Genomic DNA, 125,274 nt, shown 5'->3' with positions numbered 1-125,274 from the left:
CCCGGTAATGCAGAAGATCCGGGTACTTTCATACTGTGGAAAAAGAGCTTTTTTTTTTTGCTTCATGGGCTACTGAGCAGCAGCAGGAATAATACTGCCTAGTCCTATACTGCAGCCAGACACCAGGGGGCGATCCATATGTTTTGGATTCTCTTTTGGGGAGCTGTCATGTTGACAATCTTTGTGTTCAGTCTCTGGGGAAAAATCTATATTTTTGATTTGGGGTGAAGCGTTCCTTTAAATCCAATCGCTGAGAGTCTAATCAGTCACTGCCACTCTCTACCTCAGCCTCCTCTGCTGCATCACACTCCTTTTCTTCTGTAATGTTGATGACCCAAAACTACTGTGTACATTTCAGCCAGCGAAAAGTCCCAGTGCAGCAGCACACACCTACCCTCACTAACATGTACAGTAACACCTCCCTCACTACAGCAGTACAAATACACGTTTTTAAGTTCAATATTTCCTTTGTGTGAGATTGTAAATCAGAACCTGCTCGTTAGAGCATTTTAAGGTACTTTAACCCAGACTGAGTGTCAGTTTACTCTGTTTTTGTTTCTTGCTTTTATACGTGTTCATGTGGATGTGTCTGTAGCGTTGAAGTCACTGGAAAGATGTTAGAGGAAAATCCTTCCATAAAGGAACTCCATGCAGCAGAGTCTTAGTGTGCACCACCATGTTTTCTTGTGTAAGTCAGCCCTCTTTCTATTTTGTACATTTTTAACATTCCTTTTAGGTTTTGGAACAATGTATCAAATCATCATTAAATCACTCTCGTTGTGCCGGGGGCCGAGGTGACGGTACGCGTCAGACGGGCTTTGGTTGGTGTGCAGTTCTTGTATTGAACACAAGGTGGCACTGCTTCATGTGATGAAGGTCTGTATGGCAGATTATTTCTGTCAAGCTGATGCAGGTTATGTCGATTATACTGCTGCTGCTTCAGTAGGCAGAATTGATCTTATCTCACTGTTGTGCTTTCAGTTAGAGCACCGAGACCGTATGCACGAGCTTATGTTTGCTGATGTTTCTTTAGGGCCGGGTACGGCTGGATGTTTGTTGATGGTTGTCTTGTGTCAAACTCTGTTTCCCCTTTAAAACAGTGTTTCCCATAGCAATGCCCTTTGTGGTTTCAGTTGACCCTTAAAACCTGAGCAAACTGGCGTGATTTCTTTCAAAAACGTGGAAAGAAGGTAATGAGCAATTAAAAAAGAAATGACCCAAAATGGGTAAGAAATTTAAATGATTGAAAGTATAAGAAAATTACCTGAAAATTAGTTTAAAAAAAACCCACACACATACACAAGAGACCCACGGACAGAACAAGACAAATAATAATTCTGTATCCTAATTTCAAATATGTAACTATGAAAATTCAATAGCTTTTTTCTCCCTTAACATTTTCCTCCAGCTTTAAAAAAAATATTTTTCTAAATCTACTAATTTCTTGCAATTTGTAAAACATTTTTTACCAGCTGCTCATTGCCTTTTTCTCCCATATTTTGGGGAAAAAAACAGGAGAAGGACATGAGCAGTTAAAGGAGAAATGTCCAAAAAAAAGGGCAAAGAATTAGTAAAAAAACATACAAGAAAAGTATCTGATCTGGTGGCAAAAAACAAAAAACAACAACAAAGAATTATCTGGATAAGATTGCTTAAAAATTCTAATAATTCTGTAACATTTGAAATATGTAATTATAATAATTATACATATAGGTTTTCCCAAGTTTTTCCTAAAATTATAAATCTACTAAGTTCTTACAATTTGTGGAGCTTTTCTTACCAAGTTGCTCATTGTCTTTTTTCTAAAGTTTTTTTTTAAGAAGTCACACCAATTTGCTCAGAGTTCAAAGATTAAAATACTTGTGAAAGGCGTCTGAAAGCAGCAAGAGGAAAGTGTTGCTACAGGTTTCTAAGGGTGAATCTAAGTCTGAGCTGTAGACACAGAGTCTGCAGACCGAGTCAACAGAAAAGATGAGAGTGAAAAGGATTTCAAAAGTGGCCGACCTTGAAGAGTGTCCATGTGTGTCAGCTGAGCCTGATGTGTGTCACTCTCAGCTCCAGGCCCAACATGTCACAATGTAGGTTTATCATGACATCACCTAACACAAACAAAGCATCTAATGCGTCACATGAGCGGATGATTTGTCCTGTCGGGTCAGACAGGGCAGAGAGGTCAGTGATGGTGAAGATGAGCCGTCGGAGGGAAACTGTAACTGTTATTAGGCTGTATAAATTTGGCAATGTAGAGCAGGCTCTGCAAGGAGCAGTTTTAGGGATGTTTCTTATTTTGTGTGTTAATATCACTGTACATACTGATTGAAAGCGTAACTGTAGTGATTTAACCTGTTTAATAAGAGAAGGTGCAAATCCTCCCAGATGCTGATGTAATAAAGTATTCTTAAAATGATGCGTTGTGTTTTTCTTTCAAAGAGATGACTTTCAAACTGAATCCCTGAAGATGGTTTAGGGACTGTTTATTATTTTTGGCTTAGGGAAGGGCATACAACTTTAAATGGCTGTACTATTTTGTATTTATTTTGTTGTCAATTTTTAACTCTTTATGAAAAACACCTTCATTGCATGATCCTGTCTAAATAGATCTTAAATAAGAACTGTGATTGCTAGATCATTCACTGTTTTTGCCGCAGAAAGTTAAGGCTTCTGTCCTCTCTGTCATCACATCATGACCTCATGTTACCTTAAGTGACGTTTGGGCAAATACAGTATTTCCCAGTAATTATGCGGGTATTTCCCCGTAATTGCCCCTGCAGATCGCTTTTCCCATAATCCTGTATTACCTTATGTAATCTAACCTTGTGTGCAGTGAAAACTTATTTTTCCGTAATTACTTCTTATTTGCATAATCTTGTGTATATGATTTAAAATAAAAAACCATGATAGCTTGAACATTCCTTCCTGTACCTGCGGTGTAAAAACACAAGGTGGCGCCAGAGAAATAAATGATGAGGCCATCACAATACCTTGGCACTCAAAACTTGAAAATGTATATAGTTCAAAGAACCTTAAACCATGTTAAGAAATATTTTGTTTTGTTTATATTTTTAAAAATCTTTTGGATTTATCTGATGAAAAAAAAAGTCTGATTTATGTTTTTATTAATGACACAGTTTAGATACTACTACTACTAAGATCAGTTATTATGTAACCTTTATATTATATGTTATTGCCTATATATCTTTCAGTTAAGGTTGTACAGATGTCAGGTATATAAAGCATCTAAAGATAGTCCAAAATATGACATTACAATAAGGAAAAATATCAATCCAGGGAACTGCTGGACCATTTCTATTGCAGAGTTCAAAGGGTTAAAGAGAACATGCCAGGTGTGTTGTCTTTAAAAGCCAACAAAATTACCTTTTATTTTATAAAACAAAAATTATCATTGGATTATAAAATTTTCTGTGGTCTTTGGCACGTTATGTGCGATGAGCGTGTCCATCAGAAATGTAGGAGCCAATTAAATAGAAACATTGTAACATTAATATTGATTTGGTATGGTTTATATAGTAGTGTTGTTACATGTTTTTTGTTAGTGTTTTGGGATAGCTTTTACTTGCTTCATGACTGTGTTTATTGGGAGTGTTGGGTCACATGGAAATGGGCAGTGACTTTATAATCTATATGAGTATCTGCCTTGCACCTGTGTCGGGTGGATAGGAGAGACGGTGAGTGACTTGCTGTATTTTTTGATGACCTCACTTTCTGTGATCGCTGTGATTATTTTGCCTCTAAGTTTGTGCATGTGATAATAAGTTTATTCCTTTTAACTATTATAATCACATGCACAAACTTAGAGGCAAAATAATCACAGCGATCACAGAAAGTGAGGTCATCAAAAATTATTATTATGAATTAATTTATGTATTTTTTTTTACGTATTTTTGGATCTTAGCAAATTTTTTGCTGACATGCCAGACAATAGACCAGGCCCAGTCTCAGCCTGTGTCAGCTAGTTTTAGTAGTTGCTAGGAGAAAAAAATACAATAAATAAATAAATAACCCTATGTAAACTTAAAATAGCAATATTTCATCAAAATCGCTATTTCACATGTCCCATTTAAAATTTTTGACCAAAAAAAAGTTTCCGTTATTTAATATTTTTAATTAATTTTAAAAAAAGTATTTACAGTGGAGAGAGGAACCTGTATTTTATACCTCCTCCTCAGATAAGTAAAAAACAGTCCCTTAAAACATTAGCCACGGCCCCAGCTGCAATAATAGATCGGATGCCTCTGGTGGTGTGGACTGTCCGGGGCCAGATTATCTGGTGCAGTGCGTGTTCATGAGACAGTGATTACCATGGAGATCAGGACGCTGACACATGCGGCTAGCCCACTGCATACAGGATCAAACCATAGACTGTATGTAAAGATAAAACAGACAAACCTGCTATACTGTCTGTTCACAGATTAAAAATGTGTCAATGGATTGTCATTAAAGTAAAACACAATGTCAGAATTGTTATAAAGACATTTCAAAGACACGGTAGTAGACAGTACATCTGCATATCATCACCACATAATTAATATTACCAGGAAATCTGTAGCACCTCCACACTCGACAAGACGCAGCATCCTGAGCCAATACACACGGGGGTCCAAAATGGAGTAACGCTGAAGACAGTACAGTCAGGAAGCCCACTGAATGTAATTTCACATTCAGACAGAAATTGTCTGGTCGCAGGTGAATATTGACAGTTGTAGAAATCGCGGGGAAATCGCCGTCGTTATTGCTGCTGTCGAGCTAGCTGCGCAGAACAGGTAACTACAGGCAACTAGCTAGACTCAAGCTAGCACAGTTTAGCGCTAGCGACTAATGCTAATGCTAGCTAGCTTTGCTACATCAGCTGTTGAGCAATGTTGAATTACTTAACTGTCGAGAAAAACGTAATGTTGGGCGTGTCAGTGCAATTTGTTATTGCTGCTGTCGCTGTAATATCTTAATAATGTTAGTCCAAACGACAGCTAACGTTGTTAACGTTACGTTAGCTGCTTTGTTTGCGATGCTAACGCTAATTTGAATGGCGTGTAGCTAACGTACATAGTGAGCTAACGGCTGTCACCTGGCCAGGACTAACGTTAACGTTAGCTGGCTCTGTCGACAGCTGATTTATGGCTTGTTTTGTCTCACTTTGTGGCTGTCTGTTTGGGTAGCATTATGTGTATTAGTTCTCTTCATATTCTCTCATAGCTAATGCAAAGAACGTCATATCATACCTCATTAAATTATGAATAGGGCCTAGCATGGAGAGGGAAAGTGACATCTTGCCAAATGATAGAACTCAATTAGGTGGAAACACATCGTGTCGAGTGACGTTTGGGATAATTTACGTAAAAATCCAGCGATTTAAAACTCCAGGCCTCAGTTCATTCTGTCTCTATCATTCTATCGTTCATATTTATCCACATTAGTGCAAATCATGTCAGAGGCATAGAGGATATTGGAAGCGGTTTTAAATCGCCTTAGAACAAATCTGAGTATGTTTTAAAGTGCTCTCTAAATTGCACATAGTTTTTTTTTTTAGACCCGAGGTGTATTTGTCATTTTCAGTCTGATGTGGTCAGTTTAGTTGACAGTGGTGCCATATTTCATGTGTTGTCAGTGGTGAGCAGGATGTTCACTGTTGCTGTTTTCCTTCTTCCAGTCAAGAATGGAGCCATCAGAGCAGTCAGGCCCGGACTCCGGCTCTCAGGATGTCAACCCTGTGTTTCTGCAGCAGCTCAGAGAGCTGGACATCCCAGAGGAGGCAGCCAAACAGGTGGGACAGTCCACTGAGGGCGGGCATGTAGGCAGCATGTAGGCCACGTTTATGTCAACATTCAATTGATAATTGTGATGTGGAGTGTTATTTTTTTTTTTAAAGCTGTGACTTTATGGTAAATAATACTGAAGTGTCCGAAAGCATATAAATATGGATTACTCATGTTAGCCTGATTTCATCATTTAAACCTAATCAGTTACATCGTGATCTAATGGTAAATTGATCAAGCACACACACCACATCCCAATCAATAGTTGAATATTTAAGATAATTAAGTATTAACTCTTGGAAACTTAAGCAAATTGGCTTGATTTCTCAGAAAAAAAACATGTAAAGATGACAGTGAGCAATGTAGAAAGAACTGACCAAAAAAGTATCAAGAAATCAGTAAAAAGTACAAGAAAATTAAATAAAGATTTGCTAAATAAACCCTAAAACAAAACAAAAAAAACAAACAACAGGAAATTAAAAACAAACAAAAATAAATAAATAAAAGAAACTCTTAAAAAAGTGCTTACATTTTTCATTCTGTAAAAGTATTTTAAATATAGAATTTTTTAAGTGCTTAAAAATGATAAATATTCTGTAAAATAATTTTAAAAAATACAATCATTGTCATCAGAAATATCGTTTTCTGCCTTTTAAAAAATATTTTTTAAAATTTACAAATTTTATTCAGTGTCATGCCAAGTTGCTCATTGCCTTTTTCCCACATGTTTTTACAAGAAATCAAACCAATCTGCTGAGTATTAGAAGGTTTAAATATTTGTAAAAGACATCTGGATATAGGGCCCACTGTTATTTACTGCTTTGTTGTAACCTCATTCATTGTCTCTCGTCTCTCAGGCGCTTCTTCACACTCGGAACGTGTCTGCCGAGGAGGCGGCAATGTACTACTTCAACAAGCTGGAGAATGAGGTGCCCATAAGCTAGCCTTAGTCCCCACAGGTACACCTTGGTACATTAGACCTTGTGAAGTTTGTCCAAAGCCAAATCTCAGTGTCTCCTCTTGTGTGCTCTGACCCTCAGGAGGAAGGAGATGATGACCTCATGTTCAAGATGGTGTTTGTGGTGAACATGGACCTCGCCATGGGGGTTGGAAAGGTAAGTCACTCTGGTATGTGTGGGATGTTTGTTGTGTTCAAATGCACAGTCCATCCTAAACAAAGTGTCCTAATGTTTCACAGTAGCTCAGACTTGGTTTGCTGCTCCTCTGAAAATAAAATGTTTTAGCCAAGCTAACTTTGAAACTCTTAACCCTATACTTGTGGTTTTGCAGTAACATGAAGCTGCTGTATGCTCTTATTTTTCCAAAAAGCCTGTCTTGTTCTGAAACCTGAGCAAATTTCTGTGATGCAACTTGCAACTTAACAAGACATGGCCCAAAATTTTGCAAAAAATTAACCTGAAAAGTTAATTTTAATTTAATTTTAGGAAAAAAGTTAAACACAAATAACAAAAATACCTAACAAAAAGCTGAATATATATATTTTTTCTGTCACATAATTTTAAATTTAATTATGGATTTTTGGATGGATAATTTCCTTATAAACCCCCCCCCCAGCTTTTTTAAATCACATTTTAAATAATTTTCCTTTCTCCTTTTACTTATTTCTTGCAATTTGTGGGACATATCTTGCCAAGTTTGACATTGCCCTTTTTTCCCATGTTTTCAAAAAAAATCAAACCAATCTGCTTAGTTTGTTTCAAAGGGTCACATAGCTTGTGACAGGGCGGCTGAATGCAGCACAAGAAAACTGATCGATTCAGGATTCAAAGGGTTACTGTCCACCAGGTTCTTTGGGCTCTTGATTGGAGTAGTTGACGCTCATATCACTTACACCAGAACAGTGGTCGTGGGGATTTCATATAAATGTTTTTTTTTTTGTTTTGTTGACATTCTAATAGAATGTGTGTGAGTGCGAGAAAGTTTAGTGTGTAACTTTGTTTGAATGTGGGTCTGAGAGCTGTGACAGATTCCTGTGTAGCTGTGACCTCAGCGCTCTGTGTGTGTGTGTGTGTGTGTGTGTGTGTGTGTGTGTGTGTGCGCGTGCGCGTGCAGGTGGCAGCTCAGGTCGGTCATGCTGCTGTAGGTTTGTACCAGGCTCTGCAGGAGAAGAACAGCTGGAGAGAGATGGCCTGGAAGTGGGACCATAGCGGGTAAGGCTCCCACAGAATGCTGGTGGAGAAAAGATGCAATAAAAAGTTGTGTATTTGTCATGTATCTGTCATTTTAAAAAATGACTCACTTTGTGATGATATAATAGCCTTAAAATGAATTTACTGGTTTACACTGAACATGTGCATATCATAAGATGGTTGAATCTAATTCCAAAGCAAACAAGATGCAAGGAATGAACTTTGAAAATTAACAACCTGAAAATGATTAACAGAATAATCTCAACGCGCCTTAACAGTGTCAGTGTACATTTTCGTGCAGTACAGTTGGCTTTTACATTTGAGATTTTCTTCAAAGACCATGGTAAAAATATGGCATGGACAGTTTGTGTCCATATCTGAAGTTCTTCTGTATCACAGTTCCTGTGAGGAGTAAGCATGCTCTGCTGCTGTTTGCAGAAACTCAGAGTATTACTTCATTAATGCTCCGGCTCCTGCAGTGTTTATATACTTTTCTGTGCTCTCACTTTTGTTTTTTTGTACAAAAATGCAGTCCTTCAGCAGCGTCAGAGCAGCTGTGTTAAGTTTGCTTTTTACTTGTCAGTCATTGTTCCATCGTGTGTGTGTGTGTGTGTGTGTGTGTGTGTGTGTGTGTGTGTATATTGCGGCTTAGGTCTGGGATCCACACACACACCTTTATCTGTTTACTTTGCAAAACTGCGCTCAGTTTAGTCAGTTGTTTCATTGCTGACATTGTTGACTGCAGACTGTATTAATATTATTATTTGATATTATTTTGACAGCATTTATGGTAATATTTCTTATACTGATGAATAAGTTGGTCAATGCTCGTTACCATTAATGCTAAATAAAGTAATAAATGTGCATGTTGTTGATACAGAGCCAAGAAGGTGGTGGTCCAGGGCACCAATGTGGCTCATCTACTGGAGCTGCAGGCCCTGGCCATGAGCCTCAGCCTGCCCACCTACCTGGTCCAGGATGCAGGGCTCACCCAGGTTAGCTTGTAAATGTCTTGTGAGGGAGGGACCAGTAGTCGTTCCCAAAATATTGATATTGAAACAATGATTTATACTAATATATTTGGTTAAAAAATATTATGGTGGCCTTTCCTAGGCCACTTAGTCTGCAAGGTGTCTCGGTGCTGACGCGTGTTCCAGCTCCGTTTTGTAAAATCCAAGCACTTACGTGAGACAGGAAAAAGCTTTAACAAGGTTTATTTTAGAATACAAAAGAAATACAGCAGGCAAAGTCCTTCCACAGTCACGTCTCATCAGTTCCACTGCCAACTACTGTATATGTCATATTCCTATCTCACATAAAAGGGTAAAACATGTTGCTGCACGATAAAGCACAGTCAAAAACATATCCTCTTAAAAAAAATGATATTTGTGCAATGGCAAGCAAGAGAAATGTCAGCTGATCTGAGAACCATTTATCTCCTACTTTTCCTTGCTCAGTGCTGCCCCTCCTTCTTTGTTTAATTCTAATCTAGTAATGTTTATTATTGTAAGTAATATTATCTTAGATATATATTTCTTTTTTTATATGTTAGATATATGTCTACATTTTATAGTCTTTATTATTATTTTTAGACATTACAGTTTGTATCAGTTATTTTATCTGTTATTATTATCATCACAAAAAAGTTTTAATTTACACTCGTTACAGTTGCCAGAGACTATATTTTTGTTGTTTGTTGTCTGATTTGTGTCTTACAAATACAGTTGTAAAGTGTCTTGTATGATTTAAATTTAAAAAAAGAAAAATAAAGTTATACAAAGAAAAAACTTACATCAATCCACATCTATGCAGACTCTGCATTTTCTATCACTAAGCTGCCTCAGGCACTGTAGCTGTGGTACATAACTTTGCCTGCGTTTTAACAGAAATAATATAAGTAATGCAAATATGAAAATAACATAAGTCTACTACTGTACAACATTCAAAATATACAAAAACTGTTGTTAAAACTTGAATAACATCAGAAGCTATAGATGTTATAAACCAACATTAACATTTTTACCAAGTATAAGATATGTGACGACGTGGCTCTTACACATATATTAGATGTTGTCAGAGCTGCCCAGTGCTGTGACGTGAAGACTCAGCACAGCCCCTCTGTCTTGTGTTCTGCAGGTGGAGTCTGGGTCCCGCACTGTGCTGGCCATCATGGGTGAGGAGGAGATGGTGAACAATGTCACTGGGAGTCTGAAGCTGCTCTGAGGGGCTCAACCCCACCGTGGAGGGGGGGGCATTGCCCTGCAGTGCCCAAGTGCGTCCAGCAGAAGGCGGCATTTCCCAACGAGAGGAGGAGTGTTGGCATGCAAGCGTGTAACAACCTTTTAAAAAAAAGACCTGGAGAACGAAGGAAAACAAGATGTGTCCCAAAACCAGAAAACAAACACCCTCAGCCATTTGTTTCCCCTTCATTCTTTGTCTGAGCCGCTTAGTCGGCCGTTAAGGGGGTTAAGGGGGGGCAGTTGGAGTTTTTTTTTTTTTCTGGTGACCTTTGTCTTTTTCTAACAGGCCACCTACTTAGAGGAGTCTTATTAGAACCTTAATCACTCTCACATCTAGTCTGTTGTCCAGTTGCACATCATGGCAAGTTAAAATCAAGTGTTTGGCGGTTGACCAATAATGTAGTTCTGCTTATTCAAGGGCCGTGAACTTTAGACTAATACATTATGTAATTATAATTATACCCATAGCAGATATAGTACTTCCCTGTAGGATTCACTACCCCTGAGTTAAGGGTAACTTATACACTGATAATATGTGAACAGTCATTTTTGAATTGATTTTTTTGTGTCTGTATGCAACTAACCTCCAAAAGACCCCTATCCTGTAGACTCAATAACATTACTCATTATTGGTAAATGGCTATATTTTGTATACATATGCCTGTTGGGGGCCATATACTGTATAATTTGTGGTGTGCCATCCTAAACAGTATGCGCAGTTACTGGACTTTGTTGTATTGTTTTTGTTTTTTTCTTTCTTTGCTCTAAAGGAAAAGAATCCTAAATTACATTTTTTGGATTTATTGGTAGAATTTTGATGATGGGTGAGAAGGTCTGTGGAGCCAAAATGTTGTGTATTGAGGGTCTCTGCTGGGCCTAACTTTATGCACTCTGACTGCCTGTGGAGGATAGTTTACACTAACGAGGATGGTGAATTTACAGCTTGACAGAACGCAAATAATTGTGTGTGCGACAGTAATTGCTTGGTGAACAGTTCTGCCCATTATTAATCTTAATACACAAAGAATGATGTGTGAGCTGTTGTGTCTATGTTCTCACTAACATATTTGTGGGCATGAGCTGCCACTCCCAGAATTCTTAGCTAAATGTCAGATTTTATTTGTAACAGAAGTCTTAAAAAAATGGCAGTGGCATGCATGCAATATGAAATGTACATTTGAGGCGACCGTTGAATCCCAAAGTTATGTCAATTTGTGTCTACACTTTGATACCTCCTCTGTTATACAGTCATTTGTGTGAGTGCTTCAGACTTACGGAGACAATTAAAATGCCTCCAGATTAAGTAACAAAGCATGTTGAATGGTGTTTTTACTTCACGGACTGGGAACATACAGACTGTGCATATGAAAGAGATGTGCTGGAGCTGAGGCAGTGGGAGCAGTGAGAGCAGTGTGGGGGAGGGTTTAACACAGCCATATTGCAGAGCGTGGTTAGGACTGGCCATATGACATTGCTTTTTCACCGCAGTAACAATGGCAGGATTGTGAAATATGGCCACTGCCTACCATGGGAGTCCGAAACCTCTGCCCCTTTAAATTACCAGCCTTTGACGCACCGTCTTAGCTAGATAGATGTACTTTATTGATCCTAAGTTTGGAAATTCTTATGTTGCAGCAGCAAGTTTTAACACACTGAAAAGGAGCAGTAAAAACACTAATAGAAAAAAAAAATCTCAATAGAAAAAATAAACCAGAACAAATTCTGCAAGAATACGATATGTACAAAATACCATAGAAAGTATGCACAATTATACACCTAATATATAGGTATATGTGTGTGTGTGTAAAATGTATTACATTGCTTATTTGTTGCTTATTATGTACCTTATCGGTTGCTGGGCAAAATAATTTATTTGACTCATTATGCATCACCGTGCGTTATTAATTCTATAACAGTAGAATTACGATGGTCTGTCAGGACGTTGGGATTATTTTATGTCTACGGTTGTGTAACAAAAGGGAGCCTGGTATTATTCTACATCCGCACTGCTTTGTGCGGCCTATACCCTCACTAATTGTGTATCCATCCGCAGATGTATCAAATACAACCTTCATGTTTCCTGATTCAAATTTATAAAGCTCGGAGTCTTAATCAATTGTACTTTGGAAGTCCCTTAGCCGCAATGAAGCAGTTTTATTATTCTGCTGTCTAATTTCGTCTCTCGTCAGACCTCTGCAACAAATGACGTTGGCGTTTATCACCGCGGCCAATCAAAGTCGCCCTCCCAAGTCTCATGACAGGACAAGAAACCAAACGCGTCATTAGAACCATTTGTTTGTAAATATGGCAGTCCGAATACCAAAAGATTATTCACTTATATCTCTTGATATTTCCGCTTTGTTTGTGAATCCAGTGTGCGTGGTAGCTAAGCCAGTAATGTAAAATATCTGTCAAGAAGCAACTTCTGTTCTCTTTATGTAAACGCTATCACAGCAAAGGGCACGTTCGTTTCTTTCGCCCGTTCCTCTGGTATATCATCCACGGAATAGTTTCATTGAGCCGCTGCTGTTAGAGCTATTTTCGTTGCGTCGGTCATTTTTTTCAGTGTCTGAAGAGTGTGGGAATAGACTGAATTCAGCAGCGGGGACAGAAGTAGGAGGGACCAGTAATAAGTACATGCAACCCAGGAGCACTGGTCAATTTCCCTGTCCAACCCCTTACCAGATGCTGCCAGAGCGACACCTCATACTCCATTCATCTGACATACCGGTAGGTGGGGCTGACCCAGTGGGCTAACCCTGCCTCTGGTGTCCCTGGAACTGAGCCCCAGAGACCCCGTGTAGCTAACGTTTGCTATGTATTGGTATGAAAGCTCCTTCCACGTTAAATAGATGAATGTTACCCTGAAATCAAAAGCATTAATCCCACTAACGAATTCAAATTAATTCCATAGCATTTGAGTTTAATAACGAGCATTTCCCGGAACTTTGAAGGTACAGGTCCTCTGTTGGGTGTCAAATTCTCTCCCGGATCCGGCCACTCTCTCTCGCTCTCCTCCTTGTACGCCACCAGTACACACATATCTTATTGGGAGTGAAATTTCGCTCCCGTCCTCGAAACTGTGCCCGCCCCCCTTTGACGTAGTTGGAGGCAGAAAAAAACTCGACGCTGTAATTTACCGAAGACTTCATGAATGACACGTGGATGTCCAATCGTTGACGGGAGGCGGGACATCGCAGCAAGGGCCGCCCAAGGAGAGAGCCCCTGCACTGTCGCCAGGGAAACCCCGTGGCGTGGTTGTGTGTCAGTTTCGCTGGGACCCGCGGTCGATGCCGGTGAGGAGGGGGATGGGCGCCTCTGCGAATGTAAGGACCCGAGACAGAATCAGAGTCCTGTATCACATACAGCAGCATATACCCCATTATAAATAGCGACTGTATATATACAATACACTAAAATACATGGATTTATCCACCGGGGATCTATAATAGACACTCAATGGATGCAGTGCACCTGAACAGGACAGGGAATTTAACTTTCCGCCCATGCGTGGGAGACACTGAGAAGTTTGTTTCCTACCCCGGGAGAGGGAGCTACTTTTGAGGGCAAAGGATACAGGAGACTCCGAGGCCGACTTACAGGCCTTCTGGTCTGGTTGGATTCGATGTTGGGATACTCAAAGGACCTGCCATTGTACATGCATCTGCCTTGTTTGTTCAAGTTTGGAATGCCTCTTTAGGTGAGTACTTTGAATCTGTGTTAATAGTTATTTTTACCCTCTATAGACGTGGAGGCAGTAACATAAAAATAACAGTCAGTCATGTTTTCAGTCAACCAAACACAGCTATGAAGCTAACCAACTTGGCTAACTACTTAGCTTCCACTTAAGTTTAATGGAACAAGTTGGTTGCCCCCACAAGCTTTCCACTTCTAAGAGGTTTGTTTGGCTGGCTAAAAAACTCCCCATGTTGATGGTGTGCCTTACAGAGCTGCTCTTAGCTGTGTCTGGACTGATCTTTCATGACTTTTTGATCCTCGTGTTGTTTTTGATAGCTAGCTTGTTAGTGTGGAAATCCATCACATTACTTGTTCTATTATAGCCCATTTTACAACACTATGTCAAGCAACCATGTCCCCAAAGCTCCCAGTAACTATTCTGCAAGTTTTCAAGAGTTTTGACTCGTGAAACGTTTAGTCCATTAGGGTGCCTTCAGTTCAGTTTTTCTCAGTTTTCATACCAGGAATAAACCAGTCACTTAGCTATCGTCATAACGTTACCAATAAGATACATAATGTTTGGCCTTGAGTCCAGTTAGCTACAAACTGGTGTCGTAAAAAGCATTAAATAATAAATCTTGTTTTTTTAAGCAAGTTTCGACAGTGTGTTTCCGCAGAGGCTTAGCATAACCCCAACGTTGCTCGGTCAAAACAACACCAGCAGCACGTTAAAGCTACTTCATTCGCGTTTGTGGCATAGTTGTTAATTCGGTTAAAAAACTGAGGTGAATAACGTTAGACCTGCATCCCCTACACTGGGCAAGGAAGTTCAGAGCCAGACCGCGTAAGGTAATGTGCAAACTTGTTTTGTTGAAACCAAAAACGGCTTTTTTGCATGATTCTTTTGACAGCAGTATGTTAAATGTTGTTCTGGGACCACGAAACTGTCGAATTTTTTAAAAAGTTACCCACGACATTAGTAGCAATTTGATCATTATTGGCGACTCATGTTAGCTAAGCAACCAGCTGCTGTGTTGGTTAGCAGACGAGCCATAGGCAACAAATGCTATATTAGCCTTTTAGCTAACTTTTTGGATGTTTTCCAGTTGATTGTGTCCTTATTTTGAACCAGTTCGTTACAGCATACATTACACGAACCGTTTCGCCCGGTATGTCTACACCTGAAGACGTTTTTGTAAGATGAACACATGACTGCAGTGGCTTTCTAGACTGATACGTTTAGTTTTATGAAAAATATGGTGCCTGCATCACGGTGCTGTTTGGCTACATCATGTTAATGCATTTGTCTTTGGCAACATTCCTAACTTCGCTGAGGCGTGTGAATCAAGCCCAAAGCTCGGTTGTGTTTTTTCTATTTGTGCTTGTTATTTTTTCCCCGTGTGTGTGTGCGCGCGTGCGCGCGTGTATGTGTGTGTGAGGTATCCAGCACACAGAAAAGCAGATCTGTTGGGTAGTGACTTGCTCTTCTTCACCTCCCCCACCTACCAACCCCCAGCCTCGGTGGCGGTTAGGAGAAATGGGTGGTATTTTAGAGGGGAGCTCTTGTTTCCTTTTTTAGCCTCCATTTTTTTTTATGTCAACGTGTGAGTAAGTGCGAGTAGCATTGTTGAGTGGGAATATAGTAATCACAACTTTCGACCAAGTTAGCGACCTCATAGCTGGTATGATTTTAAGATCATTGCGTGGCTCGGTCATTTGGATCTCGTCTTAATTGTAACAGAATGCTACATTTACATCTTGAGCCCTCCCGGAAAGCTATGCCATGCCATTTTCACAGTGTAGTTGATAATTTTTAGGGTAAAATGAAGCCCATTGAGAACCATGAGCTAGCAACCGCCACACTTTGAAATCGCCGAGAGATGAAACAGCGCCGTTTCCCGCGAGTAGTATGTTTTTGTGAGGTTTTAATATTTATTAGGACCCCGCTTTTTCCGGGCATTAATGGCTGCCCTCACCGTCGCCTGAGTAGCTGTGCTCCACTCAGCTGCACCACGTCGCCCCTCATTGTGCTGCTGCTGGAGTCCGGAGCAGTGGACCCAGATAGCACTCAGAAATACCTTATTTTGCTCCATCAGACATGGTTATGTCGATTCATGTGCTGTCAGATGTGGGACTTCCTCCTAGCACTGTCTGATCTGTTATAACAAAATGTGGTTGGTGTATTACAAAGCTAAACACTAAAAGTACTGCTCACTCATCAAATATGTTCCAACCAAATGTGGTTGAAAATCTATTTAATACTGAACTGATTTGAGGTTCAAGTAACCCAGTGTTGTTTTTTTTTTTTTTTTGAGCTGTTGTTGACCTTGCTTCATGAGTACAAAGATTACACTCGTGCTTTGCTGGGGGGTGGTCAGCCAGCACCAAGTATTTGGATTGATCTGGATGCCTGTTGGAAGCCAGATTGCAGTGCGCCAAGCCTTGTTTTCATTGGTTGCGACTGACATTCTCTGAATATGTTTCACATCTTTTAATAGACTGTGTGGGCTGCAGCTCGCAAACCTGGTCTCTGGAAACCATAGGAAAGACAGGCCCCTCCAACACCCAACCCCCCCCTGACCCTCGCCTGCCTTCTTAACTCAACCTGCCACCCTGGGAAGAATGAACTGCTTGGCTGCTTGTTGTGTCTGCTCTGTGGGGAATTGACCCGCCATGTTGGCTTTCCAGGCCATTCTATCAGGCAGCTTCAGATTATGTGTTGGAGTGAGATGCATGCGTTGGGTGTTGAGTTACAACAATTCATAAAGGAGCACTGCCTTCACTGCTCTAGTGTGTGTGGATCTGTCTACAGGATGAACCCTCTGTTCACATATGGGCCTCTGAAACATTGGGGATCGGTGGAATGTGCAGACATGAAAGGTCCAGTTTTTTTGTTTACTAAGGAAATAAAGTGTCTCTCATTCACATTCACACAGTGGTTACAAACCTAGAAATTTAACTGTCAGGTGACATGCCCTTAAAAACATAATAAGAGTTTGTGAGCGCTGTGTTCTGATGAGTCTGGATCACACTCCTTGCAGAATTTAAACCCTGCTTTGTATGTGTGCTTGTATAAGAGGGAGTGAAGCAGGATATTGGCTCATTTCCAAAGGAAGAAGACAGGATTCTGTCTCGATGCAGACGGTTGGAGAGGAGGGAGTAGGGGGTGTTGCTGCGTGGAATAGGAATAGGGGGGGAAAAACCCTGTCCCTTTAGCTTTCCATTTGCATGCTGATGACACTGTGTATCATTACATGGAGGGCAGGTGTAGCTATTGATATGTTAATAAGGTTTTGTGTGTGTTGTGCCTATGTGATCAAGTCAACCAAGCCAGTGTTGTGCATGTGCACCTCTATGGAAGTAGAAAGATTATATTCATATAAGTGAGAAGCAGTCGTGTGCACGTTGTCTCTGAATTGTAGAGTGACCACACTTCGTATTTATTAATATGTCACAACTAAAGGGTCTATTTCTTGAAATCAATTAAATTATTGAGTTTTATATTGAAAATATTAAGCTGTTCAGTCACACCTATACATATGCATTCATATGTATGAAGAGTAACATACATACTGGAGAATGAAGAGTAACATTTTTGTATACCATGGGGATTGTTTTACTTATTACTTCTGTTGCTGGAGGGACTGACTTGAGATACTTTCTGGCTGATTTTTTGGGAGATAGATACAGCACCACTGCATCTACCTTCCCCTCTGCAGCTGCCTTGTGTTATGCCGCTCGCCGTCTTGCACAACGGGGTTAAAAACAAGTGGCTCTGACGCCTGCCTCCTCAGTGCATTTCTATTGGTGCAGCAGTGCTGGAGCTGCTCCAATGGGGCGCAGCATTTCCTCTGCGTTGGGGGAGCGGTGTTGCAGAGGGCTGTGCTGGTGAATTCTGTTTCGTGCTGAGAAGCAATGCTTCTTGGGAGAATAATGGAGGAGGAGGAGGCTGGGGGAAAAAAAAAAAACAAGGCCGAGAGGGGAGTGAGGCAGGCAATCTACGTAATCATCTCTCTCTGTCTCTCTTTCTCTCTCTCTCTCTCCTTCTCTCTCTCTCCTTCTCTCTCTCTCTCTCTCTCTCTCTCTCTCTCTCTCCTGTTCTTGTTTTATTGCACCCTTATGTTTTGTCCTTCATTTCCTTTTCTTTCTTTCACTGTCACGCTGCCTGTCTCGCTTTCTTGTGATACTTGGCCGAGCATATAGGAGGAAAAAACGCTCAGCAATATTCAGAGGTGTCTGTCCACCTTTTGAACCACAGGCAGCCATTTTAGGCTCCACTACATTAACCCTCCTCTCTCTTTCCTTATCCACCCTTTCCCCGTTCCTGTTATTCGCTTTCTTTCATGTAGCCGAGGACACCAAAGATTAAAATACCATGTGTTAGGTGAAACCAAGATTGCAAAACCTTCAAGCACATTTCCAAGTGTGTTTGCTCAGAGGGTGTTGTCAGGTGGAGAGAGAGAGAGAGAGAGCAAATAAGGAGCGGGGCAGAGGAAAAACAACCTAAGAGAGCGTTTGCACCAAAGTCGCCACTCGACACCAACCCGCTCCCAGCTGCCCTGTTTTGTAATGCACAGCAGCAGCACTAAAAACAAAAGGGGGAACGAATGGCTGGTGCCAGGTTTTTCCAGTTCACAGGGGCCTTGCTCCGTCACCTTGAGCAAATGGCTCCTGTTAGGAAGAGTGAGGTGGGAGTTCTTGTTTTCTTTTTTGGTGGCCATTCAGTCATGCTTTCAGAACAGGTTTGCTCTGAATAAAAGAAAAAAAAACAGTGAGAGTGGGACAATTAAAACCCTTTAGCAGGGCAAAATGGCTGCCAGTCCTCAGGGATTTTACTTGGTGTGACACCTTGCAGTCTCGCATCGGTCAGTCCTAACATATGTGCCATGCTGCAAATGTTGCGAGGTGGAGCCGGGGCAAGCCCTCGCGTCGCTCTGGATAAGACCGTCGGCCAAAAGAGGAAATGGAAATGTCATGTAAATGGGTTTGTCATGCAGTGAGGTCACGTGTGAGACACAGAGGGTGTCTCTGCTTTATGTTCTGCCAGAGCCCGAGCTTATCTAACAACAAGATGGCTGTTTTGGACTTCATGCCTCTGTGAGACTACTACTTGGAAAACATCCCTCCCCACATTTGGGAGTAGGCATGGCTTACAGGGAATACTGCCATTGTGGAGACTCGGTGTCCTTCCCTCTAAAGATATTTAACACCCTGAAACCCGATCTAATGGGTTTGATTTCTTTCAAAACCACGGGGGGGAAGGCAACTTTGTAAGACATGACCCAGAAAATAGCAAGAAATTAATAAAAAAAAAAAAGTTCCAAGAAAATCACCTGAAAAGAAACAAAAACAGAAAAATAAAACAAGAAAATAACTAATAAAACTAATAAATTAAAAAATATAAATATAAAGAATTCATTTTTCTGTTACATAGATGAAAATATATAACAATAGAAGAAGACAAGCGTTTTTGCTTAATTTATGTTAATTTATGTTGCTCATGGAAAATCTGTGATGTATGCCCACTTTTATTTTTGTTTGTGTTTTTTATCTTTATATTTGAAATAAAGTATATTCAGTTCTATTCTAATGCAGTTATTATCAATATAATTTTCTGGTCAAATTCCCCTAGTTTTTGGTAATTTTCTAATAATTCTCCCCCTTGTTCTGATAATTTTCTTCATAATGTCTTAAGTATTTCTTGCAATTTGTGGGGCATTTCTTGCCAGGTTTGTCATTTGATTTTCCCCCATGTATTTGTATTTGTGTTTGGAAGAAAACAAACCAATTTGCTCAAGTTTGAAGGGTAAAATAGTGTGATCTCACAACAGCAAAGATTTTGGATTATGTTCTGTCCTCAATACCTCTGTTTTTTATTTTCCTTTTTGTTTGTTGCTGTCATGTTTAGGTATTTATGATAGGGGTTGATGTTTTTCACAGAAGTGTCCGGCTTCCAGCTTGATTTTCAGAGTGAAAAGGAAACCAGCAGATCAGTTAAAGGTAGTCAAACAGGCAGCAGTATTTTTGCGTAGTCCGTTCTTTTTCCTCCTCTAGGTTAGTGAGCCTCAAACGGACAGTGGTCGGCTTGTTTGCCCTGCTGAAACAGATGACTGATTTTGTGTCATGCTGGCCCTGCTGCCGACTGCTCTCTCCCCCACCCCCTTTATAGCACCTACTTGGCTTTTGTTCTCCATTGTGTGTCTCTCATCCCCAGTCTGGTCCGGTCCATTCAGGCCGCAGCACAGCGCTGTGTTAATGGCAGGCCACACTGCGCTCCCAGGACACTCGACCGCTCAGCACGACAACAGCCACATCACTACCAGAGCATTATCCAGTGATGATATATCTCAGCCACAGGCCCTTTGAAATTTAGTTAGCTTGTCGTACTGCAGTGCCACATGTTTGCATCATTTCTTCATGTGTCATTCCTTTACCCCCAAGTCTCCAGCCTGTGGAAACTATGCCTTGTCATGATATTTCTTTGCGGTTGTATGAACAATTGGCTGGTGCCTCAGTCTAATCACAGCTTGTTCGAGGAGTGTTTTTAGCCCGCTCTGCAGCAGTTATATCTATTTGAGGTAGCTCTTGTGCTTTGGAATTGTGGCAGAGGCAGATGATCGCCCCGCTGTACTGAGAAATGGTTTGCTCCTATGCATCACATAATTGTTTTATTTCGCTTGGTTCAGAGAGTTTCGGAAAGGCAGCTTGGATAAGGGAGTGATTGAAGCGCTGTTGTAATAGCGCACTGTGTTTGGCCGTGTGGGTGTTTGCGCTTCTCGTTATTTTTGCCTGTCATTTTTTTTCTCTCCTTGGTTGTATTCAAACTGTTATGTCACCATGACAATGGAAGCCACTGTGAATCATATTACAATGTAGAAATAACAACATACATATATAAATGCCTAGGCTGAAGCCCACTTTACATTATCACACTGCAGTCTTGTTAGTCAGTTGTACATTTTCCATTTGTGACATATGAAGGAGGCCAGCAGTGAGTAGCTGAATGTTAAGTACAAAATTAATTGAGGAGTCTGTGACAACATTTCTTTGTGTATATAAATGTGTGTGTGGTTTTACTGCTTTGTGATATCGTAAATGTGTTTTGGTGAGTGTGAAATAAGATCCACAGTGAGCCTTGCTTTCTCCCCGGCCACATATCCCGTTTGTCTTAAAGGCAGGCCCTATTGATTCGCCTGTTTTTCATCTTCAATTTCCTCCCCCTGTAGCTCAGCGAGTGCAGCTCGACCTGCGCAGTGCTGGGGAATGGCAGATATATTCATATCCTTCCTACAGCAAGCATGTGTGCGGGGGCAGACTGAGGGGGCTGGTGTAATCTCACTGGACTGGATGTGTTGTGGAGGTTTTGTGAGGCACAGGTGGACGCTGTGCAAGCGTGGACATGCTGTTCAAAGCCAAACTGTGTATGTATGTTCATGTATGTGTGACCCTTCTAGCACCCTCCTTGAGAGTATATTTGGAAAGGACACTGTGAATAGACCACACCATCCCACCAACCAATCAGATACATACGTTGTCAGTGTATTCAAATGTGTTGCTTACAGTCGTAATGGCTAATTATGTGAAGATTGCTCACATGTTTAGGTGAGTATTCTGAATGCAGAGATGTGTGGGATGGAAAACTTCACCACATTCTTTTTTCTGTGTAAGCCAAACTGGATCCAATCCTGTGCTCTTGTGCCTTTTGGGCTCAGAGGCTGCATCTGATGTTTCTGCATCAAGCCAGCCATCACTCACATCTCCATGGTTAAACCACTCCCCTCGTATTCTGACTTTTATGGCAAATGCATTGACACGGCCCATGATACACGTGACTATGTCTGCTTTTCAAGATAAGGTGTTAACACAGGGTATTTCTAGAATACATATATGAAAATACGATTGTTTGGATTATAGAGAACTCTAGGAATGAGTCCTCAAAACTCAGAAATCATTCAGCATGTCAGCATCTCCAGTACCCTTGTCTCAAAGTTTTTTTTGAATAGGTTTTTGGCTAGAAGCCTGAAACAAGGTCTGTTGTTAACACAAGCTGAGGAGACTGTCATGCTATGTTCTATGACATAAAATAAGTCAGTATATACTCCACTCATGAAAGCTGAAGCTTATATGTGTCTTAATAAAGGTGGTTGCTATAAAGTGGTTAAATGAGACTGCAGAACATCATCACAACCAAGCTGTGCTGAACATGGCTTAACAGCCCCGTAGTGTTAGCAACGTGACCGTAGGGTTGTTCATTTATTGCCTGACATTAGCCTTTTGCTTCTGGGAATTGCATTTAGGCTTCAAAAATCTTCAAAAATCCTCAAAGTGGTGTTTATTTGTGAAAACTGTCTTGCTGAACAAAAAATGTAAGTTTCACGGAAGTTGAAAAATCAGTGGAAAAATCCCATAGGCTTTTTGACGAGGGAACCAGGGTGATGTCAGCTTCTGGGTTGGCCTACAGGAAAACCAAGGGGCACTCTATTCACAGGATGTATAAAGCACATGACCTGCATCCTTTATACATTAACAAATCCCTCCCTGTTGGGAGAAAAAAACTTTTTTTCTTTCATTTGGAGTTGCTGAAAAAATGGGGACAATGATCATACAACAGTTCCAACCGAATAATTAGATTGGACAAGAGGCCTTCCATTAGTATATACTAGCCTACATCCACACAAATACTTTTACTATTGCCACATTATCAAAAGCGGCCACACTATTGCAGCATTTTGTAACTCCTAAACAGGAGATCTTTCAAAACACAGCTGACCCAGTTTTAGTTAAATGGTGACACAAACATCCACATTTCCTTCCTGATTGGGTATCGGTCACAATGTTTCAACTCAAAACATAATAGCAAGGTCTACATACCTCTCGTGATTCTATTGTTTTTGTGTGGTCACTCCTTTTCACACCACCATGGCTTCCTCCAGGGGCGGCTGATGCTCCTGGTACCACTCTGATATGTTGCCATGATTGCTTTGCAATGACTCAATCTGTTTTCCACCACCGTGACCATCATAAATTCACATGAGGTGACGAGGTTGAACTGTTACTGAAACTAACAGTTCAACCTCGTCACCACTCCAAACAAAGAAATATCTGGTTTTTCTTTTTGCCATCTCTGATGTATTTTTTGTAACTAAGCAAGCAGATGTGGAGTAGACAATCTGCTTCCTGTTTACATCCACGTCAGGTAATGCCCAGTATGCCCAGTTTACGCGAATGGTCGTGTGATATGTGTTCTCAGGCGTGTTAGTAGAGGATGGAGATTATCACTGAAACAGTGTGAAAGTGCTTGTGTGTATTGAGAACATTTTTGTTTTAAAATGAGAACATATTAGTGTGGACCTGGCCTTAGAGTACAAGATCACTGGGACTTTTAACTATGCATGTGTTACTCCACTTTACAGGTGTTCTGAACTGTTAATAAGCTTGCATTAGCTGTCATGGTAACACATTTTGTACAGCATAGATGTACATATTTCCACAAACAACATTTGAGTTAAATTATGAATGGTTGTCAGGAGGGGATAAAGGCAAGGGAAGAAATGGATATTTAAATGATTAAAAAAAAATGTAAAAATTGTTTTTGCTTATTACTGTGAATTAATAAATGGCGCTAATAGGACTGTTGTACTGTTGCATTCACCCCGTGACCTTGTGTAAACAACCGAATCACAGTTATACTGATATTCAGTATAACTGAACAACCTCATGTTTGCTTGATTACATTTCAAGATTATTAATGTGTTGTGCTGCCTATTGATTTAAGTTCTCCTAAATTTTGTGCTGGTGCTCCTAAATTTCTCAGAAAGGAGCACCAGTGGTACTTGTGGAAAAAGTTAATAGCCCTGCAGTGGCATGAAAGGAAAATTAACACGGTAACAGTTTCTTACTCTACTACTACAACATTATAGAGGGAGAGACAAGTCTTCAATATTACCTAAAGTTGAAACAATTAATGTACAGACTTCATACTCAAAGTGATAAAACTAAATTCTTTTTGTTTGTTAAAATGTCTTTTTCGTCAATAGGTGCAGGTTTCATCTCGATTTTCTTTTGCAAGTCTGCATTTAAAGTAGGGATGTCATAGGTTAACTGTTAACCGATTAACTGCAGAAACTATTTTTGACACGTCAGTCTATAGGTTAATTGTGCTATTCCTCAATTAACTGTACTGCACCCAGCCTGGGTCTGGTAGGAGCTAGCGGTGGGGCTCATAACTGCTTATACTGCTGTGCAGACCTAAGAGGGTTGCTGTGAAAAAATGACGCCCCAGCGAGTAAGCACCTAAATTTCAAGCTCTAAAACCCTTTATCATTTATGACTATCACTGTTAGTTTTCTGTTAACCAAAACTAGCAGTGTAAGCATGATAAGTACTGCTAACATCTCAAATCAAAACATCTCCCGCAATGAGTATAGTTTTATTTTTGGAGTGGGACTGTTCATTAGGAGAAATGTTGGAATATTTACACTGTTCAGCTGTGCATTGCACAACACTCTTGGAGCACAGAGCGCACTCTGTTCAGACGGAGCAGCAGAACAGCAGGTGTAGTGAAAATAAACTTATCTGTACATTGTGCTGGGTCCAACAGTTAACTTTCACTCACTGCACCAGCCTCTCCTCTTGTCCATTGATCCGATCAGCTTAGAGTGGATCAACTGATAAATTTTCCATGCTATGTGGTGACTGAAACGCTTCAATCTAATGTGAAGGGATAAAAATAACTCTTGACAAGTTGTGCCTGTGCTGCATTCATGGACCCACATTAATGTCCCTGAATTGAGAGAAGGGGCACAAAATGTTAGCTATTGCTGCATATAAATTCTAATTCTGTGGGGGACGCTGATCTGCCAACCCAAACTTATTCTAGTTTTTGTGTCTTGTGTGTTTTGTTTCTCTTTCTTCTCAGGCTAAAATAGCTTCTGAAATAGTATTTTGTCTATGCAATAATAAGCCACAATGTCTGGTCAGTCAGTTTAATTGCATCCACTGTGGATGATTTGAATTGAGCAGTTGGGAGAGGGAATGTACCCAAAATGTAAAAGTTTGTGCCGTTTTGAACATTGTCCTGTGATTATTGTCTGTGCAGTCATCCTCAGTCTAATAGTTCCACAATAAAACTGGAGGCAGGGAATTTTAATAAAGCATTTCTTGATAACCCAAATTATGAATGTTCATTAAATCTTCCAGGGTCCTGAGCTGGCAAATTGCTGCGGCCCCTTAGATGGAATGTCAACTCTGTTCCCACTGGAAAAACTCAACACTAGCTAGAACTCTGTTAACCAATGGTATGTGGTGTTTGTATTTGTCAGCTCTTATTGAACATTTTTTTATGCATCAGTGGTTTTAAAAAAAGGCGCCTCAAAGGAATAGAGCTAAGCTAGCTCTTTTTCCCCTGTTTCTAGTCAGTATTCTAGGCTAGGCTAACTGGTTGATGGATGTAGCTTCATATTTAACAGACATATATGAGAATGGTATTGATCTACTCATCTTACTCTTGTCAAATGAGTGAATAAGGCTTTAGAATGTTGAACTTTCCCTTTAGGGTAAATGAAGAAAGTGCAGGGTGTAGACCAAGTGTGGAGTATCTGTCTCAATGTCAAGATGTCCAGTAAGGTCATTGAACCAGTTGTGGAATTACTGAGTGTTGAGCTGCCTTTGGCTTTTCCTCCTTTTGTCACTCTCTTTATCTTTGAAGTTTCCCACTACAGAACTGCCCTGCACGCTTATTGTGAATGAGTGTGCTCATGTACACGCTGCCATTTCATTTACTCTTGACTTCAGTGGAGTGTGTTTTTGTGTGTGTTAAGCTACAGCCGAATTGCTAGTGTGAGTGTAAGGTTTCAAGGACATTAAGGTGTTTGTTTTGAACAAATTTCTGTGTAGCTCTGGCTTTATGTTTGGGGCTACTCTTTCTGGAAAATAAATCTCTGGAGTTCAGTTTTTTTGCAGTGTGCTGGCACGTTTTCCTAATTTATACACAGAGTGTTTTTACATGGACGTCAGTAGTCCAGTTATGACTGGGCTTTTGAAGTATGTAAGTTTTGTGTTTGACCATGTCAGTATCATATCCCAATTTCAGGAACCTGGATAAGCCCTTATCCCATGAAGGAGAAACCTCAATATGCTAACCGAAGTACTCAGGAAATAACCAAAATACTGTTACATGTATTGGAGATGGGCAATATATCGATATTGGATCAATCTTGTAACATGAGACAAGATATTCCCTTAGATTTTGGATATGGTAATATTGCAGAGATTGTCTTTTTCTGGTTTTAAAGGCTGCATTACATTAAAGTAATGTTGTTTTCTGAACTTACAAAACTGTTCTAGCTTTTCTATTTAGGGATGCACAATAATATTGGCATTTGGAATCGGCCGATATTGGCTTTAAATTGAAATATTGAAATTGGCCAGTATGCCTATTTCTGCCAGTATGACAGTAAGATTTTTTTTTTTTTTTTTTTGACCAATGAATGAATATTACATACACTGATTGCCATTGTATCTTATGTTTCAGTCTGCTGGTGGGCCACCATAATAGTATGTCATGTCAGTATGTCATATGATGTTAATTCCACTACAGAAGAGACTTCTCACAAGTGAGTTATTATATACCAGCATGTTGCATATTGGCAAAAAATCCAATATCCAATATCCAATATATCCAATATATTTTGTGAAAGCACCATGAGTAGACCCTACAATATTAATAATAATATTAAGTTTGTTTTTTTGTTTTTGTTTTTGTTTTTTCCCATAATGTCATAATATTTGATTTTCCCCATATGGCCCTGCCCTAGCATGTGTACACCTTATCCCAGTACTTGAATGGCTTCAGTCAAGTCAAGTTCCATAAATACGAACAATGGCAGCAGCGAAAGCAGTGAAAACGTGCTGCAGCGATGAGTTTTTTCTTTCAATGATGCAAGAGGCTGCATGTCTCCATCCACTGCCTCCCTGTCATATGCAGTGGTAATGATAGTGACAGGCTGACACTGGCTGAACTGGAGGAAAGTTTTTTTAAGAGTAGTGTAGCTCCCTTCAGGAATAGCTCAGTGTGGGCGTAGTGAGCAGGAGAGAGATTGGCGGTGGATGTGCTCAGAGCAGACAGGTGTTGGCGGTCAAGGCCAGAGTTTACATTAGCCAGTATATGCGTGCTTTTGGCCAGTATTATGTGTAGCTGTCCGGCCAAAATGTATGGTTGGAAACATGCCAAATAGATTTAGAAAATTAATTAATTATTAGAGAATTGAAAAACCTAATATTGTGTAACCTATAGCATAGGCTGTGTTGCCAAGACAACCTAAATATAAACTAATATTATACAGACATTTTATTTGCATATTAATTACCAACAGATCTCTTTGTCAACTGAAGTGTGTCTCTGCCTCTCCAGAGCATACGACACATGCACAGTGGTCACGTTCTTTTAACGTGCTTGGTGTAGTTAGGTGAAGGCATCATGGATCATGTTCTTTAGGAAGACCTCCAACACATCGCAGCTCTTCTGGAAGAACAGACTGGAGGTAGCTTCCCTCCACCACAGCGCGCCAGAATGTGCATAGCGGGCTCTGTATTTAACCAAGATGGCCTCAAGCTGCGGCATTGTGAGCCCAGGCCACAAGCTCAAGATAAAGATCTGCAGCACCATTTTCCATTTTCACCATTTTCGGTGTCGGGACTATTTTTTCCACAAGCAAATCTGTCCGTAAAACACTAGTGTTGTGAACAATATGAATGTCATATTTGATATGATGTAAATGATTATGTGCTTTGTGCACTGAGTCCTTTTTCTCCTTTGCCCCTGCCACAAAACCTGTGATCAGTCACTCTGTTCAACAGACCACTTTTTCATTTAGCTTATTTTCAAGTTTTTTAATTTGAAGTGTTTTATTGCCATTTAAAAGACCATTAAAGGGCCATTCAAATCATATGGTCAGTAGTTGTTCTATATGGCCAGAAGTCTGGAATATTGCTGGCCATATTAGCTGTCAAAAAAGTCTAGCATAAACTCTGATCCAGCAGAAAAGAATTTAGCAGGAACTTTGTCAAGTGGCAGTAACTGTACAGTGAAGTGTTTAATATTTCCTGTCACACTCTCATATTGCCAGTTTGTTTTTGTTAAAATTACAGGTTCCTGCAGTAATCAGTAACGGGGATGCTAGTATTTTTCATGTGTGCTGGGGTATGAATTACCAGATTTCTCTGTGTTCCATGTAAAGATTATATCCTGATTATGATCAAAGCCAGGATAACCCCTAATAACTGGGATACTTATGTCCATGTAAACACACCCAATGTGATTCCAGTGTTACCCCTGTAATTCTACAGGCCTGGTGGGCAGCTAGGCCAACAGGAAATCCTGCCAGGCCAAAAACGTATATATATTTTGTAGGCCAAAAATAATGCCACATGTGCAGTCATTTGAAAATCAGTGATGAGGAATAGTCTCCACTGTTCAGCTGTCATTTTGAGTTGCGCTAGTTTCACTTGCATTTGTTTTTAAGTGTGGGGCTTCGGCCGTCGCAGAACATGGAGCTGCAACCCACAGTGTTGCAAAGGAAGGAAGAGGACAGGTGAGGTGAATGTTACTTGAGTTGCTGACAACTGGGAACGTGATGGACAATTAAAGCAAGTGCCATGGGCTTCAGCTTATAACGTTCTATGAATGTTTGTGCAAGTTGAATCGTTTCAATGAATAATAAAATCATGAAGAAACTTGTGATTCACACCCTCCCATCTCTAATCTGAAATACAGTTTGCAGGCGGCAGTTATTTTAACCAGCCATGACAATGTAGCCACCTCGTGTGTGTGTGTGTGTGTGTGTGTGTGTGTGTGTGTGGGTGGGTTGGCGAGCGATTCAGCGTCTAGGTGTGTGTGTGTGTGCGTGTGCGTGCGTGCGCGTGCGCGGGGGGGGTCATGGTGAAATGTGTTCCAGGTGACACCAACTGTAGCAGGGACTACCACAGAAGCATTTTTGAGTGTGTTTATATGTCTTCATAGGTGTTTGCATGTCTGTTTGTCTGTTGACAGACTTGTCAGTGATCACAACCGTGTGAAATGCAGTTACGAAACTGTATAGGTGTGTAGTTGAGATCAAAATAAAGGCAGACAATGGAGCTGGGTTTTGGCCATGTAAGGGGGCCGGAAGTAAAGGGATAGCAAGTACCCTCCAATTATTTATCAGTTGCTTGTCCAAATCAACACGAAGCACTCCTCTCGTCAAAAATTAGATCCATGGCATAGTATTAAAATGATGAGAAAATGTCACTTTTAAAGCTAGTTTTCCTCTTACTCCCATTATTTATCACTTCTCGTCTGTAGTTTGGGCCTGTGTGTGTAATTTGTAAAAATAATTCTTTCTTTCTCTCTTGCCAAATCAGTGGTGAAGATCACCAGAGCAAATACCAGGATTTCCATTGTCATTACCATGGAAAACAACAAGCTGGTTTCCATTAAACCTCAAATTGCGCATATTGAAATTGCAAATATTAAAATATGCATTATGCAAACACGTCAATTTTGAAACAAATCCCTTTTATCACTAAAAAGTGTTTACACCCGCATGAGGTGGTATTTCAAGCGATTCAAAAAAGCCATATTTCTTAAAACTGCAAAGGAAACACTTGGTTTTTGAAGGTCACATGATGCTATGACTATGTGCTTGTGAGCAGGAACTGGCTCCCTCACGATGCAGCAGGGGCTACAAGAGATGTTGTTGCATCACATAACTCTACAAAAGTTGAGCAGATCATCTAAAAGATCTGAATCCACAATTCCTCTGTGAAATTGCGGACTATCAGCTCCCAGATATCCCTCATACATGGCCGCTCCCACGTATAAGGAGCTTGCCTTTCCATATTTCACACCCCTACGTGGCCTTGGATTTGAAATAATGACGGCTAGTACAGTGGCTGCAATAGAAATAAAGCTGCTAATGTTTTGAACATCCATCACCATGCTTCTTGGAATGTTATCACCAGAGGAGAAGTCCCAGAACATCACTCAGTGGAAACAGTCATCTCGCAATTGTGTTTTATCAACATTCTGAAAATATTGCTTAAGTTTTTGTGAAAATCTGTAATGGAAACCTGCCATGTTGACCTAATTACACCTACTCTGAGTCATTGTTAACTGAATCATTATGATTCACTATTAACTCTGTGTGTGTGTGTGTGTGTGTGTGTGTGTGTGTGATGTGTCTATTTTTGGTTGTTTGGCATGTTATTTAATGCTTACAAAGCTTGCCGTGCTGGGGTCTGTTCATACAAGGTGTGGCATTTTCTATGTCTGTGCCTTTAAATTGCTGTACATGTGCTCCTGTGGTTGGATTTGTTTGTCCCTTTTTATGTGAATTGCACTCACTATATTAACCCACAGATACATTTTGTTATTAACGGATAATCAAATAGCTTATTTCAGATCGGTATGCACGTCTGCCAGTGCTCAACAATGTCGGAACGCCAGTGTGTTTCAAAAGATAAAGCAGGGAAGGGAGAGAGTTATGTGAAAGATGATAAGAGAGAAAGAGAGAGGGTCTCCTTTGCTGTTCATTTTGTGTGTATGTCCCTCCCCCTTGGACTTGTCTCCAAAATGGCCTCTGTTCTAGTGGAAGTGAAAAGACTTTGTTGAGCCTGCTGGTAATTTGAGCCCAGTATTCATAGCCAGAGGAACGAACAAGGAAGGGAGGGAGGGAGGTGGTGAGGGAGGAGGAGGGAGCGAGGTAAAGAAAGGCTTTCCTTCTTCGTATGGAATTTACCTCCCTAGTTCACCGTCTGGTTCTTTTGGAAGAGGCCCAAATAGTGACTCCCTTTGTGAGTTAGGTAGGAGTGAGGTGGCTATTTCTGTGAAGCAGCGATCAGAGGGATTCAAGAAAAAGGCTGTGGATGGGGCACCATGGGATCCACTTCATGTCATCATGTCTAAGTATATTACAAACTCGTGTTACCCTTCCATGCCCCATTTCATGCCATTCTCTTCTCAATGGATTTAACCCTTTGAAACCTCAGCAAATTAACTTGATTTCTTTCAAAAATGTGGAAAGAAGGGCAAGAAAATAAGAAATGACACAAAAAATAGCAAGACATTAGTAAAAAGTACAAGAAAATAACCCGAAAATTGGTGGGGGAAAAATGATATTAAAAAGAAAGAAAAGAAATGGAGGAAAAAAACAAGGAAATGACTCGGGGAACGTGCTTAAAAACATATAAACCTAATTTCATATATGTAACTGATGCTTTCAAATGTAGTTTTCCCTAGCTTTTTTTCTTCTTTCCTTAGACATTTTTCACTACCCTTTATAAAGTTGTTTCTAAATCTAATTATTTCTTGCAGTTTGTGGAAAATTTCAAACCAAGTTAGTGTTACAAAATTTTGGGAAAAAATCACACCAATTTGCTCAGGTTCAAAGATTTAAATACTTTTGGAAGGCACCTGAAAGCAGCAGTGGCGTCACTCCAGGTTTAAAAGGGGTTAATGAGTCATGCTGAGAGAGGAGCAGGCCTTGAGTAACCACAATGTTAATTCTATCCTGTAACCTAAATGTGCCGTCAAGTATCTGACTCTGAATGCCCTCACCTATGTGTCTCTGTTCTCACTGAGTTGTAGCAAAATGTTCTGCTTCTGTAACCAAACGCCAGCTGACATTTCTTGTTGCTACCTACCAGTGTGTGTATCCAGCTGGACGGGGGTGACATTCTCTGTTTGTCAGTGAGCACGGTTGAACTGACCTTGACATTACTGAAAGTCCCCTGCCTTGCTGTGGTTGCCCTGGTGCTGGAGAGCGAGGGCAGCAGTCGCTGTCGCCAGGGGACCGCGACAGAAATGTCATGCATCCTGTCGCTGTGGCTCTAGTAAACCAGCCTGTACTTGAATGTTAGGGTTGTTTTTGTTTTTTTGTTGTGTGAGACGCTTTGCCTTTTTGGAAACGTGTAGCGGTGAATCCGATCACTTTGGTGTACGTGAGGTAATGTATTTGCATGTGTTTGCCCAGAGAGTGACCTTGCTATAAGCCAAATCCTCTCCTCAGCGCGTGAACGGAGCACAGGAGGGCCTGCTCCTCTTCCTGCAGCCGTGGCTGCTGCTGTCTTTGGCTCTGCGTCTGGCTAGGCGAGCGAGCGAGGCGGGGAGGATTGGGAGGAAGAGAGAGCGATGAGAGCAGAGGAGTGTGGGTCAGTGTTTCAGCAGAGTGTGGTCACATGACAAGAGGGCTGGGCCTCATGTTGGATGACTCACCCCTCCAGGCGTCTGGGAGGAAGGCGCCTCCTGCTGGTTCCCTTCATTAGTGCATGCTAATGGGAGGCTGAGTGTAAGCAGAGCTGTAAAGCCCCTGGTTGTTTTTCTGCTCTTTGAATAACCTCCTCTTCCTGCTGGAAGCCTCTGTGTGGATGAGAGACATGCTGTCACACCATGTCCATATCCAGTTATCAGTTAAGAAGCCGGGGTATGAAAGCTCTCTGCTGCTCCTCACATAAAAGACTTCATTGTCACCATGAGTCAGCAAAATTTGGTTCTTCATTAGGAATGTAAGGATGGTTTCACTGTGTCACTGTTCAACTGAGACAGCTGTTGTGACCTCTAGTAAAAGAGCTCTGCTGACATGGAACAGAGTGCTTCCATCTCTGAACGGGCCCTCATTTTCTGTTAGTCATTTCCTCATCAGTCACCCAATTGTGTCTGACAAGTGACGATCTAACAGGTCATTTAGGGTTAGAGCTTTTTAAAATGCAGTTTGTGGAATTACTTGAATAATAGTCGGTGAAATGGATGATAAATATCAACCTTTTAGTAAGCTGTTCTTCATTTTTCATATGCACCTGTCCTCAAGGAGGCCTCCTGTTGAAATAGCTTGCTGCTACTCTGTTCCAAATTCATTTTCAGTTTTTTTTTGGGTTTCCAGTGTAACAGGCAGATATATATTTTTTAGATGTTAGAGGACAGGCGATTAGTAGGGCTATGCATGTTCACTGGTCTCACGATTCGTTTTGATTATGATTATCATGTCAAATGATTTGATTCAATTCCATGATGGATTGCATCCTCAATTTTCTGTATTAATGCACGTGGCTACTTTTTTTTGTCAGTAAGTACGAGCAGTCAGATAAATATTAACTCCACTTTTTAGTATTTAAAAATGTCTTTACAAATCAGATTGAAATTCCACAAACAAAACTAATGCCTGTGCAGTCTAGTTGCCGCTTCTAGCAACTGTCTTTTGTTCGTAGTAAGTAAATAAATGTCCTGAATGTGGCAAACATCACAAACATCACAACAGCCAACAACAGGAGTATTTACAACGGTAAATAGTTAATTGGCATCACATTTTTAAGAAGTTAAATTAGTTAGACTAGTAGTGCAGTGTACTTGATAAAAGAAGATACTTTTATGTTAGCATGAATGTTTAAACATTAGATTAACGGTTGCTACCAGTACTTTTGAACTGTAGACTTTAATTGTTCAGCTGCAGCCAGAAAATCATCAACCCAATGGTAATCTATTGAGTGGATGGTAGATTTTGGAATCCACTAGCCACAATATGGAACATGGAATATTGCCAAAAACATTTGTTGTTTACAATCAGGGTTGGAAACTGACAGAAGGACAGCTAGTTAAAGGTGGGCTCCGGTAATTATATCTGTCTCATGATGTGTTTAAGTGTAATTCATGAAAAAGTTAGTTTTGGTTAGAAAGTTGAATAAATACAGCTATTTGAAGGAGAAATTTGTTGATGTTTTCACAGCAAGAGAGGGAATCATATCTAGTAAAAGGGCCTTTGAAGCTGTTTTTTATTTACTTAAAAAGATTTTTATACATTTGTATAATTAAATTTTGTGCTCATTCAAAGATAGTCTAATGAAGGGCTGAATGACTTTAGAACAGTTTCTTTACAATTTCGAGTTCTCTTTTTCACAGGCATAAAAAGGTGAATAAATACATGACCAATATAAAATTTAACGCAGTGTCAGCCATCAGCCAAATTGTTATTTGAAACATCGGTGTCAGGACAGAATTTCACTATTGGTGCATCCTTATAGACAACAGCCTTTCAAGGCAAACACTTAGACATTTCAGAGCAGGAAGGGCACAGGAGAAATTAATGACATGACTAACAACAGCATTCCATGTAGTTTCAGTTCCAGCTCCCTGGTATTGTGCATGCTGGCTCATTTGAATGGTTCACTGGTACACTATTAGTAGCTAATCTGTGCTTTTCCTGCTATGACAAATTAAAATCTCTGCCAGATGTTATGATTTGGTTCCTCCCATACTGCAGATACAAAGCGGTCTTTAAAACATTGAATGAAATGCAGTTCTATTATTTGATGCATTTAATTAATATGTCATTTTTTTTCAATTTACACTTAAAGGCTAGTGCCTATTCTGGCTGTCTATTCACTGTATGTATATGATACCGCCTTCAGTTTACCTTGGAGGTCAAAGCTGGGAATGACGTCACACCCGTGTTGATTGCATTCCAGTACAGTCAGAAAACCAAGATGTTGTTAGCATTTCCAGTTTACGCCAGGTCAGTCATTTCTAGAGATACCAGTTGTTAATGCATTGAGGTGTATTTTGCGCAAACACTGTAGCAACATGTCCACAGACAGAAATTGAACAGGACTGTGTATACGACTGTTTAAGTGAGACACAAATAAGACAAAAGTGCTAATAAATAGCATATTACTGTTGCTTTCACTGCTGTGGATGCACAGAGCAGCTATCTTGGATTTTGAGGAAATTGTGTCTTTTCAACACAAATGGAAAACAATGTAATCTTTGTATTTCCTCATCTCTGTGACAGAGAGAGACTTGAAACTCATTACGCGTGCTGTGTGAAACGGTGCAACGTGTCGAAGCACTTTACATGAATCCACGTATTAACGTAACCAATTACGTCGACGCGTTGCCCCAGACTTAATGTCCACCTCTCTAGCCCAAAGCATGTCATCAACTGTTTTTTCCACGTTACTAGTGATGGTGGGTTTTTTTCCAACACACATTTTCTGGAAATTATTACATTTTTGCATGCTACAAGGTTGCTGATTCATCACAAAGCATTCCTCCATGAAACAAACTAACAGGGAGATAGAACAACTTTCAGAGCGCTCCTGACCCTAAAAACTGGTTCTCAGTTGCTCATGCTATGTCATGCTTTAATGGTTGCTTTTGTTTTGCTCTTATTTTATTTTAAAGGGTCACTTTTATGTCTTCAGAATTGGTTCAGCCAATTATTGAATTTATTATGTCAGATGTAGCCTAAATAAATGTGACATCAATCCAAAATGCATCAATCACACTGTTAAAGACACAGTGCCCGTAAAGTGCAGGTTTTTTACATCATATCACATGACCTGCTGAGTCATGTAACAGGCAGTCTGCAGGCTGTGTGTGAGTGGATAACTAACGCCTGTCTGTCTGTTGCTCTCTCTCTCTCTCTCTCTCTCTCTCTCTCTCTCTCTCTCTCTCTCCCTCCTCAGGTCCCCCATGACCGTGAGCCGTGGGCTACGGCTCAGCGGCGCCCCACCTCTAGAGTGGTCCGTTGCTGTAGTTGGGACCCTGTGATTCCTCTTCTCACCTCTCCTCCTCCTCCCCCCATCCTGTCCCTCCCCTCCCCTCCCTCCCCCTCACCTCCCCCTCTTCCCCCCCTCCCACGCGTCGCTGTGCTGGACGTCATGAGCATAGTAATCGCGCTGGGAGTCACTACACCTGAAACGTCTTACTCAGATATGGCTGCTGGATCAGAGTAAGTACTAAGTACCAGCTGGGTGGGACTGAAACCGCTGCACCCTCATCTTAGTTTATTTACAACCAGTCTTTTTTTCACCATCAGTTCTTCCTGATCCAGCATTTAACCCTCCTGCTTACTTGCTGATATCTGTGGATGTGGCAACACTGCTCAATCAAAACAAGTGTCACAGGTTGTAAACAAACTTCCTGTTTAACCTGACTATCTACTGCGGCTTAATAGCTGCTGTAATGCAGCCATTAATGTGGATGTAAATAAAAATGAATGAAACTGCACAACGACGCAAACAAAGGTGAATTTTAAAGAGGCACCTGGAACACACTGCATGCGTGAGCAGTGCGTGACGGCAATCTCGCTGAACTGCAGCTTGTTGCACACTCGAGTGTTCACGCTGGACGCGCTGTTATTGTGACGCTTCTGCAGGGCTGTCTGCTGATGTGAGTTTTGTATTTCCACATTTATAAGTATATATTCCACTAATTTATGAAGTTGTGCAAGCTCCTGCATTGTCAACAACACAGTCCTGCAAATGTTTCACAATAAAATGCCTTGTGTCAACAACTGATGGGTTTCTGTTGACAGAGACGCTGTCAGAAGACTTTTATTTTAAAATGGAAGCAGGAAAGTTTGAGTAAAACTGTTATATTTGTATTTTCTCATCTCTGTGAAAGATAGACATTGAAACTAATAAAAAGGGGTTTAGACTCAACATAGTTATCAAAAGACTTTTAGCTGTCTATTTCTGCTGACAAGTGTTTGCAGTATGCTAAAAAAGTTGGCGAGCCAAAGTTTCTTGAGATGTGCTGCGGCTGACAAGCAGCTGAGATGTGCCTGACCAGTGCTGCTCACGCAGGCAGTGTAGCTGCTCTCCGTTTGTTGGTATTGATGATATTCGGGGTTTAGACCGGGAAGTCCTCCACTGGCAATTTCTTTGATAAACAAGCTCTATTTTGATGCATTTTATGCACCCTGTCATCGTACTAATGTCAAGTACAAAACAAAAAATCCCTTTGTGAATCAGTTTATTTTCATTATGAGTAAGAAAATGGTTGTAGGGCCACTCAGCACCCTTTTGGGGGGCAGATTTGGCTAATGGCCTCAAGCTGAGTATCACTGCATTACAGGTTTGGTGTCAGTAACCTCACAGGATTTTTGAGGATGTGACAGGGATCCCTGGCCAATGAAAAATAGTTGAGTCCTTTAGAAAAGAAGAACAGTTGTGATAATAGGTTCCAACCCATCATTCCATCATTAAAACTACTCTTTCACCTAAAGCAACACAATATGTTCAAGGTTTAACCTCAATGCCTTTTTTACTTTGCTCAGTGGGCAAGTTGGTCAGAAAATCTACTTGCTTAAGATCAAATTTTACATGCCCGTATGCAAATCATTTTATTCATTAGCATTTATCAAATAACCACAAAGAGATGCCTTTGTAAAACACCCACATTTTATCCACCTTTCTCTCAAACGTTCGACTAGCTGTGTAATACATAGTTGGATCTATTCCCGTATCCTCTAACACCACCCCACTAAACTCCTGTTTCCAGAATAATTCAAATAATTGCTTGCACTTAAGCTTATAAACTTTGCCTAAACCCACCGACATTTTCTTGCAATGGCCGGATCAGTATTGTGCATGTATAACTACTAACAGAGAAGGAAGCTATGCAGCTCACTTCTTAGCTATCTCCATCGTCGCTTTGAAAATAAAAATGTGTTGGAGCTTTTTTTGCCATTTTCCCAATTAGGAGGCAAATGAATCGCTAGATTAATCACCCAACATGGCTTTTTACTTGCCCCAGGCAGTCCTTATTGTTGAGCCCTGCTGTCCATGCAGTGTTACTGGACTCTCCCCTTTGTACACATTTCTTTACAGCTGTAGCACCTTGGGTTGTGATAAATATGCTTCCTTCCACTATCCTGTCAGCAGTTTTCTGTCTTCTCCACAATATCTGCAGGAGAGACCCGAAGAGATGGGAAGTGCAGTCCGCCAAAGACTAAACTTTACCAGACAGAAATAAAGGAAAGGAAATACAGTATGTGATGCTTCAGTCAGGGTGGTTGCACATGAACTCAAATCTGTCTAAACAGAAGCAATGTAACACTCAGTACGTTTACATGATGTTAGAAAAAGTCAAATTATTGTGTTAGTCCGCCTAAAACTGGACTTTAAAAATACATGTAAACATGTTAGTCCACCTGAAATGGAACTTAATTCATTTTCTCAATCTGACTAAAACACCCAAATAATCTGACTGGAAGTCGAGCTATTCTGTCATGTAAACACCTCAGTTTGACTGTAACTGGTGTTCTGCCTGAACTCCTAGTTGCCATGCCTGCCTCCCTTGGTGGTTTGGGATAGGGACTGTCAGTCACTTATAAGGGGGAAGGAGTCCTGCAAAAAGGGTAAGGCATTAAAAAAATGTAAGCATTTAGGAGGGACTTGTGTTTATATTTTTAGCTTAGGTGAGGACATATAACTTGAACAAGTAGTGTTTTATATTCATTTTTGATAAAAAAAGTCACACCCCCCTCCTCTGATCAATAAAGTACAGTCCCACAACACCGGCACAGACACTAAACGATGCTCTGCTGTTTACGGGGCCTGCAGCAAAACATCCTTCAGCCCCCTAAAAATAATCCACATCAGTTTAAGTGTTGACTATACTTGAATATTTGCTCCTCTTTAGCTTCCACAGCAGCTGATGGAGGCAGTGGTAGAGCAGCAGCTCCACTGTTCAATGGAGTAAAATGACTGTTGTCTCTGTGCAGTCTGCTGTTTTTGATATAACAGCTTCAAATCCCCATCAGTGAGAGCTGTCTTACAGCAAGGTCAAGCTGTGAAAATATTCTAAATATAGTGTACACCTATACTGATGCTGATTTTTAGGTGGCTTAAAACTAATCAATGAAGACAGAGTTTACTCAGAGCTGTTTGGGTTTATGTTCATGACGTGGCAGTTTTCTATCACAAAGTTATTGTAAATAAACATTTGTCATTGTGATTGGGTTTGTATCAGAGACTGTATAAATAATACAGGTTTATTGCACCTACCTGAAATGGGGCATATCTCCACCTGTGTGGTGGAGTCGGACATATTTCCGTTAATAAATAGATTCTCCCCGGCTGCACGTACGCTCGGGAAAGGACAGTAGTCCAGTTAAACGGCCTAATAGAGTTATAACCGTGTCTCCAATAAACTACATGTAAACGTACTGACTGACTGTCTTGTATGGGGCTGGACAATGAACAAGTACCATTACTGGCATTATATCTGCCCCATCAAGCATTTCAGATTCAGAAGTTTTAGTTCTCACCGTTATTTTATTCTTATTTACCAGAAAATATACAAGGCTGTGGGAACTTAATTGGAAACTATCACAACCTCTTACTTGACATTGAACAGTCGCACTCGCGTGCAGTGTGTAACAGGCCTGTGCTGCTATTTCTTATGCTAAATATAAAGAAACAAATGGCTGTTTATAATGCTACAAAGGTTCCAGTTATCTTGCGCACACTCTGTGCTATGGAGGGACAGCCCACTCTCAGGGGCTTCATTTTTCATCTGTTATTGTGACCACTGTTGATTGGTCCAGCCTTCCCTCTGTATGGTGGCAGACTTGTATCATATCTTCACATCAGCCCTGGCTGTGCTGAGCAGTGTCTGAGGAAATGTCCAAAGACAGTCTGAGTAAGATTTGTCACACAGGAAAATACCCCGTCTCTGCTTAGATATACAAAATCCAGCGATGTAAATGTAACATTTTGTCAGTTTTGATTCTTTTGACATTTAAGTGCCCCAGAATTGGGAGACTGGGGGGTAGGGGGAGGGGCAAGGTTTTGCACTGTCTGGCCAGGCCTCAGCTAAAGGGCAAAAGGAGTTGCATAACATAATGGCGTCCCACATTCCATTTCCTACATTGCTGTACTTGGAAGCTGGGGAGCAACTTCAGGCTTGTGGTGCCATCTAGTGACTGATCGCTGTCCCATGGCAAAGCATAGTGCAAAATACCTCCTGTTTTATACATTTAGTTTTAGTTTTATATTTATTGTTGTCATTTCTTAGAATAATAATTTTTTTGTTCTTTTCCAGCCCTGAGTCAGTTGAAGCAAGCCCTGCCGTGAATGAAAAAAACTACAATAACCACAGCTGTGGGAGCGCACAGAGTCATGGGTATCGGGGACTACCATATGCTGTGAGTTCAAACTGCTCTTTTCTTATCATCAATTCTATCATAGCATGTCTTTTTAAATGAAATTACTATTACTCTCTATTACTCAGAGAAGGCTACATGCATAAACATTTTCAAAGCTAAAATAATAACTCCGTGTGAGCTGCACAATCTTTTCTTGTTTTCTATTCTAATCTTTTCAAGTTCTGTGTTCTGTTCTAATAGAACAGTAAGAGTTAAACTAAGGGTTGTCAGTGCTTTGAGTTTGATTTAAGACATGAATGTCTATCCTACTATTAGCCCTCTGTAACCACAAACTACTTCCGTTATTAACAGCTGTACTGTTTCACGTACCTGTTTTTTTGCCCTCATTTTCATTCGTCTCCATTTTCCGTTTCCCTTTTGCCTGAACACCCGTTGTTTGAAGATGCAACAGTCTTCCGTTGTGTGTTGTCAGGATCACAACTATGGCGCACCCCCTCCCCCCACCCCCCCCGCCTCCCCGCTCTCCCAAACCATCATTCCCCGCATGGATCTCAACGGCATGGTACGCGGCTCCCGCTATCACGAAACTACTGAGGACAACTCAGCCGACAGCGACAGCTCCTCAGAGGAGGACGGGGCTGTGGCCAGCTGGTGTCACTGCAGCCTGACGCCGGACGGCCTGCTCATCAAATGTGACAACTGCAGGTGAGAGATGGAAAAGCAAAGGCTCCAGCTGCTGGATCAGCAGTCACACGGTGTAAACTATACTGACTGGTTTTGACTTACATAAGACAAAGAAAACTTTGGACCAGCTAAAATATTTAAATATTAAATTGAAATAGAACTATACCACTATTTGGGCTGATGCATCATATCATGACTTGCATCCTATATAATTGTAACATAAAAAAATTGCAAATTCTAATGATGGAAAGAAAACTTGCATTGCAATTTTTTAGGAAAGCTGCCGCAAAATCAGGCATTTCAGACCACAAATATCACAAAAACAGCCCATGAAATCCTGGAGGCGCTATAGTTGCATCAAGATGTTTCATTTATTGTATTTGATGCAAAACCTGGTAGTGTGCCTTCACATAATACACCTCACAAGTGATATTCTTCAAAATGCTGCGGGATGTATTCATGTCAGGACCCTCTGTCCATTTGTTGGCTATATAATATAGTACTCTAGGGGCGCTTGGTGCCTCAGTGAATAGAGTGGCGCCCCATATACAGAGGTTGTATCCTCGCTTCAGTGGCCACGGGCTCGATTCTGGCCTCGACCCTTTGCTGCATGTCATCCCCTCTCTCTCCCCCTTTCACGCTTAAAACTGTCCTGTCCACTAAAGGCAATAAAAGCCCCAAAAAATAATCTTTAAAAAAAAAAAATATATATATATCTTACTCTGTGTTTCTAAACCTCAAGTTTTAAGTGTGATTGCTCCTCAACATTAAACAGCCCTCTCAAAAATGCTGGGCTAACAGTTTCTATAGCCTTCCTCAAAATCTGCTAAATAGATTTTGTCTGTGCAGGAGTTTTTTTGATTTCACATTGTCATGAACTTTGTAACAATGACTTGACTTGTTTTGTATCTGCATTGCGGCTCGTTGATGTCTCGTGTTGATGTGTTTTACCGCCTTTTTTGTTGCAGGAGACTTGACAGGAGGAAAGGAGCAAAAGGCCAACACAGAAAAACAGAAAATGTCTCAGGTACGTTGTTTTGTGTCTTTTTTGGTGAATTCATCTTCCCTCAGTTTTTAAGTGCTCCGTGACGACCATGCATGTGTTTTGTTTCTGATGGTGTTTTGTGGGGGTTGCAGCTGGAGAGAGCAGTGCCACCGAGAGCGGTGACGAAGAGGTGTCACCCTCCACCATTTCTTACACCGCCACCCAGCATACGCCCACCAGCATCAAACTCACTGTCAATCGGGTCAAAAGGAGCAAATCCAAAAAGAGAAAGAAGAGCACAGAGAAGGCCCGCGGGACGCCGAAGGGCAAGAAAGTCAAAGTATGCAACTGTTTGAGACAACAGATTATGACAGATAAACCTGACAAACCTTAAAATCCTGACAGATAAAGAAGAAAATGATCAACGTTAAGATCAACGCCAAATATTAAGCTGTTATTTTTTCTTACAAGCCACATTGAGTGTGTTTACACAGACATGAGTATCAGGTATCAGGCTTATCCTGTTTTTGATCATATTTGGGATATATTTACATGGAACAAAAAGAAATGTTCATTATATCCTCCTATAAATACCTGCATCTAGGTTACTGATTACTGCAATGTATTTGCACAGGCACCTGTGATGTTTTACAAAAATAATCAGCAATTGGAGATGTGAGTGACGGGAAATATTAATTTTGATACCACTTTCTGTTACGTTGCTTGACTATTTGCATGCTCTCAAACACAAAGATAGGATAACTCAAAAGCCCGTTCATAACCGGAATCCTCATGTGCATGTAAATACATTGAGAATACCTCAATTTCATTTTGGATTGATTGAACAGTTGCAGGTTGATCCATGCATTGATGTGAGTTAATTTTCCCTCTTTCAGGCTTTCAGAGAAGGTTCTAGAAAGTCTATGAGGATGAAGGTAATATTGGAGTTAACCTCACTTTTATGTTAAGTTATTCAGTTCTCACTCAGCCTAATGCTATTATTTCACTGCGAATTAAACCCTCCGGTTGCAACCCACTCCCTCTCGTCTTCTGCCTAGAACTCAACAACGGAGGCGAGCGTGTTGGACGAGAACACAGCAGAGGGATGGGAGAGCAGGATCCGCCAGTGGACGGACCAGTATGAGGAGGCTCTGGCCAATCAGTACAGCGCTGACGTCCAGACTCTCCTCCAACTCCACCGCGCCGCCAGCACCACCGTCTCAAAGGCCGAGAGCGGCACTGCAACGCCTCCTTCCACCACACAGATCCACACCTCAGTCGATGCCATGGACACCATCAACCGCACTGAGCTGGCCTGTAACAACACAGTGCTGGGCTCACAGATGCAGGTCAGTCCGACTCCTGAACCAAACAAACTCCAACTCAACCAGACCAGTATATTGATTTATCTTGTGTATCACAATGCATGCATGTGCAAAAAAAATAGCGTTACAAAAGATTCTGTGTAACTATCCAGTAATAATAAAGTGCATAAAAACACATTAACCCTCAGGGCCTGCTTTAATATTGCACACACTCATATCACTAATATCAAGCTTTAAAAAAAAATTATACATGTAATTTTTTACTTTCATTGAGTTAATTTTTTTAAACTAACATCAGTCCTAATCATAAATATATATAAATGATTAATTCTCAGAATTTTAACCTTTTAAAAAACAGGTTATTGTCATTATGCCATTTTATTTCTAGATGAAAAAAAAACCCACTGAAAAAGAATTATTTTTAAGAAACTACATGCAAGGTAGATTATTATTATTATTATGTGATTATTACAGCCTGAGATATGTCATTGATGAGCCGTAACATTGATTGTGACAGTGCACCTAGTAAAAAAAAGCATGTATTTTCTCCATATGCCAAATATGGCAAAAATGACATCATCAATTGAATGTAACAATTTAGTTTCCACAGTGTATTTTAGGCCTACTGTAGAAGCTGAGCTGGAAATTCCAAGATTAAATAAAAATTTACAATCTTGCCAAAATTTATGCCATATGCATGAACACAGCCAAAATGATCAAAAATGAAGCATGAAAAGTACGTAAAATGAGCCAAATGGTACTTAAGGGCTAAATAAACAGCTTAACTTTGTGGTGTGACCAAAGAGAGTGAGTAATTTTCTCCTTGACAAATGTTCTGCATTTGCAAATAACTGGTTTGTGATCTGCTGTTTGCAGCTCCAGTTGGGGCGGGTCACACGGGTGCAGAAACACAGGAAGATCCTTCGAGCAGCCAAGAACCTGGAAGCTGACACGCTCATCATTGAATACCGGGGAAAGGTCATGCTCAAACAACAGTTTGAAGTCAACGGGCACTTCTTCAAAAAGTAAGAGATCTTGGTTATTTGTGTTGTTTGGTTTAAGTTTAAGTTCAAGAAATCATTATTGTCCCCCAAAGGGCAAATTCTTGTGCAGCCAGCAGAAGTGTATAAGTGCATACAGTACATACAATAAAACAATACATTTAAAATCACATTGAATCATTTAAAAAAGCAATGGCGGCAGGAACAAATAAATTCTTCAGTCTGTTAGTCCTGCATTTTCGCTTACTAAATCTGCATCCAGATGGAAGCAAGCTTTATCCAGTCAGTGTTTTGGACCAAAGACATATACACAAATTCCAGCATTCTCACCTGTTGTATCACCTGTGTGCGGCTTTATGATGCCATTGTCATCCTGTTTTTTCTAGACCCTACCCATTTGTGCTGTTCTACTCAAAGTTTAATGATGTAGAGATGTGTGTTGATGCAAGGACCTTTGGAAATGACGCCCGCTTCATCAGGAGGTCCTGTACGCCCAACGCTGAGGTCAGCCCCCAAGCTTTGGAGAATCTCGCTGCCTGCTTATTATGTTGCTTTTCATGGTTGTATTTTTCGATTTAAACTAAAATAACTTGTGCCTGTGTTCTCTTCTCCAGGTCCGGCATATGATCGCTGATGGCATGATCCACTTGTGTATCTACGCCGTCAGTCAAATCACAAAGGACGCTGAGGTCACCATTGGATTTGACTACGAGTTCAATAGCTGGTAAGTATGGCTCCTCCACCCATATCCCTCTTGCACCTGCATTTGAACTGGGGCTGGGCAATATTACTGTAAAATGAAATTGCAATATTTTAGATTATATTGTGATACACGATACATATCTCAATATTTGAAAATTTCCCTCTAAACTACTAGAAACTACTAAAATACAAAATTATTAAATGAACTACAGTTACAGTATAGTTAAATAAAGTTGCTATTGCCATAAAATAAAGTTAAATAAACTAATGTTATGATGATGTTCAATAAAGTATTGTTATAATTAAGTAAATCAAAGCACTCCCCATGGTACTTTAATTTTGTAGGACCCAGCTCATAACGGGTTGAAAGTGTCTGTTTTTGCCCTGAACTTGAAGCTCCGGGTCAACAGTCAAATGTTAGCGTTAGCAGACAGATAAACTATCATTGCAGCGCCTTTTAAACATAAAGATTCATTCACTGCAAGCTGGAAACTAACAGCTCTCCAGTGTATATATTACAAAGATTTGCAAGTCGCACTGGTGCTCCATGGTTGCTAATGTGACTAAATAGCGATAGTCTGAGCTCAGCAGACGCAATAACACATGCCTCACCTGTTCATACTACAACCACTACCGCTCACTAAGTTAGATTGTTACCATGCCGCTGCTAAATGTGAAGATTTATTCACTGTAAGATGTAAACTAACAGCTCTCCAGTTCATACATTAATAGTAAGTAAATGAGTAGTAAATGAATGAATCAGTGACAACAGTGCGTAGAAGTCTCCGTCCACATGTTGCAGTGTATTTAATGGCTTTGTTTGCTGTTAGAGACTTTTGACTCTGCTCTCTAGTGCCATCTAGTGGATGTATGCGGATGCATGGAATGATGATCCTTACAACATTTGAAAAAAATGCATTGTTTTCATACATAAAGGGAGTATAAATGAGCTGTAAATGATAATTGTGCAAGTCCTCACATACCATAAATATGAGTGCATGTTCAGGTGGAGGCTTGTTGCTGTTACAGAATGTGTTGTGTTCCATCCTCTGGCAATTTCTCCAGTGTCGTCTGCCCCTCTCTCTCAATAAACCAACAGTAATTACAAGGTGGACTGTGCGTGCCATAAGGGCAACCAGAACTGCCCCGTGCAGAAGCACAACCTGAGCCCAAGGGAGAATTTGCTCAGTACCCCCTCCCTGCCGCCTCCCTCCCCCCTGGTCGGTGCAGAGACCCGACGGAGAAAAGCCCGAAGGAGAGAGCTGGAGAGCGGCCTCACCGGTGACAGCAACCAGACCCTTGACCAGCACCCAGAGGCCAAAGAACTGCAGGGGACCAGTGACACAGAGGTGTGTGTGTGTGTGCGCACAAGTGCTTCTGTGCATGTGTTTGACCATCTTAAGAGGAAGTGTTGCTCCCAATAAATATCTTTTAATGTAAGGTTAAACATAGAATGAAGCCTCCAGTAAATATTAATGTTACCACATAAGCAAAAAGTGTTATAAAAAGTCTGTTTGCAGTTTTTAGACACATTCTACCTAAATTAGCCAAACATTGCTTATGTTTTTAGTTGAGAACAATGTTTTCATCATGTGCTTCCCGTCTGTGCCATCAGGAGAGACTGCTGGATGAGCTGAAGGTGGAAGAGGGAGAGGAAGGAGAGGTGGATGAAAATGGGGTTGTCATTTCCAGTAAAAGAGTATGACATTTTAACTATTTTCCATACAGCTGTTACACTATCCAAGCATACTTTTCAAAAGTGTTTTTGTTCTCTGTGACAGTCCTGTTCCAACAATACATTTGTGTTTCAGAAGAAAACAATGTTTGAGGTAATTCTCTGTGTAACTCCCCTCTTGTGTCTTTGCCTGTCCATGTAGACATATAACAACCTGGAGAGGAGGCGCAGGAGAGTGGGAGGAGCCGAGGTGAAGGAGGAGGGTGTGGAAAGTGAGGACGGGGCAGGAAACCCCGCTGGGAACACTCCCACACCCCACAACACTGGAGTGGGGGTCAGCACACGCCGTACCACCTACGTCATGGTCAGTGAGAGAAATTGGGTCGTTTCATCCACACCTGTTAGACTTTTTACTTTGTTGTGTTTGTGTGTGTGTTGCATCTACTTCAATTTATTCTATTCATACCCTCTCTTTCAGGAAACGCCTTCAGTTGAAGAAAAGACCTCATTATCCAACCTGCCCGCCCCGATAGCTCCCCCTAAACCTCCACGACCCACCAAGCCTCGGCCCAAAAGTCGGATCTCTCGCTACCGGTCAAGTTCATCCCAGCGTGCCCGGCGGCAGCGCCAAGCCCTCGCCCAGCAAGCTGCCGCAGCCGCTGCGGCGGCAGCGATGGCAGCCACACTGTCATCAGCTGATCAGGGCGTTTCCCTGGACGAGGAGGGGTCTCAGGGCCCATATGGTGCTGAACATGGGCACGGAGAGAGTGGCCTCGGGGGTCATCTCCTTGATGGAGAAGGCCAGGGTCTAAATTGCATCAATAGAGGCAACCTGCGCTACCCCAAGACCAAAAAGGTAAGAGGAAATTAGACTCTAGGAATGATTTGTAGGATGTTGGCAGTACTATGATCCAGTTGAGCTTTTTTTTTATCAGATTTTTTTGAATTTTCCAAGCAAACACACAGTTAATCATAAATCCTTGTCCCCAGTACTTGGTGACAGAGTGGTTGAATGATAAAATCCCTGGAGGGGAAAAGGTCCATCAGGAGGTGCCCATTGAGCGCCCGCTGCGGATAACCACTGACCCCACGGTGCTGGCCACCACCCTCAACATGCTGCCAGGCCTCTCCCACTCATCGCTTATCTGCACCACACCCAGACACTACGTCCGCTTCGGCTCCCCCTTCAACCCCGAGAGACGCCGGCCCCGCCCGCTCCAAATGGACGGCACTTATGGCTGCTTCAAGAAGGTGAGAGCTGTAGCAAGGTGTAGAGAGATGGAGTGTATTAATATAAAACGTAGGATGAATGTTGTTATCCTTAGTGAAAGGATATTTCAGGCAGGTTCTGAAAGGGGAACACCGCCAAAAATAAAATTCCAAAATACTACTACTACTACCACTGCTAATAATAATACAAATAGTAATAATAATAATAGTAATAATAAAAATAGCTTGGATTTATATAGCGCCTTTCAAGAGACCCAGTAGAGTGAACTTAAGGAAACAACATACAAAAACAAACAAATACAAAACTGAAAAAAGTAAATAAAAAGTAAAACTGTTTTTTTTCCATGGCCTGGGAAAGGTCAGGCAAATTTGTGAACCTGAACTCTCTGTAAAAGCAAGAAACAACAGAAGGAAGTCTCAAACTTGTGATGCCATCAAGTATAAAGTCTGTAGCTGCTCCAAAGACAAAGAATGTGAGCCTGATTTTGTTGAGAGTTTGTTTTCTTTGTCAAACCAAAGGAGATTTATTCTGTTGTAGTGTTCTCAATTCTGAAATAGAAATTGTAGCAATATATTCAGAACATTGCCCTGGCTGCTCTCAGTTTCATCTAGAACATCTTCCACCATTCACTGGCTCTGGAGCCGCTCCACACTTCACACTGTGACATCACAACTTTGATTTTTACCACTCTGCTTTTTGGCATTTGGAGTTGTTCATGTTTACTAATATTTTTGAACTGTCTTGGACCAAAAGAATATCGTATGCTTTTTAAAAAAGTGCAAGTAGATCCCCTTTAAACAATTAATCTAAAACGGAAAGTTTTAAAATTCCTGAAATGGAGTTCAATTTTTTACCACAGAATTCCATATTTGCATGAAATGTTGTGCAGTTTGCTTTGCTTGTTGGTTAAAAATAATCTGAATGTACAGCTCTTGTTTTTGCTGCCATGAACCGTAAATTGCTCACACAGTGTGTTCTCCTTAAAACACAAATGTGACTGGATGTAACTCTCTGTAATATGTTAAATTCTGTCATCTTCGTTTCTTCTTTTATAAAACTCAAGATGTTCTGAGATGTTGAAATAAGTTGAACCAAGATTCTTTCAATGTCTTTTAAACAAATATGAATTTGTTTAATTTATGTTTTGATGCAGAGATGGATAAAGCAGGTGGAGGACGAAAGCTGTTCGGCCAGTGTGGAGGACGGCACAGAGTCCACCTCCTCCCAGCAAAGCACCAGTAGCAGATCTACCCCCAACCCCCTGTCCACTGGTACGTGCATCCCCACCCCCATCCAGTGACTCATTTACTGCTGTGTGTGCTGACGGCACCAAAGCTGACAAAAACAGGAACTATAGATCAGAACTAAGCAATTGGCTGCTATTATTATTAAAGGTGTCATTAAATGAGGGGTGCAGCCCAGATTTAAAGTGTTGTATATTTTACACTTGTGTGTCGTCTGTTTTATACCTTCTTCAAACTAGAAGTGTATTCGTTCCTTACATGTTTTATTTCAACATCTCATGTTTTCTATACAGAAATCAACGCACCGTTTAAGAAGCGTCGCTCCAAGTACATGCCAGAGACGACACCAGCACCCTCGGACCACCTGCTTCGTCCGCTGTCACCCATCACGCCGCCACTCCCAGAAGACTCCCTCCACCCGCCGCTCCACACCCCCTGCGGCTCCCTGCTGCCCAACGGCCTGGCCTACTCACCCATGCCCTCACTGCCCGCCAGCCGCTGCAACACGCCGCTGCAGTTCGAAGTAAGCGCACTCTGATCCACAAACACAATTTGTGATATTTATACATTTGCATACAGTAATGGCGCATAAATGCATAATCAGAATCAGAAATATTTCATTGATCCTCGTGAGGAAATTGTGGTTCATTAAAGTGGCTCTGATGCCATCATAGAGAATTATCACAAGTAGAAATAAGCACAGGCACAGGTATATAAATATATAAATATCAAAATGGAAATACAGTAATAATAAACAATAAGCACTAGTATGTAGATATTTAAATGTTTAAACATAACATTAGTATGTGTAATCTGTGTGTGTAAAAATATAAATGTTAAGACATAAAGCGATTGACAGTTAGCACTAATATGTGTAAACACGTGTACCTCAGAGTCAGGTCAATCAATTCCACAACCCCCCGGGGTATATTTAGTGTAAGTAATTATTCAAAATTAGATCCGAGGAACATTGTTAATCATGGAACGAGAGTTATTGTTTGTACGCAAATAAACCTTTTGGTGCTTGATGTGATTAACTCTTAATTTTGGTTTAAAGATACGAGACGTGACGAGAACTACTTCAACATCAACATACCAGTGAAACTTGATTTGCTTATAATTTGGGACACACCATGTGTGTCTAATTGCTTTTGCTTTTGTCTCTAGAACATATCATCCCCTGAGGCGTCTCCTGTTCACCGGCCAGAGTCCATCTCTCCCGAGGTACGATCTCATCTCTCTGCCACTGACTCCTAATTGCTGATGCAAACAGTTCAATGCTTTCAATTGCTGGCTTGTGTCTGTACTTTGTGTAATCACTTTTTCTTCCCCTCCTGTCTTTTTATGAACCTCTGTTCCCTCTCCACCCTCAGCCGTGTCTTCAGACAGACTTTGACATCCCTCGGCCTCAGTTCCCAGACCTGTCACTGCCCTCCAGCTTGGAGAGCCCTGTGGCTGTGACCTCAGATGACTTTTCCCTTCCCGGTGGTCCTTCAGGCCACGATTCCCAGGGCCCATCATCTGTAGGGACCAGTTCCCTTAACCCAGTGTCCTGTCCCTCGTCAGAGCTAACCTCCCAGAACAGGGAGCAGGCCTTCAGGACAGAGTTCAACCTCATATACACCTGCTCGCCCCTCAACGCTAACTTGGGGAACCCCGTGGCCACCGAGCGCCACCTCTCCCAGTCAGAAGGTGGCTTTTCCCCAGCAGAGTCCTTCCACAGTTCCATCAGCGGCCAGGGGCTGCTGGGAGATGTGGGTGCCGGCTCCATGTCACCCTACGGCGAGCCTCATTATGGAGGAGGCTACCCGGACAGTGGCACACCTCCTCACACCAGCAACCCACCACAAAAGAAGAAGGCAAGTTCTCCACATTTTAATGATGAGAATGTGACAAATGTTTTGAATCAGATAGCGTTTCATCTGTTCTTCTCAAGAACGAATGACTTTGAGTGTGCAACCTGAAGAGCCAAACCTCATGATGTGCTTCTCCCCTTGCTCTGTCTTTGCTCGTTGACTTTGTCTTAGATATATCAATGGCTCCTATGTGTCAGGTGATCAAATCCAAAAGCAACAGGCATCTAAAAACATATGTATCCATTTTCTGTTTCTACCTGAAATGATGTCGACTCTGTAGCTTTGACCCTTCCTCCCCCTCCCTCCTCCCTCCCTCCCCCCCTCCCCTCCCTCAGTCCCCTTCCTCCCCCCTCGCTGCTCCTTGACACTTTTTGCCAAGTCTCTCTTCCACTTTTCTTCCAAGGCAGAGGGCCAACCAGCATACCATTAGTCTGCTGACAGGGAAGCCAGATTACCAGGCTATAGCAGTAAGAAGTGAATACAAGCCAGTACAAAATATGGTGAATATTCTCCCTACAACTACATCTTTAGAAGTGTGCATGTAAATATTGTTTCTTTGCATCTGCATACAACACCCACCCCATGCTCCGAAAGCTCCGCCCCCTCCTCCAAACCCACATTGAATTCTGACTCTATGGTTTTGAGCAGCAGTTTTAAGTTATTCTGCCATTTCAGTCAAATCCATTTAAGTGTGTCAAGGTTCATCCATTCGCCTTCAACACAAGAGGCCGATGGTTCATGAATTGTCACAATGGGGTCTCTCTGCTCCATCCCATCCATGGCTCTTTCCAAACAGATCAATGCTCCATCCACCTCTGCTACAAGCAAGGCTGTCATTTACAAGCGTTGTTTTTTTTTTCAAATTATCTTTATTGGGTTTTTAATCATTTAAAGTGAGCAGATAGGTACTCACAAACCCCACCCCTCCTACCCCTCACAACAAAATCTCAGCATAGTGGAAAACCCAAACAGACTTCAATAAAAATAGATTAGTTAATCAAATAATCATAACATGTAATAGTAAATAATAAATATTAAACATTGGATATTTACAGGTGTTGTTTACAGCAAAAAAATACCATAAGGCACCATGGGAAAGTTCCGGGCCTCAAGGTAAATTAAGGACATGACGAATACAGAAATGAGCGCTGAAAACTGGAAGTGAGTTAGCATTCCAGCACTCGTGGTTCCCCCCGTCACAAAGCCAATGGGTTATTTAATGTGTTTTTGGTTACAAGCCTGAATTAAGGCCTGTGGTTATCACAAGCTCAAATGACTTTCACATTTTCAATGTCATAAAATACGTCAGTGAAAAATACCCCACTGTGAACTATGAAGCTTTTGTGTCGTAAAAAAGTTGTTAGTTGTTAACAAGTGGCTAAATGAGACTATAGAAGGTCATAATGCAAAGCTGCGCTGAACACAGCTTTAGGGGCCATTCACATGATAATGATTCTTGCATGAAATGTGATGCGGTTTTGCCTTAGGTTCACATGGCTACAGGGTTTTGGGGAGCCAAAAACACAAACTTGAAACCAGGTTCCAGAGTGTAATCTTGAAAATGCCACCCCTTCTGTCATAGTTGAACCTGGCAATGAGAGGATCCTGTGAGAACAGCGCAGCTGCACTTTATCTTTGCACCTGGTGTTCTTCTATGGTGTGTCATAACACAGTTACACTGCCAGCTACTGGCCTGGCATGCATACTACAGCGTTTTCGGTTGTTTTTTGCAGATTCGTGTACACCAGGATTTTTTTCACAGTGTTATTATATGAACGCAGAATTATTTAAATATACAAAGAAAAGACTTTTCTCTTTTTAGAAGGGCCATTCTTGTCTAAAGGTGGCTTTACAGTCTCGCAGTGGTGGTGACTTGTAGTCATGCAGCCGTAGTGTAGTTTGTTTATCGCCTGATGTTAGCTTTTTTACTTCTGGCGATTGCATTTAGGCTTCAAAAGTATCATAAACGTTTGTACCAGGGAGCTTATTTTCTGCAGTAATCCAAAGTCTAATAGAAAAATCCCATAGACTTACTGACAAACCAGGGTGATGCTAACATTCACGTTGTTTCACAGAATTATGCCATCCCCAGAGCACTCCGTGGATGCCTCTCTGAATCTTAATAGGCTTTCCCAGTCACATGATTCATCAGTTTTCCCCCCGCCAAATGTAATGTTAAACCAACGTGTTGATTCAGCTGGTCATATCACAAAGTCCTTTTAATGTGAGGACAGAAATCACATTGGAATTCAATCACAGTTTGGTCGATAGCCGATACCCAAAATCCTTTTTATTCCATATATCATAATTCTCCCTCTAATAACTATTTAATATTGCTGTAAATACATCAACAATTTCTCTCTCAGTCAGCTGTATTTATTCAAGTTTCTCGCTGATGACCAATAATGTTCTGTAAACAGTGGCACAGAGCACACACTATGCACTCACAAAAATGGATATAGATGAGCTGCTGCTGCTGTACGCTGCAAGGAGGCTGAGGAGTAACAAATAGAAAACCAGGATAACCAGGATATGAGTTCACCAGATCCTTCAAAGACAGCAGGAGTTGGGAGGATCAAACACTCTATTAGGTCTAGCTGTCATCATCAATTTGCTGACATTCTGGCGATGGTAAAAGAGGACATCAGTGAAGACAAAACCAACTTTAGAGACCCCCGCCAGTGTCTGAGCGAAAAATTCCTTTTCTGTGTCATCTGCAGCCCTGCACTGGGTCACACAGCCGTCAGTAGGCATGATTGAGTGATTACAGCATGTTAAAGGTTGTTCCTAAATCCTGAATGAAAGAGATCAGCTGATATTAAGAAGCTGATATTTTAAGCACTGGAGGAACTTCTTCTTTCATCTTCTTCTCCTGACAGCAGTCAGCAGCTCCATCTACTGGCCAGAATCTGCTACAGTCAGTGAGACGGATCAACTACTGATGACTAAAGTCACAGGAATAACAAAAAAAAAGCAAACAGTAAAATAGTGCACAACTTCATTCATCTTTTTCAACATAAAACAAACATTGTGTGGTCCAAATTAGATGTTAGGATCTACGTTTGTGTGTCTATCGTTCGTGAATGCGCTCTAGGAGTGATTCACAATTACATCGTTCACAACTTTACTGAGTCATAGTTGTTTTGTGGACTCCACCATCCACTTGAAGTGAAGTGATTTTTAAAACTATACAGTACAAGGTAGAGGGTAGATTTATTAGTAATTTTTTAAACAAAGTTTAAAAAAAAATAAATTAAAATGTGTCCTTGATCCTGCTAAATGTTTGGAGTTGGAGAAGTTTATTAAACTTAACAGTGACCATGAAGACTCGATCTGGTTGCTCGGGCATGTTGCTGCTGATGGCATTGTACAATTCCTAAAACTATCCTGTTATAGTTTTAGTTACAGGTATAGTTCTCGTTCTTGGCGTGGACGGCCCTTAAACCAAGTCGTGTTTGCACAGTTAAATGTTTGTTATTCTATATTATATGTTAATATTCTAAAGTTGAACTAATGAACCCTCTGGTTACTTCTTCTTCTGGTTTGAGTCATTATCACCTTCTATATTTTTATTAATAGCGATATCGACCAATATGGGAAAAATAATTTGTGATCATATTTTGCCGTATTGTCCAGCCTTAGCTGGACACCAGGTGCTTGGTAGTAACTACCAGTCGCTGTGTTAACTCAGCTGCCTGCTCCAGTCTCCCCTATGTGTAATATTACACTAGATTCAGGCAAGAGCCATCCATGTCAGTATCTGACTGTGTGCTCATCATCCCGCTCCCTGCCTCTCTCATACCCCCCTCTACTCCCACAAGCTTTTCTCTGTGTCATGATGACATTAAGCTGGGATGAGTGCTCTCATTCTCATCGTTAATAGTGGAGGTGTGTGTATATGTTGTGTGTGTGTGTGCTTGAACTCTGTGTATGTGAGTGTTTGTGTAGATGTTGTTTCAGCGTGGTTGCATCATGGCGTGGTGCATTTCCAGTTGCTTGCTCTTTCGTCAAAGCTGTATGTTACTAACAGTGCATCGAGGACACACACAGTGCTCCGCAGTACAAGCCGTTCTCATGACTACGAGTTTGTTAATGGAATGGAACAGAACTAGAGATACATACAGTGTCATTCTCATGTCCGAGGTGATTTCCATGGTGATGAAGGTGTGTTTTTTTTTCTTTTTGTCATATTGAACAAACAGTTAACAGGTGAGTGCTCTCTGGTGTGGTGCATGCGGTCTGCCCATCACTCAGTGCAGTTTTGGTGAATGATTGCGTGTTTCAGTCAGTGGCCGAGCGTCAGTGTGAATGACATGAGGTTGTATGAACCTGCGCATCAGAGTGTGTGTCAGTTGTTAAACAGCAGGTATGTGACAGCACCTCTGACCCCTCTGCTGCCTCAGGTGTCTTTGCTGGAGTACCGAAAGAGGAAGCAGGGCAGCGGTCGCGACTCGGAGCCTGCTGTCAGCGGCTCATCTCTGGGCAGCACCCCCACCCGGCCTGGCTCCCACTACAGTCAGGACTCCCACCATCCCCACTGCCATCAGCAAATGCAGCCTCCGGCCTCCCCACACAGCTCCTTCTCCTCGGCACACTCTTCCTCCATCCCACAGATAGAGGAGGTCAGCCCTCCAGACCACCAGGGCTCGGCAGCGCAGTCCAGAAGCCAGGACAGCAACAACCAGTGGTGAGAAGCTAAAATTGATAGTTTAAATAGTTTTATAGTTTATAGTTTTTTTTTTTTTATTTTTTTAAACTCTTTATTCACCATTTAATGCATACAAATAATCATATACAAAGTCAACAAAGTGATGGTATTGGATTGGATATGGGATAAAAAATAAGAAAGCAACAACAATAATGAAAAGATGCTTTAAAAAAAAAAATAAAAATGAGGAAAAACAAACAAAAGACAATGAAAACAAATAAACAAATAAATCATCAATTGCTTTGGTTTAGTTACATATCGTGTAACTGTTTGCAGGATGAGTCTGGTTTGGCGTTATTCATTCTGTCTGCTGATGCCTGCACACACACACACATTGATTTATTTATCTATTTTTACCCTTTTTCTCATTTACTTTCCTGCTTTCCTCCTCCTACTTTCCTTCCCCTCACTAAATGGTTCAAATACAACTCTTAGGGACTGTTTGGTGCATTTTAAACACTTTTCATTCATAATTTTAATAATGTGTTTAATAATGTTTTAATAATGTGTTCATGCATATGGAATGAAGATTGTGTATTTTTGTTTAATCTTGGAATGTCCAGCTCAGCTGATAATAAATAAGTTTAAAATACACTGTGGAAACTAAATTGATAAATTCAAACTGTTGAGTGCAAAAAATGCTCCATTGAAACCCATTCAAACTGCAACTTTTGATCCCATAGCCATCAAAGTACAGAAACATGGAATTAGTCTTTTTTTTTTTTGCTATTTTTGAACTGATGATGTTCATTTTTACCATATTTGGCTAATGGAGCAAATACATGCTATTTCCACTAGGTGTAAATGGTAAATGGACTGTACTTGTACAGTGCTTTTCTAGTCTTTTTGACCACTCAAAGCACTTTCACACTACATGTCACATTCACCTATTCACACGCTGGTGGTCGAGGCTACCGTACAAGATGCCACTCAGTAACCATTCATACGCATGCACACTCCACTTGCACGATGACGCAGCAACAGGAGCAATATGGGGTTCAGTATCTTGCCCAAGGATACTTCAAACATGTGACTGGCTGGGGATCAAACCACTGACCTTCCAATTTCAGGATGGCCTGCTCTACTTCTGAGCCACAGCAGCCCCAGTATTAATATTAATAGGTGTACTGTTACAGTCAATGTTGCTGCTAATCATTGACATATCCCAGGTTGTGATCATAAACATAGATCTAAAAAAATATGTATCATAACAAAAAATGAATGAATATTTGATATTTATGATTCGGACTGATGTTTGTTAAAAAATTTACCTTAAAAATACTATTGATGTATAATAATAATGAAATAATATTAATGTATATTTAATGTGTGTGTGTGTGTGTGTGTATATATATATATATATTATATATATATAAATATATTTATTTTATTTTTATTTTTATTTTGTAAAGCAATGTTTTGTGCGCAGAGCAGTATAAGTGTGTGTAATATTAAAGCAGGCTCTAAGGGTTAATATGTTTTTCAATGCGTGTCATACCACCTGGAAGTTCTTAAGTCATGTTTTAAAAGCTGTCCGATAGTCTTCATAAATTGGTCCTGATGAAAATCAGAAGATAACCTATGAAATTCTGTTTTTCCCAGGATGGTCCCCACTACTGTTGAACGTCTAAGGGAAGGTCAGGGGGTTCTGGAGCGAGTGCTACGAAGCATCAAGATGGAGCGGATTTACAAGAGGAGTGACGGCTCTACAGAGAAGGAATCTGGTATGACGACATTACAAGCTTATTACCCTCCGTCTCTTCCTAAGCAGCACTTAAACACCAATCCAAATATATCTGCACCAAGTTTGAAAGGGAGACTGGATAAGTCAGAGATCTGTAAAGAGAAGAAACCACTGAAAAGTTCTCAAAGACCTCTGTTCCTGCTGCTGTCTACTGTTTACCTGTTCACTGGCTTGTGTGTGACATCACATAGACACACCAACAAAACAACACACACACAGACACAGGCTGACGGAAAGAAAGACTTGTGTGGTGTGTTCACTGGCAGTGGGAATGGAGTGAATTGCTTATATTAAATGGGGTCACCCGTGTTTAAAAAAACAGAATGCATGCAGTATTTTTGGTGGGAAAGGGGTATAAGTCAACATAGAGCAATATATGTTGTGTTTTAACCTCACCAATGATTTCTGGTGTTGGAGCTGACCTTCCCCTCTGTGCTTTCAGATGCAGATCGATATGAGATGCAGGCAGCGTCCATGGCTTCTCCCATGAAGAGTCCACACAGATACAGTCCCTCTGTGTACTCACACCAGGTAGCCTGCAAAACACACACTGTATCACTTGTTCCTAAACCATATGTTTTTAACCGTGATATTAATGAACAAGATTTAGAAATGAATGAGAATTTTCTAGCCTTCAACATCAACACAAATTCAGATGCTAATTATGATTCGGAATCTGTTGCTAAATGATATAGAAGTCTGTTACTAAAGGTTTATAAATGTTTTTTTTTTTTTTGGTTATTAACAATGTGTTTATTTTTCAGCGTGAAATAGATTATTCATAGTTTTTATTGCCACAAACAATTGTTTGAAAATGAGGCTTGTTAGTTGATACCTGCAGACGGCTTTGTCCCATGGTATTAATACTTATCATTTAACACTTTCCCTGCCATTGATGAGATTTTCCTGCAATCTGTGTTTTTTCACTGTTATAATGTAGGGGACACTGTTACAGATGTCGTGCAATAAAAAAACATTTCCACGTCCAAAACCAAATGAACACGACGATAGAAGGTCCCAGAGTAACAGGAAGAGAGGACTACTACGTGCCGATTTTATTACTATTTAGTGGCTTTTCAGACCTTCTCTGCGATGTTTTTTTTTAAAAAAAGCAACAGGAGACACATTTAGCGACTTATTCAGATCATCAGGGAGCAAGGGGCAAGTATATTGTCGTTTCTTCCCTTGTCCTTTCTTGACTGCAACTGCAGAACACTGCTGTCTGCGGCCGTCAGGCCAGCGTCTTCCCCTCTCTCCTCCTGCTTCATGTGTGTGCAGTTCAGTTGGAGTGAGTCTGCAACTCGGTCAAATTGAAAGAATAAATTGATATGTGATGATTGACTCCTTCCAGACAGACAGACAGACAGACAGACAGATAGAGAGACCCCATCAGAGCTGATGTGAACCAGAGAGAGTCCTCTGTCAAATGATGTGAAAATGTGAGCATAAAAAAGAACTGAGTCCTTCTTCTGTTCTCAGTCTGCTTTCTGGTCCACTTCAGGAGGACTGAGTTCAGGTCTTTAAAGAGGGCTATATATGACAGACATCAGCCTCAGGACTAACAAAACATTTTTAAAAATTCACACTATCACCACATTAAAAAGTGTGTGTGTGTGTGTGTGTGTGTGTGTGTGTGTGTGTGTGTTAAGTCATCGGAGAGCCACCGGCAGACCGACAGCCCGTCGTTCCTCCAGCAAACCTCCAGCTCTCCATTCCGGGGTTCCTACAGTCCCTCATCAGGCCAGAACTTCTACCCACGCCTCCCCACCTCTCATCCCGGAGTGTCCCAGGACCACCCTCTATCCTCCTACCCCAGTCACACCCCCACCTCCTCCTCCTCGTCAGACTCCAGGCCGCCAGCGGGCTCTCTACACCAGCAGAGTGGCAGCAGTAACGTGGACGGCGGCCACAGCTATGGCAGCAGCCACTTAAAAGCGAGCCTTTTGAACAGCAGTGGCCTGGCAGGGACTCCCAGCCCGGGACCCAGAGCCCACGGGCAGACTAAAATAGACTCGGGCGCCCCGGCCTCCAGAGGGAGTCAGCAGCAGGCGTCTCGCAGCCTGAAGTCGGGCAGCCCGGGACAGGCGGCGCTGCAGGCCGGCTCCAGGCTGCTGTCGGCCGCAGCGCCGACACACTACCCACAGAGAGGGACCGGCCTCAGTCAGTTCCAGCACTCCCCCCTCCAGGGACCCGGAGTACGGACACAGTCAGGAAGCTTTTAGGACCTTGTTCAAGTGTGTGTGTACGTGTGAGTGTGTGTGTGAGTGTGTATGAAGCTGCGTACCTCCTCGACCCCCTGCAGCTGCAGTGAAATGGAGCACAGGGAGTTTGGGGAGGAGAAATGTACAGACCTAAGAGGAGCAAGGACTTCTTTACGGATTTCTCCTTTTCTTATTTTCTGTCTTTTCTTTCTTTATTTTCAGAAGAAAAAAATTTACCACATTCTGCACAAAGCTAATCATTGACTTTGGACATCATTACGGAATCGGTGGAAAAAGCGATTTGGATGACACAAAAAAGAAAAAATCACATGTAACTTGAAATTGTCCCCAGTGTTTCCTCATGTGCCGGACCGTGCAAACAGGCTCTATAATGTCGGAAAGTCAAAACTTCCACACAAATGTCTGTACAAAGTTCTAAAAAGCCGTACCTGTCGCCATGGTACCTGGGTTGGATACATACTGAGATGTAACTGAAAGAAAGCAAGAGTTGTTTTATTTTTATTTTATTTTTTTGTTACTTTTTTTGATTTGGTGAGTGGCCGAGTCTGTGCTGCAGTAAATAAGTGTTTGATTTGGAAAGGGGGGGTAAGCAGAGACCACATGTTAATCATCCGTTCTACAGCTGCTTTAGAGAGGCGGGGGGGGGGGTCTCTCCCTGGATAGGATCATTCCATATGATTGCCAGCTTCTGTTCTCTCACCAAAAATTAAAAAACAGCCCTTTCTCTCTCTCTGGAGGTTCTCCGTTGGTTCCAATGTTCTGTTTTGTTTTGGTTCTCCTCTGTTTTCTCATCCCCACTGGAGACTGTTTTGATTTCGCATTAGGACTACTCCACTGTAGACCTCACGTATTGTACTTGACATACAGATCTTATGATTCATGGTGCTGCATTCTTGTTTTATTTTTTGTTTTTTTTTTTTGTTCAAATAAATTTGAAATCCAGTTACGTTCCCCACATACGGCTGCATTCATCTCGTCATTATATCCATATTTTTTTTGCCAAATTCATATTAATCATATGGTGATGGGATGCAGGAACAAAATAAGAGGAGAGTAACTTTATTTCTGAGCTCAAACTGTTTTTATCCTGCAGGATTTCTTTAATATATATGTGTACGTTTTTCCGACCAATCCTTGCATTCCGTGTGACAGCGGGGAAACCAGGGGAGGGGATCTCTGAGGAGTGTTTGGATTGTTTATTGAACCGAGGTAAAAAGCTGCTAACGTTCTCTTGTGAGAGCTGCTTCCCTTTCCACAGAATGCTGTATTTTTGTTTTCCACTCTCAATCCTCACAAACTGACTGAGCAGGTCGTCCTGACCGCCGCAGTGGGACCTCAAAGCGACGTTAAGCTGACAGCTGGGCGGCAGCAGGAGGGTCCTCTCCTCCCTCTCAGACTTTTATTTTGGACTGGATGTGGTTTAAAAATAAACAAAAAAAAAAACCCAGCCGCGTTTGTGTGGAAGACTTCAAGGACCGAGGGCCCCGGTCACGAGACTGGACCCCACCCACCACTACACCCACTGCCCCCTCCGCCCCAGTCCACCTACACACAGAAGGGTACTCATGTTACATGAATGTTTGACAGATTGACCCAAAATTAACCAGCACCTTAAAATGAAAGAAATAAAGCCTAAAAGACACAATAGGACAATATGTATGATTATGTGTACTTGTATAGAAAGAAATGTGATATAGACTTGTATGGAGAAAATATAGTACACTGAATTTATCGCATGATCTTTGTTTTAGGGTCTGAGTGACCAACTGTGTCAGATGGTTGGAAGCTAATCATTGGGTCTGTTCCTCCAGAAAACAGATGCTGCATTCTCTTTTTTTTTTTGTTTTTTGTAAAGATCATTCTGTTGCTTTTATTTTATTTTTACACAGATCATAGTAGTAACTATTTCAATTGTTCCCCTCCAAAAAGGTTTAAGAAGCAAGAGATGTAATGCATTTTGATAATAAAATAATCATGATGGTAATGTCTTTTGAAAACTACCATTGTGATTTGTCATTTGAGGGACTCACTTGTATGTTTTGCGCACATCATGGCGGTCCGAGCGGGGAAGAAGATGGTATTTCACGTGAAGCGTTTCGGTCACTTTTTAATGTCATTACTGTGATAAATATCTAACCTATTTGACATGCGTTCATTTATTTTGAAAAATGTATTGTAATGTACATGTGCGGTTTAATGGCCAAGCTCAGGTTTATGGTCTATTTTTTTTAGGGCTTTTTTTGCCTTTATTGTGTCATAGCTGTAGACAGGAAAGAAGGAAAAGATAGAGGGGTTACTCGTAGCAAAGGGCTGCAGGTTGGAATCGAGCCGGGCTGTAAAATACTGAGTCTATACAGGTTACACACTGTACCACACACTGGTTTCAACTTGCAGAGTGGATTCTTTAAGCCACTGCCTCACTCACAAATCCTCCTAGTACTAAGAGTCAAGTCAAGTCAGTTTTATTTATAGTGCCCATTATCACAAAACATGGTTTGCCTCAGAGGGCTTTACAGTGTACGACATCCCTCTGCCCTTAGACCCTCACATCACCCAAGGAAAAACTCCCCAAAAAGAACCCCTGTAACGGAGAAAAAAAAGAGGAAGAAACCTCAGGAAGAGCGGTAGAGGATAGTGAGGGATCCCTCTTCCAGGACGGACAGACGAGCAATAGATGTCGTAAATAGCAAATGAAATACAATCATGGCAAAAAAGGAAAGAGAAAGAGGGGGGGTTGGGGGCACAGCAATAATAGAAACAGATGCATGTCATATTACAGTAATGGTAGGTGTGAAATTAGTAATTGCTCTCTATGATGATGTTGATAGAGATGATAACAGTCTCATGCATATGTGAAAGGGAGTTGTCCAAAGGCAAGATCACAGCATCGGCGCAACCAGGACCAGACCACGATCAGGGCGAGCGAGGGGCACAGTATCAGTACAGCCACAGCACGAGCACAACCAAAGGCAGGGTCGCAGCATCAGCACAGCTATCACCACGGTCAGGAGAGTTGCTCCTAGTGATGAAATTCTAAGAAAATTCTCAGAATTTTGACATTATTTAGAATTTAAAGTTAGGATTAGGTCCTGGTAAAGATAAAAGCTCATAAAGCATCTTAGCCCTTGAGAGCTTCTAAGGTGAAAAACTATATGTAGGGCTAGGCAATAATAAGATATTATATCATATCGAGATATGATACTATTTCTTAGATATTGGATATTGTTACATCGTGATATGGATTGTTCTTTCCCTGATTTTAAAGGTTGCATTACAGTAAAGTGATGCACGCTTAAAAACTTATCAGACAGTTGTACTTGTTTAAAAACTTGCCTTGACCCACTTGTCATTTTATCTACATTACTTATTGATCAAAAACAGAATTGTGTTAATATTTTTAAAGCACCAATGGCCTTTCAATATTGTCAAATCAAAAAGGGAATTTGGAAAAAAAAGTAATGCTTGACCCTGTCTCCCATTTCTAGCTTTAAAAAAGTGTTCTGGAGGAGATTTAAAGGAGGATGGAGGAGGAGGATTTAAAAATACCAAGATATATATCATGTACAGGGAGTGCAGAATTATTAGGCAAGTTGTATTTTTGAGGATTCATTTTATTATTGAACAACAACCATGTTCTTAATGAACCCAAAAGGCTCAATATCAAAGCTGAATATTTTTGGAAGTTGCAGTGGGGCTTTTTTAGTTTTAGCTATTTTAGGAGGATATCTGTGTGTGCAGGTGACTATTACTGTGCATAATTATTAGGCAACTTAACAAAAAACAAATATATACCCATTTCAATTATTTATTTTCACCAGGGAAACCAATATAACAGCTCAACATTCACAAATATACATTTCTGACATTCAAAAACAAATCAGTGACCAATATAGCCACCTTTCTTTGCAAGGACACTCAAAAGCCTGCAATCCACGGATTCTGTCAGTGTTTTGATCTGTTCACGATCAACATTGCGTGCAGCAGCAACCACAGCCTCCCAGACACTGTTCAGAGAGGTGTACTGTTTTCCCTCCTTGTAAATCTCACATTTGATGAGGGACCACAGGTTCTCTATGGGGTTCAGATCAGGTGAACAAGGAGGCCATGTCATTAGTTTTTCTTCTTTTAGACCCTTTCTTGCCAGCCACGCTGTGGAGTACTTGGACGCGTGTGATGGAGCATTGTCCTGCATGAAAATCATGTTTTTCTTGAAGGATGTGGACTTCTTCCTGTACCACTGCTTGAAGAAGGTGTCTTCCAGAAACTGGCAGTAGGACTGGGAGTTGAGCTTGACTCCATCCTCAACCCGAAAAGGCCCCACAAGCTCATCTTTGATGATACCAGCCCATACCAGTACCCCATCTCCACCTTGCTGGCGTCTGAGTCGGACTGGAGCTCTCTGCCCTTTACCGATCCAGCCACGGGCCCATCCATCTGGCCCATCAAGACTCACTCTCATTTCATCAGTCCATAAAACCTTAGAAAAATCAGTCTTGAGATGTTTCTTGGCCCAGTCTTGACGTTTCAGCTTGTGTGTCTTGTTCAGTGGTGGTCGTTTTTCAGCCTTTCTTACCTTGGCCATGTCTCTGAGTATTGCACACCTTGTGCTTTTGGGCACTCCAGTGATGCTGCAGCTCTGAAATATGGCAAAACTGGTGGCAAGTGGCATCTTGGCAGCTGCACGCTTGACTTTTCTCAGTTCATGGGCAGTTATTTTGCGCCTTGGTTTTTCCACACGCTTCTTGCGACCCTGTTGACTATTTTGAATGAAACACTTGATTGTTCGATGATCACGCTTCAGAAGCTTGGCAATTTTAAGAGTGCTGCATCCCTCTGCAAGATATCTCACTATTTTTGACTTTTCGGAGCCTGTCAAGTCCCTCTTCTGACCCATTTTGCCAAAGGAAAGGAAGTTGCCTAATAATTATGCACACCTGATATAGGGTGTTGATGTCATTAGACCACACCCCTTCTCATTACAGAGATGCACATCACCTGATATGCTTAATGGGTAGTGGGCTTTCGAGCCTATACAGCTTGGAGTAAGACAACATGCATAAAGAGGATGATGTGGTCAAAATACTCATTTGCCTAATAATTCTGCACTCCCCGTATTGAGATATAGACTAAAAGTTTTTAGCCCATATCGCCCAGCCCTAACTTGGAGTAGGGAAGAGAAGTTTTGAGAGGCTTAAGTATTTTTCAAACAGAGAAGAAAGCACTGGAAAGAAAAAAAGCAAGAGAAAAACCATGGAATGACAGTGAGTTTATGTAATGCCAGATATAAGATGGTGCAGCGATGATGTTTGTAGTCAATCACATTGGAGTTGTGCCTACACCTCCCACTTAACCCAGTCATGATTTCATGCCAGAAATAAAGTGATTGTAACACAAAGATATTTGACCAATTAAAAAATTCAGCAGTGCAGCAGTGGGATCACACAAAGAGCACTTCCACAGTCTCATATTGTGTTACAGTTCATTTTATTTCCACTGGGTGTCCACACCTTAAAGGCTTACATTTGTAAAAAAAAATTGTCACTACTATTGATAGGGAACCACATTCCAATAGGAAAGGTCTCACAGCAACTCTGAGCAAGGAAGAGAGAAACTTTTAGATAAAACTGAGGAGGTGTGGTTGACCTTAAGTATGTCTACCAAAAATCATGAAAACTGTCATATTATAGTATGCCATTCAAAAATCATCAAAACGTCATATTCATTGTATAGTTACGATACCATCGTGTTTTTGATTATTTTTAGAGAACATACTTTATGATGACGTTTTTGATTATTTTTGGAAGACATACTATATTATGACATTTTTGATGATTTTTAGACGATATACTATACTGTCTTTTTAGTGATTTTGGACCACATACTATACTATGACGTTTTTGAACAACATACTATACAATGTAGTTTTTTTTGGACCCGTACTATACTAAGCTGTTTCCGATTATTTTTGGACTATATTATGACAGTTTTGACGACTTTTGGACAAAGTAGTATACTATAATATTTTTGACGATTTTTGGACGACATACTATACTATGTCATTTTTGATGATTTTTCTGTGACACACTATACTATGATGTTTTTGATGATTTTTTGGCTACATACTGCACTTTGTTGTTTTTGACGATTTTTGGGCGACATACCATACTATGTCATTTTGAACAATTTTTAGATGACATACTATACTGTGTTATTTTAGTCAATGCCTTTATTCGACAGGGCAGATATAGCGTGAAAGTGGGAGAGAGAGAAGGGAAAAGGTTGAAGCCGGACTTGAACCAGTGGCGGCTGCGGTGAGGACACAGCCCCTGCACATGGAGCGCCCCAATATACTATGTTGTTTTTGACAATTTTTGTGCGAATTACTTTTCTATGTTGTTTCTGATGATTTTTGGGCGACTTACTATACTATCACATTTTTGATGATTTTTGAGTGATGTACTATACTATGTCGTTTTTGATGATTTTTGGCCAAAATAGTCCACTGTCTTTTTTGACGATCTTTGGGCAACTTACTATAATATGTTGTTTTTGCTGATTTTTGGACGACATACTATACTATGTCATCTTTGACAACATACTTTACTATGTATTTTTCATTTCATGTCATTTTTTCAGCACACTAAATTATGACTTTTTTTTTACATTGTATAACATGATGTGTCTCTACAAGCTATAATATGTAGTTTTCAGCCATTTTTTTGATATGTCAAAATTTTACGTTTTCCGACATACTATACTATGGCGTCTGGGCCATTTTTTTGACATGCTAAATTATGATATTTTGGGCCTTTTTTCAACGTTGTTATTATAACGTGTCTTGCTATGAGTTTTGGGCGACATACTGTACTATATTGTTTTTGACGATTTTTAGGCGACTTACTATACTATGTCGTTTCTGACAATTTTTGAGTAATTTACTACACTAATGTAATTTTTAAAGATAAAGTTTTGGGGCTTTTTCAATGCCTTTCTTTGATAGGACAGATATAGTGTGAAAGGGGGAGAGAGAAGGAAAAGGGCAGAAGCCAGACTTGAACCTGCGGCCACTGCAGCAAGTACATAGCCCCTGCACATGGGGGGCCTGCTCCACCAACCGAGCCACTGGGCACCCCAATATACTATGTAGTTTTTGATGACTTTTTGGGCGACATATAATACTATGTCATTTTTGTTAATTTTTGTGTGAATTACTATACTATGTTGTTTCTGATGATTTTTGGGCGACTTACTATACTATGACATTTTTGATGATTTTTGGGCAACATACTAGATTATGTCGTTTTTGACAATTTTTGGATGACATACAATACTATGTCGTTTTTTTTTTTTTTTTTAAAGATTATTTTTTTGGGGGCATTTTCCCTTTATTTTATAGGATAGTTTGAGAGAGAAGAAGGAAAAGGGCAGAAGCTGGATTTGAACCTGGAGCCACTGCAGTGAAGACACAGCCCCTGCACATGGTTCCACCAACCGAGCCACAGGGCACAATTTACTAGTATGTCGTTTTTGATTATCTATGTCGTTTTTGATTATCTTTGGGCGACATAATATACCTTGTCGTTTTTGACAATTTTTGACAAGTGAATTCTCTTTAAAAAAAATAAAAGTTCCCCACCAAAAATAATTTAATACACACTGTAGGATTTTTAAAAAAAATTTAAATGTTTCTATTTTAAATGGCAGTTAATTGTAAATTAAGAAAATGTGCAACATTTTGGATTTGAAGCTGATGAAACAGGAACATTGCTAATAACAGGCTATTTTCTGCTGGATATAACACGTCATTTCCGGTAAAAATAACAATATAAAATGTGTTTTCTTTTACACACTGGTAGATAGCAAGTAGTCTACTGACCCCACTTGAAGTGGTTCCTATAGTGTGAAGTAAGAAACATTTCCTCTCTGTCTGACACACATATGATAAAAGCCAAAGTAAATCTAAAAATGTCTTCATTGTTCCTTTTATTACTTGTTAGTTTACTGTAAATTCAATACTTTAGTCCATGCCAGCATCCTGTGGACACTTCAATATGATTAGTCATATTTAGTAAGAGTAAGATTTACTGGAAGACAAAAGATTTCACTGACTGTTGACCAGCCTGAGATACACACTGTATTAAAAGTCATTGGTGGTAATCTTACCATGGTGAAGTTGCTATTTATTTTCTTTGATGAGATCTGCCCTGATGGAAATAATTTGGTACTGTATTTAATTGAAACAGAATCACTGTATGTAAGTGACTTATTTTGTAACATTTTTTTCCTCTTTATGTGCAAACAAACAAATAAAGGGAGAGGGGTAGGGGGCTGCTTTCCAGTCCAATAAGGTTCCTGCACCCCATCCCTTAGATGTTGAATCAGATAGGGATCTGTGGAATTTGGTATTAAGATCAACTTCCTTGTTTCTATGTTAGGATGTTTGGGTCATTCCTGAGCAGTTTTTGTGGTGTGTCAGGGCACATTGTCCTAGTGGGGCTCCGCTGCCACTGGAAAGTGCCATTGCCACTAAGTTATTTATGTGGTCTACATGGGTGTTTGGGTGGATGATGCATGTCAAATCATTCTCATGAATGCCAGCATCCAAGGTTTCTCATTGCATTGCAACAGGATGAACATTGTTAATCACTTCACCTGTCAGTAGATTGCATGTTTTTGTCAATGTGCTTTTTTAGCAAACCTTTTAGCGTACTGACAGTTCAAACATTAGCTCTGGTCATCAACATTTGGAAAAGGCATGGGAAGAAGGCAATAAGCAACAAAAGAAGAAATGACCCAAAAATTAACCAAAAATTAGTAGCAAGTACAATTAAATTATCTACAAAAAATCAATAAAAAAAACCTCATAAAACTATATAATTTTCCCCTAGCTTTTTATTTTTTCCCCAGACATTTTCTCTAGTTTTTTTTAAAAAATTACTTTCTAAATCAACTAGTTTCTCGCAAATTGTGGAACATTTCTGCCATGCTTTTGAAATAAATCCCACCAATTTGGTCAAGATTCAAAGGTTTAAATTCTTGTGAAAGGCGTCTGAGAGCAAAAAAAAGAAAAGTGATGTTGCTCCAGGTTTCAAAGGGTTTAACTAAAGATGTTTCAGCAGCAGGAATGAAGAGGTCCACAGCATAGAGGTGCTCAGCAGGTTTTACTTATGACAGAACACAACTCTTTTTGTTTTGTTTTTAGAAATGTTACATTTCTTAGACATTTTTGACCTAATGTAAGCCATATTAGAAATGAATGTAATCTGTTCAAAATATTCCTATTTCGTAACTCAGTCACATTGATTAGGAGACAGTGTCAGAGGTCACTTGGGCTGCCTAGAAACATTCTTAATTTGCATAGTTTAGGACAACATTTGTACCTACAGCGTGCCTAAGAGGCGTGTTACTGAGAGGATTCTATAATCATGTGTTAGACAGTTTCACATGTTAAGGCACATACAGTATTAATAGTCAGTAGTCACTAATGAGAGACATGGCTACAGGTCGACGTTGATTTCACTTGGATGACCTTTCGCCCCTTCACATTTCTCTCCTCTGTCAGTGTCCACACACACATCAGCAGCTCCGGCTGCTTGTTCTTCCTGGAGTTTTAATACTCGATGGTCACTGCCTTTGTCTTCAGGTATTCATTAAGAGCCTCTTGTCCTGTTGTAGTAGCAGAAACACTGACAATTAATATGAATATTAATCACCATAAACCCGAGTCCACTGTCTAAATTCTGCAGCAGGATGTGAACTAAATAAATGTTTTATATTTGTTGAACACGTGGAAATTCCTGAAAAGAATGGAGCCAAGATGCTTTGTTGGTCTTATTGAATTTCTATGAAATGATGAAATCACAGTCACAATCAGTAAAAACACATTCAGGACCTGAGAGAGAAAGGGCTGGATCTGACTCAGAATTCTGCCTGTCAAATTGGATCTGGCTGTTCAATAAGAATATTAAACTGAAAGTTTAAGAATTAAGAAAGAAAGATTAAACTGTTTGTTTTGTTTTCCATACAAAGTTTGAAACTTTGAAAGTGCTTCACAGGACATTCAGTGTGACAGCAGCATTCATGTAATATAGTAAACAAGCTAACAGCGCTAACAACGAGCTGTTGGGCCAAAAGGTACATGCTGTCTATGTTGTCCAAAACAACATGAAAACATCAAACTATAGTTTTTTGTCAAAAACCGCAAAAAACTGTCCTGTAGTATGTCTTCCAAAATGGTATTAAAATGTCATACTATACTAAGTCATCCAAAATAGTATAACAAATGTCATACTATAGTATGTCGTCCAAAAGGGCATGAAAAAGTCATACGATACTTCAACATCCAAAATAGCAAAAAAAAAAAAGGCATGGTATAGTATCGTCCATAACAACAGAAAAAAAAGTCATACTACAGTATGTGGTCCAAAATAGCATAAAAAAAGTAGTAGGTAGTAGAAGTAGGTCTTCCAAAACGGCACAAAAACATCATACTTAAGTATGCCTTGCAAAATTTTAGAAAAATGTTTATGCTATTCTATAAAGTCATTGAAAATGGCATAAAAAATTATTAATTTCATATTACAGTTTATCCACTGAAACAGCATAAAACGGTAAAAAAAACCTTCATACTAAATTATGTCATCCAAAATGGTATAACTTAATAAAATACTATGTTGCCCAGTGTGGCATAACACAGCCATAGTATAGCTTTTTGTCCAAAACAGCATAAAAAAGTAATATTATAGTATGTCCACCATAATGACATAAAAACATCATAATATAGTATGTCAAAAATGGTATGAAAACATTATACTATAGTATGTCGTCCAAAATGCCATGAAGACATTATATTATAGTATGTCGTCCAAAATGGCATGAAGACATTATACTATAGTATGTTGTCAAAAACTGCATCAAAGCGTCATACTTTACTATGTTGTCCAAAATTGCATGAAAACATTATGCGATACTGTGTCGTCCAAAATGGCGTGAAAATGTCATACTATAGTATGTTGTCCAAAATGGCATGAAAACATTGCTGTTGCTGTGGTCCTGTCTGGGGCTGCACCTGTGTCCTGGGCCTTGGTTTTGCGCAGATGCCGTGATCCTGCACGAGGTGACACGACCTTCTACTGCCATTATTATGCGTCATGCCTCCACTATTAATATAGGCATGGGACTCTTATCAGCACCTACAGTATTTGCACGTAACATCACGTTATTATAGAGTGCATTTAGTAATTTTATGTCTGTCACTATTATTAAATGATATACTATTGTTACTATTATTGCTGTTGCATCTATCCCCCTCTCTCCCTCCCTCCTTCCCTCTCTCTTTCTCTTTCCTCTTTCTCTTTCCTCTTTGTCATTACTGTAATTTAATTGTTATTAACGACATCTACTGCACTGCTGTCCGTCCTGGAAGAGGGATCCCTCCTCAGTCGCTCTTCCTGAGGTTTCTACCATTTTTTCCCCCCGTTACAGGTTTTTTTTGGGGTGGTTTTTCCTTAGATGATGTGAGGGCAGAAGGATGTCGTATGCTGTTAATCCCTCTGAGGCAAACTGTGTTTTGTGATAATGGGCTTTATAAATAAAATTGAATTGAATTGAATAGTATGTTGTTGAAAATGTCATACTATAGTATGTCGTTCAAAATGGCATAAAAACGTCATACTATGATTTTTGGACAACAAACTATATATACTAGGATGTTTTCTATGATTTTTGGATGTTATACTATACTATGATGTTTCTATGATATTTTTATTTCATATATACTCTATATCTTTTATATATACTATAATATACTGTGACATTTTCTATAATATTTTGACAACATACAATACTATGATGTTTTTTTCTTTTTTTTTAAGTAATACTGTATTCTGATGTTTTTTTAAAAGATTTTTGGACAACACTCTATACTATCCAAAATAACATAAAAACATCATACATCATACTAGTATATCATCCAAAATAGCGCAAAAAGGTCAAACTCTAGTTTGCCTTTAAAAAATGTCATGAAAATGTCATACTACTATACTAAGCTGCAAAAATAGCGTAAAAAGTCATTGTGCAGTATGTCATCCGAAACTACATCAAAATGTCATACTATACTATGTCGTCCAAAATGGCAAAAAAAGGTCATAATATAGTATCTCAAATACAAATCCAAAAAAGCCTGCAAAAACAAAGATATACTAATATGTTGTCCAAAAAAGCATAAAAAAGTCATCATATAGTATGTCATCCAAAATTACATAAATGCGCCATTATATAGTTTGCCGCCCATAACGGCAAAAAAACGTCATGTTATAGTATAACGTCCAAAATGAGATAAAAATATCATACTATTGTGCTATATCATATCATACTACTATACTAATGTTGTCCAATGTAGCATAAAACCAACATACCATAGTATGTTGTGCACGTTGGTACAAGAACCAAGTATGTCCTCCAAAATGGCAAAAAATGTCATAGTATGTCGTCCAATGTGGCATGAAACAATCACAGTATAGTATGTCGTCCAAAATAGCATAAAAAAGTCATACTATAATTTTTCGTCCAAAAAAACCCCATCATACGATAGTATGTCTTTCAAGATGGTATAAAATGTCATACTGTAGTAATATGTCCACAATAGTATAAAAATGTTATAGTATTGTATGGCATCCAAAATGGGAAAAAACACATCATATTACCGTATGTCTTCCATGATTGTATACAGAAAAACAAATAAACGAAATTCTCCGCTCGTTTTTTAGTTTGAATGAATAATTGAATGAACGGATGATACACAGACCAACATGAGACCCTGGCTGTGATGTTTCTTTATTTCCTTTACTTTAATTGCAAAGATAGCTCTATTTAAATACATGAATAAAAGAAGCACAGCAGCAGTGTTTCTTACCAAGATCTTTGCCGAAGCCAGACTGTTTGAAGCCTCCGAAAGGCGATGCCACGTCAGTCTTGTTGTAGGTGTTGACAAAAACTGTGCCGGCGTTGAGCTTCTCGCTGACGTACAGAGCTTTGCTGATGTCACGGGTGAAAACACCAGACGCCAGGCCGTACTCTGTGGCGTTGGCCCGTCTCAGGACATCGTCCACCTCACTGAGGCAGAGACACAGAGAGGACAGGGACACAGAGAGGACAGGGAGACAGAGGAGACAAGGCAGGATGCAGAAACAGCAGATAAGAAAAAAAGAGATATGAGTTAACAGCAAAGTAAAAGATCTTCATATCATTTATTATTTCTCTTCAGACATTACTCCACACTACAGAAACACTACAGTTTCCCCATTCTTTCATTTGAAAAGCAGCTTGCATAGACTTTGGATCCAAATAAAATGGTTTCATTCTTTAATACCGAGTCCTGCTGCCTGTGCTGTGTTGGTATGTAGCCTGTCTTAGATTCCAACAGTTTGATAAAATGTTTATAGAGACTGCCCCGTTAATACAAGAGTAAACTGTAAATGGACTGTACTTGTATAGCGCTTTTCTAGTCTTTTCGACTACTCAAAGCACTTTCACAGGATGTCACATTCACACAAACATTCACACAGTAGTGGCAGAGGCGTCTCTCTTGTGTGCTCAGTGAGCCGCAGAGCAATACACATATAGACCGCACTGAAAATGATGATAGGGAAAGGATCAACAAATGAAGCAGAAATCTTGGTAACACTTTTTATGAAGCCCATATCTGTAATGCATTACAATGCCTCTATATTGCTGTATAATCATAGTTATGAGCAATGCTTTATAAAAAAAATCATAACTCATTATGATGCCAATGTCTACAATGAATTATGAACATACTTATAATGTGTTATAGTGTGTATATAGTTAAAAGCATTTTTAAATGTGCCTATATGTGTATATCAATGCAACTCATGTATGTTGGACTTTCTTATGTCACAAATCAGATGGCCAAGAATGCCATATCTGTGGTTTCTTACTCACCAGTACTCCCATTCAATCACTATGAGGTGTTTTTTTAAACAGCTTTGTGGTGTGATTCCCTCTGTGGGAAATGTTACAAAGCATTGTGAATATTTATAAATGCCTTTAATTATGTACACTGTAACACATTATAAGTATGTTCATAATTCATTATAGATATTGGCAGTATAATGAGCTATGATTATTTTTATAAAGCATTAGAAATAACCATGAGTGCTTATAACTATGATTATACAGCACTATAGAGGTATTATTAAGTATGTTTAAGTGTTATAATGCATTATAGACATGGACCTTCATAGAAAAAGCAATTTTCATTAGATAAAGATACTTATGCATTTTGGAAATTAATTCATCCATATCTTTTTAAAATAAATTTAGAAACAAACATACAAATACTTATTGTGTTCACATTAATGTTGCTGTAACGCTTCTGCAGGGTTACCTGCTAATGTGAGTTCTGTATTTCCACATTTATAAGCACAAATTCCACTCATTTATGAAGTTGTGCAACTCCTGCATTGTCGACAACACGGTCCTGCAAATATTTCAAAATAAAATGCCTCGTGTCAACAACTAATGCCATTGCATCACAAAGAAGTTGTCAAGGGGCTTTTATTTTGAAATGAAAGCAGGGATGTTTGAGTAAAACAGACAGCTTTGTATTTCCTCATCTCTGTGATGGGTTAAGACTTAAACTGAAGTAAAAAATGGCTTAGAGTCAATATAATCATTCAGTTATTTCTGCAGTCTATTGCTGCTTCTGCGTGCAACGTGAATCTGGCTTAAAGTTGTGCTGCAAACATGCTGCTGACGCATGACGTAGCACGCGTCGAAAAAAATAGAAATGAATGGATTGGCCCCATGGATCTGACTAATTATCCGATACCAGATCCAGCTATTTTGTCAGAATCTGGACCGATATCTGATCTTAAAATCATATCGGTGCATCCGTGGTGGCTACTAAATTCAATTTAAGTCATTTTTAGTTACTTTATAGGCCTACCTGCGAGGTCTGTGGATATGTAGCACCTAAATTTGAGTGTGAAAAAAATACGTTATCCCACTTATATCTTATTCATAGTGACGCTGAGCAGACTCGGCATGTTTGTGTCCATGTATGCAGTAATTATTCAATCAGGGAAATCCCTCACTCCATCGCTGTCATGCCACTGTGTAACAGCCTCTGGTGTAGTATTGTTGAAACGATACCTTTAAAATAAAGCCTCCCTGCCGACAGATGGAACCTTAAGACTTGTGCGAGTCCTTACCCGCCCTTGAACTTGGAAATGATCATGACTGGGCCGAATGACTCCTCTATAGCGATGTACATGTGGTCCTGCACATCAGTGAACACTGTGGGCTCAAAGAAAAATCCTGGGTGCAGAAAAAAATAACGAGGCAGGACATTAGACCCACATAAGTAAAAAGAAAAAAAAATGGAGGAAGTGAATGTGCAAACGCTGCCTCACCTGGCCGCTGCACCTGTTTGCCTCCACACACCAGAGTGGCCCCCTCCTTGACGCCAGTCTCACAGTACTCCACCAGTTTGTCCAGATGAGCTTTGTGGTTCTGAGGGCCGTGGTCTGTGGAGCGGTCCAGAGGATCACCGATTTTCATCTTCTTCACCTCCTCAACCTGAGAGAAAAAGACAATAATGAGACAACAGAGCAACAGAGACACACACTGAGGGCTCAGTGTGTAGAGACTTGTTCGTCTTTATATCTCTCAGTCCCTCATGTCAGTATGTGAGTGAAGAGTTCTCAATGAACTGAAGCACTGATCTGAATTCCACTTCAATCTTGTGTCTCACTTCTAAGATACAGTAATGCTGTCTCTATAAATCACCTCTAAACAACTTTTTTTTTTACATTTGTGAGGTCTTCAGACAAAGCTTTGGATGTCTGTTGTCATATTTTATGACATCATCACCTAAAAAAACCTCCTCAAACAATTTAAATTAAGAGCGATCCATCAGATTAAATGAATTTGCTTTCTTTGTTAAATCAACTTTCTTTCATAAATCAGAGTATTTTATGGGTCTGCTGGTGCTTCATTAATGCAACTGTGTGCCTCCTTTTCTGTGCAGTAAGCAAAGGAGCAAATATGTTAGTGACCGCGGTGAAAATTGTTTTTGAAAGGCTAAACACCAACAAATACGCACTAAAGCAGAATATGTCAAGAGACATGTTGTGAATTTTGGAAGTGATGACCAGCATCGTTGTTGACTTTATGACTGGAGCAGAGTTATATGTTATCAGAAATGTCTTCATACCACAAGTGAGAAAGAACCTACTGAGCCACCTCTGGAATCTAATTCAATAAAAAGTATAAATATAATTAATCTTTATCTGCAACTGTTCAGAATTACTGGCTGTGAACTGAATAACTGATAACAAATATGTGGCACTTTAGTGTAAACCTGTCTATTTAGCATTTAGAAATAGTTTGTTTATAACACAGGGTGAGGGTGTAAACTTCTATGATAACATAAATAATAATAGTAATAATAATAATACATAGTAATGTAAGATGTAAATGAAGGTTTGGAAAATATATACAATATGGAAATCCGGGGAATTTAAACCTTCAGTGTAAACCACGTTTTATGTTGTGAATTTTGGAAGTGATGACCACTCTTAAAGTCAACAACGATGCTGGTCATCACTTCCAAAATTCACAACATGTCTCTTGACATATTCTGCTTTAGTGCGTATTTGTTGGTGTTTAGCCTTTCCAAAACAATTTTCACCGCGGTCACTAACATATATAATATAATATTATAGATACTGTAGATAGATTTATGAATAATTCTTTTAGTGAATAATTTAAAAAAAAAAATCACACTTCTGTTTCTGAGCTTGAGAATAAACCTTAATGCTAGGCATTGTGGGACGGTTCTCCAAACTCATGGAAACCACCTCTGAGGATTTATTGTACTGGTACCAGGAACCAATTCAGTATTGAAATACCGCAATGACATCTGGATCACAAACAAATGTCTCTTCATGATTGGAGCAAAAGTCTGAGAAACAGCAGCAGTGTGAGATGAGGACACTTACCACTTTTTTCACAAACTGGTCATGAATGGTGTCCTCCACAAACAGTCTGCCGGCTGCGATGCAGTTCTCTCCCTTGTTGAAGAACACTGAGCTCATGCCCTGAAACACACAGATATCACAGAGGTTTATTTTCTGCAACTATCTCGACAAAATGACTAAAAACCTGCTTGCGTGATGAGCTCACCATGCGGATTGCCTTGTCCATGTCACAGTCACTGAAGATGATGAGCGGCGATTTCCCTCCCAGCTCCAGGGAGACTTTCTTCACGTTACTGACTGCACAGCTTCACATGGAGGACAACACAGACAGTCAGAGAGTGATGGCACATTTTCTTTAGACAGAGTTTGTGAGTGTGCTTTTCCTCTGACCTCTTCATGATGTGTTTTCCAATCTCAGTAGAGCCTGTGAAGCCCAGTTTACGGACGTCAGGATGGTCGGACAGACGCTGACCCACCAGAGCACCTGCAAGACGAGGATGAGGTTAACAACGTCTCACACAGCTGCATGATTTCACCACAGGCTCATTTTTCATGATCCAAAACAACAACCATCACTGCAAATCAGTGTCAGGTCAGGCTGAAAGTATGTGCTCTCACCTGATCCAGGCAGAATATTAACCACTCCTTTGGGAAGTCCCGCCCTCGCCGCCAACTCAGCGAACTTGATTGCTGTCAGTGGAGTCACCTGGACACACATGACTTGTTATTATCCACGCCATACAGAAACCCAGAGAGGCAAGTGACGAGAGATATTCTGGAGATCCATTTTCGAATTCTGATCTCCTTTTTTCCTGTGTTTATCACTTTGAAACCTGAGCAGATAAGTTTAGTTTATCTCAATAATATTAATATTTTACTTTTTTCTGTATTATAATTTTTTATATATAGTTATGAGGTTTTCTGGACATTTTCCATTTTCCATTTTATTTTTTCCTGTATTTCCTGTATTTTGCGGGACATTCCCTGTTAAGTTGCTCATTTTGTTTTTTTACTATGTTTTTTAAATAAATAAAACCAATTTTCTCAGAAAAAAAGCAACAGAGGAAATGAACCCAAAATTATCAAGAAATTTGTAAAAAGTACAGACGAAACTACCTAAAATTGCTTTAAAAAGAAAAGAAAAGAAAAAAGAAAAATAAATAAATAGATAAATAAAGGAAAAAGTGCTTAAATAAATAATTAATATTTATCAAATAATAAATAATTTAAATATATTATAAATTAGAACATAATTTAAATATGTAATTATGATACCATAAATATAGTTTTTCCCTGGCTTTTTCCTCCAGCTTTTAACAAAATATATTTTTCTAAATCTACTATTTTCTTGCAATTTGTGGTACATTTATTACCAAATTGCTCGTTGCCTTTTTGACAATGTTTTTGAAAGAAATCACATCAATTTGCTTGGGGTTTCAGTAGTTTAAATACCTGTGAAAAGCATCTGAAAGCAGCACAAGAAAAGTAATATCTCTTCAGGTTTCAAAGGGTTAAAACTCACTTGGAAGAAAACAGGAATGATTTTAGTCTTATATAGTGAAAAGATAGAGATTCGCACACCAGGAAGCTCCCATTAAAGGATTTTATTCTGCGAAATAAGTGACGTTTTGAGCACTGACGCTCTTCCTCAGACGTTTTCTAATGAGTCGCCATTTTAAATATATGTAAACAATCATGTGACTAAAAGACAGCTGAGGTCATTCAATCTTGAGTGAAGTAATAAATACAAAAATATATAAACATAGTGAAAATACATACAATGATAGTGTATAAAAACAGGTATCTTCAAAGACGTATACATATGTCTCTGTATAACACAAGTGTGTGTATACATTAGAACATACACAGATATATGCAAAAAATTATATATAACAATTTTTATGAAGATTCAATAGTTGCATTGTGTCTAACACACAAGGATAGCACACTAGTAAAAAACATGTGCGCATATCGTGTGTATGTACACAAAACAACAATAACTTGCAACTCATAACAGGATCTCTATCTTTTCACGTTTTGCTTTACCTTGGATCCAGCACCCACTATGGGATGTGCGTGTTTTATTTTTGAATCTTTTTTTTTAGTCTTATATAGAACAGGGCGCAGTGGTGCACTTCAGCCTCCTGTGGCTGAAATGAGTATAACAACAACAAGCACTTGATCGCTCTAGAAATGAAACACAGAATGTTTTTTCCTCACTTGTGTCTCAGGATCTCTGTACGCTTGTGCTCCACTCAGGATTAATTATAATAACTGACTCCAACTTTTCTTCTTATCTCCATCATCAGGTCAAAAGACATTCCCATCAGCCTTAGCTGGACCATGTGTGTAGGGCTAATTATCAAATGTTAACATGCTAAATGCTGCACTAAGATGGTGCACATGGTAAACTTTACACCTGTTTAACATCAGCATGTTAGCATTCAGCTCAAAGCACTGCTGCGCCTGCACACAGCTGCTAGCATGCTGCAGACTCTCAAACACAGACACAGACGCAGACACTGAGTCTCTGAGGCTGACTGCGGGTGTGGAGACTGACCTGAGCAGGTTTGAGGACCACTGTGTTTCCAGCTGCCAGGCAGGCTGCCGTCTTCCAGGCCAGCATCATCAGAGGGTAGTTCCAGGGGATCACGATGGCACACACTCTGACAGGAGGGAAAGAGAAGATTGTCACATGCCGAGGACACCGGTGCCTGTTTGGATCTGTGATGTTTTCATTTGTGTAATAAGGAGAGGCATCTGGATGACTGAAGACTCAACATTTTAGGTGCTAAATGGACTTTTCACTGCTAATCACTTTAAGAGCTATAATCACAAATAACGTGCAATGGAACCATTTTCTATCCACTCAACGCCTCTGTGTGTGTGTGTGTGTGTGTGTGTGTGTGTGTGTGTGTGTGTGTGTTTGTGTGTGTGTGTGTGTGTGCGCGCGCACATTAGATAATCAGGGTTCCTGCAGTTTAAGCCGTAAATATTACTCTGCTTAAACTGCAGGAACCCTGATTATCTAATGCACACACAGACACTGCTGGCTTTTACGGTGCCACTCGGATTTCAGTTTAAGACCAAATTTCTAATAACCAAAAATGTATTTTGCCTAAATGTTTATTGTAACATTAAACATGATTCTTATTTTTTGGTCCGGTGAAAAAGTTAGATTATCTACGTCAAATGTTGAAAAAGTAGAGAACATGGAAAATAAAAATACTAAATAATCATAAACTTCTCTATTTGGTTTACCCACAGAGGGAGGAAATATCTGGCATTTCTAGTCAGTTTTCTAAGTGATTCTATGTTTCTCACTCTGCATGTGAGATTCAACAACTCAGTCTGCCACCATGACAAGTTTAAGAAGATGGATTTCTTAAACTATTTCACAAAAAATAAGATGTTTCCAATTATTTTGAGATTTTACAATGTAACGTCAGGAAGAATGATTCATCAGATCCTGCTTCAATTGTCTGAGCATTTTAAGACTTTGGGGATTAATTTAAGTCTTACCAATTAATACCAATTAAGGTCTTATTTTTAGATAAATTAGATCAATGTCTTTAAATTCTTTTGAAGGATCCGCAGGAACCCTGATAATACAGACATGACAGTCTGAATCCGCTCTCTCACCCGATTGGCTCCTTCTTGGTGAAGGTGAGGTTGCGGTTGGGCCTGGCCTGGTTGATGGGAATGGTGCTGCCCTGTGAAAAGACCACATCATTTATTTACATGGATTTATCCAAATTCTATGACTGATTAGGCACACACTTGGTATACATATATAAACAATCACCAACATACAGAGATGTAAAAAAAAAACCAAAAAAAAAAACATGCAAAATAAAGTTCCATTGTGATTGACTACAAAAAGATGCAGGAAAATATGTAAATATGACTTAAATTAATTTGTTTGGAGTTATAATTAATGAGGGGGGTGAAGTTTAGCTCAAATAAAGTTTCAGATAAGTTTGATTTCATTTCCTAAGTAGAACCAGCCTCCTGGTGTTAAAACCAGCAGTCTAACCTGGATCTTATCGCACCAGCCGGCAAAGTAGCGGAAGGTCTGGATAGACATGCCCACGTGTGTCTTCAGGGCCAGAGTGTACACAGCTCCGGAGTCGATAGCTTCGATGGTGGCCAGCTCCTCCTGGTGCTCCTCCATCAGGTCAGCCAGCCTGTGGGAGGGAGGAGGAGGAGGAGGAGGAGATGTAACGTGGCTGACATCATGGATCAGAGTGTTTTATTTGACCAGAAGCAGAGAATGAGCACAACACACAGCTGATTATGGTGACGCAGGGCAGCTGGCTGCTTTGTTGGACTGGTATCCAGCCTCGTCTATGCTCCTAACTCCTATTAACTTGAAACTATAACAACTATAGTTAGAAATAATTTTATTTTCCCAAAGCCAGACCCCTGTGAAGCCCTGCTCACTGGCCTCGTCATGACATCAACTCGTAAACTTCAGCTCGTACAACATGCAGCAGCCAGAGTTTTCACAAAACAAGAGGAAGAGAACATATTACTCCCATACTCAAAGACTGCACAGCAGAGGGAAATGCACTTTCATTTATATATGATCATTTGCAGGAACATGGAAAAGTGAATATGGAGAGTATTAAGAGGGAATGGGAAAATACAGAGGGAGGGAAATAGCAGAGGACATTTGGGACAAGGGCCTAAAATATGTGAATAGATGTTCCCTTAATTCTAGACACTGTTTGATCCAGTTTAAAATTTTACACAGATTACATTATTATCATTATTATTATTATTATCAAGATGTGTAACCAGCTAATTCTATGGTGACACTAAACTTAAACCAGCCAACCTTTGAGTTTTAGTAACAGGTCATATAATTAGAGTGATAACACGTTGCAGCATTAGCTGATAAACGTCTGTATCATGCAGTCTGCAGTGCAACATGCACCAGTGTGGTCATGTGATAGAGCATGTGATGTGAAGATGCAAGTGTGTGGCCAGCAAAGAAAACACTACAGGGGTGTATTCTAGAAAGGAGGTTCAACATACTCCGAGTCGAACTCTGAGTTGATTTACTCTGAGAGGGGAAACTCTGAGTATTCAGTTCCAGAACAGCTGATCTGAATTAGTTCAATCAACTCTGAGTATGTTCACCCTGAGTACAGCGTGCTCGACCTCAATAAAAAGCCATCATCAATGGAGCCCCGATACCTCGTTTTCACCATGGCAACCGCTGAGAAACAGAAACCAAACTACTTTACTCCATCAGAAGTAGAGGTCCTCATGCTGCCTATGGTGATTAAGAGCACATATTTAGGAAGAAAAGCGTTTCAGCAGCTAAGGAAAGAAAAGCATCATGGGAGAAAATTGCTGCCCATGTCATTTGTGTCAATGTGTAAATTTGAATGCACGTGTCCATCGACTAAACATTAACCGTACTCCATTAAGATCGTAACATATAGGTGAAAAAGTGATGGATTGAATAAATTCTGATTTTCATTCAGGTTCAGTCCCACAGGGAAAAATGCTCTTTGAAGCAGCTGAAAATGAAATATAAAAACATCACTCATAAAGGTAAGACATTTATCACTCAGCCATGATTGTAGGCCGACCTCACTTTGGTTTTATTCATTTGAAGTTAAACAAAGTAAATATTCATTCAGTGGCTATTTAAACATGTAGTCATTTAAACCCCCAACAGAATGCTGTTTTAACACATATATGTCCGCTCGCCTAATATCATGCGGAGTGAATTAATATTTGATATCAATATGAAGCACACGTCATGAACACAATATTAACTTTCTTTATGGGACTGAAAATTACTATGATGATTGTGTATTAGATTGTGGTGCATATGTGGGGATGGTATTTTTATTTAGCTAACTGATATTTGATCATTGATTTTGATTGATTTTTCTTTTATTTTATGTCGGTATGTTAGCCTGTTGGATGCTTTTTAAATTCAATTCATTATTGGAGTTTTGTTTTATTTTATTATTTTGAATATTTTCATTTTAGATTTCCTTCAAAATTTTATTCTTTTTTACCCCTGGGAATCATTGATTGGTGTACTAAAATGCAGTGATGTGTATATGAAAATTCAATGAAATACTAATTTTAAGATTGTAGCACGATGCACAGAATTTGTTCTGATGTGAACGCTTGTCCGTGGTGTAAGATTGGATATGTATGGCCGCATAATGTTATTAACATAAATGATTGATTGCAATTAAAAAACAGTGCCGCTCTAACAGACATTCATCGGGGAATGACAGCACATCCAATCAAGATCTGCAGGCACTGCGTAATAATTCTTTGATATCGATCAGATTGCAAAAATGCAGACCATCAGTATCTGACAGCTTGCTTCAGGTGGGAGGAGACAGGTAGAAACTCGGTGTTTCTTATAGAAAATCTGCCAGCGAACAGGTTATGTTCACAGAGTCAGTTACCATGGTGATTGACTCAGAGTTTGACTTAGCTTTCTTTCTGGAACAGATAACACAGAGTTTCCCTCATCTCAGGGTTAAATTACTCAGAGTTTACACATAACCTGCTTCCTGGAATACCCCCCAGGTGTCTTTGAGCTGCAGAGTGGAGCTGAGTGCACTGACCTGTAGAGGAGTCGGCCTCTGTCTCTGGGGTTCATCTTGCCCCACTCTCCCTCTTCAAAGGCCTCCTTAGCAGCAGCCACTGCCCTGTCCACATCACTGACCTGAGCCAGAGACACCTCACAGATGGCCTGCAGGACAGAAAATCATGAGAGTTACAGCTATAGACTTGAAATGTTTTTTTTGTTTTTTTTTTTAAATATGAATGTGAATGCTAGGTGATGGAGACTTCTGTCCTTTTCAGCTAAAGTCAGACTGTAATACCTGCATTATGTCAGTTATTTCCACCTGATACTGTGCATGGCTGACAGGCATGCTAATGAGCCATGATATCTAATAATATAGCACATTTTAATACCTGTAACTCAGCAACCTATTGACAGCTGCAGAAATTTAAAAAGATAACATTTACTGAAAGAGAGATTTCTGTGAGTATCTGTACAGCACATTACAGCATGTCAGTTCAAAGTCATTTTAAGCTACTGTACGTTCACTCTGCAGGCCCAAATGGCCCAAGTTTTCCCCCCTTTGTGACCCAGATGTTATCATTTGACAGTGTGAATGGCACATATCACATGGAATCTGATCTTTTCAAATCAGATTTGGGCCACTTTCACATGTGGTTGTATATCAGATACAGATCAGATTTTTTTGGAATGCAACCTCAGCCTGAACAGCCATGTAACCTGCATCGGAATCCAATGCGACTTTAACGTCACTCTAGATCAACATCCTACTTAAAATGAAGAAAACTCTGTCTGTCAGTCTGTCAGCATCCTATTTTTCCTCGATGGGTCACCTAATCAATCTAAAATTGCACGTGGCCATTGAGAATGGCCATAGGTAGAGACCATAGGCTGTATATAAAGATGGACAACATGACAGTCCCCTCAAAGTGGGGCTATTCAATCTAGATCGCCCCCTGGTGTCTGACTGCAGTATAAGTCCTAAGGCCCACCCCTCCATGTTAGTGAATGGTCATAGGCTGACCTAAAAACGCAAAGTATACACCAAATAAACATTTCCCAAAGATGGTTTTTCCCAAAGACAGTTTATTTAGAGTTTAGAGTTATTAAATTATTAATTAAAGAGAGCGTTTCCGTCATGGTTGACAGCTGTGACAGCCAATCCGTGCATTTGCATTCAATGGAGCTGCTCACGGTTGGTCAGACGGGTGTTTAGGCAGGAACTATCCCACCACAGATATCACTACTGCGCAGATGCAGGCTCTCAATGACATCACCCTTGGAAGATGGCAACGCTCATACCTCTGATATTTATACTCACTTCGGCATAGCAGGGGGTAGGTGGGGACGTTTTGTCCATCTTTATATAATGTCTATATAGAAACTGACTAAGCCCTTTGTTTCATTCACCCACTGCTTGTGCCCGTTTAGTATAAAAAACTTCATAAATAAACATTGACTTGCTTCTTCCTCTGCCCGTGGAGTCACTGCATGAAATAACTAAAAAACTGAACTGTAAACGGTCACATCAGTGGGCTCCATGTTTATTACGGACTTCTTCTCCTTGTTTACACAGCGAGCTGCGTGTGACGTCTTCGTTCTTCTGGGCGTGCAGGCGACATCAGAGCTGTGACCAGTTCACATTGGTCATCTGTTATTGGCCACATTTTAAAAAGGATAATGTAAACAGCTACTTAAAAAAAATCTGATCTAAAAAACAATCTGAATTGAGCACTCCAGCTTGCAGTGTGAACACAGTGTTTATGTCAGCAGTGTGTCTTTTTGTCTTCACTCTCAGTGCATATTTGGGTGGTTACCATGCCATCAGTGGGGTTGATGGTCTTGTAGGTCTTTCCCCCTTCTGCATCGACAAACTCTCCATTGATGAACAGCTGATGAGGCATCTTGATGGTCATGTTGTTGGTGTTCCTCTCCACCTGAGGAGTTCAACAGTGTACACATAACAGACAGTGTGTTGTCTTTCCCGAGCCTGTGTCAGTATCAGTAACAGACAGAAGCACCAGCACTGCTCTCATCTCACTTACATAGTCGACCACCAGTTCCTCCTCATCGTCCTCCCCTCGCAGCTTCCTGACGCACATCTGGATGAAATCCTGGAACGTGCAGTTCATGTACACGTCCTCGTTCTGCAGCTGGCAGCTGCTGGCCCGCAGCTTCACCTCCTCCACCAGCCTGAGGACAGAAACACGAGAGGAGGGAATCAGAAGACAAAGAAGACAGAAAGTGGATTCATTGGCATTTCTTAGTATAATGACCTGGAATTTAACTTGTGAAGCCTTTATTGCTTCATTACATTGAAATATTTAAAGCTAATTTAGGTTAAAAATAATTTTTAAAAAAAGTTAAAAGTCAGAATTTCCCAGCTTTTCATTCTTGGCTGAAAGATTTAATGTCCTTATTTTTAGAGAAAATCATTGTGGCTGTTTGCAGTGTTTGGTGTTTTCATAATGACATAAAACTGGATAGTCTCAAATGTATGTATAAAGGTTAATACAAGTTTAGTTAAAAAATAAATAAAAACTCTGATATTCTCTCACCTTAAAAAGGTGTGTGATTTGTTAACTTTTTTTGGAAACTTACTTCTTAAGTCTCATAATTTCTTTGTTTGTTTTTTTAAACCTGGACCCTCTACCCCGGCTTTGTATTTTCTTTTTCTTTTTTTTCAATGACCCAAAATGTCTTTGTAGTATTACAGTAGTATTGTAAGTGCTCATGTTTTTCAAACAAATTGCTTACAAACACTGTTTAGGCAAAATAAATTGTGCTTACAGAGCAGCTTGTAGACTGTGGTTCAGCTAAATGCTAACATCAACATGATCACTGTCTTAGTTCAGCATGTTAGCATGCCAATATGTTCCATTTTAGCAGATTGCAAAAAAATTGAGACATAAGTCTTTTGCATCCATAAAAAGTCTTAAATCTTTAACCTAAACCTGTGAAAAACTAAAGTGTTTTATTTCAGTCTGGAGCAAAGTGGAGGACCAACTGACTTTTGTTACAGCTGGACTCTATCTAGGAGATAATGCAGGAGATAAATTTATCCGTCTTTTATTACCTGACTACGTCCATGGAAGCAGCACCAGACTTGAAGAAATCAGTGGAGTCTTCAATCTGGCTGACATTAGTCAGAATACTCTGCCACACTGCCTGTGAGGAGACACAAGATTTTTTTTTTAGAAGCAGCAAGCTCTCGTTTGATTTGTTTCAGCTTCCCCAGAGTTAGCAGGAGAGGAGTGCGTACCCTCATCTGCTCAGCGAAGGCTTTCTCTTCCTCTGTGAGCTCCACAGCAGCACTGCTCCCGGAGCTGAAGTACTGAGCTGCAGCAATCATCCTCCCATCCTCAAACTGAAGATTCTTCACCAGCAGCTGCATACAGAGAGCATCACATCATCACTACGAATTAATTATAAGAGCACTTTCACCTAAAAAATACGCATTAAAATCATTAGATTAACAGTGGTTAAGTCTAAGTTTGTGCCTCCACAGAAGGAAAAATGTGTCAAATAGACAAACATATGAAGTCATCTGATGGGAATTTTGGAGTAAATTGAAATATTTTTTGAACAGACTTCAGGGTGCCTACAATTGTACAGTTTTGCTGGTGTCCTCACAAAGCACTTTCAGAGTCACGGCACGTCACGCTCAGAGCAACATTAAACATAGAACATAAAATATCAAAAAGGAGAACATAAAACAAAAAAACACAGAAAGTAGAATGAACATATAAAAGTATGTATGAATTAAACAATTAACAATACATATGCAATACTGCACAATACACTATATTGCACAGTGAGATTTGCATCCTTCTGGTAGTTTTAGATTTTTTATATTTTGAGCAAAAGCAAACAATCCTTTCTGGGTTTTCTCTGGTCATAGAGCACCAATTTCTTTTTGAGTCATTCTATTGCAGAGATGGCCTAGTTTTGTGTGTGAGGACCCTCTTAAAATTTGTGGAGTACTTCTTTAAACATAACCAACAAAAGCTACAAGCACCAGCCAAGGTATTATAGTTACCAAAAAAATTAAAATGGGTGTGACAGAAATTACAATGGGGGCACAGAATTGAGTGAATTACCTGTTTATTATCTTTGTTGACTTACCGTTTTGTTGTCGTTGCCAAACAGCACCAGGCCAGCCTTGGTGACTATCCCGGGCCGGCTGGCTGCAGGGATCTCTAGGGGCTGGCCGTTAGCTGAGGTGCCATTATCCACCAGAGAGGAGCCGTAGAAAGTCACTTTCTGCAGGAGGAGACACCAAGCAGCACAACGCTGGTGAGCTTACAATGTCTGATAAAACTCAGCACAAGTTAATGTCATACTTGAATACGTTTCTTCTTAAACCACGTTTAAGAAAAATGACAATAAATCTACATTGCACCTTGCGTGTTTGACTGCACCCAAAACCCACTTTTTTTTTACCCAACTCAGTTACAGTCAGTCTCTGCAGCACACTTGATTACTCATTTAATTTTGGAAGTATTTCTCTGTATAGTTCCTATTGATAGTAAGGATTAAAACTTAAAACTCAGCTAATCAGTTTCAGTTTACATCTGAGTTACGGTGTCCTGCCCATTTAAAACAAGGGAGAAAAACAGAAATACAGCGTAAAACACGCTAAACTGTTGAAACTTTAACTTCTAACCACAGGCAGTCATATCAGATTTTAAGATTTACCTATGTATCAACAGACAATATGATTTCTAACAGAGAGATTCACAGCGTGGTGTTACCTGTCCGTCCACCTCGGCCCAGGCTCCGGGCACTTTGTCGTTTCCTCGGATCCAGTTGTGCAGAGCCTCGGCAGACTGGTTCCAGTCAATCTGAAAGAGTCAAGTCAAGTCAAGTCAGTTTTATTTATAGAGTCCATTATCACAAAACATGGTTTGCCTCAGAGGGCTTTACAGTGTACGACATCCCTCTGCCCTTAGACCCTCACATCACCCAAGGAAAAACTCCCCAAAAAGAACCCCTGTAACGGAAAAAAAAAGAAGAAACCTCAGGAAGAGCGGTAGAGGATGATGAGGGATCCCTCTTCCAGGACGGACAGACGAGCAATAGATGTCGTAAATAACAAATGAAATACAATCATGGCAAAAAAGGAAAGAGAAAGAGAGAGGGGAGGAGAGGAGGAGAGAGGCACAGCAATAATAGAAACAGATGCATGTCATATTACAATAATGGTAGGTGGAGGAAGATGTTTGATTCACCTCTTCATGCAGTTTCATTGTAACTTGACTTGACTCTGAACCACATACACTGAGTCTATTTACATTTTGACGTTAGATACTCAGTTGCTAATCCTACTTATCAGGCAGACAGTTAGCATAGCTTAGCATAGGGGAATATGCCTCCAAAAAACAGGATACAATGTATGGTTTACCACAGGCTTCTATACTCGCTCCTACTGTTCTCATTGTACATGTTACCACTTGGTGAAATAGACAACATAAAGTCAATTTCGACGATACCCAGTTATACGTTTCCGTGAAGCCAGATGACTCTCACTGCCTTGAACTACTTTCCAGCTGTTTGACCAGTGTCATAAGATTGATGAGCGAAAACTATTTTAAGTTAAATGAAGACAAAACAAACATTATTTTGATTGGATCTAATGTGAAAAGAAACATCTAAAGTTGTCTAGGTCATCAAGTCAAGCCAGTGGTGAAAAGTCTGGGGGTTACTATAAACTCAGACTTCAGCTTTGAAAACCACATCGTACAAAATTCAGCAGTAAGAAGAGAACATACTCCTATACTCACCTCTCTTCACTGGGTGCCTGTATCATACAGGATTGATTTTTAAGTACTCCTAATGGTTTTTAAAGCTCTCAACGATATGTCACTTATACATAGCAGACTGTCTATCATGTTACACCGCTAATAATGCTCTTCGATCATAAGACTCTGGACTACTAATAGTCCCAAAAACCAACAAAAAAAAAAAAAAACAAAAGTGGCAGAAGCAGCTTTTAGTGCCTATGCTACAAAACTATGGAACAAAATTCCACTACATATTCGACAGTCAGTATATATTCAAGAAAAGGCTCAAAACATATTTTTTGCCTTCCCTTAGATCGTAAACCTTATAAGACCGGTTTACCCATTTACGCCATAGCTCTTTTCAGTTGTAAGGTGTTGTTAACTCATTGGTAATTTTTTGATTTTTTAATGTTTTATTATCATTATTATTATTATTATTAATATGAATTTTTATGTGTGTGTTTATTATTCTTATTTTGTTTTTGTTAGTTTATGCCTTCATGTATCTCTTTTATCTCTGTGAAGCACTTTGAGCTGCATTCCATGTATAAAAGGTGCTATATAAATAAAATGTTTTTTACTATTATATTAATCTTTCTATGTTTCTCTCGCAAAAACAAGAGAGAAGAAAAATGACCTTAAGAAAGCATGAAAAAAAAATTCTGTTACATAATACTGTATATATCAATATAAGAATAATAAATATAGTTTTAGGAACTTTGTTTTGTTCTCTTGTTTTCAAAAGAAATCAAACTAATTTTCTCAGATTCCACAGGTTTAAATACTAGTGAAAGGCACCGTGAGGACCCCCTGAACGCAGAACAACAAAACTGATATTGAACCAGGTTCTAAAGGGTTAATATCTGGCAACCACGCATTGTACATTAGAGTGTGGATTGCTTTTTAAATTAATATCTAGGACTACAGCAACAATTCCAATTCCAATTCTCGTTTGCAGTCACTGATTTGTTATTTTCTCTCTGTAATGGCGAAAGTTATATTTTTCTACAGCCTGAGACAATGAGTTCAAATTGCTTGTTTTCTTTGAACAACAGTCCAAAATACAAAGATATTTTATTACTGTTGTACATGACAATGAAAAGCGACCCCCCCACACCTTCAAACACAAATACCAGTAACCCCCCCTCTATAAATTGCTCCACAAACAGTCTCAGCTTTAATGTGTTTTACCATCATTTTAGTTTTCATCTCCAATTCGAGGTATTATGTGTTATTTTTTTACATTAGACAACTTTTTCTGTAAAGTTGAGCAAAGTAATGTGTTGTTACCTTAGCATTGTCTTTCTTCTGATGCACTCATATGTGGCCCCCTCCTGCGGCTGGGTGATCCTCGGGGCCGTCCCCTGGGCGATCAACCTCACTGCATCCACCTGGAAATACAACAAGTCACTCAAGTCACCGAGGCCAAACATCAGAGCTACCTTTATGGACGTTGCTATCACTCCAGGTGTAATAGCCTAAAATGTTTGTATCACGATGATCGTGATCAAAATTATCACGATAATCGATGTTGAATAAGGTAGAAAGTTTTCAAAAAGGACTGATACAAACACTAAAATAATTTCATGAAATTCATATTAAACACAACCATAAGTAGCAGCACATACACTTTTTGTACAAACATCAAAATAAAAACAGTTATGTAGCATATACATGTAGTAATATGGATTTATTTATTTTCACTTTATTTCATTATATTATTATATTTTTAAAATTATTCCTATTATAATTTTTGTAGTCTTTTTTCTCTTGATTTTGTTTTTGTAAATGCTTGTGTATTTTATTTTTATTATTATTACTATTATTCTATTAAGTAATTTTATTTATTTTTTTTTTTATTATTATATTATTTATATTTATATGTATGAGTCATGCGATTTATTGACCATAGGTGACACTGTTGAATGTGAAAAATGTTCAAGAAAATATTAATGCGAAAAAAAAAAAACAAAAAATGTAAAACACAACAACATGAAAACCACAGTGAATGTACAACCTTTCAGCGTTGCTGTGTCTGTAGGAGATTGTCAGCTCATTACAGTCTGACAGTCAGTGTCTGAAATTAACCTTTTGACTCACTGGCTTATTTGGCTGGTAGAAAGAAATCTACCTGCCAAGCATATTTTTTTCCAGCCAAAATAATAAATGGCCTTTTTTGTTTCACATATACATTTGTTTCAGTAAATTTAATTGAGATAATAATTTTTTATGTTCAGTGCAAACTTAGAGAAGACGCCAGAGCAAAATCTGAAGTACAAGTATTAAGTATATTGAACAGCTCATCACCCAGCCTCTGTGTGTAAATGGGTTCCCTCTGATTAGCTGTGATGCTGTGTATCCATCTGGGGCTTCTATTGTGAAAGAGAAGAATGGAAGAAGTGGAGCTATTGCGCTGTCGCTGTCACTGTTTCTATGTATATATGGAAATTTCTTCCCTCCTAGATATTCCACAATCAGCTGTAAGTGGTATTTTTGCAAAGTGGAAGTGTTTAGGAACCACAGCAACTCAGCCACGAAGTGGCAGGCCACCTAAAGTTGCAGAGCAGAGCCATCGAGTGCTGAGGTGCATAGTGTGTCAAAGTCACAAATGCTCTGCTGACTCAATAACTGACTCAAAGCTCATGTGGGATTAACATCAGCACAAAAGCTGTGCGCCAGGAGCTTCATGGCATGGGTTTCCATGGCCGAGCAGCTGCATGCAAGCCTTACATCACCAAGCACAATGCCAAGCTTCAGATGGAGTGGTGTAAAGCACGCTGCCCTTGGACTTGGACTCTGGAGAAGTGACGGTTTTGCGAATTGGTGGAGTGACGGATCACACTTCTCTCTCTGGCAGTCTGATGGGTGAGTCTCGGTTTGGCGAATGCCAGGAGAACGTTACCTGCCCGACTGCATTTGTCAGTCAGTCATTTTCTGTAACCGCTTGTCCTCGTAAGGGTTGCGGGGGGGCTGGAGCCAATCCCAGCTGTCATCGGGCGGAAGGCGGGGTACACCCTGGACAGTTCGCCAGACCATCGCAGGGCCGACACATATAGACAGACAACCATACACGCTCACAGTCACACCTAAGGGCAATTTAGAGTCACCAATCAACCTGAGCTGCATGTCTTTGGACTGTGGGAGGAAGCCGGAGCATGATCATTAAAATTTTAATGGTATTACTATTATTGATTTTCATTAATTTTCTGACCACCAAAATCCAATCAGTTAGGATGTTTGTGCCTAATTTTGAAAAAATCCCTCAAGGCATTCTTCAGACATAACGTTCACCAGAGAGCATACTGCCTCTAGAATCAGCTAAAACAGTCACACGCCTTATTTACATTCAAAGCAGAAAAAGAATTCTGAGTTTGAATCAATTCAGTTTCATTGTAGATTAGAAAAAGTCAGCAGGCACACTATCCTGGGCTTGATTTAGCCCATGGGTCATAAGTTGAGTATCACTGCTTCAGACAGACTGAGTGTGCCAAATGACCCACTTTAACCTCTGAGGCAAAACAAAATCATGTTATAGTTTAACTAGAGCAGGTGAGAGTACAGGCACTTTGTCTTGAAACCTGACAGCTTTTCCATTCATGTAAATGTGTATTTTGTGCTTACACCACACACAAACACACCTAAGAGTCATGTGCATCTTTATGAAGCCTCTTCCCACTGCACAAAAAACTGTAAACACCCGCTGACATCTGGCTTTTTAAAATACTGGGAATGTGTACAATCGGCATTGATGGTAGTGAACACCCTAAATTTAACTCCTTAACTTGTGAGATGCCATCACACGTCACTAATGCCGTCTGTCTCTTCCCAAGCAGTGCTAAAACATTATTCCAAGTTAGTCTGCACCGACTTTGAAAGAGACACTGAATAAGTAAGAGATTTATAAAGAGAAGAAACTACGGAAAAGTTTTCAAAGATCTCTGATGCTGCTGCGGTCTGTGGTTTACTTTTGATCCGTCATGTCCATGACAGCGCACAGACACACCAACAAAACACACACCAGCTGACAGAAAGGCAGGTTTACCCATGTTCGGAAAACCCTCGTGCACACGCTAACTTTGGTGTGAAAGGGGTGTAATATAGATGTTTTCTCCGCATACCAAACCTCTTCTTCCTTATGTTACCACCTCAGCACAACCTGTGTTCTCCCCACCCACAATGCATTGGCCCATCATTACACTTACAGTGCCTTTGACTCCCTCTGGGAAGAGAAACCTCTTGTAGATGGTGTTGACGGTGTCATTGGGTTCGACATCACACTCTCTCTGCAGCAGGATCGGTCCGGTGTCCAGCCCGTCATCGGCCCAGAACACGGTGAAGCCGCCCTTCTTGTCCCCATGGATCAGAGTCCTGTGTGTTACAGACATCAGGTCAAACACTGGGCTCATTGCCATGACAACCTCGACCTAAAGATCACCACATGACTCACCAGTTGATGGCGGAGGCTCCCCTGTGGCGAGGCAGCAGTGAGGGGTGGTAGATGATGGAGCCGTGTTTGGGGTGGTCGATGACCTCCATGGGGATGAACTGGGAGCAGAAGGGCAGGACATTGAGCTCGGCGCCGGTGGCCACGTACTGAGCCACCACCTCTGGAATGGCCTGGCCCTTCACACGCCAGCGGGGGAACTTAAACACAGCAATGCCATCCTTCTCCGCCTCAGTTGCTGTGGGAGAAAAGTATCATTAAACTCTTAAAAATGTGCCATACAAAAATACTTTTAGATTAGACCTTGGGGTAATGTATTCCATTTGCTGTTTTGACTGACCAACAGTCCAAAGGCCAAACGGTATTCAGTTCATATTAGGGCTGGGAGATTGACTGATGTTAACGATAAATGCGAATTTGTGGTTTAGGGCGATTTTTAAAATGAAAATCTAGATTTCCTTTTTAACTTCCTCCTCTGCTCTCTCTTTGGGCTTCCGTAGTTCTTTGTGGGCTGTGCCCTACCCCAGGCTGACTTTCTAAAGATATACACACACAACAACATGACAGCAAGAGTACGTTCCCAAGAAAGACACAATCTCCTCAGTTATTTGGACCTGGTTCAGTTTCGCAGCATCGGATCTCGTACAAACCACAGTCCGCTGCAAAGTTTGTTTAAAGGCTGTTGCAACTAAAGGCAGCAGCACAACTGATTTATTTCAACAACTCATACACTCAGCATGCAGCTGAGTGGGAGAAATGTGTCTCACTACGAGATGCAGAAGACTGTGTCGGCCCACAAGCAGCCGGTAAAAAGCAGGCGACATTAGTGGAATCATTTTGTGTCACACACAGGAAAGTGTCCCACTGCAAAGCTGTTACTGATGCAGTCGCGCTGCATATAGATAAAGATACGGTGGCCATACGTACAGTGAAAAAGCCTGCAGGTTTATCCACATGATGAGAACTATCCAACCCAGCTATGTGCTACCAAGTCGCCCTGCCTCATCTGTACAACTGCACATGTGAAAAGATCACAGAGAGCTGAGGGGACGTTGATTGACTCCACTACAGACTAGCTAGCAACAGACCGATGGTCCAGTCATTTCAACACAACCAATAACATTATTTAACTTCTTTTACATTTGTAGTTTGTTTTTAAGAGGAGAAAAAATGGATTCAACTCGTTAATCGGGTTTGGTGTGAAAAAAATCAAAGATTTTATTTCTAGGCTATACTGCCCAGTCCTACAGTGAACCTTTGATCAACCTGCTTTGTGTCCATTTCTCAAAAAAGAGAAGTTTAAATGAGGCGTACTTTTATGTCATGGAGAATGCTGGAATGTGTAGTTTTAACTCAGAGACAGTCAAAACAACATAAATCTCTAGCCCTTCCTTCTTCTTCCTCAGAGCTGCGCATCCATTTATAGACACGTTAGTGCGGTTATTGTCCCGGTTTAAAGATGATCATGTCGATATAAGCCATCAGGTGGTAACACGCTGCACTTGGGACACCAGCACTGATGACTGTGCAACTTTGAAAGGACAGCATGATCGATTTATTGTAGTTAAGTGGGCCAAAGCGATAAAGGTGGTGGTGTGAAGAGTCCAAATGTCATTTGGCACCATCCTGAGTGTATTCATGACATGCATAATTGCTTTTAGGGTAAGAGGAAAAATCTGTATTAAACCCCTTCAGACATGAGCAAATTGATTTGACTTCTTTCAAAAACACGTGGGAAAAGCAAAAGCAAATTAACAAGACATGGCCCAAAAATTAACAAAATGTTTCTTTAAAAAAGTGAAAAGAAAATTATCTGAAAACAAATAAAAACAAGAAATTGACCTAGAAATGCTGAATATAGTATATATATAAATATAATTGACAGAGTGAACATGTTAAACACAACAACCCCAGGTTGAAGTATTTTTCTTATTTTTCACAATAAATTAATAATATATACACTGAAAAACATTGAGTACAGGGGGCATCATGATAAGAGTAAAGGGATTTCCCTACCATTATATTCACAACAGAAGTCATTTTTCAAGTACGTCTTAACAGCGTTTTTTTTTTTATTAAATAAACTAAATGCTTATGTCATTTATCTGAAAGTGGATATATCAGGATCAAATATTGGCTAAATGAGTTGTTATATTTTGGCATATCAGATTTATACAAACAAAAAAATCCAATATCGTGCATCCCTATAAACATAGTTTTTTGGACATTTTCCCCTATTTTTGGATTCTTTTCTGATTATCCTCCTCTCTTTTTTAAACCTTATTTTTATTTTTTGTCACCTTTCACTAATTTCTCATAATTTGTGAGACATTTTTTGCCAAATTGGCCATTGTCCTTTCTCCTCATATTTTGGAAGAAATTTGCTCAGGTTTCAAAGGTCAAATAGTTTGTTAAAGGTGAATGAACCCAGCACAAGCAAACCTATGTCAGTCCAGGTTTCAAAGGGTTAACGTTTCACTGTAACTGCTCCTGGGGCCCAGGCACTAATCATAAGAGCTGAAGTGTGGTCAGTCAGTGAGTGACGTCCTCACCCAGTGGGTCAGCCTTGCCATCCTTGTCAGGGATGGTGAAGACTCCTACGATGGTGTGGCCGTCCTTCCTCAGCTCCTTGTAAACCTCCTGGCCGAACAAACTCTGACCGATCACTGCAATCTTCATCCTCACTGCTCACTGTGCTCTGGAGAGGCAGAAACACACACACAGGGAGGTTTAGACTATATTGATTATGTCACATGTAAGAAAAATATACATTTCATATTGCAAAAGAGGGTTTCATGGGCTAAGATTTAAAATTCTGCAAATCAGTTTTCATACTTGCAAGTATAATGGGTCTGGTCTTTATTGTTAGAACAATGATTAAAACAGTCTTATTTTTTGTATCAAATGCAGTTTTCAGTTTTTCTATTTATTGTGTATTACTTTGTGTATTTATTCATATATATATATATATATATATATATACACATATATATACACTGTATATATATGACAGCGTGACTGACTGACTTGTTGAATGAATGTGATTTACCAGAACAGAGCTTTTATTTCCATGCAAGGCAGCTCATTATACCATATATATATAAAACATAACCAACATGGTAATCTATTTTCATTTTTTTTCCTGTGGATAATTACAGATGTGCTTTCATGTCATGTGTGGTTGTGTGCTGTGAATGAACTGCTGTAACAAATGTCATTTCCCTATTAAGAGTCCTCTGTTTTCTTGTGATGTATTGTAGTGCATTTTATTAATGCCATGTTGCTGGATTTGCAGTGCCTTCTCCAAATAGTGTAAATGTGTCCTCTAATTCATGAAGATGTTTTCATAATTTTTTTTGTGTTTTGTCTATTTGCATGTGTTCTTTGGAAGTTGCAATGAGTTTGCCCCTATCGACCACCATACAAAGGGCACCTAAAGCTCCAAGAGACAATTCCCTTCATTCAATGAACACACAGATACACTCAGACAAGTTCAGACAAAAGAAAACACGCTTGTGCTTCTGTCTGTAAATGTGCAGGAATTTTTATGATGAAGCTCTGTGGTCGTCACAAGACCCCCACTCACACTGTATGCAAACATGTCAAAGTCTCCACTGTGAGACGGGGTCCAAAGAGCAAACTGTGCACATGTACAGTTATACACCCGCATTCCAAATCTGTTTCCAGAGAGGGCTCAAAAGGGTTTCTGATGTTATTGCAGAAGCTTTATCAAAAGCCCATACAAGAATGCATGTACTGTATATGTCCCATGTAGAAGAGTTTGAATAGATCTGAACATTTTGAGAATATAATCCTGAGTAATTATTGCTTTCTTTTTAAAAATTTTTTATGTTGTTGTCATTCTCCACTTTCTCTGTATATAACTTAATATTCTCAGTATAAAGTCGATAGTATGACCACAACCACACAAATATTAACCAACATTCACTCTAAATAAATGATACAGCGCTCAGTAATCTGCTCCTCTGTTTGACAGTTTATTGACCCCTGATTGAGGGGTGGGGCCCGTTCCCTGCCAACCAATCAAATCGCTCGCTGTAGCTGGTGTTGGCCAATCAAAAGTACAGATGAGTTGCAGTGATTTGACAACTTAGTGAAGGTGCAAACCGTTTAACCACCTAATAAAGTTTAACGACACGATCTGTGACTCATATTAATGATCATCACCGTGTATTAATTCGTGTGCAGCCAGAATGAGTAACTGCTATATTATTAGCCTCAACAGCTGCTGCAAACAGCAGTCTCCTGTTGCACATTCAAACAATGTTTGTGCCCGCGCGTGTTTGTAGACCGCGGTCCGCACTCACATTTTTAAGGTTTATGCGTCATGCACACCGCTATTAAGCAGAAGAAAGCAGCCGGTGGTTGGTGTCCTTACCGTTAGCCCGCCGGTAGACCCGGAGCTCCTCAGCTCGCCTGGAAAGAGAGATCAGGCAGAGAGCTTTGCCTTTAATTTCCTCCCAAAGACACACAGGCAGGCGGCCCCCATTGCATAACGTGCAGATAAAGCGGAGTGATTGGACCAGAGGAGAGGCCTATCAGCGGGGGCCATGGCTGGGACACGTTCAAGTGTTGTGATGTAGTGAACCACATGTTATGAGCCCTACAACCTGGAAATTCGTTATAATTTCGGCACCCCTAGTTCTCACAACTCAATGTCAAGTTGTTTTTTTTTAAATGTGCTCCTGGTTTCCCAGCTAGCAACTTTAGGTTCTAAAAAACGTTCTGAGAATGGTACAATGCAACCAATCTAATGTTTTAGTAATGTTTATAGCGGCAATTTTTCTTTTAGTTCCCACAATGTTCGCCTTAAAGTTCAAGTAACATTCTCTATTTACATTAAAAAATGTTAAAAATGTTGTACAATCTAAATATGTACAATATAAATTTGCAATATGATATACAGTGTAATGTACAATAAGTATGTACATTTTAGATAACGGCATAAAGTAAATAAGGTATGGTGGTAATGACTGAAAAAGTGTAAGCAGAAGCACGATGCTTATATTTGCCTATCCTACATAAAATCCTGCATTAAGCTACCCACCAGAAAATGATAATAAAAAACGAGTACAAATACGTGACTGTGTAATAAACTGAATCGTTGGTTAATTCATGGAGAAATAGATTGCTCTGTGGCTTCTAACAGCAGCTTACTGATTTTAGTACAGAGCATCAGATTGGATTTAGGAACGCAGCCAGAGTCAGAAGGCTGCAGCAGATCAAGCTGTACCATCCTGACTCTGCTTTGCTCCATGTCAATCAAAACCTGATCTCCCACGCCCACACAGTCTGGAGAAATGCTATTATCCTCAAAATGAGCTGTTTTCAACTTGCTTTTCTAATAGCCTTTATTTTCACTCAGATTTTTGTAGATACTTAATGAGACGCTTTGCTTTGATACATGTGTTCTTACTATTTTAAGCCATGTTTCCAGAGGCTTTAAAGAAGGCTATCAATTCACCACTGTCTCTATTACTCTATAGTCATCCTGATGTTTCTTTCTAACTTTCAAGGAAATGAACAGAAATGTAGGGACCTGTAAAAAATCTGTATACCATATTAACCAAATACAGGCCAATTTGTTAGATATTTAAAAAAAAAAAAAAAAGGCAGGATGATAAAAGTAGGCCTTGTTCACTACGCTTGCAACCTTCCTTGTAACCTTCCAAAACTTTAGCAATTCTGACAATAAATTTCCTCAGAGCTGTTTGTGCTCATGAGAGCAGATTTTACAGTGAAGCAGAGATAAGCAGACGGTCTCAGTCATTCAGCAGTCATAAAGTCTAAGACAGATTCAGTGTGATTCAGGATCCATGACTATTGTTGCACAACCTGTTTGTTGTGATGTTGATGAGCTCAAGAGAAAAGACAAAAACTCAGCGAGTGACCCTGGGACTCCCCAGCTGGAAGCTGATAAGGCTCTTGTAAAGAAAGGCCAGAGGACAGTAAGGTTAAAGTCAGCATGTGTAGGAAAAAGGCAGCAAAACAACACAAATCCAAGCTGCAGAGACAGAGACCTGACTGCATTTCCTCATCAGATCATAACCGGCCTTCTGTCTCAGTTGTTTTCTAAGGAATTTTCTAACATAAAGATACACTGAAAAAAAACAACAACTCTGTCCTTATTTCATAACAGCCATATCGTTCAGACTCTTTTGAAGCATTTTGGCATGCTGACCACCAACAGCTCCTCACTGAGGCAGTGGTGTTTGTTTCTGACTAAATTTTCATTCAGTAGAAATTCTGTGGACACATCAGCTGTGTTTGAAAGCGTTCCCTATCATGGAAATAGTGCACTGTATAGTGTGTTTTTGTGTTGTTTTTTTGTGTCATTTTGTAGCAGTATTCAAATTCTCAGCGATGAATTTCATCCACTATATAGTGCACTATAAAATACCCACAATGCACAGCAAATTTGAGTGTAAGTACAATGTACCCTTAATTTTACTCCCATATACCACAATGCAATTCAGTCATGTATTTCCGGAGGAAGAAAATTCCATTATATCTCATTCAGTTATTTCCTGTCTAGTTCACTATTTAATACACACACTACATAGAAAAGTGAGTGAGTGAATCAGTGAATGGTTTCGAACACATCTAATGTGACGCAAAGGGCCAAAGGTCAATAGTTTAGAAAGCTCATCATTGATTGATAGACTGAGCCATTGCATTCACTTAACCTGCATGCGTGTTGACAAAATGGATTTCTGACAAGGTCAAACATCAAGAACAAGTCTGCAGTGAGAAGCTGACACTTTTAAAGTGAGACTGCTCAAACACACTCATTGCCTCAGTCGGCCTGCAGTCAGTCTCCGCCTCCCCTGCAGTATGAGCAGTTTAAGAGACTCCAACCTGTGCAACATCATGTAATCATTAACACAAGGAAGAAGGACTTCAACAGAACAACTTAAACTTTTTTATTTACCTTTATTTAACCAGGAATAGTCCCAGTGAGATTCAAAATAGGGATGCATGGTGTTGGATTTTTTGTCGATATCCTATATGCCAGTATGCTAATACAAAACAGCTCATTTGGCCGATGACTGATACAGATATTGATATATCAACTTTTTACCCATCTAATTTTAATGATCATCAGGTCTCTTTTGTGGTGGAATTGACATCATATTCTGCATACTCTTATCACGATGGCTTTTCAATGCATGTAATATATATTCACTCTGCAAAATAAGAAAAAATATTTCACTGTACAGTAGATGTGTTCTACATGCTCACTTTTTCAATATATCAATGGAAATCAGCATATTGGCCAATTTGGATGTTTTATTTTAAAGCCAATATCTGCTGACGTGGATCCCTGATTCAAAATCCCCTTTTATACGAGAGTCCTTCCCAAGAGAGCAGCATAAAGAATTTCACATGAAAGAACTATCAGACTAAGAACACAACAGCAAGAGTTAAAACAAATAACATAATCAAGAGTCTTGATTATTTCACTCAATTCACTCAAGAGACTGAAAACAAACAGCTGAATTTACAACACTAACTGAATTAGCAGTGTTCAGAAACCCTGTCTTCTAAATCTCCTGTGTGTTGAATGTGACTCTGTAGCTGTCGCCAAGATGACAGAGCAAAACTCTGAAAGCACTTTCACCAGGAATGACATACAGAAGTTATCTGGTTTAACTGCTGTTACTTCAGTGAATTGTCACGTGTGTGTGTGTGTGTGTGTGCGCGCGCGCGAGAGAAAGTGAACTGGTTAGCTCTGGTCCTCAGTTATCACTAATGTTAATGATTCGCTCAGTATTTAGTAATCTCACCATCAGACCAGAACTAAACACACTTTGGTTGGATAACTGTTCTGTCCTCTGTATGTGTGCGTGTGTGTGTGCGAGCGCAAGTGCGTGTGTGCGTGCCTGTGTGTATACATGTCTTTCTCTGCCCAGTGCCCATCAGCATGTTGCCTGATTTCAATATTTCATTTTAATGCCAATATCTGCTGATACGGATGATGTGCTGATATCCCTAAGTAATGTATATTAATGTACACTGATGGAATTAATGTATATATATATATTTCATTTTGCTTTGTGTTTTAATGTATAGAGTAATTCAATCCTATATCATTTGGTTATTCAAGAAAGTAAACAAGTAAGGAAGTAGAGACGGAAGGACGTTACCGCATTTTTCATACTTAAGGTGGCAGCACTGCACCATCAAACAGCTGCCACTCACACACAGCTTCTGTGTGTGTCAAACAGAGCACTGACACACACATACCAAAAGATGACACTGGTTGGATTGTGGGGAATCTAAGATTGTCTCCTGAATTGTTACATATCTTGGAACCATAAGTCATGATATCTTTCCTGCTTCTTGCAAGTATTAAACTTAATTTACCTATCTGCATTATAATTCATAATTGATTGCTTCAAATGTGCAATGGAGTTTTTATGTACAATAATTCTTATTAATACACTTTCTTAACTGTGCAATAATTAGTAATTTAGCTACAGCAATACTCAGTGTATTTATTCAAATGTGTAGTATTCTTTCAGTTCTTGAATTTAACATATGATACACATATTATATATATTCTTATTATTCTTCTTGCATATGTATATACTGTGTGGTACAGTGTTGTATCACAAACATATGATCTCTTTTTAACTTTAGATACTAGTTTTATACATGGCACTGTAGCATAAGGCACATCAAGAGAGTGCTAATTGTTTTTATTTTATCATAACTGTATTCCTATTTTATATTTTTATAAACCTTGGGCTTGTAATTATTACTACTTTCTATGATTCTCGATGCTTGGCATCGGAGCGACTTACTGAACAACAATTTCTCCCCAGGGATCAATAAAGTATTTCTGATTCTGATTCTAACTTCACAGAGAAACAGTACTTAAGTTTATGGTACAAAGTCAACATTTCTGAGAAACTAAATGAAAAATTGTCTCATTATATCTTATAATATATATTTTTTGAGCAGTGAGATAAATTAACTAGTTATGTTCATAAGTTATGATGCATGTTTAATAGTAAATATTATAACAGTACATATAGTAAATATTTTTAAGTTTTTAAGTTTTGGTTGCCAAGATATGAGCTCCTGCTTGTGTTTCCCCTCCTGTCTATTTAAAGGTGTTTGCTGTGCATACAGCTTGTTGGCAGTGAGGAGGATGCTCTGTACTCTGCTGTGTGCTCAGGAGCTCCACATATCCATCATTCACATTATAATTATAACTTCTGTGTGTGTGTGTGTGTGTGTGTGTGTGTGTGTGTGTGTGTGCCCTGATTAGCTGAGAGTGCTTCAGTGGGGTCACTGTTGTGTATGCAGGCATCTGAGTGTATTTTGCTGCACACAGCTGGAGATTCAATGCTTATAAATATACACTGTGCACACCATGTCCTCCATCAGCTTTCCTGGAATATACTGAAACACCTGCACCCCCACCCAGCACTCACACGCACACACACACACACACACACACACACACACACACAGTCTTGAATGTAATTAACTATCTACAGCTTTGCACCTCCTCCTAACATACATGGAATTGAGTGTAAAAAGTTATCTAGATATATTACAGCAACATTCAGGAGGCTTACTGAGCTCTGATCCGGCCTGTGGAACGATCTGCTGTTGTTCTGAAAATAAGTTGGAGGTATATGAGCATATGTTGGGTATCTTAAGTTAACCAACAATTTCAGGCATCATTTTTCAGTGTTTCTATACACTTAAGTCAATGATGTCTCAGATGAAAACTAACAAAGAGGAAATTCTCTCTAATATCTCTTTTTCACCTTCTCCCACAGCCGGTGTGAAGATACACTCAACAGCTTGTTAATTGCAGCATTTGAAGAACTCTCTAACAACACACGACTGCAGACGTCAGTATCAATGGCACACACTTAAGTGAATTTGCATGCATGAGTAAAACAGGGTGTTATTTTTGTACTGTGTGTATGTGTTCTTGTACAGGCTAACATGCTACATAGTGAGAACCAAAAAAAAATTTATTTCAGCAGCAGAGTGAAGACATTTTTGAAAGGGGGCATTTTGATTTTGATTGGTGCTCACTTCTTCAAGGGACTGTGTGAGGGTTAAAACTTGGTTTTAGGGTTCAGGTTGCAATTACAGTTAGGGTAGGGGTTAGGTTTGGGCAATTAGTTGAGATTGTTAAGGTTATTGATGATGATAATAATAATAATAATAATAAACTTTATTTATAGTACCTTTCATCCTAGAAATGCAGCCTAACATGCTTTACAAGAAATAAATTAAATGCACCAAGTGCTTCAATTCAAAACACATAGAAGACAAAAAAAAAACAAAACAAAAAAAAAAAAATACATGCATGTAAAAATAAGATCAGAATAGAAGGTTAGGGAAATAGGCTAGGGAATGCATTATGTCAGTGAAGGTCCTCACAAAGATATAAGTACAAGGATGTGTGTGTGTGTGTGTGTGTGTGTGTGTGTGTGTGTGTGTGTGTGTAGAGGTGGTGTCCTGTGACTTTCTTACTAAAGCCTGGTCCAGGCCGACCATGTTCAGCTTGGCACCAGGCACTGGGATGGCAGGGCCAACAGTCACTGGCAGCACCACAAGGTATAAAAATAATATACAGCCCGCTTCATAAAAATCCCAGAACTCTGCCAGAGGATCAGACCAAGGACTTACGTAATCCGTGAGTAAGTAATGGAGACAGGAGGGGGTGGGGGGGACCTAGAAAGAGAAGGGCCTAAAAATTTTAAAAGAAATCTTTGACTGAAACGAAACGACGCAGTGAGAACTTCCTGAAAAAGTTAAGAGTTGCCTCTTAAAGGTGCACTCCATCAGTTTTACACATCAAGTGCACCAGTGAGTACTTCTTTTATCTGTGACTGGGAAAACAGCTGTGTAATGTCTTCTGTGGTTCTGGAGAAGCTTTGTGATGTCTGAGAAAATAACCCAAACACAGTGAGACACCTGAGCATCTGTATGTGACACACAGCTGTCTCCTGGGTGCAACTCTTTGTAACGTGGTAAAAAACTGTCAAATGTAAATGTAATAACTAACTAACTGATAGACCAATGACTGCATAGAAGGAAAAGAAAAACTGTTGTAATTGATGTGAATAAGACCTTGTTTGTATTCCAGTGTATGCTCCAAAAGGTGGTGTATGTTATTAAAAAATTAGGTGGTTCGGGCATCTGATCAGGATATTTCCTTGGGCACCTCCTGTTAGAGGTGTTCTGGGCACGTCCAACTGGTAGGAGGCCTCATGGCCGACCCAGAACACGCTGGACGGATTACATGTCTGGTCTGGCCTGGGAATGCCTTGGGGTCCCCAGGAGGGACTGGAAAGCACTGCTGAGTAGAGGGACGTCTGGAGTACTTTGCTCAGTCTGCTGCCCCCGCGACCCAGCCTCAGATAAGTGGATGACAATACTTAGCTACATTATGATGAAATTACTTTTGATACTAGAGTGTAGTAAATATCTGATACTTTTACTCAAGTAATATTGTCATAGGAAACTTTAATTTCTACTAAAGTCATTTTCTGGTGAGATATCTGCACTTTGACTCAAGTATGCCTTTCAGGTACTTCATCCACCAGTATAAAAACAGAGGTTTTCACCTCTCATGTGCCTTTGGCTTGCACACCACACATTATCCAACAAAGTCCTGGACGGCAAACAGTGAGGGATCTGTGTGTAGCACACTAATGTGGCATGAGTGTTGAGTAAAGGATAGTTTAAACCTTTGAGTTTGCAAATCAAGCATTTGTGTTTGATTGTATTTTGGTTTTATCCCATTAAAATACCTTTTTACATTCCTCAGGTCCTCATTGTGCCATGGAGAGCACTGCAGACCCTCCTACAGACCCTTGCCCTCTGGTGGTGGCAGAGAAGAGTGTAACACGGTGCAGATCCATGTCTGGAAAAGTCTCTGTCTGCATTTAAGACCGGCTGCAGTTCGCTTCAGATGCAAATTAATCACAGGTGATATTCTGTTGGCAGTGTTTTCACTCCTCATCTAAATATGAATAGACTGCTACAGTGATGTAGATAGGTTGAGGATAACATACCATCATATGCACTGTAACCACCATCTGCACACAACATGGTATGTCTCAAAGCTGATGTCATCTTTGACAGACAACATATTGATAAACAAAAAATAATGCATGTATAGCTTTTTTTTTTGTGGTAACTTAATTTGAGTTTTTTCATCATAACAAGTATGGACATGCTGGGATAGTACTACTGTATGTTGTAAAGATTTCTTTCATAATTACACTGAATCAACCTTGTCTTCAATTTTTTCCTTCGAATGCCACTATTTTGCAGAAGCAAAAGATGTTTTGGGAAAAAAAATCATCCAAGGGCGTGTTTCCATTGACCCTCAAATTGCGCTAATCGAAATTACTAACTCTTCATAAGTTGAGTGGATCATCCAGAAGTTTTGAATCCACAGTTCCTCTGTGAAATCATGGACTATCAGAAATCCCTCCGCTCCCACATTGCTCTGACACGCCTACGTGGCCTTGGATTGGAAATAATGATGGCTAGTGCAGTTGCTGCAATAGAAATAAATCTGCTAATGTTTTGAACATCAATCGCCATGCTTCATGGAATGTTATCACTCAGTGGAAATGCAGTCATCTCACAATCGTTAATTATCGATATTTTGAAAATATCGCTTAAGTTTTGTCCAAATCTGTAATGGAAACCTGCCTCGAGAAAATACTTCCTGTCTGAAGGTATACTATGTAGGATGTTTTAAAATAAAAAAAAACCTTTTAAAGTGGGAGCCACCAGGTGTTAGACTATAAGCAGCATGCATCCAAGAGAAAGCTTATCTGGAGCACAGACTGTATGAATAATGGATATAGCTACAGCGACGTTAGTGGGATGTCAACAAATGCACATGGTGGGATGACACTGCATGGCCTATGGGATTAGGTAACAAAGTCAGAGATTGTTTGGTTTTAGGCAAAAGAGGCATATGGTAAGGTATAGAAAAAAAAATCCACACAGGAAATGATCTCGGAATTGTTTGCAGGACCCATTTAACTCCCCTCCTGCCCACCATATAAGTGCACTTGCAGTCCTCGTATCACGTTGTTACAGGAAGCATTATTAACTGACGCTGTCCTTCAGAGTTTCTGTCCGAGTATGTTCTCATCTGATGCCGTCCAACAACATTCTGGTTCGATGTGGAAGGTGTCTTTTTGCATCATGCTCGTATGCCGAAAGCACCGACAGAGTGGACGAATTTGATAAGTTTGGAGTGAGAATGGGCCAAACTAACACTGGTGATTTTCATAATTAAAGCCAAATTGTCCTGTCCCTGTCTCATATTGCTCTGCCACCATTTGTCTACTGGACCATCTGCTCCAATGACAAACTCTTAACAGTAAAAGAACTGCAATCTGTCCACAAAGCAAGCTGAGTTTCCTACCGCTGTGGTGTAATGCTGTGCAGGCTGATAGAAACATCTTTTTGTAATAGTCTCATTTTTTATAGTGTTAAATCAAGCCCTGGAAGTTTATGTTGCAATAAATGACTGATGTTAAAACATAAATTATTCACAACTCACACACTTACACACACTCAGTCTTACATCTAGCCTAAACCAATTACTGAGGGTGAGAAGTTTAGACATGTCGTACATGTGCGTCAGCCACCTCTCTGGCAGCCTGGATTTAATGTGACTGATCCTCCATTACCGAGCAGGTGTTTCCCTTCCCAGCGCTTACACTGTGTCACACTGAAAAAGCCTTCCCCTCAGTCTCTTCCACACTATAAATCCCTTCTGTCATGCCATGCAGGTGCTTAAGGCTACAGAAATGGGTTACACATGTGCTACTTTCACCTGTCTGTTACCCGGACAAGCTCTTACCTGGTGAAAAGCAACAGTTACATAATGTGAAGTTAGTCAGAGTCTGTTGAGAGACCGTCACAGACAGTAAGGTTAACCAAAGTGTCTGGAGCAGCAGTACTTATTTTAGAGTGCTGTATAAATCAGAAACTTCTTGCGTCGGCTGTTTTTTGGGTGGAAAGATAGTCATGCCAGAGACAATTCACTTACTGAGAGACCACTGAGCCAAGGAAAAGCATTAGTAGAAAAAAGTACTGGAGGAACATCTCCTGCATGCAGAATATCTCGAGGATACTGTGGGCAGACATTACAGCAGACACAGGAAAGTGTCCGTGTGCAAATGTCATCAATATGTTGTCACTGTTGTTGTGATTTGGCAAGACAGAAACATAGAGTGTGTTTCATTATTCATATTTGAGCAATTTTTTATGTCTCTGCACTTGTGATAGACGAGGCCTGAGGCATTATGTTCCTGCATTGTCAGTCCGTCCATGCATGTGCCCGTCTGTCTTTCTGTCCATCTATTTCAGGAAATAGAAATGTCTTCAAATTTAATACATGCATCCTCTTGGACTCAGGGATTGGTTAGGGATTGAAACTGGTTAGATTTTTGGTGGTCAAAGGTCAAGGTCCCTGTGACCTTGTGTAACTTATTTTTGAGAAGGCAATTTCTCAAGAACACATTGAGGGAATTTCTTCAAATGTGGCACAAACCTTCAATTGAAGGATTAGCTGGTTACATTTTGGTGATCACAGATCAAGGTCACAGTGATCTTGCATTCATATCATTTTTGTGAAAGCAGTATCTCAAGAACGCCTTTAGGGAATTTTTCTCATATGTGGCACAAACATTCACTTAGACTCAAGGTTGGATTGCTGAGATTTTGGTGGTCAAAGGTCAAAGTTGAAGGTCATTGTGACCTTGTCTGTCTCATTCTCTTGCAGGCAATATCTCAAGAACACCTTGAGGTAATTTCTTCAAAATTGGCACAAAAGTTCAAGTAGACTCAAGGATGAGCTGATGTGATTTTGGTGATCAAAGATCAAGGTCAAGGTGACCTTCATCCGTCACATTCTTGTGAAAGCAATATCTCAAGAACACTCAATGTCCACTTGGATCAGCAGATTTGAATTTGGTGTTAAAAGGTTGAAGTCACTCGCATCCGTCTACTTCTCATGAAAGTAATATCTGAAGATGGCCATGAGGGACTTTCGACATCCACTTGGACTCAAGAATGAACTGATTGGAATCTGGTGGTCGAAGGTCAAAGGTCAAGGTCACAGTGACCTCATTAAATGTTTTTTTTTTTGTTGCCATAATTCAAGAATTCACTCTCTCAGATTTCACATAAATATCTACTAGGATATAATGATGAGTTCTGACATTTTATATCCAAGAGGTCAAAGGCCAACTGTGACATAATGATGTTCTGCAAAAACACTTTTCTGGCCAGTACTCAATGTCATAAGTGAGGAACAAAATGGTAAACATTGGGTCAGATGCTGAGTCAGTGACAGTAATCTTGGGTGTCCACTTTGAAACTTTGCTGATCGTAGAGATCTTCTGTGCTGCCGGGGGTGAAGATACGTGTGAAGCATCCAGGTTATTACAGATATGGATGTAAACTGTAAGTGCAACTTGACTGGTGCGTGAAGGCACACAGCTGTCTGGCGGTATTTCCAGTTATGTGATACATAAAAGATAAATGTGTTTTTAAAACTCCAGTTGAGAGAGAAATTCACCATAATGTGTGTATTTTGTGCTTCTACACTTAACTGAAACCATGTCTTCTAATTCAGCACAATGTCTCCAACCGCCTGAGTAGAGGCTCTACACATTTATTCTTTCAACAACTCATTGGGTGTGAAACAGTTTAAATTATCCATCCGACCCGAGGCTAGCCCTACTCTCATAGCCAAATTGTCATGACCAAATTAACACATCTTTATGTTGTAAATATGAATAGAGTATAACAACACTGCTCAAAAAAATTAAGGGGACACATAATCATCACAGGGTGACTCCAAGTCAGTCACACTTCTGGGAAATCAACCTGTCCAGTTAAGAAGCCATAACGATTGTGAATCAATTTCGTCTGCTGTTGTGCAAATAGGACAAACAACAGTTGGAAAGGAGAGGCAATTAGCAAGACAACCCCTATTAAGGAGTGGTTTTACAGGTTTTGGCCATAGACCATTTCCATCTCCTCAATCTTTCCGACTGATTCCTCGCTAGTTTTGCATTTCTCCAGTGCCTTCGCTACTAGTGGTAGTATGAGGCGGTATCTGCAGCCCACAGAAGTTGCTCAGGAAGTGCAGCTCCTCCAGGATGGCAAATCCATATGCACCGTGGCTAGAAGGTTTGCTGTGTCTCCCAGCACAGTGTCAATAACGTGGAGGAGATACCAGGAGACAAGCCAGTACACAAGGAGAAGTGGAGGGGAGAGGGGGGAGAGGACTGCTATCTGCTCCTTTGTACAAGGAGGAACAGGGGAAGCACTGCCAGAGCCCTACGAAATGACCTCCAGCAGGCCACCTGTGTGCATGTTTTTGCCAAAAGTATCAGAAACAGACTCCATGAGGGTGGCATGAGAGTCCGACGTCCACAAGTGGGGTCTGCGCTCAGCCCGGCACCATGCAGCCTGATTGGCATTTGCCAGAGAACACCAAAATTGGCAGGTTTGTCATTGGCGCCCTGTTCTCTTCACAGGTGAGAGCAGGTTCACACTGAGCACGTGACAGACGCGAGAGAGTCTGGAGATGCTGTGGAGAGGGTTCTGCTACCTGCAACATCCTCCAGCATAACCGGTTTGAGGCTGGGTCAGTGATGGTCTGGGGAGGCATATCCTTGGAGGGCTGCACAGACCTCCACTTGCTAGCCAGACGTACCCTGACTGCTGTTAGGTACCGGGATGAGATCCTCAGACCCATTGTCAGACCATATGCTGGTGCAATGGGCCCTGGGTTCCTTCTGGTGCATGACAATGCCCAGCCTCATGTGGCTAGAGTGTGTCAGCAGTTTCTGGATGATGAAGGCATTGATGCTATTGACAGGCCCGCCCGCTCCCCAGATCCAAATCCAATCGAGCACCTCTGGGACATCGTGTATCTTTGTATATCTTTGCTATACCCAAAGTAAACAGTAGAGGTGACAGTACTGAGTGCCGGTGAGTCCCGGCCAACTTTGAGCACTGCTTACTTCCATGAAAGGTGGCTCTGAAAAATGTGAAGCCCTGCTCATTTGCAAAGGATATTAGCTGTATTAAATTTGGATTCAAGGCACTTACACCAGGGTGCACATTTCATTGCACCATAGGTTCAGTGACCAGGAAGGATACACTGGGTCTCCTCAATCAGCAGACATAATGAGATTTTCTCTCTGAAATCTTTACAGTCGTATTCATGTCTCCTCTGTGTATCCTCTCTATTCTCTCCTGACTGTGCGGAGGACGTTGAGCTGTCAGCCTCAGTCTGCACGGCTCTCCAGAGGGCAGCCAAGCATTCCTTGCTTGCATGATAACTGCTGATGAAATGCTCGGCCTTTGCACTGCTTAGGGATGGTGATAAAAATACTACTTCCTCTGTGCATGTGGTAATAAAACATTCTCTTGACTGAAAGTGGAGCTCCCTCTGAAGTAAGCAGTCACTGTGTCCCATCATCATGGCTCGTGTTAATAATCAGAGATCAAGGTTGCACTTACATCCAGGTCAGTTGCTGGAGCTAAATTTACTGTACAAATTATTTGTTTCTATTTACGAGCTGTGTAAAACCGCACTGTGTGAGTGAGCAAATACACCACTGTGTGCAATCCAAATCCAAACATGATCAGTAAAACTGACAGTAAAAATGCCTGTGTTTTGTGCGTTTTCAAGTTTTTTTTTTCAAGGTAAATGTAACTATTCCTGCTAAATTGCAGGTGAAAACCTTCATACTGCCTAGAAGAAAAGTGATGTTCCAATCACCCCTTCCCTACTTCCTGCACCCTTGCTTTTGGACCAAAACTATTTTCATCCGTCAGTGTCATCTCATGTGAGCACCTCCAACTTTTCGTGAACCAGGGGCATAAAATGGGGGTGCTGTGGCCCATTTACTTCCTCCTAGCTCCTGATTTCTCCCTTGTTTGGACCACACCTCACTTTGAACTTTCATTTTGAGCTTAACTACACACTGTAATCTATCTCAAATGGATGTGACGTTATCGCATTGACAAAATCTGTCCACAGACAGACAGAAAGCATACCTGCCAACAATCTACATCTAAAACCCTTTCTCCTGTTGTGCCCCTGGTTGGTAATTTGTCCTGTTAATCTCCCGATTTCATGATGTACTAAATCACGTGTCACGCCATCCAAAGGTCTATGCTTGTACATTAACTAGCACATAGTGGCCAAGCAATCTGCCAGTTCATTAAAAAAATAAAAGAATTAAGTGCTCAAAGATCTTAAATAATACCTATAACCTTATTTGATTATTTTTCTAACTTCATTGTAGCTTGGTTTTAGTAAGCTAAGCAAAACTCTTATCTTGAAATGCTAAGACTCAAATGCTCAACTGTACCCCTGTATCTCTTTGAATAAGAGCCCTGTATCTGTTTCCTCACTATTCTTACACCATATGATGTGCTGCAAAGTTGTTTTATGTTATTTTAATACAGTATCATCCATCATGTTATCATAAATGCCCATCCCGTGTTGGTGCTGACACACAGTAAGAAATAAATCATTTAATAAATGATGTACCACATGCCTGGTGGGAAGCTGTAAGTTTACAAAGCCTTAAATAACCCAGTTAGACTGCGGTCAGCTGCTGGACATATCTGTGGACACAGGCTTTGCTCAGAACAGTTTTTGGACTGGGAACAGGGCTGAGAATGCTCTGAATTGGGCCTTGCAGCTGTGATGTGTTCTCACTGTTTATTTGCTTGGCGGAGCCCATGAAACCGACCTCACTTTCCACTCTCCAGATTTGACCAGAGATATTTCTCCAACTCACCTGGGGCTTGTTTTTGACCCAGTCCTCCATCACACTCTTAGCACGTGTTTATTATTGAGATGGAATGTTTCATGACTTCTGTCTGTTTGCACACTGAAAATGGCTCTCAGATGATACAGTATGTGTTTTGAAGTGGGAAAGGATACAGTACATTGTGTAAGCCGTGGGCCAGAACATTAGTTACTGGGCAGGAATTCAAACCCTTAACCAATAAGTCTGCAGAGTCCAGCAGAAGGAGTGGGAGTCTGATGGGTACAAACAGTCTTAAGTTCATTTAAATAGACTGTTAAGTGGTTAAATATGTATAAAATAGCTCTAAATTCCAACAGCTGTCCTTGAAATAGAGTGTTGGACCATTAACATGGGCCTCTGAATCCCTCTGCTGAGCAGTATACAGAGAATGAATATTCTGGTATGTCAACTTTATCCATGAACTTCAGTGTCTACATATTACGCCCTACATGTCCTTTTGCATCTGCTGTTGACATTCCGGGATACCGCTACTGTGATGTGAACACAAGCAAAAAGTGGGATTACGCTGCATGTGGTTATGTTTAGGCAATAAAAGCAAAACTGGCACATAGTAAAGTGTAGAAAAAAACATTACATTCAGAAGGAGGCGAACACCAGACTCCCACATGAAAGTCCAAGGTTTGTTGGATCCATCCACCACCCCTCCTACCTGCCCTAGGAACCTTTGTATTCCTTATATTGCTTTTAACCTTTTGGACCCATTCACCTTCCCTCCCACCCACCCTATAAGCACACGTGTTCTTTATATTATGTGGTTACCTGCAGTTACATGATACTGTCCTTCAGTGTTTCATGTGCAGTGTGCAAGCAATCGGTTCCATCTGACTGACTTCTCACATGACGCCAACCGTGTGCATTGCTTGTGCCCAGTGCCCTCCAGCCATTTGCCAGCATATCGTGACAACGCCACTAATTTTGTCTTAGTTATTACTCATGTGATTCTGTCCAGGCGTGTTGCGATTGGATGTGGAAGGTGGCATTTTGTGTCACGCTTATGCGCCAAAAGCACTGACAGAGCAGCGCTATCTGCCAGTTTCAGAGTGAGAATGGGCTGAACCATTTCATGAAAACAGAAGAGGGGAGTGGGGAATACAGAGGCTCTCTGGATGTTTACTTTTTTTCAAAAACAAGAAAAGAAAAAGAAACTGTGACTATTAGTCAACACATTCTAAATAAAATCTTCTGATAACTGATGATATGTCTAAAGTTTCCCATGGACAAAAAACATCTTAATGTTCGAATATTTTTTAGGGTCCCTGTCAGTCACAGGCCTGAAGAATAGTCTTAAGTCTTAACTTTTCTCCCACATAAGGTGCCAGTGGTGTTGATCAGTAGAGAAGCACACAGATGTTGTGTGTGTAACTTTAACCAAAGCAAAAGTAAGTTGGAGGCGGAGCCAGAGGGAAAGATGATAGTGAGCCAGACAATATTCACAACTAATGAGGTGTTAGTATTTTCTAAAACCCTTGATACAGCCATGCCCACTGCTCTCCAGTGCTGCTGTGCCTTGTATGGCAAACTGCTGCACACTCGTGTGTTGACGGAGGGGAAGGCAGAAGTCAACAAAAAAGGCTGATATCGCTCATGGCCCCTTTAATATCTCTACACATAAATATGAGCCTTCAGGGGCCATTTGCACCCTCCTCTGGAAACACTTTGTCAGAGCCCTGAGGAGGCTGAGGAAAAGAACAACATTTGTTGTCAATTTAGCTGTGCTCTTAGATGAAAGCAGCCTGCTGGATTTATGGCACCTCAGCAGAGGCGGCCGGCCATGTGCTGGAGGTATGCTGGATCATGTGGACAAGAATACTGAACAGGCTGCCCCAGCTTCCTATTTCACATATCTGAGCTGTGCATTGAGTCTGGCTCTGCAGTGAGATCCTCTGTGCACACTGACCCACCTGCCTCACACAGGCTAATGTGTCATCTGGGAGACTCATTCACTGCTTGTCTCTGTGTCAGGACAAAGTCTGTGAGTCCATTTAAAGACAGCCACAAAAGTATCGCGGGAGCATTCTACAGGTTACCTCATGATTTATGAGTTATAGTGGAATAATAGGAGATAGCCGAGTGAGTTTTTATTCCCCTTTAAAAAAATATTCTCTCTGTAAAGTTTTATGAACTTGTATCAAGTCTCTGCATCCTGACCACCACACTCCTTAGCCAGTTAAATCCTTTAGTCCATCACTGCTGAGTAACATTGGGACACAGAAAAATGTGAAAAAGGCAATGTTAAGCACTTTTTTTTTTACCCTCAGACAGATAATGTGTTTGCACAATGTATTTTCATAGAGAGGTTCATATGATATCCTACAAAATAATGCATGCATAAGAGTTCATATGGCATGATATGACTTTGCACCCCATGAATCATGTTACAACATGTCAAAAGCATTCTCAAAGCCATGCTATTTTATGAGTTTGGAATAGGAACTGGCTGTTACTATGTTTAGGATTAGGAAAAGCAACATGATGAGGACATACCTTAAAATGACTCAACTTCACTCCGGAGTTTTGTGACTTGTCCACCATAGCAGCATGCTTTATCACCACTTGAGACTGCTTCCTTGTTAACTCCCGTCAGTGCATTGGTCATGTGATTGCAGCCTTTCAAAATATAAAGGATATGTTTGGGTGCATTCATTGTTCATGTTCAATATGAACTGTTGTTTAAACATATGAGCTGCCGGGAGAATAGTCTGGTTGGCATGAATCAGCCATCACCTGCCACTAGGCTGACACTGGATAAGGACTGTGGAATGGAAATATTACATCATATCTCAAACCTGTAGTCACAAAATCTTCCATAGCCAAAATAGACAAGCATACCTGCCAACTATTTTGACTGACGGTTTTTGTTCCCTTCTCCTGGGGGACAATTCTTCTGATTTATGACAAACATTCTCACCTTTTCATTTAAAAATTTCATTTTTTTTTTTTTGGTTGTTAAGTTGTCTAGCTACACAAACTGCAATCATCAGAAAGATGCAGATTCCAAAATCATCTCTACCAAAGTATAATTCCAGTACACACTGAGGATGAAACAAACAGGATGTGGCAGGAAGTGATCAACTTTAAACTTGTTGTTTGTTCATCAGAAATCAAAATGTTCTGTTCATTTCTGTCCAAACTCTGGAGCTCAAACAATGATAAATGCAGTGGTTTCAATTGTATAATTTAACTAATCTCTCTGGATTGCATAACATTGCTGTGCAGTACTGTGTGCCGACTGTGTGTGTTTGTGTGTGTGTGTGTGTGTGTGTGTGTGTGTGTGTTAGTGGCACAGATCTGCTGGATCTGCTGCCTTCAGCTTATGTTTAATGTGTTTGCTGCATTTAACATAATGACTTATGCATTCTTGGAACATTGGGGGCTTTATGTGCATGTTTAAAATGGCCAGCGCTCTCTTGTCAGCGGACCTCAAGCTGAGCTGGGGCCAGGGGCCCCTGTTCCTTTTAATCAGGCCTGTAATCACTCATAAGCAGCAGTGCAGAACACTGAAATCCAAAATGACATTCTGGCTTGCAAGAAGCTCACCAAGATCCAAGATACTGCTGCACTTTATCACTGACGTTTTCTCCTCTGACTTCTTTCATATGTATCAAGCAAGATGCACACAAACATAAATGCACACATCTGTGGTGTATCAGTGTGCATTGTTGCACATGTGTTTGCACTTAAAGCCCCTGTGCTTTTCCCTCTCCTGGCTTCTGTGCCCACTGTCGGCCATTTTGCCTGATTGCAGCCATTTGTACTTAACCTGTTGGTCACAGTCCAACCAAGTCCAACTTTGCCATTTTTCAAACAAATATAGCAGCTGTGCATGCTGGGGACTATTGGAATGATCTCAATGATATCTAAAACTTTAAAATCAATTTTTGTACAAATAAAAGAGGAGCAACTCTGTCACTGTAGCTCAGCCCACAGAGTTTACAAAGAGATAATATTTTTAGGCCTATACATCATATTAATGGTACAAAGTTTGCTGAATTCTAGATTCATATTTGAACATTCACATCACTATTTTATCCCTTTTGGGTAAAAAAATAATCTGGAAAGTTTTATAGGCTAACACAAGTCCATACCCGGGGATACGTGCACCGTAATTACATGACTCAGGGATTGTGCATGCCATGTAATGTGTGTTTTTTAATCTGGTGGAAGGACTTTTCAGTCAAAGCTGAAACAATGAAGATATGATAGGTCACAGTACGATTTACTTTTGCTCCAACAGGACTGACACCATAGTCTAGCTCCTCCAACACCGTCAATGACTTATGACCTTTCCTTATTTCTAGTTTCCTTGCTAGAATCTGAGTAACAGAGGGAAGTTTTGGTGGAGATGGATTATACTTGAATGCTAAACAAAAAGAACAATATAGACTGTGGAGATGCAGAGAGCAATGCAGTAGCAGAGGTGGCAAGAAAAGTGCAAGCAGAGCATTGAGAATTTAAGTATATCAAGCTGTCTTCCTCACTTAGCTCACACACTTTTTTTTTTTTACAATGTAATGAACAATATTCATCAATAACTGATTAATAATAATTCATAAATTCAAGTCAAATTAGTGAAAGTTAAATAACCCATAAAAAAGGCCCAGATGACAATACACATTATACAAGAAGTTTCAAGTGATGCTGACTGTCTGAGCTCAAACACCTGGAAAAGGAGTGCAACAGTAAAGTTTATGAGGCTACATGATTTTGACAGATATCTGAAGACTGAAAGAAAACAAGGTACAAGGTAGATTTACTTGTCATTTTTCTTAAACCTGGTTTAAGAAGAAATTAAATTAAAGTTTACCCTAAATCCTGCTACATCTTTTGGCGTCGAAGGAGGAGTTGAGGAGTCTCACAGCCTGGGGAAAGAAGCCTCTCTGTAGTCTGGTGGCTCTGCAGCAGATACTTGTGCATCTTTTTCTAGAATGCAGCAGGGTGAACAGACAGTGGCTGGGGTGGCTGCTGTCTTTCAGTATCCTTTGGGCTCTGTGCAGACACCTCACTGAGGTCACTGATGCTCTGTAGATGGCAACCAGTGATGTTCGGGGCAGTTTTAATCAGCCGCATCATAATGTGAAACAATAGCACTGAACTGAGACACATCAAAATGATATATGTCCGGCAATGAATTATCTGTGGATGTTACATGCAATACATGCAAGACTGAATGCACATGGGTTTTGCTAAGGTGAGGAGACCAGGCTTTATACTTCCACCATATGTAGACACAAGGATGGAGAATGAAAGAAAAGGACTCTATGGATAACTGAACATCATTGCCTCCTTGCACCAGTCAAGTTCTGCTTACAGTTTACATCCATGTCTGTGAAAACATGCGTGCTACACACACACATCTTCCCCCCGTCAGCACAGAAGACTTCCACAATCAGCACAGTTTACAGGTTTGTGTCACCAATTCAGAGTCTGACCAAATTCAGTTTTTTGAAATATGATTTTGAGTTATGGCCGAGAAAGTGTTTTTGCAGAACATTTTGATGTTACAGTGAAGTTGACTTTTGACCTGTTGAATTTCAAATGTCAACAGTTTTGCCACTTTTAAGTGGATGACTCCCAAATTTACCTGCCCCTGAAAAAAAATGACGCCAGCTCCCTGAAACCATTGCTTAAGTCTTTAGGACTTCAAAGTCTGACTGGAGTTAAACTTTTTACATTTTAATGAAAGTAAATCCAAAGTCATGGTGTTCAGATCCCGTGGTGCCTATGATACTTTCTAAATAGACCGTGGCTCCCTGCAACCATATGTTACCATGGTAACCACTCTTGGCATCAGAATGTACACTGATGTTAAACTTGATAAGCAAATACTTCTGTTGTTAAATCTAGCATTTATTTTGGCATCAGCTAGGCCTCCCTCTCTCGCTTGTTCTCACTCCAAACTTGTCAAAAACATCCGCTCTGTCAGTGCTTTCAGCCTACAAGCATGACGGACAAAGTCACGTTCTGCATCAAACTGGAATGTGGCATGAGAATGTGACGAACTTTGTTGTGTTTGAATTTGCTCCATAAATAAAGTTGGATTGAATTTTATCACTTGATTATTATATACTATTATACTTCTACAGTTTGTGTAACATTTTGTCATAATTAGCATATGAATTATTGAGTTATGGCCAAAAACATGTTTTGGAAGGTCACAGTGACCCTGACCTTTGTCCCTCAAGCACCAAGTTCTAATAAGTTCATTTCTGAGTCCAAGGTGATGATGATGTCAAATTTGAGAACACTCCCTCAAGGCTTTCTTGAGATATATCTGCTTTGTTAATGCTAGTGGCCTACAAGTGTGATGACAAAAGCCACCTTCCATGTCCAACCGGAACATGACTGGATGGCGTCAGCTAAGAATGCACTCAGACAGAACCACAAGCATTATCATTGTATGCTGGGGAATGGCTGGATGACCTGACAGCTACGAGTGCTTCCTATGCAATGCACATGGGTGGCGTCATGTGAGATGGAACTGATCATGTGCACATGAAACGCTGGGGGACAGTGTCAGGTAATAATGCTGCTGGTAACCACATCATCAAGGAACACAAACAACCGACTTTCGAGTCTGGAGTTTGCTTCCCGTGTGGATGTGAGTTGTTTTTATCCCACACCTTATAATGAGCCTCTTTTGCCCAAATCTAACCATCTGTCACCAGGTTGCCTAATCTGACCCATTGTGACAGTTGCACTGACTGCCATATGCTGTTGCAGCGTCATCCCAGCATGATGTCATCTCACCATGTATATTTGGAAATATACTGGAAATCCCCGAAATCAGCTGACGCAGAAGGATACCTCAAACGTCATAAGTAGATGCAGAGAGTCACTGACAGAGTGGCACCATGTGATGAGCTGGGATGGAAACATGTTGGATGTTGTGTTCATGAGATCGAGACAGATGCAAGGTAATAGTGATCTTTGACCTTTGCGCCCAAAATTCTAATCAGTTTATCAAGTCCAAGTGAATGTTTGAGTCTAACTTGAAAAAAAACCCATCTTGAGATATTGTGTTGAAGAGAATGGGATGGACAGATGGACAACCTGAAATCATGATGCTGCTGGCCATGCGGAGGCGTAAATACAGCCAAAGACTCTTTTTATTATTTAGCTATAGTTATAAACATTACATTTTTCATGAATGTTTTTCCAGCTGACACAGTTCTTACTGTTACACAGTCAAAAGTCTATTTCACGTTTGTATCAATTAGCTAGCATGTTTGTGTAAATAATGGTGTACAAATGCGTCTCTGTTTACCATCTATGCCTGACTGGGTACAAACTCATCTCAGTCCTGTCAATCACACAGTAAAACCAGCCTTTCACTAAGACATGACATCATATCTGTTTCCATGGTGAAACGTACACAGGGCGACACACTATCCCGTAGTACACAGTACAGCATACACACTGTTTTCTACCTAACAGACTGCGAGCAGCCGGGCTGTCTGCCCTGAAACGTCACCACACACCAACATAAAGCCACTGCAGTTGTAGTTTTTAAAGCAGCGATTCATCATGGAGGCAAGTTGCGTTGGGTAAGCGCTCTCAAGTTAGCCAGCCGACTGGATGAAGAAAGGCTGAACAGGAGAGCGCTTCTCTGCTGAGACAGAGAGCCCAGTCTGATGGAGGACAGCCCTGCAGGGTTTGATATCAGCGGTGGCAGGACGATCCCACTGCTCAGGCTCAAATAAACATTGGGTTGATCTATGAGTTGCATTACAAACCTCCATCTGTTTCCTAAAAAGGCATCTGTGCACTTAAAGCAAATATGTATGTTACATGTTGGGAAAGCCACAGGTCTGTCTGTATGCTTGTGTATGTGTATCATACATCTACTTTGAGAAATATTTGACCAGCGTACGTTTTTAAACACTCCAGACTTTTAATGATTGTTATTGGTTAGAAAACCTTCACTTATCCAAAAATGTCAGATTCTCTGTGGGTGGGTGTGAGTACCCAGGGGTTAGAGTGGGCTGGAACGATCCAGATTGGAGTTCTTGCACCACTGATTGATAACTAAACACTTTATATCGGCCATTTTAAACAGAATGATGTCAAACAAGTTCATTTATCGTGTGCTGCTGTCACTGCTTTCGTGGTACAAGTATGACGCCAAAAGCCACCTTCTGTGTCCAACTGGAACATGGCTGGATGGGGTCAGCTGAGAATGCTCTTGCTCTGACAGAAGCAGAAGCATTATTATTGTACGCTGGCAAATGGCTGGAGGTTTATATACTCATTCATCAAATCAGATAGTTATGTCTCTCCACAGTCTTGCCGCCACACTCAACATACACACTTTGCATATGGCAGGTGTTGATGAAGTCACAGTCCTGCATCAGTCAGTCATCAGTCACTCGTCAGCATCTAGCTAGTTACAGAAGGTGAGCAAGCATGAATAGAGTTGCTTGTCATTATCTCTTTTAGAGGTACAAAGTGTAAACGACTGAGCTCTAGAGGTTTCTGCAGGCATATTTTTAAACTTTAGAGACAGCCAGGCTAGTTGTGTCCACCTGCTTCCAGTCTGTATGGTAAGCTAAGCTAATCACTGCCACAGTTCCATATTTAACAGTCAAACCTCAGAGTGGTATCTCTCTTCTCATCTGACTCACTGAGAAAATTATTATTGTACCAAAGTGTATTTCTAATACACAATATCTTTCTAATACAACAATAGAGGTATACTGATACAACCCCTGAGGCCCTTAACCGGATAAGTGGTTATGGCTAATGGATGAATAAATTGCTTCTTTGTAGAGGAACTGTAAACATGGAGTCTGGCGGCAGGACAAACTGGCAGCTGTACTCACTCTGCCACTATGTATCCAGATCTCTCAACACATTCATGTCACAGTGAGAAGCTGTGCAGGCATCCTTTTACTGTTGCCATGCAGCAACCTCAATGTCCAGTCTGGTCAATCACTCAGCTAGCTTGACTCATGGAATTAACCAAAGTCCAAAACAGGCTGAGAAGGTGGAAAATATGTGCTTGGAAAGCAGAAAGTACAACAATGGAGGATGAGGGCTCAAGCAAGTGGTGTACTAAGCCTTTGGGGCAAAGAAACTGTTCAGGCGCATGCGCAAAGTTTAAGCAGGTATAGATGCAGAAATATGAGTCACTTTTAAGAGTAGATGTAAGCAGGTGGTCAAAAAAATCAGATATAGGCAACAAATCGGAAGTGGGTGTCAAAACTTATTATGTAAATCCAACCACAAAAACATGGGAAAAGAGGGTCCAGGTTGGAAACTTTAACTTTCACTAAAGTAGAAAAACCTTTGTAAAATAGGTCGGAAAACTTTAAAACTACCTTGATTTCCAATAGCATTTTGCACACAAGTGGATAAAGAGTGAGGGGCCCAAGGGACATAAGTTCTTTGAATGCATTATAAACAGGTGGAAAAGGGTCTATCTGACAGCCAAAGAAGCATCCAGTGTGATTATTAGCTTTCATTAAATATTAGTGGTCTGAGTCAAACTCAGCAATGTACCACTGTTATTTAATGACTGAACTTTCTGTCTGGAGTTCACACTTGATGTTAAAGCCAAACTATTGTGCTGTTCAGTACCATTCATTTTCTGTTAAGTCCAACTTCAGGACCGGAATGTTTTACTTATTTCATCCCTGTAGTTTTTTTAAATCTTAAACAAAGGGTTTTGCTCTTAATCAAGCTGAGACTTCAGTTGTATCCTGCATGTTCTCCAAAAAAACCCACAGAAAAGGAAATAAAAAAGACTTGTTGGTCAATCTGCAGCAAGTCCTCCTTGAAATTATCAATGAAGCATAAAAGAGACAACTAACCAGAACTATCACTGAGCCAAATGTCTGGCTTCCTGTTTTTAAGTTCTCTTGGCTGCCTTTGGTCTGGACTCTGCACCCGACTTACTGACTGGATTGGACTTATCCAGCCAGCTGCTCCTTAACCTCACATCTTCATCAATGTTTAATTTGTTAGGTTTTTCCTTCAGATTTTTACCTGAATATGAATTTCCATTGCAAACTATGGACTCTAAAAACAGGAGAGTGATCTCACAATCCATCACTTATTATATCCCAAGTCCAGCAAACATTACGTAAGAGACCCACAGACTATTACACTCAGTGTGAATGGATATTATGGCTTATTTTACAGTCAGCCTTTCATTTCAGGACATCAGGAGAACAAAGTTTTTCTGTTGCGCCCAGCCGGACTGACTCACCTCATCCATCACAACATGGAAAACTGATACAAACACATGCAGCTTCATTCGATCCAAGTCTACTTGCATCACAGCATACTACACACACACACACACACACACACACACACACAAACACGCACGCACGCGCACGCACGCACGCACGCACGCACGCACGCACACACACACACACCCTGTTGAGATGTTAGCCTCTGGTCTTCATAAGCACAATTCAACAGAGTCTGATTTCTGATCCCCATCAACTACTCTTCTTGGGGTCCACACAAAACATCAAAGTCATGAAAACAGATAAGACACAATGGGACATGGAGACAGAACTCAAAGTTCAATCCCCAACTCCTCCAGTCAACAAGTATCCTTTTGCAAGATACTGAAACCCAATTTACCCCCAGTGGCTGTTCCATCATAGTGTGATTATGTTTAAATAGTAAAAGAAGTGAGTAGCAAGTGGCACCTCTTACGGTAGCACTGGCCACCAGTCTAGGAAGTGAGGAGGTGAAAGCACTTTTAGTTATAAAATGACTAGAAAAGCACTGTACAAGTACAGGTCTATATCATGGTCTCAGGGTTTCAGATTATTGAGGGTCTATACTGTTGACAGTTAGCTTACACTGAGGGTTTTCAGCCCATTCTCATTCTGAAGTTGTCAAATACCGCTGGTTTGACAGTGCTTTTGGCGTATGAGTCCGACTCCAAAAGCTACCTTTCTCATCTGCATTATATGCCCCTGGACGGCATCAGCTGAGAACGGGGCTAAACAGAACAGGTTGTAGTGTTTTTATATGCCATCTGGACAGCCAGACAACATTTGCCACTGCAGCATGGTATGCAGATGGGTGGCGTCACTGGAGAATGTGGCTTTTTAAGAAAAAGCATGAAATAGGCATACTGTGGGGGTGGAAAAACAACAATGTTTTAATAATCTTGTACAATCTTGTACAATATCCATCTACATCATTCTCCTGTTTTAGGGGCAGTGAATATGCAGAAATAAACTGTTCACTCAGCACACAGCATGCAAGGCATGCACATGATTAGGCTGCAGAACTACCGTACATGTATTTATATCTCTCCCTAATTTCATGCCTCATTTGTCAAACTTTGGATGTGAACACCCAGATTCGGCTTCTTGTTTCCTATGTAGGTCTACTGAGAACTCCAGACAATCACAGCTGCTCTCTCTCTCTAACACACACACACACACACACGCACAAGCACACGCACGCACGCACACACACATACACATATGCACGCACGCACGCACACACACACACACACACACACACACACACACACACACACACAGTGTACTGGGCAGAATTGCACACTGAACTGTGCCATTTGTGCCTTTTTATTATGATACTTGTAAGCCTCCCTTTCCAAATAGACTGAGGGTCTTTGTGGTATATATGTTTGTGTGTGCCTGTGTGTGTATAAGTGTGCAAATGTCGCATTTAGACACTGTTGTGCATCCCATATTGCACAGAATATTCTTGAAATACCATTCCATTAGAAAGCCTTCTTTCCAGGAAAGCAGCACAAATGGTAATCATAACAATGACAGAGAGGAAAAACTCTACATAAAATATCCTGGGTTTATTCTTTATTTCCCCTTGCTGCCTCTATTTTATAGCCTTGGAACCGCAGCATGTGTCTGTCTAATGTCTAATGGGAGATGAAAAACCTCACAGGCCCAGTTTTTAGTTCCCCGCTTCAAATAACAAGCTGAGCAAAAACCTCCCTCAGAGAAAAACAAATTCTTGTTGGAGCGTTCTCACAGCGGCTGGGATACAGAGCAACACAGCACAGTCTAATCGGCTCCTCTGGGTTCCTCTTGATTCAATTTCCACAGAAACATGTAACATGTCATATATCAATAGACTAATCATGCAAGTGTTTGTGCACACAAAGAGTGGACAACACTGCAGCATAAACACACACAGTCAAAATCTCTCATAAATCAGAGGCACATTCCTCACCAGCATTTACAGGGCACTAAACTGCACATTTCAGCCTTGTGTGGTATTTCCCGTTCATTCCACCCGTCCGTGCAATTTGTTTGCCATTAAAGCTAAGTGTGATCAAGGGACCGTCTTCGCACTTGTTTTTCACTGGTGCATTTCTGCCTCCCTTTGACCTGTGGCTTCCCCCTGAGAGTCAGGCTGGGGCCCAGAGAGGAAAACACAAACATCATTGGCATGACGGTGTGAGTCCTGGAGTGAACTTTGAGGAAAAAGAGCGCCTTTATTCTCAGTGACTGATTAATCTGCAGGGACATTTAAAGCTGGAGCACCCAGCAACTGGAGGAACCAAAGCTTTGCACCTTAGGACACACTGATGGCCTCATGGAGGAGCGAATGTGGTGATGGCTGTGATGATGTCATAACATCTAAAGAGTTAATATCGGGTCACATATTCTAGTCTTTAGCTTATTAGACAGATATCTCCTGTTTTCAAGTAGTTTTTTTTACTTTGTCAAACAGTAAAGAGTAAGATGCCCACAGGAAACAACAGGAGAGAAAAAAAAATATACAGATTTCAGTAGACTTTGGTTAAAATGTTTGCCATAAGCTGAACAACAAGTGACAGGGATTTGGTGTGGATCCAAAGCAATATTGTCACCTTGTAACCATTTATACAACATCAGCCCATTCTCATTCTAAACTTGTTAAATACTGCCACTTTGACAGTGCTCTTGGCTTAAGATCTCAATGCCAAAAGGCACCTTTTGTGTCTGCATGAAATACGTGTTATTATACGGCAGCGGATGGTCGGATGAAACCTGCCACATTCACTTGAGAACATGCTGGTTTGTCCGAGCCTCTAAGAACTGTTGCAAATCACTGCTGAAAACTAACTTTGTTATGATGTGACAATGTTAAGCTTTATGTTTGGTTAGGTTAAGGGAAAGATCATGGTTTCGTTTGAATTACTATACTTTGTTATGGTTAAGACCCTGACGCATCACGCTGATGACTGACCAGTAGTTAGTGTTGAGCCATGGCTGAGTGCCTGTGGCTCACTGTGGTGTGCCCTGCACTTTTATCCCTCGTTCACCCTTACCGGCTTTTTTTCCTCTGAATCAGCATGTTGAATCGGATCTAGTGACTGTGAAGCCTGTTGAACAAAATCACTCTGATTGGCTATTCAGCTATCACACGATAAGAGAAATGGAGGTGAGGAAAGTAAACAAACAGCTAAAGGCAAAAGGGAGTGGGATCAAACAAACTAT

At 40.3% G+C, this 125,274-nt stretch overlaps 3 protein-coding genes across 7 annotated transcripts; 2 read left to right on the top strand and 1 right to left on the bottom strand.

The window, feature by feature from the left end:
- Positions 1-4,572: 4,572 nt before the first annotated feature.
- On the top strand, positions 4,573-11,468 carry si:dkey-19e4.5 (UBA_like_SF and PTH2 domain-containing protein). 2 transcript variants are annotated; one of them, XM_042495852.1, is made up of 7 exons: positions 4,573-4,704; positions 5,666-5,779; positions 6,629-6,700; positions 6,812-6,886; positions 7,845-7,942; positions 8,802-8,916; positions 10,058-11,468. In XM_042495852.1, exons 2-7 carry the CDS (start codon positions 5,672-5,674, stop codon positions 10,142-10,144), a joined length of 555 nt encoding a protein of 184 aa, XP_042351786.1. In that variant the 5' UTR covers positions 4,573-4,704; positions 5,666-5,671; the 3' UTR covers positions 10,145-11,468. The 2 variants fall into 2 exon arrangements, with proteins under 2 accessions (XP_042351786.1, XP_042351777.1); XM_042495843.1 differs by having other exon boundaries at positions 4,573-4,781.
- Positions 11,469-13,427: 1,959 nt separating this feature from the next.
- On the top strand, positions 13,428-61,163 carry setd5 (SET domain containing 5). Of its 4 annotated transcripts, none has more exons than XM_042498398.1 (24): positions 13,428-13,861; positions 35,332-35,597; positions 39,698-39,800; positions 40,234-40,466; positions 41,414-41,472; positions 41,583-41,770; positions 42,327-42,365; positions 42,489-42,779; positions 43,632-43,780; positions 44,143-44,260; positions 44,371-44,480; positions 45,558-45,807; positions 46,074-46,157; positions 46,336-46,497; positions 46,612-46,989; positions 47,124-47,384; positions 48,518-48,635; positions 48,902-49,131; positions 49,776-49,832; positions 49,982-50,467; positions 54,868-55,151; positions 56,775-56,896; positions 57,359-57,447; positions 58,566-61,163. In XM_042498398.1, exons 2-24 carry the CDS (start codon positions 35,527-35,529, stop codon positions 59,136-59,138), a joined length of 4,455 nt encoding a protein of 1,484 aa, XP_042354332.1. In that variant the 5' UTR covers positions 13,428-13,861; positions 35,332-35,526; the 3' UTR covers positions 59,139-61,163. The 4 variants fall into 4 exon arrangements, with proteins under 4 accessions (XP_042354332.1, XP_042354318.1, XP_042354326.1 ...); XM_042498384.1 differs by having other exon boundaries at positions 13,429-13,861; positions 40,204-40,466; XM_042498392.1 differs by lacking the exon at positions 13,428-13,861 and adding an exon at positions 14,669-14,688 and having other exon boundaries at positions 40,204-40,466.
- Positions 61,164-68,280: 7,117 nt separating this feature from the next.
- Positions 68,281-97,430, bottom strand: aldh1l1 (aldehyde dehydrogenase 1 family, member L1). The gene is given in 24 exon segments (XM_042498361.1): positions 68,281-68,804; positions 72,052-72,251; positions 74,372-74,477; positions 74,573-74,738; positions 76,163-76,261; positions 76,347-76,446; positions 76,532-76,625; positions 76,760-76,847; positions 78,702-78,807; positions 79,784-79,854; positions 80,178-80,328; positions 82,750-82,877; positions 84,530-84,649; positions 84,758-84,905; positions 85,789-85,880; positions 85,975-86,100; positions 86,838-86,975; positions 87,467-87,556; positions 89,786-89,811; positions 89,814-89,886; positions 92,698-92,863; positions 92,943-93,177; positions 95,492-95,637; positions 97,339-97,430. Coding segments are annotated over 23 exon segments (2,706 nt in total). The 5' UTR covers positions 95,619-95,637; positions 97,339-97,430; the 3' UTR covers positions 68,281-68,748.
- Positions 97,431-125,274: the final 27,844 nt, after the last annotated feature.

Source organism: Plectropomus leopardus, chromosome 2 (assembly GCF_008729295.1).
Source record: "Plectropomus leopardus isolate mb chromosome 2, YSFRI_Pleo_2.0, whole genome shotgun sequence".
Lineage (NCBI taxonomy): Eukaryota > Metazoa > Chordata > Actinopteri > Perciformes > Serranidae > Plectropomus > Plectropomus leopardus.
The sequence above is the reverse complement of the archived record's forward strand: the minus strand, read 5'-3'. Positions and strand labels throughout refer to the sequence as shown.

What these genes read in the sequence shown, in the direction of transcription:
- si:dkey-19e4.5 (XM_042495852.1), top strand. Translation starts at nt 5,672, where the DNA reads ATGGAGCCATCAGAGCAGTCAGGCCCGGACTCCGGCTCTCAGGATGTC. An exon ending in CAGAGGAGGCAGCCAAACAG is followed by an intron (nt 5,780 to 6,628) that starts GTGGGACAGTCC and finishes CTCGTCTCTCAG; the next exon opens with GCGCTTCTTCACACTCGGAA. An exon ending in AGGATGCAGGGCTCACCCAG is followed by an intron (nt 8,917 to 10,057) that starts GTTAGCTTGTAA and finishes TGTGTTCTGCAG; the next exon opens with GTGGAGTCTGGGTCCCGCAC.
- setd5 (XM_042498384.1), top strand. Translation starts at nt 35,527, where the DNA reads ATGAGCATAGTAATCGCGCTGGGAGTCACTACACCTGAAACGTCTTAC. An exon ending in ATCAAATGTGACAACTGCAG is followed by an intron (nt 40,467 to 41,413) that starts GTGAGAGATGGA and finishes TTTTTGTTGCAG; the next exon opens with GAGACTTGACAGGAGGAAAG. An exon ending in ACACGCCGCTGCAGTTCGAA is followed by an intron (nt 49,132 to 49,775) that starts GTAAGCGCACTC and finishes TTTTGTCTCTAG; the next exon opens with AACATATCATCCCCTGAGGC.